Source organism: Rattus norvegicus, chromosome X, assembly GCF_036323735.1.
Source record: "Rattus norvegicus strain BN/NHsdMcwi chromosome X, GRCr8, whole genome shotgun sequence".
NCBI lineage: Eukaryota > Metazoa > Chordata > Mammalia > Rodentia > Muridae > Rattus > Rattus norvegicus.
Window position 1 is genome coordinate 23961157 of NC_086039.1, and position 144179 is coordinate 24105335.

General features: G+C 38.8%; 1 protein-coding gene across 13 annotated transcripts; it reads left to right on the forward strand.

Moving 5' to 3' along the window:
* Positions 1-5969: 5969 nt before the first annotated feature.
* Positions 5970-105317, forward strand: Phf8 (PHD finger protein 8). 13 transcript variants are annotated; one of them, XM_039099808.2, is made up of 23 exons: positions 6355-6612; positions 7408-7511; positions 7611-7805; positions 25837-25922; positions 26264-26372; positions 29240-29400; positions 30850-30991; positions 32444-32630; positions 34272-34434; positions 41584-41671; positions 42175-42281; positions 44044-44135; positions 46764-46853; positions 48759-49061; positions 49805-49908; positions 65129-65307; positions 65755-65840; positions 66357-66490; positions 67129-67439; positions 93323-93418; positions 97040-97149; positions 101601-101937; positions 102796-105317. In XM_039099808.2, the coding sequence occupies exons 3-23, from the start codon at positions 7708-7710 to the stop codon at positions 102882-102884; spliced, it is 3072 nt and encodes a 1023-aa protein (XP_038955736.1). In that variant the 5' UTR covers positions 6355-6612; positions 7408-7511; positions 7611-7707; the 3' UTR covers positions 102885-105317. The 13 variants fall into 13 exon arrangements, with proteins under 13 accessions (XP_063136135.1, XP_006256854.1, XP_063136137.1 ...); XM_039099807.2 differs by having other exon boundaries at positions 6355-6560; XM_006256792.4 differs by lacking the exon at positions 7408-7511 and having other exon boundaries at positions 5971-7334.
* Positions 105318-144179: the final 38862 nt, after the last annotated feature.

The window sequence follows — 144179 nt, forward strand, 5'->3', positions numbered from 1 at the left end:
TCTCAAAAAAAGAAAAAGAAAAAGGATTGTTGACTGTGTCCTACAACATAAGACAGAAGAAGGAGCATGAGTTAGAGGTTAGCCTGGGCGACAAAATGAGTTTGAGACCCTCTTGGTTATACAGTGAAACCCTGTCTCAAAACCCAAACCAAAACAAAAACAGAAAAAGAACAGAAGAAGAGTTAAAAAGGAAAGAAAGAAGAGAATGATGATTTGGTGAGTTATTGTTCCAAAAATATGCCTTAACATATTCCAATTTAAAACTACATTTTATTTGTCCCTACAAAACCTGTTTTTCTGTATACCCTGGCACAGTCAGTGGTACCATCCATATATTGTGACACTAAACTCAGAAATGAACTCCTATCTCTTTTCTTCATTCACCTCAAGATTTAATTACCCCTAAAGGTCTGCCTACTCAGCCCCAAAATGTCAGATTGCCAACATACTTTCTGGCCACACCTTGATATCCTTTCTCATTTTTTTCCAGTCTCCCTTCCTGATTTGTTGTAAAGTTAAAAGGCTTAAACTGCAAGTATTTTCAGCTTGCTATACTGTCATGTGGTCATGTGTTTTATAACGTCTTCAATTTATTCAAACCATTCATTTCCACTGTGGTTCTTGTCATAGTTTTCCTTATATTAGGGGGTATTAGAGATAACTTAGAAAGTCTGGAGGATAGTTTTCACTATCCTGAGTTTTTTGTTATTCCAAATGAATCTGCAAATTGCTCTTTCTACATCTATGAAGAATTGAGTTGAAAGTTTGATGGGGGATTGCATTGAATCTGTAGATTGCTTTTGGCAAGATGGCCATTTTTACTACATTAATCCTGCCAATCCATGGGCATGGGAGGTCTTTCCATCTTCTGAGATCTTCCTCAATTTCTGTCTTCAGAGGCTTGAATTTCTTGTCATACAGATCTTTCACTTGCTTGGTTAGAATCACACTGAGGTATTTTATGTTATTTGTGACTATAGTGTAGGGTGTCGTTTCCCTCATTTCTTTCTCAGCTGTTTGTCTTTTGTGTAGAGGAAGGCTACTGATTTATTTGAGTTAATTTTTTTTTTTTGGTTCTTTTTTTTCGGAGCTGGGGACCGAACCCAGGGCCTTGCGCTTCCTAGGTAAGCGCTCTACCACTGAGCTAAATCCCCAGCCCCTATTTGAGTTAATTTTATACCAAGCCACTTTGCTGAAGTTGTTTATCAGCTTTAGTAGTTCTCTGGTGGAACTTTTGGGGTCATTTAAGTATACTATCATATTATCTGCAAATAGTGATATTTTGACTTCTTCCTTTCCAATCTGTATCCATTTGATCTCCTTTTGTTGTCTGATTGCTCTGACTAGGACTTTGAGAACTATATTGAATAAGTAGGGAGAGAGTGAGCAGCCTTGTTTAGTCCTTGATTTTAGTGGGATTGCTCCAAGTTTCTCTCCATTTAGTTTGATGTTAGCTACTGGTTTGCTGTATATTGCCTTTACTATGTTTAGGTATGGGCCTTGAATTCCTGATGTTTCCAGGACTTTTAACATGAAGGGGTGTTGAATTTCGTCAAATGCTTTCTCAGCATCTAATGAGATGATCATGTGAGTTTTTTCTTTGAGTTTGATAACATAGTGAATTATGTTGGTGGATTTCTGTATGTTGAACCATCCCTGCATCCCTAGGATGAAGTCTATTGATCATGATTGGTCTGAAGCTCTCTTTGTTGGGTCTTTGTGGGGTTTAGGTATAAGCATAATTGTAATTTTATAGAAGGATTGGGTAGTGTTCCTTCTATTTCTATTTTGTGGAATAGTTTAGACAGTATTGGTATGAGATCTTCTATGAAGGTCTGATAGAATTCTGCACAAAACCCATCTGGTCCTGGGCTCTTTTTTTTTTTTTCGGGAGACTTTTAATTACTGCTTCTATTTCTTTGGGTGTTATGGAGTTGTTTAGATGTTTTATCTGATCCTGAATTATCTTTCGTACCTGGTATCTGTCTAGAAAATTGTTCATTTCATCCACATTTTCCAGTTTTTGTTGAGTGTAGGCTTTTGCAGTAGGATGTGATGATATTTTGAATTTCCTCAGATTCTGTTGTTATGTCTCCCTTTTTATTTCTGGTATTGTTAGTTAGGATACACTCTCTGTGTCCTCTGGTTTGTCTGGCTAAAGGTTTATCTATTTTGTTGACTTTTTTCAAAAGAACAGGCTTCTGGTTTTGTTGATTCTTTGTATAGTCCTTTTCATTTTCACTGGGCTGATTTCAACCCTGAGTTTGATTATTCTGGGAAAGGGAATAACATTTGAAATGTAAATAAAAAATATCCAATTAAAAAAAAGTTCACACACACACACACACACACACACACACACACACACACACACAAATAAATAAAGCTTTGAAGTTCAGTGTGACATAGTGGCCCATGTCTTTAATCCCAGAAGTCCAGAGGCAGAGGCCGTCAAATCTCCAGGAGTTCAAGGGTAGCCCGTTCTATAGAGTGATAGTGAGTTTCAGGACAGCCAGTGCTACACAGAGAAACTCTGTCTCCAGAAAAACTAAACGAAACAAAATAAATTTTGAAGTTCACCTCAAGTAGTTTATTTGAGGTTACATTTAGTTGTTTAGTTAGTACATTCATATGTGACTTGTATCATTTTTAGTCATAGCACTCAGGTGATGAATTTATCCCTAAAAGTATTCTTACTGCATGTCTTTGAAGGCAACTTTACTATTTATTTATATATACTCTTTTTCTAAGGAAGTCTTCCAGTTATACCATCTCAAAGTAATATATTTCAGGTCCCAATAGAGTTGCACCCTATTCTGGCTAAGGTGCAAAGACGACTAAGTTACTAGAGAGATGACTCAGTGGTTAAAAGTGCTTACTACTCTTTTAGAGAATCTGGGTACAGTTCCTAGGACCCATGGCAGTTCATATCTCCTCCTCTAAATTTATTTCCATGGGATCCAGTATCTTCTTCTTACCTTTATACAGTCTTGCACATGTGGTTTACATAACTCTCAGGCACTTGTGGGCACCTCCCCACTTTTTAAAAATTTCAGTAGTTTCTTATTCCTTAAAGATAAAAATCTAAACTCTTGTATTTTGTATTGTAATAGCTCTTAATTCCTCATAGTATGACTTCCCATGTGCCTCCATGCATTTGTGCACCTCATTTTTGTTTTGTTTTGTGTTTTTTTTTTTTGAGACAGGGTTTCTGTGTGTATCTCTGGTTGTCCTGGAATTCCCCTCTGTACACCAGACTGGCCTTGGACTCCGAGATCTGCCTACCTCTTCCTCTGGAGTGCTGGGATTAAAAGAAAGGCATATGCCCCTACTGTCCATGAACCTTATTTTCGTGAACAATATTATTAAACTTTTTTTTTGAGCTGCGATTTCATATACCCCAGACTGTTCTGGAACTTATATATAGATAAGGATGACTTTGAACTTTTGATCCTCCTGAGTATATGGGCTACCACCCAAGGTTTATGTAGTTCTGGGAAAGGAATACTGGGAGTTTGTGGATGCTAAACAATATTCTACCAGCTGAGCTATATCATGTGCCTTAGGAAATCGTTATATATCCTCTTAGACTCCCTCTAGCATATCTTACAACAGCAAGCAGCCTGTGAGGCTCTTAGCTTATTTTACTCTTCAATTTCTTTCCTCCCTCTTTCCTTTCTTATTAAATTTTTGACTCTCCTGCCCCATTCTCGAAGATGGTTTTGTAAGAGTTCTCCATCAGCTAATAAACACAGCACTCAAGAAGCTGAGGCTGAGGTGGAGAGGAAAGGAGAAATGTGGAACAAGGAGAGGGAAATTATTTTTCTCTGACAAGGATTCTTTTGTTCCTGTATATCTGTTTTCCTGTCAGAAAATTGTTGGACACATATTCTACCTTTGTTTTAATTTTATTTAATCTTTTTTTTTCACACTCCAGATTTTATTCCCCCTGGCCCGCCCTCTGACTGTTTCACTTCCCGTACCTCCCTCCTCCCTGTCTCCACAAGGATGTCCTCACCCAACCCTTATCACCAGACCTCTAAACTCCCTGAGGCCTCCAGGGATCTAATCTTAAGGATTAGATACTGAACCCAGACCCATTGGCCCTCTACTGTGCATGTGTTGACTGCCTCATCTCAGCCTGGTTGGTGATCCATTGTCTGAGAGATCTCAGGGGTCCAGGTTAATTGAGACTGCTGGTCCTCCTGCAGGGTTGCCCTCCTCCTCAGCTTCCTCCAGCTTTCCCCTAATTCAACCAGAGGGATCAGCAGCTTCTGTCTATCGGTTGGGTGCACATATCTGCATCTGACCCTTTCTGCTGCTTGTTGGGTCTTTCAGAGGGCAGTCATGATAGGTCCCTTTTTGTGAGTGTTTCATAGCCTCAGTAATAGTGTCAGGCCTTGGGGCCTCCCCTTGAACTGGATCCCACTTTGGGCCTGTTGCTGGACCTCCTTTTCCTCAGGCACCTCTCCATTTCCATTCCTGCATTTCTTTCAGACAGGAACAATTATGGGCCACAGTTTTTGATTGTGTGATATAGGAACCCCATCCCTCACTTATGACCTGTCTTTTTGCTAGAGATGGGCTCTATAAGTTCCCTCTCCCCACTGTAGGGCATTTCATCTAAGGTCCCTCCCTTTGAGTTCTGAGAGTCTCTTATCTCCTAGGTCTCTGGAGGATCCCCCACCCGCCCCCACATCTCCTACCTTCCAAGGTTGCCTGCTTCCATTCTTTCTGCTGGCCCTTATGGCTTCAGTCCTTTACTCCCACCCAATACCAGATCATCACCCCCTGCCCTGCCCCAATTCTTTTTTTCCACTCCTCTTTTCCTTTTTTGGTAAGAAAGCATTCTTTTTTTAAAATTTTCTTTTTTCTTTTTTTTTTTTTACGTGCATTGGTGTTTTACCTGCACATGTATCTTGTGTGAGGGTGTCAGAACCCCTAGAACTGGAGTTACAGACAGCTGTGAGCTGCCATGTGGATACTGGGAATTGAACCAGGGACCTCTGGAAGAACAGCCAGTGCTCCTAACCTCTGAGCCATTTCCCCGGCTCCAGAAAACAATTTTTTTTAAATACATTTTCTTCTATAAAGTAATGAGATTCTCTAAGAAAGTGAGAAGTAGGGATATTTCATTAATGTCTGAAGAAAAAGAAACAGTGCCATCTTAAAGCATACTATTTTCAGTTAGAAAATCCTGGTACAGATATATGGAAAGCCTTGACTGATTTTGCTTCTTATAGAATTGAACCTGCAAGGTCCGTGACTAGAGCCTGGGAAGAGCCTCACAACTCAGTGTGGGAGAAATTAGATGCTGTCTTTTTTTTTCATTTTCCAGGATCTCAAATCATTTGCCTTCTCTAAACCTGTTTTTTCATTTGGTGATAATCACAGATTTTTTTCTTCCACAGGGTTAAGAGTAAATGATATTCCAACCATGGAAAATGGATCTCATCCACTAAAAGTGCTCGATGTACATGAGCTGTAGGGAGTATTTTGTCTCTTTCCCAAGGCTGAAACCCGCCCCCGCAGCCCTATGTATCAATTTTGCAGTTTGGAGCCACGGGCTTCACCTCCTCTCAGAGGAGGAGACGAGGGAGGGGCAGCGAGTGTTAGGAGGGAGGGAGGAGGAAGGTGCGGGGGTTTTCTTTTTTTTTTTTTCTTTTTTTTGTTTTTTTAAACTCCCGTGTTTACCCAGGGTTACGGAAGACTTGGGGTTCCAGGCCCCACTCAAAATGGAGCCAAACTACCGCCTCGCCTAAGATGGCGGCTTCCCCGCCTATCAGCTCAAGGTCTCAAGCACAATTGGGCCACCTAGCAGAGGCTCACATCCTAGGCTCTCTCAAGGTGTCGCCCCGCCCCATGACGTCACGCAAGAGTTGCGGGCTTGATGTTCCGGGCTCCACCTTCACCTCTAGTGCCCGAGCCTCATAAGATGGCGGCAAGCTTGTCTCCTCACAGAACGCCGCCACTCTCAATATGGTAGCTGTTTACCATATTTCTCCACCCCTCTCCGCTTCAGCTTCCTCGTGATTTTGAATAAACTTTATTGATTGCTTTGAATCTCCTACATCCCCCCTATTATTGGGTTCTGGCGACCTCTCAAGCAGTCTTTGCAGACCCGGCGAGCCTATCTCGTGAAGAGGGCAGCGACAAAGCCGCTTGCCAGTGCGCCCGGCGGCCCCGCCCCCTCGGCTTAGCCCTCGGTCTCTAGAAGGCTCTAAAGGGCCAGACTGTGGGGGGTTGGGGGGGGAGACTGTGGTGAACGCTGCCCTAAAGCCCGGTCAGACCACGGGCACTGCGTGACGCGGCATGTGGTTTCTAGGAGAAGGCAAGTAAGCTTCACAGTTTTGCAGCGGCAATCCCAGAATTCACCGCGCGCCGCCTCGGGCCGGAACTGCCCGAATAGCCTCTGCTTAGCGCAGAGCTGTGTTGCCCCGGAGCGAGCCTAGCCGCTGGCGAGTCTCTGGGGCTGAGCTCTGCGCCCTGAGGAGTTCCCCCTGCAGCCTCGGGCATGAAGAGATCTTTGTAGCGTTTGGGACCGTGGACGTTTTTATCAGGTTTGGGGCGTAAAAAGGTTCCTGTCAGTGGGGGAGGCGTAAAGAGATCCTCGTAAGTTTTGGGGGCTACGAGCAAGATAGATTCTTATTTCAGACGAGACGTCTGTCAGGTGTGGGGAACAGCAGAACCCTCGGCAGTCTGAGGGGATTGCAAAGCAATGCCTGCCATTTGGAGGTGTGGAAGGAAAAAAAATCTTCGCTTAGTTTCGCGGGTGTGAGGAAATTCTAGTCAGTTTACTGGGGCTTCGAAGAGATCCTTTTTAGTGTCAGGGGTGAGATGAGCACCCTGTCAGCTTTGGAGTGGAGGACGAAATTGCGGTTTATTTCATTTTGGAGCATAATGAGACTCCTTACTGCTCAGGAAGGAATGATACTGAGAATGACGAAAAGGATAATTTAAACTCTCCGAACGCAATCCCAGAACTGTGATTTGAGTTGGGTGCTTAGTCTTGTTTTCTTGTTCCTGAAGGCTTTGGGGGGGGGGGGTGAGGCAATTCGGAATAACCTGCGGAGACTTAGAGGGATTTCCGCATCTCTGCCTCTTCCTATTTTGGGGGGCTAGAGAGGGTCTCTGGTCTCTTCCTCAGCTTCCCTCTTCCCAGCCTCATCTTTTATGCCGCGGTTTGCGTCATAATAAAGGGAGCTGAGTCCTGGGAAGCAAGAGAGCAGTGAAGAGAGGGGTTCAGTGAGGGATTAAAGAAGCTTCCCGAAGGCTTTCAAGATATTTACATGAAACCCGGAAAGAAGTTGTCACTGACTTCAGGGCCAAAGAAGGTAGGGGTCTGGGGGAGGCGTTTGGAAGGCAGGGCAGAGCAGAAAGCAGAACGTTCTTTCTGTTCTTTCCAAGTGAAAGAAATCCTGAAGGGTGGGTGGACTTTCTCCACTTAACTCCTGCACTCTCACCAGCTGTGTTGAGTCCTGGCTTGGTTACTCCCTTTTTCAGAACTGGAGGTTGGTACCCAGGGGGTGGGGTGGGGGCGGAGACACGGAACGATTTGGAAACCTGGGGCCGGAGGAGTCACTTTGTAAAGAAGTGTTGTTTGTGTCTAGCCATCGTCTAGGGAAGGCGGCTTGCTTGTTGCTGCCTTTCTGACCCTGTAAAGCTTCAAAACTGGCACGGCGCAAAACGATCCAACCCCCTGTGAAGATGGCCTCGGTGCCTGTGTATTGCCTCTGTCGACTGCCTTACGATGTGACCCGCTTCATGATCGAGTGTGACATGTGCCAGGACTGGTTTCACGGCAGGTAAGAAGGGCAGGCCAGGCTGCTCAGGGTGCGTTGGCCAGGTGTGTTGTTTTCTCTTGCTCTCTCCTCCTCTCAGCCCTGTTTTCTACCTACTGCTCAGAAACTAGCCCCTCTCTCAATTTACTAGACTTAGGTTTTTCTATCCCTCTTCCGCGGACTAGGTCCTAGCTGGTTTCTCTCGTTTTCCTATATGTATTTATTGTACTATGTGTGTATATACGAATATAAATATATAAATATATCTATATATGCATGCATATTTGATTTTGTAGCTGTGTTCTAGCTACAAAGAAAGTATATGGTTGTGTTTTTCCGCATGTCCTGACTTTGGGGGAGTCAGTACTGTATTTTTGAGATATCCGAGTCCAAGAACATGGATTTCTTTGTAACTTACTATCAGTGGCCTTGGCCAAGTTGCTTTTGCTTTTGTGAGCCTCACTTACAAATCAATACCTCTTTCATAGCTGTAAAACAGTTTGCTTGCATTCTATAAATGGAGGCAGAACTGGAATAATATTTTATTTCTGTGCTGTCTGCAGGGCCATCTAACTAAATTAAAATAAAAAGACATAGGGTAAAACAGTAGGACAAATGCACCTGTCACTCAGGTTTCCAGTGAGGTTATTGTATGTAATAAAAATCAAAATGTTATCCTATTACTGGGGGGAATTTTTATACTGGAATATAATAAAAACAGTATATGGCACCATTCTCTTGCTTTATGTGAAGTTCTAAAATGCAAGTTGTCAATCTTAACTTTTAAAGGAGCTGTTCCTGTTACACTCAAAAACAAAGTAAGGGTGGGGTCAGTGGGTCTCAGGTTCAAGGCCTGGCTGAGCTATAGAGCCAGTTCAAAACCAGCTCAGCAACTTAGCACGATTCAGTCTCAAAATGAAAATAATGTAAAGGGCTTGAGATATAGCTCATTGGTAAGCGCTTGTCTCAAAATATCAAAAAAATTATTATTTCATCTTATAGTTGTGTATATGTCTTATTACTTCCTAGAGGTAGAGATACCTTTTCTTTTTATTTTTAGTATTTCTAGTGCTAAATATGCAATAGATGGTGAATATACTTTTGAATAAATGAACAAGGTATAATAAAAAAAAGCTGTTACACTATGGTTCTTAGTTTACAAGTGTGTATGTTCAATATCTCTGGAAAATGGCTTTTGCTCACAGTGCAGAAATCTGAAAACAGAGCAGGAATGAAGATTTCCTAACTGTTTACTGTGTATCAGACGCCATAACTGACATTCCATAAATTATTTTGTCTGTACCCAAGTCTGAAAGTTAAATTTTTCCTTCTATTTGTATGGGTCTCTGTATGCGGGTGTGTACCATGTATGGAGGCCAGAGGTCAGCCTCAGGCTTCATTTCTCAGGAGGCAGCTACCTTGTCTTTTTGGAGGTAGGGTCTCCCAGTCGCCTAGTAAGGCAGGCTAGGCAGGTGGGCTAGAGAACCCCAGGGATTTTCCCATTTCTGTCTCTCTACCACTGGGATTATATGTATTCAAAGCTTTTTTACATATGATCTGGAGATTGAACTAAAGTCTTCATGTTTGGCTAGTAAACACTTTACTCACTGAGCCTTCTCCCCAGCCTGAAAGTTACACTTGTGGGAGAGCACACTCCTCTGAGTATGTGTAAATGCATCCATGTGTGCACAGGTGCTTAAAGAGGTGTTAGGTAGCTTCTTTATTGCTCTCTACCCTATCTTTCATGCCAAACCTTGAGCTAGTTGGGTTAGGCTAGCTGCCTAGCGAGCTCTAGAGATCCACTTGTCTCTTTTCTCTCATTGCTAGGGTTGCAAGCACTTATTGCCATATTCAGTTTTATGTTAGTTTTGGGGATTTGAACTCATATTTCCCGAGTTCCTGAAAGTTAGAATTTAAAGTGTGTGTGTGTGTGTGTGTGTGTGTGTGTGTGTGTGTGTGTGTGTGTGTTGCTTGTACATACATGGCATGATATGAATGTGGAGGTCACAGGACAACTTGCGGGAGTCAATTTTCTCCTTCCATCATATGAAACCAAGAGTGAACTCAGGTCGTCAGGGTCGGTGACAAGTACCACCTGCTGAGGTATCTAATGGGCCCAACCCAGATTTTTAAAAGAATGAACATTTTTTAAATGGACTTTAGGGCATAGGCCTTAATTACAGTTAACTTTGGAGACTAAGAAGGGGGGATAGCAAGTTCAAGACTGGCCTGTGCAAAAAAATGATTTTTTTTCCTATTGTATAGGTGAGACATGTCCATTATAGAAAATACAAAAAAAAATGGAAATAAAAGTCATCTATGAGTCCGTTGGGTATAATCCACTCTTATTTTTGTTTTTTTTTTCTTTTTTTTTTTTTTCGGAGCTGGGGACCGAACCCAGGGCCTTGCGCTTGCTAGGCAAGCGCTCTACCACTGACCTAAATCCCCAACCCTTAGTTTTTTTTTTTTGCTGCTGTTGTATTAACTCTTGTCCTTTGACTTACAACATATGCTTTTGTAGGCTGGGATTATATCATAAATACCATTTTGTGATCTCCCTTGCTCTACACCTAACATTTTAATGTGGGTATTTGCCAGGTTAAATAGTCATCTATAACATGTTTTTGATACCTTCTTATCGATATGTTTAGCACCAGTTTCTTAGTTATTCCTTTCATGGTTGTATACTTACATTATTTGTACTTTCTTACAAATAATGTGAGGTGATAAAACTTGGGGATTCTGGGAAGGTTTTTGTATCCAGATGTAATTGTTGATCAAAACAAAAAGAAAACCATGACTGGTGAATATCTTTGTGCAGTAGCTATTTGACATTTACAATGATAAAACTACTGGAACTTTAAGAGTTTTTAAGCTTACAAATGATTTATGAGTTGATGGATCAGATCTGTCTTTAATCACATTTCTAAGGTGTATTCTGCTTTTGTTTGTACATTCTAGCACAAGTTTCATGAAAGCATCCAGTTTTTAAATTTTCTTCTGCTTCTTTCTGTGGGCTGCCAGAGAACAAGGAACCTAGCTAAAAACCAGACCCTTAGTGGGCGGCTGGCTGTTCTTGCTTACTCAGTACACCCCCACCCCCAACATACTCACTGTACTCTAAGTTTTTACTTTAGGTCAGTTGGAAATTACTAAATATGTAGACTTTTCATGATTGTTTACAGTAGTTAGCCACATAGACCCAGTGTGTGTGAGTATGAGCCCACCAAGGCCTGAGGAAGACATTGTTTTGTTGTATTACTCTTGTTTTATTCTCTTGAGATGGTTTATCACTGAACCTGGAGTTAAACTGGTGGTAAACTGGTGGCTACCAAGTCCAGTGATCTTCCTGCCTTTGCCCCTCCCAGGACTTGGATCACTGCCACACCTGACTTTTTACCTAGGTGCTAGGATCTGTGTACTAAGGTCCTCGAATGTACAGAGCATCCTTTTAGCACTGAGTCATCTCTCCAGCCCACATCCTACAGATTTCATATCCACAAACACCTAAAGATGGTAGACTTTTGAAGTTCAGTTAGGGATTATGATGCATAATGACAAGTTGCTACCTGGAGTAGTTACAGTAAGGAAGGCAACTATGCTATTTTTGATGATACGGAATCTGGAACTGTGGAGGTTAAGTGATATTTTCTGAGTATGGATTTGAATTTCAAATTAATTGATTCTAGAGTAGTGTTGTCAAATTTAGAAAAAATACTGAATAGTTTCATTCCTCTTGATAGGCAGTTGAGTTGTGCAAAATACTATGATTTGTAGAGCAGTGCACTTTAAACTTTAGTGTGTATCAATTATTTGAAAGATCTGTTAACAAAAAACGATAGATTCCCAACCTCGGTTTCTGATTCAGTAGGTAGATAGGGCCCACATTTGAGAAACTTAAATTTAAAGTAGTACCAATCTCTTCCACTTGTATAGAGTATAATAACATCTGATATTGGAGGATGGATGAGATAACATTATCATTACTATATACCAGTTATTCTCAAAGTATTTCATCTCTGTGAAGCATTAGTTTTCCTGGTAACAGTTATGATAATTTAAATAGAAATGGTTACATACATATTAATTTTTATTTTTATTATCTTATAATTTGGATACCATGACATTTTATTTTTAAAATACGTATTTTTTTAGTGTGTGTATATGTATGCGTGGAGCACTGTACATTTGCAGGTTGAAAAGACAACTTTTCAGGAAGTCAGTTCTGTGCTTCTGCTTTGTTGTAGCAACTCTCTTGTTTCCGCTGTGCTACTACTCTAGGCTAGCTGGTCTTTGAACTTCTGGCTAACTCTCCTGTTTTCACCTCCCATCTCCCTGTAGGAGTACTGGGTTTACAGATGCACACCACTGCATCTGACTTTTATGTAGGTTCCAGGGATTGAATTTGGGTCTTAAATGGCAAGTGTTTTTTTTACTGTCGAGCCATATCACTGGACAGACCTGTATGTACTTTGATCATACCCCTCTCCTGGCTTTAAGGAGGCTTAATTCTCTGGGTTACTTACTAGAACTTGAGCAACTTACCAGTGGCTGAACCACTGAAAATTTGCCTTTATATCTTCAGGAAAGGTCGGAGCCTTGTGAGCCCCTCCCTTTTCCAGGACAGAATGTTAGCAAACCCAATCTTGTACAAATCTATACAGGTAATCAAGAATTTAACAGCATTTCATGCCTAGAACTCAGTGTTCCAAACTGCTCCCCAACCTTCCTCTGGTTCTTACATTTTTCTGTTTCTTCCTCCCAAGATGTTTCATGAGCCCTAGAGAGAGTGCTGTGTAGATGTTCTATTTATAGACAGTAAATTATTTATTCTTTGTCTTTCGGTTATGAGTTTGTATCCACGAACATTTATACCACTACAAAGAGAAGGGTTTTTCCCTTTTTCTTTTTTTCTTTTTTGAGACAGGGTCTCACTGTATAGCCTTGTCTGGCCTAGAACTCATTCTGTAAACCAGGGTGACCTAAAACACAGAGATCCACCTGCCTCTGCTTCCTAAGCACTGAGATTAAAGAAGTATACCACCATGAATGGCAAGAGAAACTTCTTTTACTAAAGCTGAGAGTAGTAATATTCTATAGGCATGAACATGGTTATTTAGATGGTAATTTGATGGGTACATTATGTTCATTGAGCAGAACAACTAAAGGAGCTTCGTCACTCAGGCCTATGATCTCTTTAACTACAAGTTTTTGGCCAGTTTTATTGTACTGATTTTTCTTTGCATGGAATTCCTTGTTTGTTTTGTTGGGAGGGAAAATATTCTTGTTTAAATTAAGTTTGGTGGTATGAGTCTTCTACTTCCCTTTTGCTGAAGAAAACTGACTCTTCTTCCTCAGTAGCCACTGACTGCTAATAGTTTCTCAGCTAGGGGTAGAACTTCATGAGCCCTTTTCCTCTCTGTGCTGGTGTTTTAACTGGTTTCATCTCATGCAAGTTTTGTGCTGTGCTAAGAACTATATTTGTTATGGCTTTGAGTGCAGTGACTCCGTCCTGTCCAGAAGACATTATTTCACAAGCAGTCTTCTCTTGATAATTTTTCTGCCCATTCTTCCACAATGCTTCCTGACCTTGAGGGAAAAGGGTGTGATATAATTTTCTATTTTTTCAAGACAGGGTTTCTCTGTAGCCTAGGCTGTCCTGGAACTCACTCTACAGTCCAGGCTGGCCTGGACTCAGAGATTCCCCCTACTTCTGCCACCCAGGTGTGCCACCAAAGGTGTGAGCCATCACTGCCTGGCTAATCCTATCTTACAATCTTTCTCCCCCTTCTTAGGTTCCCAAAGCCTTTTGGGGAAAGAGGTGTGATACAGATGTCTCATTTAGAGCTGACCACCCCACAGTGACTTATTCTTGCATTTCAACTAGTTGTGAGAAACTGTATTTAACATCATCAACTATGTAAAGAAACTTTTCTGATGAGGGGGCCTATAGATATTTAGAAATATTTATAAGGTAGTATAACGAAGGGAAGGTGGATAAAGGAGGTAAACATTTAAGTGGGCAGTAGACATGAGGGTGAGGTGGGGGAGATAGAGGGATAACCAGCACTAAGCATGTTTGAAAAAGCCATATATTTTGATCATAGGATATGGAAAAGTCAAGCAGGTTCTGACCTGGGAGCATTCTTCCTACTAGCTAACTTTCATAGCATCATAAGGTGTTTTTGTAGGCTTCTGAGAAAGAAAAACGATCAACAGTCTTACCCACCTGTGAGTCCTGTGAGCTACAATAATGACTGGCCTGGAAAGATATGCTTGCTCATTGGTGCAATAGTAGCATGAATGCTATGGAGGTAACCAGTGGCTTTCTACTTGAACTTAAGGCCTGATTCACAGTGGGAAACTCATGCTATGTTTTCTAAACCTGGCCAAGAACTTGTGGCTAAGGAAGTTATAGGCTCTGCTAATATTATTTTGCTAAAGGGATATAACATCAAACTGCCTTCTGAATTCTTTTTACAAATTTTAGTTCTATTTTTTCCTTCTTTCCTCCCACCTCCCCCTGCTTCCTCCCTTCTTTCTCTTTTCTCCCTTCTATGTATAAGCACTTGTGTATATATGTGCCATGGTGTTCATGTGTAGAATTGATTCTCCTTTTACCTCTCTACATAAATTGCAAGGACTGAACTCAGGGAGGGCTTCAGGCTTTGAGGGAATCATCTTGTCAGGCTCTGTTTTAGTTTTTTTTTTTTTTTTTTTTTTTTGTCTTTTTTTCGGAGCTGGGGACCGAACCCAGGGCCTTGTGCTTCCTAGGCAAGCGCTCTACCACTGAGCTAAATCCCCAGCCCCCTGTTTTAGTTTTTGACAGGGAGTCTTATATAGCTCAACTGACTTCAGACTTGACTATGTAGTTAGGGGTGACCTTGAACTCCTGATCCACCTGTTACCACCTCCTAAACCCTGATTACAGGCCTGAGAACATTTTTGGTTTTATTCAGTACTGGGGATTGAACCCAGGTTTTTGTATATGTTAGGCAGGTATGATACCAAATGAACTATATCCTTAGTCTTTCTGTTCTATGTGCCTCTGTTTACATTCTCTAGCCTTTATTATACCTGATTTATAATTCAATATTGCTTTTTTCTTTACATTTGAATGTGTCTTTGTATACAGTTTTACTTTTTACTACAATCATTTGGTATTTTTCCCAGTTCAAGTGAGGAGTAAAAATTTCTCTTTATTTTACATTTCCTCATTTATAGCATAATTAATCTTAAATATGTGTTTTACATACATTGAGAACTACATCAGCGTGTCATAATTTTTGTTTCTGTATTTTAACAGGGCCTCTAGATATTCCCAATATTACTTTAGAAAATGAGAAACATGCAGGGCAGTGGTGACACGTGCCTTTAATCCCAGTACTCAGGAGGCAGAGGCAGGTGAATTTCTCTGAGTTTGAGGCCAGCTTGGTCTGCACAGCAAGTTCCAGGACACCCAAGGTTACACAAAGAAACAGTCTCCGAAAAACCAAAACCAAAACAAACAAACAAACAAACAAAAAGAAAGAGAAAAAATTGAGGAACATGAGTCAGTTGATAGATTGCTTGGTTAGCATTTGTGAAGCTAGGGTTGGATCCCAGCATCACATAAACCTGGCATGGTTGTACATGCCCATAATTCTAACACTCAAGAATATGGAAGCCAAGATGATCAAAAATTCGTGGTAATCCTTGCTACATAGTGAGTTTGAGGCCAGCCTGTCTCCAAAATCACCCTAGGAAATTCTTGTCTAGTTAGAAAATGGTGACTTACTAGAGTCTGTGTTGATGAGAAGTGGCTTTATTTTGAACATATATCAGTATGGGACTTGTTAATAGATTGGATTGGGGTTGTGAAAGAAAGAGGTAAGGAATGACTTCATTTTAAGCAGTTTTACTATAAATGGGAATAGAGTAATGGGGCAGTGACTGAGAAGCTCAAAAGATCTGTAGCGAATGGCCTATTTTGTCTATAATTTCAAGTTATTTTGGAATTTAGTGAGTTCTTTTAAATGGCAAACTCATATGCCAGATTCGGAGCAGAGAGAGCAGAAACTTCTCAGGTACATGGAACTTGTTTAGTTTCTTTAGCACTACTCCAAGTCCTTTGCCTGGAGGCAATGGAGCCAGTAGTGAGAAGTGTAGGTGCCTTTGCTTCTGGTTTTGTAGAGTGTGTTCTATCTGATAAAGGTTGTTGCAAGAAACCCATACCAAAAATTGATTTGGATGTTTTTCTGAGATTTTTTTTTAAATGAAGGAAGGTAAAATATACTCTTCCCTTCTTTATTTATTTATTGGCTTTCCAAGTTATAGGCTGGTCACAGGACCTGGCTCCTTGAGCATTCTCAGAGAGCAGAGGCTGAACATATAAGAAGCCAGATAGAATCTTGAGGAAAACGTGTCATTGTTCTGGCTCCTTTGATCTTTGGGTCCCACTTAGTTCCACAGCCCTGGATGAAGCAATCAAGTGCCTGATTTTGTGTTCTTGTAGCATTTGCTTCTATTTATGGTTATATTTTAGCTATGTATTTAGTTAGATATCATGGACTTATGGTGACCAACAGTTTTGTATTGTGATGCTACTTAAATAGTTTTGTAATTACTAGCAATTTGCCTAACTATTCAGATTTGTTTTCTCATTGTTATAGATAGCATTTATCATGTATTAAGCACTTGAATACTTTAAGTTCATTGAATCCTTACAACATCTCTAAAACGTACTACTAATTAGAATACTACTAAATACTACTAACTACTACTAACTACTAATAGAAAATTTACTAGTAATTTTTCTATTTCACAATTCTAGAAACTGGGGTACAAAGAATTTATATAAACTTCCTCTGTTCACACAGTTATACATGGAAGAAGTAAAATTCAAACCCAAGTAGTTTGGCTACCATATCTTTGTATCTTTTTTTTTTGCCCCCACCCCAGGACCCCTTTTTGTATCTTTTTTTTTTTGGTTCTTTTTTTCGGAGCTGGGGACCGAACCCAGGGCCTTGCGCTTCCTAGGCAAGCGCTCTACCACTGAGCTAAATCCCCAACCCCCTTTTTGTATCTTTTAACCTCTGTGTTTTAGTGTTTCAATGCTATACAGAGTGTCTCTTAATTTGTTATAAAGATTAAATAGTATAATATATTTAAAGCCCATATCTCAGTTTTCTTTTATATAGGCATTTCTTCTCAGTTACTTTTATGTAGGCTTTAAATTTACTCATTCATTTGACCATCATTGGTCTGTTTTTCTTTGTAGCACTTAATGAAACTGTTCAGACTATGCCTGTCTCTTTCCCTCTAGAATGCTCATTCTATAAGTATCTACATATAATTAATATTTATTTATACACTCATTTACTTTTACTTAGTAAATATTTGTTGAGAGCCTACACTGAGCCCAGCTTAATTTCAGTGCCCCATGTTGTAATAATTCTCTTTACCAAGGAAGCTACCCTGAGTAAGACAACATTTACGGTATACCCTTGGTGCCTGGTGATAATTATTGAGACAGTGAATTAATTCTGGCTTATCTGCCTCTCTGGTCTAAGGAGTTATCTCGCCCATTGCATGTTTGTTGAATTGGGATGGATAATGGAAGGAAACAAGACTGGCAGATGGAATAGCTGAGGACTTTTGGTGGATACCAGACTTTCTGTGTGCTGGATGTAGTCAGCGCAAATGACAAGGAAATGAACATGTGTTGTAGGTCAGAGTAGGAGAGGTGAAATAGGTGGTATGCAGCAGGACTGTCTGCAGTAGGGAGGAGGAAGAGCAGTAGCATCCCGGGCTCCCATTATGAATCCAGATGGCTTTAGTTTTCTTTTGTTCATTTTTTGTGGTGCTAGAGATCAAATACTTATGGCCTCATTCATGTTAGTCAAGTATTCTATCTCTAAGCCACATCCCTAGACTTTTTTTTAGATGGAATGGCTTCATGAACATGTGCACCCTGTTGTCACATGAAGCCCTACAGTTGAGGTGTAATGCAATGCTTCTGTTGTCCCAAAAGTCTTCATATGTTTTACCTTTGAATCTTTGTACGTGACAGCAGTGGACTGTATGCTGAGAACTTAGAACCTTGAGTTCTGTGGCCTTTTTTTTTTATCTTTATCAACTTGAGCATTTCTTATTTACATTTCGATTGTAACGGGCCAACATTCCCCCAGCCCCTCCCCCTCCCCTTCTTTATGGGTGTTCCCCTCCCCATCCTCCCCCCATTGCCGCCCTTCCCCCAACAATCTAGTTCACTGGGGGTTCAGTCTTAGCAGGACCAAGGGTTTCCCCTTCCACTGGTGCTCTTACTAGGATATTCATTGCTACCTATGAGGTCAGAGTCCAGGGTCAGTCCACATATAGACTTTAGGTAGTGGCTTAGTCCCTGGAAGCTCTGGTTGCTTGGCATTGTTGTTCATATGGGGTCTCGAGCCCCTTCAAGCTCTTTCAGTCCTTAATCTGATTCATTCAATGGGGGTCCTGTTCTCAGTTCAGTGGTTTGCTGCTGGCATTCGCCTCTGTATTTGCTGTATTCTGGCTGTGTCTCTCAGGAGAGATCTACATCCGGTTCCTGTCGGCCTGCCCTTCTTTGCTTCATCCATCTTATCTAATTGGATGGCTGTATATGTATGGGCCACATGTGGGGCAGGCTCTGAATGGGTGTTCCTTCTGCCTCTGTTCTAAACTTTGCCTCCCTATTCCCTGCCAAAGGTATTCTTGTTCCCCTTTTAAAGAAGGAGTGAAGCATTCACATTTTGGTCATGAGTTCTGTGGTCTTACATCTTACTTCTTTCTTGCTTCCCTGAAAACCTTCAGAGCCTGGGGATCTGTCCCTAAGTGGAGATGTGGAGAAATTTCAGGGTCCAGAGTATGCACACTGTGTAATGAATGATTTGTCTTCAACCCCCCCATCACCAAGAGAGTTGTGACAGAAAAAATAAAGAAAAGCTCATACTGCCAAGGTTATGTCTATCATTATAGTTACTCAGGGAGCTGAGGCAGGAGAATCAGAAGGCAGCTTAGTAAGACTCTATCTCAAGTACGATGTTTGTTTGTGTTGAAACAGGATCTCACTATGTAGTTCTAGCTGTTCTGGAACTAGCTATGTAGACCAGGCTGACCTTGAACTCACAGAGGTCTACTTGCCTCTGCCTCCCAAGCACTAGAATTAAAGGTATGGATCGCCATACTGGACTTGAGACCCTATCTCAAAAAAGTAGAAATAGAGCTAGAATTTTAACTGACGGAGCACTTGCCTAGCATGTATGGCTCTGAGTTCAGCTCCTAACCACAAAACAAACAGTAGTAACAACTGAACTCTATGTGTATTAGTTACTTTTGTATTGCTATGATAAAACACCATGACTCAAGCAGCTTGTAGAAGGATGGGTTTATTTTGGGTTTATAGTTCCAGAGGGATAAGAGTCCATTACAATCAATATATTGCTGCTGCTGCTGCTGCTGCTGCTGCTGCTGCTGCTGCTGCTGCTGGTAGTGGTAGTGCATGGAAGAAAGCACCAGGCATGGCAGCAGAAACAGCAACAAGCAGAGAAACCACATGGCTTTTGAAAGTTAGAGTCCACCACCAGTGACATACTTTCTTTAGCAAGATCATGCCTAAGTCTACTACCCAAGCAATGTAACCAAGTGTGGACCAAGTGTTCAGACACATAAGAACATGGATGACATCTCATTCAAATTGCTACACCATGGTAACCTGAAAGGCCACAGAAAGCAAAGAGATTTTTTTTATGTTTCTGAAGAAGGGGTTCCTGCTTTTCATTTACAGTAAGCATATTCATTTATATAAGTAGTGCTGTGTGTGAGGGATAAAAGATGACACAAAAGAGGCAAGGCCTTTTTAGGTCATGGTCAATTCATTTTTCAAGACAAAATAGGTAGAGACTGGAGAGATGGTTTAGCAATTAAGAACACTTGCTGCTTACTATTCCAGAGGAGCTGAGTTCAAATCCCAGCACCCATGTCAGGCAGTCCACAACTACTTGTGACTTCAGTACCAATACCCTTTTCCTGCTTCCAATGGCACCCTCTAATACATGTACATATATGTAAACATGAAAAAGTTTAGAAAAATGAAAATAGGGAGCTGTTGAGGGGTTTTGCATATGAGATAATAAAATTACATTTTTATATAATTAATTGGTATTAATGTGTTTTTGTATGCCTGAGTATGTATGTATGCCATGTGTGCTGCAGCCCGAGGAGGTCAGAAGAGGGTGTTGGATCTCCTGGAACTAGAGTTTCTGGATCCTCTGCTTAATTGCTGAGCCATCTCTCTAACCCAAACTTCCTTAATGATCATTGTGGAATCATTGTGTGTGGAGACAGATTTGAGGTTTGGAGTCTAGTTGGGTGAGCAGGACAGTAATTCCAGTTAGAAATCATAACAACCTGTGTTATGGATGCAACAGTAAGAATGACAGAGGCACACAAGTGATAGCCAAAGAATTAGGATATAGAAGTGATAATTTGGAGTTTTATACCATGTTTAAACTGTTACCCATTCCAAAAAGGGGGGCATTTTGAGCTATATAAATGTAGATAGAGATGTTTGGCTGTGAACTGTCAGGGGCAGACAAGAAGGAATGAAAGGAAAGAAGAGAGGATTTTTAAGGTAAGTGTACTTGTTTAAATAGTATGTAAAGAAAGAGAAAGAAATAGGGTGAGAGATTAAAGATACTTTAGAAAGAAGGGACATTTAACTGGTAAAAATAAAAAAAGGTATGTGACCTGTGTGCCAGCACTGGCTATTGAAAGATAGCATTTCCACTGTAAGAGGAGGAAAGGGTGGATGAAGAAAGAAGTCAAATTAGTTCTTATCTCATTATTTCACTTCTGTTTTATTCTCCAAGAAAGGAAGTAAATCATTTGCATGGAGAGAAGGGAGAGATAATGGGATCAAAGATTTGAACGTTACTGTAGATTGTGGGAAGGGAAGAGCTGAGTAGGAAATTATAGGAGAATTATCTATGTAATCTATATAATCTATATATTTTAGACAGTGAATTTATTTTGTCCAATGAGTGATTATTTCTTCTCTAACCTATCCAATGGTAGTGTAGTGGGATTGAACTAGGGATAGGTTTGTAAATGTGGTGAAAGGTGGGTGGGGCAAGGGAAGAATGCTGGAATTTAAGCTAGATAGTAAGTAGGTTGAAGTCAAGAGTAGGTGGATTTGGTGCTACAGGCCTATAATCCATTATTCAGGAGCTGAGGCTTGGGCATTTTGAGTTCAAGGCCAGCCTAAGCTGTACATAAGACCTTCTCTGAAAACAAAGCATAAAGTTAAAAAAAGAATGTACTTGGTGTGGTGTAGTGTGGTGTGGTTGCATGGACTTTTAATCTTAAAGCCCAGAGGACAGAGACAGGTAGATCTCGGTGAGTTTCAGGCCAGGTGTACACATTTTAATACAACAACAAAACAAATTAAACTAAGAATTGGTGAAAAGTAGGAGCAGCTAGGGATTTTCAAAGCAAAGAACAGTATAGTGAAACCTGGTGGATATATTTATGGTGAAATGGAACATGCATTTCGTATTCCGGAAGTGAGCCAATTGCTGGACAAACTCTGGGGGATGGTTATGAGAGTAGTAGAAATGAAAGTGGAGGTAACTATCTGAACATGGTTAGGTCAAAGAAGAGTGACCCCAAAAAGTTGGGTCTCCGTGTTATTAACTGATACCATGTAGAGTATTGAAAAGTTTTGGCGTGGAGAAAAATCTGTGACAGGTTCTCCTGGAAGTGAAGGGATGTACTGGAGAGAAGGGTAACTGGAAGTAAAGAGGAGCCAGATGTGGTATCGCTGCATGGTTTGAAACTCAAAGAGGAATGAGTCATCTCACACAAGGCTTGATGGTTGATGTCAGTTGTTAACTTGATGACATCTAGAATCACTGAGATTTAAGCCTTCAAGCATGCCTATGAGTGATTATGGGAAATTATCTTGATTGTATTTTAATGGAGGTGTGAAGACCCTCTCACTCTGAGTGGTACTTTTCTGGACTTTATAAATAGAAAAGGAACTGAGCAGCAGCAGACATTTATCACCTTTTTGACTGTGGACTCAATGTAACCAGATGTTTCAGGTACCTGCTGCTTTGACTTTTCTACTGGGATATACTGTGAACTATGAACTAAAATAAGAACTTCTGTCCTTAAGTTGCTTTTGTTCCTGGTATTCTGTCACAGAAACAGGAAAAGAAATAAGGCACAAAGGTAGAGATAATCTCAAATTCTCACTGGAGAGTTAAAAGGGTCATCTGTTGAACTTCCTTGAGTTGTCCAGAAGAGTAGGAGGCTTACATCTGATTGAACTCTTTTGTTCCCCCCCTGCATGATCCTTCCAACCCCTTCCCCTTCACCTCTAAGAGGGTGCTCACCCATACATAACCCACTCCCACCTTACCCCTTTAGCATCCCCCTTCTCTGGGGCATCAAGTCTCCACAGGGTCAAGGACATCCCCTCCCACGGATGCCAGACAAGGCAGTTGTCTGCTACATATGTATCGGGGGCATGGACCAGCCCACATATACTCTTTGGTTGGTGGTATGGTCCCTGGGAACTTTAAGGGGTCTGGTTAGTTGATACTGTTGTTCTTCCTATAGGGTTGCTATCCCCTTCAGTTCCTTGAGTCCTTCCCCTAACTATTCCATAGGGGTCCCCAACCTCAGTTCAATGGTTGGGTATAAGTATCTGTATCTGTCTCAGTCAGGTGCTGGTAGAGACTCTCAGAGGACAGCCATACCAGGCTTCTGTCTGCAAGCACAATATGGCATCAGAAATAGTATCAGAGTTTGGAACCTGTGCATGGAATGGATCCCAATTTGGGGTGATCTCTGGATGGCCTTTCCTTCAGCCTCTGCTCCATTTTTGTTCCTGCATTTCCTTTAGATAGGAACAATTCTAGGTCAAAAACTTTGAGATGGGTAGATGACCCCATCACTCAACTGAGGGCCATGTCTCTCTACTGAAGGTGGTCTCTTCGGGTTCTATTTCTGCACTATTGAGCATTTGGCTAATGTCATCCCCACTGGGTTCTGGAAGCTTCTCACATCCCAGGTCTCTGGGACTTTCTAGAGATTCCCCCCGCCCCCCACCCCACACTGTCGCATATTTTTATTCTTTCTCCTATCCCCCCAGGCTTCTTTCCTGTTTCCCCCTATACCTGATCCTCCCCCTTTTGCCCTCCCCCTCTCCTCTTCCACCCAGGTACCTACTTCCCTCTGCTTCCTATGATTATTTTGTTCCCCCTTTTAAGTAGGATTGAAGCATCTATACTTGGGCCTTCCTTCTTGTTAAGACCATATGTAGCTGATAGAACTCTTAACACAGTGCTCCTTAGACTCTATGGTGAAGAACAAGGACATATTTTCTTTTATTTTCAGTCTCTAATGGATCTGTTACTTTATAAAATGAAAAGAGAATGAGTAGTAAAACAATATGAACAAAAAACAATATCACAAACCTCAGTATTTCATTATTAGATTCAATGGCTATTAAAATATCCTGCCAGATTTCTGAGAAGTAATACTGTCATTTTCTGTACTTACCATAGACCCGTAGTCCAGTTCACATTAGTCTATGGATTACACTAATGGTTCTCAACCTTCCTAATGCTGCAACCCTTTAATACAGTTCCTAATATGTGGTGACTCTCAACCATAAAATTATTTTAGTTGCTACTTTATAACTGTCATCTTGCTACTGTTATGAATTGTCATGTAAATATCTGATATGCAGGATATTGGATATGTGACCCCTGTGAAAGGGGTCAAAACTCACAGATTGAGAGCAACTGGATTACACTTTGAGTAACAATGGTATGGAGAAAATTGTTTCCTTGTAGACCAACTGTATTTGTTTAAACTTGGAAAGTAAAGAAGTGTTCTGTTTTATATTTTTTGCTTTAAGACAGGTTTTATCTAGCCAAAGCTGACCTTAAACTACTGATTCCTCTGTTTCTATCTCTGAAGTTCTGAGATTATGAGTGGGTGTATTAGTTACTTTTCTGTTACTGTAGTAAAGCACCATGACCAAAGAAACGTATGAAAGAAAGTATTGAATTGAGCTTATATATAAGTTCCAGAGGGTTAGCATCCATGATGGGAGAGAGAAGGCACAGCAGCAGAAACAGCTGAGAGCTCACATCTTGAACCTTAAGCAGGAGTAAGAGGACACACTGGGGATAGTAGGAGTCTGTTGAAATCTCAAAGACTACCCTCCATGACACAACTTCTCCAACAAGGTCATACCTCATCCTTTCCAAATAGTTCCACTAACCAGGACCAGGTATCTAAACGTATGCGCCTATGAGAGCCATTCTCATTCAAACCACCATGGCACACATGTACCACTGTGCCCAGCAAGTGTTTCTTGAAGGGGAAGCTAGAGCACTTTATTTATCATGGTATAGAATTGCTGAGATTGTGACACAGAAGTTGAGAGAGGAGACAGGTAGTGGCTGTTTTTGGTAGAAAAGGCATATATGACAAAAGTTCAGGAGTGATGACAGCAAGGTTTCCTTTTTGAGCAGTGACCAAATATAGTAGGGACGTGAGACATAAAGCACGTATGTTATGGAAATGAGTGCCTTAGGTCCAAACAAAAGATTTATAGATTTAGGCCAGGTGACACAGGCCAGTTTGAGACCAGGAAGCTAAGGTAAGTTTGAAGTGAGATTGGGCTATACAGTGAAACCTTATCTCAAAAAGCAAGTAAGCAAACAAAAAATAAACTTTAGGGTAGTGAGGATTGATAATGTGGATATGGCAAAAAGTAATATTAGCTGTCACCTGTCATTTACCATATTTTTATGTACCTTGCTGTATGTAGTTGATAAAAGACTTTTAAAACATTTAAACCATAGCCAGAAATTATTTGAAGGGTTCTTGCCCTCTTTCCCCTCTTTCTTGGTGAGGGAAGGGCTTAATATGTGAGATTTCTTTGTATACATGCATCCAAAATTAAATCTAAGTGAGGCTGCGAAAATGATTACCTATAATTTTTTACTCATAAATGTTGGCTGTAAAATATTTCTAGTAGTTTTATTTAAAAAATATCTCAACAAAGTTCTAAATTTGAGTTTTAATACTTTGAGTGTGTTAGGCAATATAAAATATTAAAATAAGACTTGTTCTTAAAATATCTTTTTGTATTTGAGACATTTTTCTTATATAGTCCAGTCTGGTCTAATACTTGAGGGTAGCCTGAAACATGTGATAATACTCTTTCCTTCACCTCTAGAATGCTGGAATTAGAAGTGCGGATTAAAGGACTAAAATATCTGGTTCTTTTTACCTTTTTTTGTTTTTTTTGAGGCAGGGTTTCTCTGTGTAACAGCCCTAGCTGACCTGGAACTTGTTTTGTAGACCAGGCTGCCCTTGAACTCTGCCTGCCTCTGCCTCCCAAGTGCTGGAATTAAAGGCATGCACCACCACTGCTTGACCTTATCTTTTAAATGTAACTATTTGGAACATTTAAAATTCCTTATTGGGTTTACATATTTCTGTTTATTCACATACTGATGCTGTAGTCTCTTTCGACTTTGACCATTCTGAATCCTAACGAAGTTTTGCCATCATTGTTTTACACCAGTAGAATTTCGTATTGATGAAAATGTTTTATAATCTGTACAATAACTGCATGTGGCTGGTGAAATGTAGCTAGTGTGATAGAAGAACTACATTTAAATTTTACTTAACTTTATTTTTAAATTTAATTTACTTCTATGTGTATGAGTGTTTTGTTCACATATATGTCTGTCTGTATACCAACTGCCTGGTGCTAGTAGAGGTCTGAGGAGGTAACCAGAATCCCCTGAAACTACAGTTACAGAGGATTGTGGGCCACTATCTAGGTGCTAGGAATCAAACTCGGGTCCTCTGGAAAAGCAGCAGCCAGTGTCCTTAACCACCAAGCCATCTATCCAGCCCTCAAGTTTACTTAATTTTAATTGATATAAATGTAAATCATAATATGTACTATACTGTACTCACTGATACAGAACTATAGACATGGCTATGTTGTTTTCTTTTCCAGTTGTGTTGGTGTTGAGGAGGAGAAGGCTGCTGATATTGATCTGTACCATTGCCCCAACTGTGAAGTCTTACACGGACCCTCCATTAGTAAGTAGATCTTAAGATTTCCAGCAGGAAATAATAAGGGAAGAAACAAAGCCGTGGTAGCTATGGAGAGTCTTTGCCTAATTGCCTTAGATGTGCCTTCCTTAAGAAACAGCAGAAGCCCATGCAAGTCTAACAGTGCCTGTGGCTATTGCCCTAAGAGAGCAGGAATGCGTAGCTTTATCTCTTTCCCTTTTTAACAATTGCCTTAGAGGAAGCACACTCTTCTTTGCCAGGAGCTTTCATGAGTAAGAGAGTGTCTTTAACTGTAGATGCCCCTGGGGTTTTAGATTCTCAGCTCCTGGCCATTCTAACTAATTACCACTTGTCTTTTTCTGGTTTAGTGAAAAAACGTCGTGGATCTTCCAAAGGACATGATAATCACAAGGGTAAACCATTGAAGACTGGGAGCTCCATGTTTATCCGAGAACTACGGGGTAGGACTTTTGACAGGTGAGGACCCTCTGGATAAAGAAATGTTAAGCTTTAAAGCTACAGAAAACTGGACATAATTTTCTTTCAGCTTTTCCACTGGCTATGCCATTATGTGCCTCCTGATGTCTGGAAATCTTCTGGGCCCTGCAAAATCTCTGGGATGGGAACTTCTGTTTTGGTCAGTTCCTAAGTAACAGTGGCCAGAGTTTCACTTGATGTTTAGAGTACATTATGACCTATTTACAAAAATCTGCAGTAGTTGGGAAGCAGCATTTGTCTTAGTCAACTTATAAGCATCTGAACAATGCTAGAATTGGAAGGATTTTTTTTTTGGTTTCTCTTATGTATATTAATTGTACAAAGTAATGGGTTTTATTATGACATTTCCATGTATATTATTAAATATATTTTTATCATAGTCACTTATTCTGTGACCCTTTATTTCCTTCCCCTTTCCTATTCCATATTCACAAAACTCCCCATTTAATGTCTGCAAGAATCTTTAATGGTCAGCAAATTTAATTCTCTCATTATAGAGGAGAAGAAACTTTAAAACTAAAAATAGGGAGCCGTCATGTGTTTTTCAATCAGAAAGATATTTTTTTCTTTCATTTTACCTAGATTTAGTAAAAATAAAGTAATGAATTGAATGAAAATAATGAGTTAGAAATTAATGAATAAAGAAATATGTGGTTTAAATGCATTGGACTGTTTTTTAGGTTTCTTTTACTTCAAGTATTATTTAGGTTTTTCTAGGTTATTAGTTTTAAAAAATTAAAGGCTGTCAGTCCCCTCTACCACAGAGCCCTCAGATACCTTTTTCTATTTACATCAGTTAATTTCTTTTACATTTAAAAAATAGTCCTTGTATCCACACATATGTGGTTGTGTATCCTTTTTCATTTTTGACACAAATGGAAGCATTATATTTTGTACATTGCTTTTATTTTTAAACCTACATAATACGTCTTGGAAATCAATCTATAATAGCATATATAGGTGGTTCTTTACTTCCTTTCATGGTCATTTAGTATTTAATTGAATGGATATGTATTTTATTTGACTAGTCCTCTAGTGATGGACATTTAAATTGATTTCAGCATTTTGCTGTTATTAAGAAAAATTCTGTAGTCCATACGTTTTTTTCTTCAGTAATAAGCATTGAACCTAGGTATCACACATACTACGCAAGTACTCTACCACTGAGCTATATTTGTAGCCTTAGTAAATATCTCTCTGTACTTAAGTTTTTGGATATGTGTGACAAATATAGATGTAGATTTAACTGTGTAAAAGTAAAATTGTTAGGTCAAAAAGGGTATGCCTTAAGAATCTGTAAATATTGCCAATTTGCATAAAGCTTGTACAACTTCACAGATACTTTGTCAAGGCTCTGATGATTTTACTATTAATTTTCAAAATTTAGTGAAATCTTTTTATTTTAACTTATTACCTTAATTATGAAAGAGGTTGATTTTTGTTTACTATGGTTCATATTTATTAATAGCTTTATTTTTCTAAAGCATTTCCCATATTTTTATTGAGAAAATGTTTTCATGCAATATATACTAATCATGTTTTCTCCTCCCCTCAATTCCTCCAAGATCCTCTCCATCTACCCAATTCTGCACCCTTTCTTTCTTTTTAGAAAACAAACATGCAAAGCAAAAAGGAAACCAACCCACAAGAATCTTACACACACACACACACACACACACACACACACACGCACACACACGCATGCACACACACGCACGTAAGACCAAAAAAAAAAAAAAACCTAACAAAGCAATATGAAACAAAAAAAGTCTACAAAAATACCTTTGAGTTTATTCTGTGTCGGCCATCTACTTATGAGCATGGAGCCTACCCTTAAGTGTGGTTAATAAATTAGGTGGTGGTGCTCACCTTTAATCCCAGCAGCAGCAGAGGATGGCAGATTTCCATTAGTTTAAGGCCAGCCTGGTCTAAATATCAAGTTCCAGGACAATCAGGACTATGTGAAAAAATCCTGTCTTGAACTACAAAAAAGTGTGGTTAATACTTCTCCAATGGCATCTCATTGGGGAAAACTAACTTATTTATAACAGCTTTCCTTGCAGACAATTTTAGTTTTAAATGCAGATTATTATTTATTATCATTTTAGTAAAACCTGGGTGTTGTCTCCTACATGTTTTTCTCCTGGTACCTTTATGGCTTTAGTTTTTGCAGTTTAAATTTTGGGCCATCCAGAATTACATGAAGAGTAAGATAGGTACAGAGCTTATTATGTTTGTTTCAGTACAACTAATTTCTCTTTTCTTCATAGTCTTTTTTTCTTTTTTGGTTCTGGAGGTTGAAATCATGGACTCAAGCTAAGCTAATGCTCTGGCACTATGTATACCTCCATCTATGTACTATTCCCTTGTCTCCATTATGACTAGGAGTAGTTGAGGGAGGGGAAAGAATAATATGATCAAAATATATTGTATGAAAAATTAAAAAAATTCCTATCTTATAAGTACATGTATTGAGAAAGTGGTTGTAAATACTGTTTTTTAAAAGCTCAGTCTTCGCTCTCTTCACTAACATTTTAAATTGGATGTTGCTATTTTGGGTTAGAACAAATGAGTCAAAATTGTTAGTTATATCTCTTCTTAGGTAAGCTATTGACTAATTTCCTTTGTTGTTCAGAAAAGAACAGCCTGTTCACCATATATTCCCTACCTCTGTCAGTGACCTTGTCTCCTGCTTTGGAGAGGTTCTGCTTTTTCCTGGCAGATGCCATTAATTGTCAACCCATCTAAGACTCCCACAGGAAGACTATCCCCCGTTAGTGAGTGGCCATTAAGGCCTTTAGTGAGCAGAATCTCAAGGCCATGTTTTTTTCCTATCGCCCACACAGCTCAGACGAAGTGATTCTGAAACCCACTGGAAGTCAGCTGACAGTGGAATTCTTGGAAGAGAATAGCTTCAGCGTGCCTATCCTTGTCTTGAAGAAGGATGGCTTGGGGATGACATTACCCTCTCCATCATTCACTGTGAGGGATGTGGAGCACTATGTTGGTAAGACACCACAGACCCTCTTAACTGTGCCATTAGCTGTTCCTATCAATATTTAAATCATGCTTGGCATGGTGGCTCATGATACCTTTAATCTCAGTACCCAGAGTTCGAGGCCAGCCTAGTCTATATAGTGAGGTCCAGGGTAGCCAGAGCCATGTAGAGAGTCCCTGTCTTGAAAAACAAAACAGAAATACTAGAGTCGTTTCAGTAATCTACCTTTTTATATTCGCTTGTTAGCCGTCTTGAAAGTATGATGTGAAGGCCTTGCCTAGTGTCATTCTTTGGCAAGACAAGAGAGAGAATACTATTCTCCTTTTCCTTTTCAGCTTTTAAAAAAATCAGCTATTTTATGTACATGAGTGCTCTGTCTTCATGCATATCAGAATGGGGAATAGGATGCTATTACAGATGGTTGTGAGCCACTATGTGGTTACTGGGAATTGAACTCAGACCTCTGGAAGAGCGTGCAGGTGCTCTTAACCACTGAGCTGTCTCTCCATCCCTAGGGATTTTTTTGTTTGTGTGTGGGGGGGAGGGTGGGTAATGACAGTATTTATTTGATTCATTCTCTTCTTAACAGACCATTAAATTTGGTCTAGCCAAATATTTTTATTAATTTATTTTATTTATTTACATTCCAAAAATTGTTCCCCTTCCTGGTCCACACTCCCTGCGTTCTTCACCCTCCCCCTGTCTCTGAGAGAGTGCTACCCCACTCATCCACCCATCCCCTCCTTACCCCCACCAGCATCCTTTCTCCATGAAGCATGAAGCTTCTACAGGATTAAGCGCATCCTCTCCCACTGAGGCCAGACAAACCAGTCTTCCACTACACATATACCAGGGCCACAGAACAGCCCATGTGTGCTCCTTGATTTTTGGCTTAGTCTCTGGTAGCTCTGAGTGGTCTGGGTTAGTCGACACTGTTGTTCTTCCTATGGGGTTGCAATCTCTTCAGCTCCTTCAGTCCTTCCTCCAACTCTTCTGTATGGGCCTCCAACTTCAATCTAATGGATGGCTGTACGTATCTGTATCTGTCTCAGTCAGCTGCTGGTAGAGCCTCTCAGGGCAGCCATGCCAGGCTCCCATCTGCAAGTACAACGTGGTCTCATTGAGCCCTTTTTTTAACCTAGCAAATTTTAGGGATCATGGTTTCTGGTACCTATTCTTACATACTATTTATTACTAGAGCGTCAGTGCAGGGGGAGAATAGAGGAGAAGAAATACAGAAGCAGATCCATGGCAGTAGGCGATGTGAGAATTTCTGTCAGATAGCTCCATAGCCCTAATAGCTCCCACCCAGATCTTGAGTGAGGGTGATAGATTCCTACTCTCTGCTCTGAACACATAGTATCTGAAGACAGAATTCCTGGTGCTGGGAGGGGACAAGAAGTTTTTTTTTTTCTCTGAGATACATAACTCAGTACAGAACTCATTTCTTTATTTCAGGTTCTGACAAAGAGATTGATGTGATTGATGTGGCCCGCCAGGCTGACTGCAAAATGAAACTTGGTGATTTTGTCAAATACTATTACAGTGGGAAGAGGGAAAAAGTCCTCAATGTCATTAGTTTGGAATTCTCTGATACCAGGTAGGAGGGGAAGGGTAACAGAAAAGTCTGACAGAGTGTCTAAAACTTGTAGATAAACTTGAATTTCTATTTTGGTTTGTTTTCTTCATTCTAGTAGTTTTGTTTCTCCTTTTGGAGGAGGGAGTTGGCTTATACTTTGTAGGATGCTGATTCAACTTTATAATAGCTAAGTCAGTTTCTTCAATTTCTTTTTTTTTTTTTGTTGTTGTTGTTTTTTTTTTGGAGCTGGGGACCGAACCCAGGGCCTTGCACTTCCTAGGCAAGCGCTCTACCACTGAGCTAAATCCCCAACCCCTTAGTTTCTTCAGTTTCTAACAGCTAGATTATACAGTATCTATTTTACTTAATTTGTCTCCTCTGTTCTAGGGCAGCTTCCTTTGATCTTTTCCTAGTGTTTATATTTTTATTTTATGACTGTCCTAAATGAAGAATAAGTCCTCAGTTTTTGGAAATAGATTTTAAAATTAATCATAAGTAGTTTTTCTAAGGGTAAGTTGCCTACATTTAAAAGGGAAAATTATAATCTTTAAAATATTCCATCAGAACTTACATATTGAGGACTTTGGTGAATATTAAGAAATTGTAACATGTATTTTTGTTCTTAAGAAACTTACTAATTGCTTATTGGCATTTAAGATTTCAAATAATAAAAAGTTAGATTTGCAAGAAGTTGCAAAAACAGTGTTGAGCTATGTGCAGGGTCCTGTGTACTTTTCAGGTTCCCACAGTGGTAACACGAGTATAATATTAAAATCCTTGCTATTGCTTTTAAGATTAAAGAACCTAAAGGTATTTAAAAACTGTAGTTTCCTTATATATCAGTTAATCCAGAAAGCCTGTATAATAGCTTGCAGACATGCAGAAAAGGGGAAAAAGAAAACTAGAACAAAAAGAAAATAAAGATGGGGGACTAGGGTGCATATGGATAGGTACTGTACACATGAATGCATAATTCTTTGTTTAAATAGTTGGTGGAAATAAGATTGCAGAGTTTTCATTGATTTTTCTGAAGAGGAGAACATAATATTATAAGATGTATGGGTTTGTATGTGATTAAAAACATCCAGATTTATGAAACTGAGCTCCAGGAGGTTTCTGTAATTGTAAGAGCTTTTCATAAAGAAGGTATGAAGGTAGGGAAAAGACAACTGTTATGAACTGAGTGCTGAATGGGTAGACTGGGAAAGTGAATAATGGGCATGACTATTTAGTAGTCAGAATGGCCACTTTCTCTTGGGGGAGGATTTGGAGCTAGGGTTTAGGATGAGATTTGGAAGCTGAGTGGAGCAGGACTAGTGTTCAATTTGTAAGAATAAATGTTGTATTATACCTTTGGGTTCTGTGGAGAAAATGATTTTTTAAAATTTGTTTTATCTGACCATTTTATTCAGGCTTAAGCTTAAACCTTCAATTTTTCAGGCAGCTCACGTTTCTTTTCACCTTTTTTACTAGACTTTCAAACCTTGTGGAAACACCCAAGATTGTTCGAAAGCTGTCGTGGGTGGAGAACTTGTGGCCGGAGGAATGTGTCTTTGAGAGGCCCAATGTGCAGAAGTACTGCCTCATGAGTGTGCGGGATAGCTATACAGATTTTCACATTGACTTTGGTGGGACCTCAGTTTGGTACCATGTGCTTAAGGTAGGGATGAATATGGCATCTGGAGGCAGCCAGACATATTTACCTTTCATGTTCTATCTGCATAACACTTTGACATGATTATCTCTTATTGTGTTAATTCTGAAGACGGAATTCCTGGGTATAAGGCCATTCTAGGTACTGGTAAGGGGACAAGAAGTTTTTTTCCCCTGAGATACAGAATTTGTTTCTTTACTTCAGGTTTTGGCAAAGAGATAAATGTGATTGATGTGGCACATGTGGGTGTGCCTCTACAATTTTGATGCTTAAACAAAAAAGTTGTTGAAGGTAGGCATGGTGGTTTCTCCCTATAATTTCAACACTTGCAAGGTTGTAGCAGGAGGCTTGCCATGGATGAGAGGTCAGCCTGAGCTTCATGGTAAGTTTCAGATCAGCTTGAGCTAAAGAATGAGACAAAACCCAAATTAAAAAAAAAAAACCCAACAAAAAAACCACCACCACCAACAACAACAACAAAAAAACATGGGGGGAGAGGCATACAGCAAGCCTGGGCTTCATCCCTAGCACTAAAACTGTTGTTTTGAGGTCTAGGAACATAGCTTAGTGGTGTAGTGCTTGCTTAATGGGTGCACAGTCCTGGCTTCTATCTCTAGTACTGCAGAAGTAGACTTTTTTGAGTAGCAATAAATTACCTAAGGTATTTGCTACCTTCTTAAATGAAGGAATTCTGTTTCTCTCAATATGTATGAAAGTATCTATATTTATTGTAGAAATTTCTTAATAACATGAGCTTTCCCTCCTTCCAACTTTAATATATGTTTCATATAATTCATTTACTTTCTCCGAAGTAACTAAAGTGGCTGTATTTTTTTCTGATACATTTGGGAGTAGTTCCAAACATAGTGTCTCCTTATCTCTAATAATTCATTATATAGTTCTTAACAAAGGTATTTTCTTAAGGAATTATAGGACAGTTATCAAAATAGGGAAATTGATATACTGCTACTAGCAACTGTCTATGAAGGCTGTCAGTGTTTTCAATTGTATAGTACACATACCTAGTTTTGTCACACATCATGTTTTTTGTGTTTAAATTTTTGATGCATTAGCTAAACTACAGAGTTATCCTTATGCTAGGGTGTGGTTATTTTTCACCAATTTGTCTATCAGATGATTATCCAAGCAAAACACAATTAGCAAATAAATATTCTTCTAACAGATAATCAGTCATCTAATGAAATATAATCTAGAAGTCCTTGGGCAGTTGAACTTTTAAGTTTATTAACTTTGATTGCAGGTATGAGAAGGAGCACTATATAACTGGCATTTAAAAGCAGATTCAATTTTCTTTTCATCAGTAATATGGCCTTAAATTCTAGGGCTAATAGTATTGATCTTACTTATAGAGGACATTTTTCATTTGGTATTACATTGAAAATAAGAGCAATTCCTATATATTTCTCCTAACTTAAATGGATTTAAATGCCCCTTTCAAATTATTTTGGAAAATTTGAAGAAAATTTGAGCACTTTATCTAAAAATGTTACTTGATGGGTTTGGGAAACAGCTCTGGCATACTGATGTAGTTGTAGGTGGAGGCTGGGAGAGATTTGACCATTTGGAACACCCTTCCTCAAGAAGGACTTTTCTTGAAACCTTTAGTATGGTATCTTTTTATTTCAGGGTGAGAAGATCTTCTACCTGATCCGCCCAACAAATGCTAATCTGACTCTCTTTGAGTGCTGGAGCAGCTCCTCTAATCAGAATGAGATGTTCTTTGGTGACCAGGTGGAAAAATGCTACAAGTGTTCTGTGAAGCAAGGACAAACACTGTTTATTCCTACAGGTCATTCCTGGGTCCCTCTAGAGGGGAGGATGGGAAAAGCAGGAAGAAGGGAGATAGTGGTACTATACCAAACCCTTCCCGTAATTTATTAATCTCATTACTTGACATCTCTTTTTCTCATTAGATGAGAGGTTAAGAACTAGACCTCAAGAAAATTTGTATGTTGGCCAGTAGGTAGCGTGGTTTTGTGTAGAGACTGCAGATGACTGAACAAGTAGGAGGAGACTGATGGACCATTGTATACTGGGTTAGTGTCAACTAGGTAATACTGATAGAGAACAGGACTCAGCCCTATGACTCTAGGGATACTAACTCAGAGGCTGAGGTTCTAGCCTGTAACATTGAATGACCAGGATGGAAACATTCTTTGTTAATACTTCATGGCTGGGTTTTACTTATAGAATTCTTAGGTCTCATGTGGAGTCTGAATTTGTGTGTATTTTGCTAGGCAACCATTCTTCAAAGCACTGAGCTATATCCTGAGCTGAGTAGATTTTGTAAAAAATAACCCTGTTGTCCCAATTTGAGGAGAGTTGATAACTAGAAGCTAATTGAATCTGTTTCTTGATTATTTAATCATAATTAACATTAAATTTTCTTGAAATATATAGGGTAATACTCTTATTGAATGTGAGCATAATAATACATGCTTGGAATCTCAGATACTTGGAAAACTGAGGCAGAAGGATTATGTTTTCAAGGCTAGCCTGGGCAACTTAGTCTTCTGTTTTACTTCTGTCGGTTTATCAGTTTTATTTGATGTTTTTTTCTCTTTTATGTTTTCAATTTTGATTTTTGCTTTTATTTTTATTTTTCCTTCTGTTTGTTCTGTTTATTTTATATTTTTTCCTAGTTTTTCCTGGTCTTGAGAAAGATTTAGATTATTAATTTCAGACTCTTTCTTTTGTAATGTGAACATTTAGTGGTGTAAATTCCCAGCACCAGTTTAGCTGTTAGACACATTTTTGTTATCATTTTTATTGTGTTAAGTGTGCCTCTGTAGAATATTAGAATTTATGTCATAAAATGTACAAGTTTAACAGTTGTTTTTAGTATACTTATAAAACTGTATGACTTTATGCCAGGGATCATCGCTTTAAAAAGAAACACTTCCCCCATTAAGAGTTACTTTTTTTTCGGCTCTTCTCCCAGCCTGGGACAACAATTTTTTTAAACTTCCCTTGTATGTAGATTTTTCTCTTGTGTATTCTACATAAATAATAGTCTGGGGATAGGCTCTCATATAGTCTAGGCTGGCCTTGAACTCAGCTGGATAGCTGAAGTTAGCCTTCAACTATTGAACTTCCTGCCTCTACCTTCTGAGTGGTGGGAATACAAGTGTGTGTGCCACCTTACTTTTCTTATTTTTTCTTTATACAGATGTATGTAATCCTGGAATCTGCTATGTATTCCAACCTTGCATCAAACATGCATGCAATATTTTGTCAGCTTCTTGAGTATGTGATTACAAACATGGCATCTCACTTTTTTTAATGGAAAAATAATTTCTCTACCCCCTGCAATTAATCATTGTTGCTGTGTAGCTAAGGATAATCTTGAACTTCTCCTCCTGCCTCTATCTTCTAAGTACTGTGGTTATAGGCTTGCACTACCATGCCTAGATTTTTATTTTTATGTAGTGCTAGAGATCAAACATAAAGCTTTGCCTCCTCCTAAGCAAGTCAGAGAGCTCAGTCTTGTAACTGTCTTATACAAGTAATCACAGCTACTATGAGTTCAAGAATATAAAATAAAACAGCCATGTCATGCCTTGAAATACTGTTCCACACTCTTCTCCACTTCCTCTAGCCACATTGTTTGCTTTTATTCACCAACTGATAGATATTTAAGTTTTTTCTTTTTCTTTTCTTTCTTTTTTGATACTGGGGATAGAATGCAAGGCCTTTTAAATGTTGTCTAAGTTCTCTACCACTGAGCTAGTTTGATAGCCCCTATTTATTATTTTATTCAAAAAAATCTTTTTGAGGTTGGCACTGAGCCCACTGTATTGTGTAGTCAGGCCTCAGCTTCCTGAGTAGCCAAGGTTATAGTTATGTGCCAGTCAATCTAGCTTGGAATCATTTTTGGCTATTATGAATAATGCTACTACTAGTATTTATATAAAACTCATTTTGCCAACATAATGAGTTGGACTATTCTTAATTAAAATCTGGAATCTAGTTGAGTGGTAGAGGCATATGCCCTTAATCCTAGTACTTGGGAGCCGTAGGCAGGAGGTTCAAGGATAGCCTGGTCTAAAGAGCTAGTTCCAGGATAACCAGGGCTACACAAAGAAATCATATCTCAAGAAAGAAAAACAAAAAACCCAGAAACATATATCTGGAATCCAGAAGTATCTTTTTTAAAAAAAATGTGTGTAAAAAGTCTGAATCCCCTTCCCCAGAATCATGTTTGTTGAATTTATTTTCTATGCTCACTATTTGTAATAGTCCTGTGTGTATGCACTTGTGTGTTGGCGTATATGCATATCAGAGTCCAGAAATTGACATCCAATGTCTTCTGTAGTTATTCTTTATTGTTTAAATGTATTTACGATTTTAGTTTTTTTTTATGAATCTTTTACTTGCATGTAAGGATGTGCATCAAGTGCTTTCCTTATTTCCCCTGGAAGACTGAAGATGGCAGTTGAATCCCCTGGAACTGGAGTTAAAGAAAGTTGTGAGCTGCCATGTGGGTTCTGGAAATTGATGCCTGGTACTCTGGAAGAGCAGCCAATGCTCTTAGTCTCCAAGCCATTTCTAGCCTATCACCGTGGTTTTATTGAGACATAACTTCTCACTAAACTAGACTAGTTGTAACAACCCTGAGGAGTCCTCCTTTCTCCAAGCTCTGCAATGCCCAAGTTACAGACATGTGCTTCTATGATTAGATTTTAACATGGGTGCTTGGCATCAGAATTTAGGTCCTCATGCTTGCATGTCAGGTATTTTACTGACTGAGCCATCGTCTCCTTAGCTCTGAAACCTTTTGAGAGCCAAAGCAACTCTGTAAATAGAAAATTTCACATCATTTGACTAATGTGATGAGATCTCATCACATATGTTCAAAGACATAAATGTAAAAGTAACTTTTATTTACCCGATGTAATTGTCATCTTGAAGACTTACTTCCTCTGACTGATTCCTAGAAGCTTCTAGCCTCAATACAATGTTATCTAAGCCTAGAATTTTTTTCCTAGAATATTTTTAGCCTCTGAGATTTACTGCTGAATAAGATCTGTCTCCCCTTCCTAGCTCTTTCTGAATTCTGGCTGGCTGGTTCAACTCAGCTGTTTTGGCTCAGAACTCCTCTTCAGGGTGACTGATTCAATCTGGCTTCTCTTGGCCTTTCCTGAATGGCTCTTCTTGGCCTCTTACTAACTGGCAATCTGTTCTGATCTGGCTCCTTCTCATTCTTCGGCTCGTTCTATCTTTACCTGTGTCTAGGTAGTTCTCTGTCTTCAACCTATCTCTGTACAACTGCCCTGGTAAACTATCTCCTTCCTCTCTGCACTGTCCCTTAAGTAGCTCCCCTTTCCTCACCCTACTTATGGGAGTTGGGCTTATTCTAGCCTGTCAAATCCTTCTCTGATTCATCACTTTGTCTGCCATTCAATTACACATCAGTTTAAGCTGCTTTCTTCTACAAACTAACTTTACCTTCATTGTTTGGGACTAAAGTTGTGTCCTAAGGGTGTGTCTATATTTCAGCCAGTGGGATTAAAGTTGTGTCAAGGCTGAGCCACACCACAACTAGAAACAGGTTTTTCTAATAAATAACACAATTTCAGGCTATAATACAATCTTGGGATTCACAGTGTGATCAAATACCCTGCAAAACACAAGTGCATTAAAATATGTAAATTTTACTTCAGGCTGTTTGTATAAAGTACATTCAAGTCATAAATAAGTATCTCATTCCCAGAATAAGTGTTTTTATCCTCAAGATATATGTATATTTGTAAGTATTACAAAATTTTAAATGTCTCAAGTTTGAAACATTTCTGATTTCAAGTATTTTAGGCAAGGGATATTCAGCTTATTTTCTCCGTTTTATTGTGTATCTGTTTGGTAGAGGATTGCCTCTATCATGTGGTAACTCTGTAGATTGCTTTTTTGAGGAATTGCTAAGCTGTCATCAAAGTAGATAATGTACACGATTTTACATTCTAAGTATAATGGTTCCAATTTGTTCATATCTTCTCCAATACTTGTCATTTCTGATCATAGCAATCCTAGTGTGAGTAAAATACAACACCAAGGTTCTAGTTTGTGTTTCCCTAATGACTATTATTATTGACCGTCTTGCAAAAATACTTCCTGTAATTTATAGTTCTTTATTTTTTGTGAAATTCTTTACTTATTCTTTAAATAGTAATAACAGTATAACTGTTTATAAATAAATAGTTTTAATTAAATACTATTTAATTATTAAATCAGCCAGTGGCTATCACACAGTGACCATCACACAACTGTTACACGAGTTATATTTTTTGTACCTTTATCAGATATATTGTTCAAAAATATTTTTTCTCATTCTTGAGTTTGTCTTTTGACATTATTCTTTTCTTTCTTTCCTTATTGAATTTTTAATTCTTTTTTCTTGTTTAAGACAGGGTTTCTCTATGTAGTCCCAGCTGTCCTGAAACTCACTTTGTAGACCAGGCTAGCTTTGAACTTACAGAGATCTGCTTGCCTTAGCCTTCTGAGTGCTGGGATTAAAGGAATGTGCCATCACCACCTGGCTTGATAATATCTTTTAATATATTAAAAATTGATTCATTGACAATTTCACACATACACACATATGTGTACTTCATTCATGTCCCCCATTATTTTTTCTGATCTCTCTTTCCCTGCTTCTTAATCTCTTGTTGCTAACAAGTAATCCTCCTACTTTAACATCTTTGTGTGCTTCACTGCATTTAATAAGTAGGGTTGCATACATTAGTATGGATGGGGGTTATTTTACCAGTGATGGTGAGTTCCTCTTTCACAGGAGCTATTAAATTAACTGCCTATAGTTCTCAGAAAGAGTTGAGTCTTTTCACATTCTCTAATAGTGTCTCATAAAAAAATGAATGTTATTAATTCTGTCCAGTTTATCTATTTTTTGGTTGTGAGCCTTTAACGGCTGAGCCATCTCTCCAGCCCCAAAGAAGGCATTGTATATGAGTACACTGTCACTGTCTTCAGACACACCAGAAGAGGGCATCAGATCTCATTACAGATGGTTGTGAGCCACCATGTGGTTTCTGGGAATTGAACTCAGGACTTCTGGAAGAGCAGACAGTGCTCTTAACCTCTGAGCCATCTCCCCAGCCCTGCCTTAAATTTTTGATTGATATGATTTTATCTATAGGTATTGGGAATTCAAGGAAATATTTATAAATATTTTATAGTTTTTTCTGACACATCGTCTTACTCAGACTGTGCTGTCTTATCATGTAGTCCAGCTAGCCTTAAACCTGTCATCTTCCTGCCTTAGCTTCTGAGTGCTGGGATTATACGTATGTGTCACTGATTTCAGTTTAGTTTTGGTTATCATATTTAGATTTTTTATTAAAATTGAGTTAGTTTTTATGTACAGGTTGAAGGAAGAGCCCAGTTTTATTCTTTGGCATTTTATTCTTTGGCATGTTGACATCTTCTTTTTCCAGAGTATCCTGAAAACTTCTTTCCTCAATGAATTTTCTTGATATTTCTCGTCCATCACCATCACTGGTTGATTCACAGTTCAAGTTGTAGTTTAGTGATGGAGTACCTGCTGAGTATGTCCAAGGCCCTAGGCTTGTTCCTCAGTATTGCAAAACCAAAAATCAAATGAAAAAACAAACCAGGAAAAGTCAGCTGAGCATATATAGGTTTATTTTTGCATCTTATGTCTTCCATTGATTTATATGTCTCTCCTTATGATTATGCACACTTTTTTTATTTTATTTTTTTTATTAACTTGAGTATTTCTATTTACATTTCGAATGTTATTCCCTTTCCCGGTTTCCGGGCAAACATCCCCCTAATCCCTCCCCCTCTCCTTCTTTATGGGTGTTCCCCTCCCCACCCTCCCCCCATTGCCGCCCTCCCCCCAACAATCACGTTCACTGGAGGTTCAGTCTTAGCAGGACCAAGGGCTTCCCCTTCCACTGGTGATCTTACTAGGATATTCATTGCTACCTATGAGGTCAGAGTCCAGGGTCAGTCCATATATAGTCTTTAGGTAGTGGCTTAGTCCCTGGAAGCTCTGGTTGCTTGGCATTGTTGTACATATGGGGTCTCGAGCCCCTTCAAGCTCTTCCAGTTCTTTCTCTGATTCCTTCAATGGGGGTCCCGTTCTCAATTCAGTGGTTTGCTGCTGGCATTCGCCTCTGTATTTGCTGTATTCTGGCTGTGTCTCTTTGATTACTATGCATTTATAATAAATTTTGAAGTTGAGATTTGTCAGTCTTCTAACTTTATCCTTTTCAAGGTTGGTTTATTGTGATCCCATGAATTTTTTATGTGATTTTTTTTTTTTAGGTTTAGAATTTACTTTGTTCTTTTTTTTTAGTGGTTCTAGTTATTTGCTCTAGTTTTGTTTTGATTTTAGTGGTTGCTACTTTGTGTGTGTGTGTGTGTGTGTGTGTGTGTGTGTGTGTGTGATCACAGAGTATTGGTGATAGTGTTTTATCAATTTGAAAGGCTTTAGTTTTACCTAGAGGTATAAAAAACAGTTTGGAGTACTAGACAATATGAGAAATAATGGAGGGACATGAATCTTCTGGATAGATGGATGGAGAAGGGAGATGAATATGGAAAGGATCTAAGAAAACATAACATTGGAAAATTAAAGGCAAGGATAATGATTGTGTTTTAATGGTGTGCATTTTTGAAAGAGTAGTTCTAGCAAAAGAGTGATGTTCTTTTAGAGAAGGTAAAACAACAAAAAGGTAATTCAAGTGGAGAGAGATGCATTAACTTCATAAGTTGATTCCGTTCATGTTACTAGAATGATAGAGTAGGAGATGCTGGCTATTGCCACAGCAAAAAAATATATTTTGAATCATTGGTAAGCTATTTCTAAGGAGTGAAGGTTAAACTAACCTGGTAGTGAAGTGTCCAAAGTAAAAAAGGTCTTTGGCTAACTGTGATTTTTGCCTTCTTTTTACTACAGGGTGGATACATGCTGTGCTAACACCAGTGGACTGCTTAGCCTTTGGAGGGAACTTTTTACATAGCCTTAACATTGAAATGCAACTCAAGTGAGTTCTGACATTGTCCGTTCCTATGTGCTACCGTCCTTGTGTAAGTCCCTTGAGTAAGGAATGCATTAAAGTATGATGAAGACAACAAGAAAGGAAAGTATCTTGGGCTTTGGGTTTTTTTTTTAAAGACAGGGTTTCTCTCTGTAGACCTGGCTGACGTAGAACTTACCCTGTAGATGAGGCTGGCCTCAAGCTCAGAGATCTGCCTGCCTCTGCATCCCAAGTTCTGGGATTAAAGGTGTTTCCCACCACTGCTGCTGTACAGTATCTTGGTTTTTAATGTCAGTTTGACAAGGTTAATTCTCTTTCTTCACTTGGTTGTTAATGTACCTTTGGTAAGGTATATAATCTTTGATCTCAAAGTTTCTTTGTATATAGGGTTTTACAGGGTCACTGTGAGGATTAAATACAGTAGATACATAGCATTGAGAATAGCACTTGGTGCATAATAGGTGCTCAGTAAATAGGATCCTTTTTATACTCATTATGTTTCCTTCCAGGGCCTATGAAATTGAGAAGCGGCTGAGCACAGCAGACCTTTTCAAGTTTCCCAACTTCGAGACCATCTGTTGGTATGTGGGAAAACATATTCTGGACATCTTCCGAGGTATGGTTTTCCTTGCCAGCTATCATTTTTGCTATGAGAAAGGAGCAAGTAGAGGGAGTGTGGAAATTGGGGGAGAGGAGGAATGGGAGGTGAAAACTTGCTATCATTGCTGCCTTGCAGTGTATATTAAAACATCATTAATATCTTAAATATAAAACATTACAATAACCAAGATATAGAAATAGGGTAGAGGTCCATGAACAGATGGTAGATAAATAAAATATGCTACTTAGACACAGTGGAACTTTATTCAGCTCTAATGGAAAGTGACATTTTTTTATATTTTGCAGAAAATATACTGGGGATCATTATATTAAACAAAATCGCCAGAATCAGACAAATTTTTTCTCACATATAGAATCTAGATTACAATTTATAGTGCGTGCATGTGTGTGGGGGGCAGAGAGACAGACAGAGAGACAGAGACATCAAATTAGAAGGGGACTATGGGAGAAGAGAAAGAGACATATCCAACCAGTGGGCCAAAAGATGCATACAGCTGTGTGTGTGGCCAAGGACAACAGAAAATGGGGTCCAGCATGAAATTGTAAACTGACTTAAAATGTTTTGAAGCATTTTTGCAATTTGTTTTGATAACTCAATTGCATGGTTATTTAGTGTGAACTTTGAAGATAAAACATTGAGTTACAAAGTCAGAAGATTGCACACACTTGGTGAGGGACGGGCAGAACAAAAGGGTGATGCAGTATGTATAAAATGGAAGTAGAAAGTGAGACTCTGGAGTAAGAAAAGGGAAAGAGAGAGGAGGGCAGTGAGTTGCGTAAGCTAGAATAAAGTATACTGATATAGTTGTTCAAACTGTAATTTTTTATACTAACAAAAAATATGATCATAACTATTATACCATTATACTTTACTCACTTTCTCCTTCATAATTTCTGGAAACTACTAATCTGCTTTCCATCCCCATAATTTTGTCATTTGAAGAATAGTATACAAACGAAATCATATCACATGATTCATGGGTATCCCAGATATGCCTCCTTCAGTGATAAGGCCCATCTTGACATCCTGGCATCATTGTGGTCCTAGGTATCTGCCCTGGTGGAAACCAGCTTGCTGGTTTTCATCTTTCTTAGTCTTGTCTGAAATAAAGTGAGTCCCTTGCTTCTTGTCTGAAATAAAGTAAGTCTCTTGCTTGGACCCGAGAATTGATTCTTCAAGTGACTAGGCCAGAAGGAGTCAGTATCGCAGTTACAAAGGACTTCATGGCCCAGTGAGTACAGTTTCCTACCCAATACTCTGCCACTTTGACAGACTGTCATGTAAGTGTTAAAACATGCAATAACTAATGACTCATTTACCTTTTCTGACCAGTTTAGTACAGTAGAAAATTCTTGATAAAGCCTAAAATTAGATATTAATAACCTCTTCATGAAGGAAGGCAAAACAGACAATTTTGAGACCTAAAAGGCTGAAGAATTCAATAGAAGGAACACAGACTTTATATTCAAATGGACACGTCTTTGTGTTTTGGCACCTACAACATGTATATCCTTGATCAAGACCCTCTCAAGACCTTTAGTTTCCTGAACTATAAAGTGAAGTTTGCTTACAGTGTAGATATCAAAGTTAAATGAAAGCTGCCTAGTACGTCGTAAGTTTTTAGTAAGTGAACACTATTAATGTAACAGATCTGAGGGAGTGCCCAGAACCCTCAGCATTTTCTTTGCTTGTCTGACAAAAGTAACAAGTCCTTCATCCTTTGAATTGATATTCTTCTTCTTTGTGCCTGCTTTAGGCTTACGAGAGAACAGGAGACATCCTGCCTCCTACCTGGTCCATGGTGGTAAAGCTCTGAACTTGGCCTTTAGAGCCTGGACAAGGAAAGAAGTAAATACACTTATTTCTTTACCTACTTAGTAGTTCTTCCTTCCATAAAGATTATGGATAGATGTTTGGGGAGTCATAAAATCAAAGAGGCAAATAGCCTCCTGGATTAGAGTGGAAAACTAGGCTAGGAACCTTTATTTCAGATTTTAAGAAATAATACATATGCTTATTCTTTAGACTTAGAAATATATAGATGACTGTAAAGAAAATTTTCACCTGTAAATTTAACTGAGAGGAATTAGCATTGACATTTGGATATATTTCCTTTTGGTCCTTTATGTGTACATTATATTTTTCCTTTTTGTTTATGCATATGGGTGTTTTGCCAGAATGTAAGGGCAAGACATTCATGCAGTATCTAGAGAGATCAGAAGAGGGTGTCAGATTCCCTGAAACTGGAGTTGCAGACAGTTACGAGTTATCGTGTGGGTGTTAGGAATTAAACCTCTCTCCTTGAAGAACAGCTAGCACTCTTAACTGCTGAGGCATCTCCAGCCCCTTGTGTGTATTTTTTGAGAGCACTGCAGGTAAATTGGAGACCTGCATATATATGCTTTACATCTTGTATCTCTGGGCTCCTGCATGCACATTTAGAAACATAATTGGTATTGCAGTATTTGTTTAATTTTGTATCTCACTAGATTTGCTTAATTTTCTTGTATTAAGTTCCCCTTACATACCTAGTTGCTACATACATGCTATTCTTTTTCAGGAATCACCTAATAATTTGTTTATAGTAGCTTTTTAGTTGTTTCTTTATTTGAAGGGCTGTAGGTAGAGCAAATCATACAGTAATTATCCATAAGCATATGTCTTTGTTCCTTATCTCTTGTTTATTCCTTCAGGATAGATTCCTGAAAGATCAATTACTGGATCAAAGTATATGGAAAAAAATGTAAGGTTCTTAATGCCTGCTGCCAAAATTACTTTTTAAAATTTCCAATATTCATCTATCCAACTGAGTGTAAAACAACCATGAAAGATAATTATTATCTTTCTTAAGCTCTCTGTGTACTGATTTGGAAAGATCTCCAGAATTTGTCAAATGAAGGTACAGAATATTCTATAGAAGCAACCATATATGTAAAAGGGGAAGAAACAAGAATTGTGTTTATATATGTTCATATTCACCTGAAGACATAATCTGCAAGGATATAGAAGCTAATGAAAAATAGTTACCAGTGGAAGAAAGTAGAATGATAGGGATGCCTTTTAATATATCTTTTTAATTATTTAATTTTGAGCCATGTAAATATATTTATTTCCAAATGTTCATTTAAGAAATTCAACCTTAAGAAATGGAAAAATAACAATGAATTCCCTTTATTTTGGTTGAATACTCTGGGTCATGGGGATGGCCCTAAGGTGTGGTTAATATAACCGGGACTACATTGGGGAAAAGTGATTTCTTCTTTGTTGTCAGCAGGTATCAATTGCAGATAACTTATAATAGCTAGAGGTAGGAGTCCATGTTGATTCCCCCACCCCTGGGGTGTGTGTGTGTTTCTCTTTCTTAGTTTTGTTTGTTTTAAAGAGAAAAATAGAACAAGTTGGGTAGGTAGGATTTGGGAAGAATGATGGTGGAGGGGGGTGTGCGTGATCAAAATATAGTATATGAAATTTTTTTTCAGAGACTTAAAAATAGAATAAATAAGACAGTCTCAGGTTTCAGATTCTCTACAGTCTTTCTTCCATCCTTATAATCACCTAAAGGGATAGTTTCAGACCTTGTAGATGGTTTAACCTGTACATCAATCTCTTCATTTTGTGTTGCCAACATTCTCCTAATATTTTACAACTTCATTTTTCGGGATTTCCTTTGTTCCCTGATCTCACAGACACCTGGCCTTTAGCCTGTAGTTCTGGTTTTCAATCTTCTCCATCCTGGCTATCTTTAGTGTTATTTCTGATCCTTACTGTGAATTATACTTCAGACTGACTCTTCCAGGAACACCAAAAGAAAGTGTGTAGTTTTTAAGCACTCATACCCTGAGTCAATATGGAACCAGAATACCAGGAATAGCTCCAAACAGCATGGCCAAATGGAGCTAGAGGAGAGCAGGACATCTATAAAGGAACACAGGCTTGTGGAAGAAGTCTTCTTTGAAGTACAGATGAATTGCATGGGAAGCATTTGCTTCCTTCCCTGCAGTGGCCCTCCTAGACTAGAAGGGCAGAACCATTAAAGTTATCAAACTTTATTTGGATAAGTGGGTGGGGGGAGGAATGGAAAGATTGATAAGAATCAAGGACCTTCCTCATTCATTCATTCATTCATTCATTCATTCATTCAAATAGATGTTCTTAAAGCATTCTACATATTTGGCCAGTCCATTTTATCTGTTTTTCTTTTGTAGTTCATGCTATTAGTGTCTCAACAAATAGTTGATTAGCAAAATTTCAAAAAATTTTTCTCCTTGTTATATAGGACTTATATTTTTAAGTTCTATATTTAGGTCTATAATCCTCTTTGTGTATTTCAAAAAATGTATTAAAGTTTTTGGTTTTGTTTTACCTATGGACAATCTAATTGGTTCCCTATCAGTTATTAAAAAACTATCCTTCCTTTATTGCTTGTCCCAGGTATATTTGCAAGAATTCAGTTGTCTCACGCTTCTTATTTGACAGGCTCTGCCAGACCATGAGGATGAGATCCCAGAGACAGTGCGGACTGTACAGCTCATTAAAGATCTGGCTAGGGAGATCCGCCTGGTCGAAGTAAGAAACATGGAAGGAGGGAAGGCATTTGGGAAGGGCTGGAGACTCAAATGGCAGGTCAGGACTTTGTAGTTGGCATAACACCTAGGGAAGGAATGGGAAAAGTCTATCAAGGGCCATATTCATTCATTTAGTCATTCATTCAAATAATTATGTGCTCTGAGGACATGCTACACACTGGGCTAGGTTCTTGGGATACATGAATGATATAGTGCCTGCCATATAGTGCCTGCCCATATACTCACAGACATAGTTAACCTCTATGAAAGGGTTTCCTTATCTCTAAAAAGAGATTAATGATAATCTACTCAAAGTTGTTAAGAACCTTAGGTAATGTAAATTGAAAATTGAGTATAGTTCTTGGCATGCAGTTGGCACTTAATAAATTCTAATGATAGATTATAGTAATAGTTGTAGTTCTTACTTTTAATACTTGGACTTAATCTCTGAATTCTACAAAATAGCAAACTCAGGTTGAAGATGATTACAAAGGCATGTTTCAACAGGTGGCATACACCATGAGGCAGGAGGTGTAGTAGTAAGAAACTCAAGAGAAGCCTGGGTTCTGGTTCCTGCTCTTTACCTTGAAAGCCTTTCAGAGTCCCAGTTTCCTGATCTATAAAATGAGGAATAACTTTACCAACCTTTCAAATCTTTGGTAGAATTGAGAGGTAATATAGAGCCCCTCGCACAGTGCCTGGCAGAGTAAGTACTCAATAAATGTGAGTCATTGTTATTAATAGACTTTTTAGCAAAGAGAAAACTCAGTGTGGGCTGGTGAAATAGCAAAGGTGCCAGAGAAAAATTGGACTTGATGTTTAAGCTGTCTTAGGAGCTGTACAAATCTATTTAGTGCCTGAGAGATATCTGCGTGTTTGTCTTTCCCTCCCTTCCCTATTCCTCTGTGTCTGTATTTCCCTCCCTATTTCTCCTCTCCCTTCTTTCTTTTCTTTCTTTCTTTCATTGTATATGTATGTGTGTATGCACATATACGTATCCTTGCTACAGGGTGGTTTGCTTCTAAAATTTGGACTTCTGGCCTCACTGCTTACAGCATGTTTCACTATCTACACTGTAGTCTACAGTGTTTACATCCTACCCCATTTTCCTCCATTTCACCCACTAATACCTTTTAGGAGTCAAATGACTATTTGATTTCAAGTTCTTAAATAACCCAGTTTTATACAAACAGAACTTTGGGCTGGAGAGAAGAAAACTCATGAGATAGAACATGACTTGTTCATTGACTTTCAAACATTTTAAAGCAATGGAATACTTTATTTTCAAATAACATTTTATATGAAAAAGTTTATATAACAAATCAAAGTATAGCTGCTTTGAATTGGATGAAGGACAGAGACCTAAAGCTCCCCTTGTTCCTCTCATCTGCCTTCCACATACCATCCATCTCCAAGATTTCTCCCATGAAGCTCAAAGAAACCACAGAACATCTTTTTTTCTTGACTTTTGATTTTACAGCTGACCAAACAAGTTCTAGAGCGTGTTCCACTAGAAAACTTTCCCTAGGTCAGAGAGATAGCTGGTAGCAAAATTAAGACTAGAAACTTTCTTCAAAAGTTCTACAGTCCAGAGTTTCAACCACACAGATAAGTACTTGATTATTTTTTATTTTGTGTTAGCTAATCTTGGAGACTTTTCCCTCCAGTTTTGACAGTAATGATTTTCTTTGCTCGTCTTCTCTTTACTTGTCAACCACTGGGTAAAGAAATGCCACCCAATAAATGTATGATGGCTCACTGTACAGAAACCAGGGGTGTGCATATGTGGAACACGTATATACGCCACTTCTATGGCAATACCATTAATGCTGGGAACAGACCTCTGCTCTTAGCATAGAGAGACTTGAGTAAGCTCTAACCCCCTCGTGTACTAATACTCTTGTAGGACATCTTCCAACAGAACGTTGGGAAGACGAGCAATATCTTTGGGCTGCAGAGGATCTTCCCAGCTGGTTCCATCCCCTTAACCAGGCCAGCCCATTCCACTTCAGTATCCATGTCCAAGCTGTCACTGCCCTCCAAAAATGGTTCAAAGAAGAAAGGCCTGAAGCCCAAGGATATCTTCAAGAAGGCAGAACGAAAGGGCAAGCAGAGTTCAGCCTTGGGGCCTGCTGGCCAGTTGAGCTATAATCTCATGGACCCATACAGTCATCAGGCACTGAAGACAGGCCCTTCCCAGAAAGCAAAGGTGGGTGCTGACCCATGGGTTCAGCCCAACCCTTTTGGGTCCCTTGGAAGAGCAGTATTAAAAAAAAAAAAAAACAGGCTATCCTGTTCCATCTCTTAGGGCCCCTGGTGTTTGGCTACCAGTTCCACTCATTTAATAGACATTTATTGAGACATTTTCTGTGTTGGGCACTGTGATAGGTGCTGTGAATGGAACTCAAGAGGCTGAGAGGCTAGAAAGGAAGATAGGCATAAAAACAAATGAGTGATATGAAGTGCAGATGCCAACCCATGATCAAGGGTATATGTGGGGTTTTGAGGCACAGAAAGTGGTTGATGCTATCTAGATAGGGCTCAGGAGCTCTTTGCCAGGTACATGACACTTGAATTGAATCTTGATATACTGAGGTGGGAATGAGATTTGAGAATGTTTTCTGTCAGGTTAGAATCTTGAACAAACAAGTCCTTGTCTCCTCTCTCAGGCTTCACCTTGTCTGAGTATTGTGTTGGCCTATCTGGGTATCTAATAATGGTGCCCTCTTCCCTATTTAGGGAACATGTTTCATGAGCTATGATTTCCCTGAGCCAGGCATATATTCTCAACCTCCTACTCCTATAATTGTTGGAGGTGGGGGTTGGGTACAGGCATATCATAAGGCCTATGTCAGAGGGTTGACAGTTTAGTAGTAAAACCAAAAGAAACTGGCCATTTTGATTTACCCGAGAGCCTCAGACTGGTGACAACTGAGCCTCCTCCTTCTACAGCTCAACATTGGTGGTGCCTGCTTGAATGACTCAGATGATGACTCAGCAGACATGGACGTTGATGGCAGTGAGAACCCCCTGGCCCTGTTGATGGCTAATGGCAGGTAAGATGGGTAAAAGAAGCACAGAGGTAACTAAGATTACCAGTGACAAAATGATCTGGGGGTTGAAACATAGGTGAGAGAAGGGCAGTATTTAGACTAATATCCAAATGTTAATAGATATTTACTTTGTTTAGAAGTTATGGTGGATAGGGGAGAGGTCTGGAGTCTAACTAGTAATTTTGAAAATGATGTTGTATAGGTTCAAGAATTTTAGCAAGTTATTATGATAGAACTACTAGTAGAAATAATGTTAGTAAATGTACAGGTAAAGACCACAGTGTTTTGAGTTGACAGATGGCTCAGCTATTAAAAGCACTTACTGCTTTCACAGAGAACCCCAGTTTTCAGTGCTCACATACAGTGGTTCAAAGTCAGCCATAACTCTAGTTCCAGGGAATCAGATACCCTCTTCATGGGCACTAGGCTCACGTGTGATGCACATACATACATTCAGACCAAATATTCAATTATTTTATATTGTATATAAAATAAAAATAAACCTTTAACAAAAGAAAATAGGGAATTTTAGTTAAGTTTTATTCACTATTATGTATAGAGGAGTGGGGATCATGGGCAATACCAGAGTGCCACAGAATGGGTGTGATGGTTAGAGGACAACTTTTGGGAATTCATTCTTTCTTTCTGATATGGGTTCCAAGAGGCAAACTCACTTAAGCTTTGCATGCCTAGTGCTTTTATGTCATCTGCTAGTAAAAAATATGCATTTAAAGTATGGTTTTATAATTAAATGCATAGGAATTTCAGTTTACAGATTGTATATTGTATACACTATTGTACGAATGTGTAAGGAGAAATGTTCAGTGCATACTGCGTCATTGTAATGATATGTGCTTGGAATTAGTTTAAATGTTTGCCAACACAGGTTAAGTAAATTATAGCATATCTTTTTTTTTCTTTTTTCTTTTTTTTGGAGCTGGGGACCGAACCCAGGGCCTTGCGCTTGCTAGGCAAGCACTCTACCACTGAGCTAAATCCCCAACCCCTATTATAGCATATCTTTAGAAAGGAGTCCAAGTATTAGAGAATCTAAAAGAACAGAGCAGTTTAGTATCTATTAGCACAGAAAGATGTCATTTTTATCCTATTGACATGGGTGTCTCACTATGTCACTCAGGTTGGTCTTAAATTTCTGACCTCAAGTAATGCTCCAGGCTCTCAAATAGTTGCCACTATAGACATTCCGTGTTTCAAGGTATATTTAAAAGGTTTTTTAAATTCATGCCAGGGATTCAATTTAAGGGTTTGTATATACTAGGCAGTCATTTTGCTATTGAACTACATCCCCAGTCATCCCTCACACTTTTTTTTGAGATAAGGTCTACCTATGTACCTCAGGGTGACATTGAATTCACTTATGTAGGCTATATTCATCTTGAAATCATGATCCTCCTGCCTTTGTACCCTGATTGCTGGGATTGTAGGCATGTTCTACTACTATTTCTGGGTTGATATATTTATAAACGTGTGTGTGTGTGTGTGTGTGTGTGTGTGTGTGTGTGTGTGTGTGTGTGCATGTTTTAATAGCATAATTAATTTTTTTTACTTGTTTGGTTGTTCAAGACAGTGTTTCTTTTTGTAGCTTTGTCTGTCCTGGAACTTGCCCTGTATACCAGGCTGGCCTCAAACTGAAATCTCCCTGCCTCTGCCTTCCAAGTGCTGGGATTAAAGGCATGTGACACTACACCTGGCCTTAAGATTTACTTTTATTTTGTTTATGTTTTTACCTAAATGTATATATGTGTACCAGGTTCATGCAGTGCCCTATGAGACCAGAAGAGGGAGTTCTATTCCCTAGAACTTGCATTACAGACAGATGTGAGCCTCTACCAGGGTGCTAGGAATTGAATCTGGGACTTCTGGAAGAGCAACCAATTAATGCTCTTAACCATTGAGCCATCTCTAGCCCTAAGACATGTTTTTTAGTGAAACAAATCAGATTATAAATTAACATGCAATTGCATCTTTACTTTTAAAAAGGCATATATTGTGTGTAGGGGGGGTGTATGGGAAATAATATGTGTTTTTTATTTATGTTTTAAATTTTTAGAATATGCTTAAATTTCAGTTTATATGGTTTAAAATTCAAAAGGTTCAGTCTATGGTGATGGCTCAGTGGTTAAAGGCACTTATCACCAAGCCCGACAAGACCCTGTTCATCTCTCTGAAAGAAGAAAGCCAACTCCCTTGAGTCAGGCTCTGATTTCCATGTGTGTACTGTGACATGTATATATTCTGTCCATGAAAGAAATAAATGTAAAAAAAAAAAAAGAAAATATGTGGTAGTGCATACAGTGAAAATTCCTATTTCCATCTCTTTTCCTTTGTTTTCTCCATGGACAACTATAATTTTTTAGTCAGCATGTAAGTAGCAGATTTCATTATGACATTTTCCTTTAAAATGTTTTTCGTTTAAAAATTTTTTCATACAATATATTTTGATCATGTTTTTCTTCCCACAAACTCTTCCCAGATCACCTCCCTGCGATTCAATTTCATGTGTACACGCATGTTCTGTCTGGTTTGCTTACATTTTTCTTTCTAAAAAGTAAAAGCTGAAAATCCTGAGGGAAAAATAACCAAGACAAAATAACAACAACAACAGCAGTAGCAGCAGAACAAAACAAAACAGCTTACCAAAAAATAACATGGAGTTTGTTGTTTTTAACCAACTACTCCTTGGCGTGAGTCCTACCTTGGAGTGTGTTTAACTTTCTATTGGAGAGATCTGATTTTTATTTTGCAAGCAAGTATCAGTTGCAAATAGCTTCTTGGTTAGGGGTTGGAAACTGTGTCCACTTCCTTGGGACCCCTGGAAACTGTGCCAGTCCTGTGGATGCTAGCAGTCTCTGAGTTCGTATGTGCATCAGTTCTGCTCTATCTGGAAGACACTGTTTTCTTGGAATCATCCATTGTCTTAGGCTCTAACAACCTTTCTCCTTTTCTGCGTAGATCCCTGAGGCTTTGAGGGTAGGGGTTTGATGAAGATACTCCATTTAGAACGGAGTGTTCCAAAGTTTCTTACTCTCTTTACATGATCAGTTATGCATGTTCATGTTAATTCTCATCTACTGAAAGAAGAAGTTTCTCTCATGTGGGTTGAGCTAGACACTGATAATGGGTATAGCAGTATGTCATTAGGGCTCATTTTATTGCTGTGTTCCTTTAGCAGAAGTCATTACGATATTGTATTTGTTTTATATTTACTTCCCCACTACCATCCTCTGTCCTCCTTAACCCCTGCCACTGACCTGCTCTTCACCAAAAATATTACCCCTTCTTCTTTTATATATGACATGTGTGTGCATATGTATAAATACATAAATATAAAGCTAGTTATAGATTTCTACATGAAAAATGTACTCATTTGTCTTTTTTTCCTTATTATCACTTTCATTCTACCTCTTTTTCTAGATCCCTTCTTTCTAGATTTAGGTCTATGTATTCAATCAAGTATGTATATTTATTACTTATGTTGTGCTTGTTATTCCAAACTTTTGACAGGACAGTGGTTATCTTTAGAAGGAGGATAAAGGAAAAGAGAGAACAAACATTATCTCCATGGAATTCTTTTAATGTTACATCAAGGTGTCACTCACTCTGTAGTCCAGACTGGCCTGGTTTTTGCTATGATAGCTCAGGCTGGCTTTGAACCTGAGGTAATTCCCCTGACTTAGCCTCCATGATGTTGAGGTTACAAATGAGTACCAATGTACCTGGTTTAAAAATTATAAAAAGAATATACCTAAATATTGAGTAGTGAAAGTGTAAAATCCAATGCTAAACTACAAAGCTTTAGAATGGCCATTCTTAACTGTACAGATGTTCATTGAGATGTGTAGAACATGGATCTGGTTCATTTGAGTGTGTAGTCAAGTTATTTATAATTGTTAGCAAGTTACTTATAATTGTAAATAGCATTTTTCAGAAGAGTAAAGGAAAAGTTGTTAATAAAATCACTATCTTGGTAATCAGTCAGCCAGTCCTGAGTTTGAATCCCACTTCTAATATATATTGACTATGTGATGTGAAAAATTAATATTTACACTTGATCTTAGCCAAAAGGCCAAGAAGCGATGGAGAATTAATATTTCCAAAATCTTTTCTATAGACAAAATTTACTTTAGGATTTGGAGGTGATTAAATCAGCTAATGTGTTTACCATTCTTATAAGTCATGGTACATAGTGTTATGTGTTTTTAATAAATAGTAACCATACATTGATAAAGATGACAAAAAAAGATAATGATGTAATTATGGCCAAAGGCTAAGTATGTCACAGAGAAATTTTATGTATTTAGGGAATTAGAGGGAAGGAAAGGCAACCCAGAGTTATCATCTGGAGTCTTAGAACACTATCCAGCAGAATTCAAGAATGAAGTGCAGAGTGCAGGTAATGTAGGAATACAACAAGGACACCTAGTCTTTTGTACAAAAGCATTCTCTTCAGATCCTAAGGGAAAGTGTATTAGGTCCACCTGACAAGAAACTAAGGGAAAAGGCAGATTCTGAAAACAGCAGAGCTGCCCTTGGGATTTGAGGACCCAGTTGCTAGAGTAATATTGAAGAAAATGTTGACCTCTGCTGGTTTTCAGAGCTTCTGGGAGGTCTCCTGGGGAGGAGACAATTGTGAGTCCTAAATGATCAATTATAATGATGAGTCAGGTACATTATGAACAGATCTCTGTACCCCTTCCAGATTTCTTTTTCTATTACTATTAACCTGTTTCAGCTTCCAGAGGTATTTTTAAGTAAATTGAGAGGGTATAGAAATATTTATGGATGAAGTATATTTGGGCTTTTTCCAGTATGAATGTATTGCAGGAGTGAAGGGAACAAGATTGGCTCTGTCATATATCTAGAAATTTAGCTAGATGATAAATATGTGGCAGTTTATTATACATTTACATTTTTGTATGTGTTTAAATTTTCATAACTAAAAATTAAAAGATGAGGGTATAGGTACCTGTCATTAAATAGCTGCTATGTGTCAAACTATCTTAGCTGTTAACATGCATTACTAAATCCTCACAGCTCTCAAAGTTAATATAGTTATTCTCATGGTATACGTGTGAAAACTAACCAGACAGTTTAATTATACTCTTTGTCATCAATGGGCCTTTTCTGTGTAACAAACAGACTATATTAACATTCACTCCATGAGCTAGAAAACAGGTCAATCTAATACCTAATTTGCTGAAAGACATTTTGGCAAAATTGGTATTTGCTAAATATATGAATGTTCCTATTTTACTAGAAACATTCCTTTTTAAATATCTAAAATTGTTTACCATGTGTTAACAGGATAATCTAACAGGATCTGTTTTCCATCCCCTTTGTATATGAGTTACATATATTATATATATGCATATATTGTACAGAGAAACAAGACACACACACAGAGACACAGAGAGTAAGAGAGAGAGAGAGAATGGTGTGTGTGTGTGTGTGTGTGTGTGTGTGTGTGTGTGTGTGTGTGTGTGTGTTGGCTGGCCTAGAACTATTTATGGAGACCTGGCTAACCTTGAACTCACAAATATCTGCCTCCAGTTGATGGGATTAAAGGCGTGTGCTATCATGCCTTTAATCCCATGCTTCACATGCATATTTTTCGATTAACACATTTTTACATATTTAATATATAACATTAATATAAAATATATAATGTCAATATTGGATAGTTACTGGCTCAGTAATTCTTTTAAAAGTTTGAACTACTTTGAAATATATAAGGTATCATTGTTAATTATATTCATCCTGTTACACTAGAATAGCAGCACTTCATTGATGCAATGATAACACCTTGCTTATTGATTGACTTCTTTTCTCTTTCCTTTCTATTTTTCCCGTTCTCTGAACTAATATAAAAATAACTCTTAAAGATAATATTTATGGGCTGGAGAGATGGCTCAGCGGTTAAGAGCACTGACTGCTCTTCCAGAGGTCCTGAGTTCAAATCCCAGCAACCACATGGTGGCTCACGGCCATCTGTAAAGAGATCTGATGCCCTCTTCTGATGTGTCTGAAGACAGTTATAGTGTATTCACATACGTGAAATAAATAAATCTTTTTTAAAAATTAATATTTATTAGTAAGATTTCTTGAGGTATAATTTGCAGGCTATAAATTAACCTGTGCAAGTGTGTAATTAAGTGAATTTTATTAAGCTTATAGAATAGTCCAGGTATCATTATAGTTCAACTTTAGAACTTTTTTTACCCTTATTCCAGGTCAAATCTATCAATAATTACTAATATACTTATTGTCTCTATAGATTTTCTTTTTCTGGACATTTTATATTAATAGAATTAGTTAGGGGTTGGGGATTTAGCTCAGCGGTAGAGCGCTTGCCTAGCGAGCTCAAGGCCCTGGGTTCGGTCCCCAGCTCCGGAAAAAAAAAAGAATTAGTTAGAGATAAGGTTTTTTTCTTTCTCTATTCTCTTCATAAATATATCTCAACCACAGTTTCCCCTCCTTCCTCTCCTCCCATTCACCTGCCCCGCCCAGATCCGTTTCATTCCTCCTTTTTTAAATCAAGTTACACAGATTAGGCACCTCCCTTCATATTAAGGCTGATAAAGCAACCCAGTAGGAGGAATAGGGTTCCAAAAGGAGGCACAAGAGTCAGAGACAGTCCCTCCTTTCTTCCTTCTACCGTTATAAGTTCTATAACAACACCAAGCTACATAACCATAACATAATATACAGAGGACCTGGTTCAGACCCATAAACGCTCCCTGATTGTTGGGTCAGTCTTTGTGAGCCCCTATGAACCCTGAGTAGTTGATTCTGTGGACTGTTTTCTTTGTGGTGTCCCTGACCCCTTTGGCTCCCTGAATTCTTCCACTGCCTTTTCTGCAAGATTCCCTGAGCTCCACCTACTGTTTAACTGCATCTGCTGCCAAAACTTGCTGGATGAAGCCTCCCTAATGATTATTTTAGGCCTCATTCTACAGCTATAACAGAATATCATTAGGAATCATTTCATTGACTTTTATTTTACTGCTAGTGTTTAGTTTTTTTAAATAATATTGTTTATTATCCTGAATTTAATACTGTTTACATTTATTAGTAATGCATGATGACTCCATGAATATTTATGCTACATTTATTAAAATTGAAGTTGATAACTATTTTTTCATTAATTACTTTAAACCCAGTAGCAGCTTCCCCTCCCTCCTTTCCTCCCAGTTACACCACTGCCCTTCCCTCCTCCCATCTCCCTTTTCCTTTCTCTTCAGAGAAGGGGAGGCCTCCCATGGTAGATATCAAGCTGCCTTGGTATGCACATTGCAGTAGAACTAGGTGCATCTTCTCCTATTGAGGCTAGACAAGGTAGTCCAGTTAGGGGAAATTGATCAAGTGGCAAGCAGTGTAGTCAGAGACAGCCCCTGCTTCTGCTGTTAGGGGACTCACATGAAAACTAAGATGCTTGTCTGTCACATCTGTGTAGGGGGCCTATGTCACATGCATGCTGTCTGGTTGGTGGTTCAGTCTCTATGAGCACCTATGGGACGAGATTAGTTGATTCTTTAGATTTTCTTGATGTCCTTGACCTCTCTGGCTGGTTCAATCCTTTGTCTCCATCTTCACAAGATTTCCTGAGCTCTACCCAATGTTTGGATGATGGGTGAAGGATGATAGTTATGATATGCTCCTGTCTGCAAGTATAGCAGAATACCATTAATACTGTAAGGAGTAGACTCTCATGGGTCTCAAGTTGGCTCAGTCATTGCTTGGCCATCCCTTCAATTTCTGCTCCAACTTTATCCATGCATATCTTGTAGGCAGGACAAATTGTGGGTCCAAAGTGTTGTGGCTAGGTTGATGTCTTCCTCCCTACACTGGAAGTCTTACCTGCTTATAGGAGGTGACCGTTTTATGTTTTATATCCCCTATTGCTAGGAGTCTTACCTAGGGTCACCCTCATAGACTCCTGTGAGTTTCCGTTGTCCTACCTTTTTACCCCACCACCAATCCCAGTTCTCTTTCCCAATTCTTTTCTCCCCCTATCTTCCCGAGATTTGAATCTTCCTGTTCCTTCTCCTACTCCGCCCCCCACCTCGTTTTATTTCTTTTCAGTGAGAATCTAACATCCTTCCTTGGGCACTCCTTGTTACTTAGCTATGTTTCGTCTGTAGATTCTAGCATGGTTATCTTGTATTTTATGGCTAGTCTAGTGTCTACTTATAAATAAGGACATATTATGAGTGTCTTTCTGGGTCTGGATTACCACTCAGGATGATATTTTCTAGTTCCATCTATTTGCCTGTGAATTTCATGTTGTCATTGTTTTTCTTTTCTTTTCTTTTTTTCGGAGCTGGGGACTGAACCCAGGGCCTTGCGCTTGCTAGGCAAGTGCTCTACCACTGAGCTAAATCCCCAACCCCTGTCATTGTTTTTAATAGCTGAGAAATACTCCATTGTTAAGTGTACCACATTTCCTTTATTCATTCTTCAGTTGAGGGATATCTAAGATTTTTTCAGTTTCTAACTATTAGGAATAAAGCTGCTATGAACATAGTTGAGCAAGTGTCCTTGTGGTATGGTGGAGCTTCTTTTGGTTATATATGCTTAGGAGTGCTATAGCTTGGTCTTGAGGTAGAACTATTCCTAGTTTTCTGAGAAACTGCCAAATTGATTTCCAAAGTGGTTGTACACTCCCACCAGCAGAGGAATAGTGTTCCCCTTGTTCCATATCCTTGACAGCATGAGCTGTCACTTGAGTTTTTGATCTTAGCCATTCTGATGGATATAAGATGGAATCTCAGAGTCATTTTGATTTGTATTTCCCTGATGGGTAAGGGCATTGAACCTTTTCTTTAAGTTATTCTTGCCCATTAGAGATTCCTGTGTTGAGAATTTTCTGTTTAGCTCTATATCCTGTTTTTTTATTGGGTTCTTTGGTTTGTTGATGTCTATATTTTTGAGTTCTTTATATATTCTGAATATTAGCCCTCTGTTGATTGTAGGATTGGTGAAGTTCTTTTCCCCTTCTGAAGGCTGCCATTTTGTTCCATTGCTGGTGTCTTGTACCTTACAGAAGCTTTTCAGTTTCATGAGGTATCATTTATTGTTGATCTTAGTGCCTAAGCTGTTGTTCTGTTCAGGAAATTGTCTCCTGTGCCAATGAGTTCAAGACTATTCCCCACTTTTCTTCTATCATGTTCAGTGTATCTGTTTTTAATCTTGTGGCCTTTCATTCACTTGAACTTTAGTTTTGTGCAGGATAATAGATAGGGGATCTATTTGCATTCTTCTACATACCAACATCCAGTTATACTAGCACCATTTGTTGAAGCACCATTTGTTCCATTTTATAATTTTGGCTTTTTATGTCAAAACTCAAGTGTCTGTGGCTATGTAGGTTCATTTTGGGGTCTTGAATTAGATTCCATTAATCAATATGTCTGTTTCTATATCAGTACCATGCAGGTTTTATTACTATTGCTCTGTAGTACAGCTTTTGAAGTCATGGATGGTGATTCCTCCCAAACTTCTTTTATTGTTCAGGATTATTTTTAGCTATTCTGGGATTTTTGTTTTTCCATATGAAGTTGAGAATTTCTCTTTTGAGATCTGTAAAGAAATGTGTTGGAACTTTGATAGGCATTACTTTGAATCTGTAGGTTGCTTTCGGCAAGATGGCCATTTTTACTCCATTAATCCTGTCAATCCATGAGCATCTTTCCATCTTCTGAGAGCTTCTTTGATTTCTTTCTTCAGAGACGTGAAATTTTTGTCATACTTCTTTGGTTAGAGTTACAGCAAGATATTTTATATTATTTGTGGCTATTATGAAGGGTATTGTTGCCATGATTCCTTTCTTAGACCCTTTATTGTTTATGTATAAGAGAGTTATTGATTTTTTTTTGGTTAATTTTGTATCCAGCCACTTTACTGAAGGTGTTTATCAGCTGTAGTTCTTTGGTGGAATTTTTGGGATCACTTACATATACTATCTATACTATCATCTCATCTGTAAATGGCGATACTTTGACTTCTTCTTTTCTAATTTGTATCTCCTTGATCCCCCTTAATTTTCTTATTGCTTTATCAAGAACTTCAGTCACTTTATTGAATAGATAAGGAGAGAGGCAGCCTTGTCTTCTCTCTGATTTCAGTGGAATTGTTTTAAGTTTCTCTCCTTTAATTTGATGTTGGCTATTGGCTTATCTTATATTGCCTTTATTATGTTTAAATATATGCCTTGTATTTTTGATCTCTCCAAGACATTTATGATGAGGGGATGTTAGAATTTGTTAAAGATTTTTCAGCATCTAATGAGATGATCATGTGATTTTTTTTTCCTTTCAGTTTGTTTATATGGTGGATGCATTGATGGATTTTTGTATATTGAACCATTCCTGCATCCCTGAGATAAAGCCTACGTGATCATGGTGGATGATATTTTTGATGTATTCTTGGCTTTAGTTTGCGAGTATTTTATTGAATATTTTTGCATTAATGTTCATAAGGGAAATTGGTCTGAAATTCTTTGTTGAGTCTTTGTGTGGTTTAGGTTTCAGGGTGACTGTGGCCTCATAAAATGAGTTTGGTAATGCTCCTTCTGTTTTTATTTTGCGAAATAATTTGAGGAGTATTGTCATTAACATATCTTTGAAAGTTTGGTCTAATTCTGCACTAAAGCCATCTTACCCTGGCCTTTTTTTTTTTTTGGTTGGGAAACTTTTAATGATTACTTCTGATTCCTTGGGGGGGGGGGGGTTATAGGTCTATTTAAACTGTTTACCTGATCTTGATTTAACTTTGGTAAGTGATATCTATCAAGAAAATTGTCCATTTTCGATTCTCCAATTTTATAGAGTGTAGGTTTTTAAATAACATATTGATACTGAATTTCTTCAGTGTTTGTTGTTAATGTCCCCCTTTTCATTTCTGATTTTGTTAATTTGGATATTTCCCCTCTCCCTTAGAGTTAGTTTAGCTAAGGGTTTGTGTGTCTTACTTTTTCAAAGATTTTTTTCAAAGAACAGACTCTTGGTTTTTTTCATCCTTTGTATTATTCTTAGTTTCTAATTGATTGATTTCAGATCTCAGTTTATTTCCTGATGTCTATTTATCTTGGGTATGTTTGCTTCTTTTTGTTCTAGAGCTTTCAGGTATTCTGTTAAGTTGCTAGTATGAGAAATCTTATTTCTTTATGAAGGCAGTTAGTGCTATGAATTTTCTTGTTAGTTCTGCTTTCTTTGTTTCCCATAACTTTGGGTATGTTGTGCTTTCATTTTTGTTGAGTCCCAGAAAGTCTTTAATTTCTTTTTTTTCTTCTCTGACCCAGTGGTCATTGAGTACAAAGTTGTTCAGTTTCCCCAAGTGTGTAGGCTTTCTGTTTCTTTTTGTTTAAATCCTGCTTTAATATATGTTGGTCTGAGAAGATAGTGGGGGTTATTTTAATTTTCTTCCTTCTGTTGAGACTTGCTTTGTGCCCAACTATGTGGTCATTTTGGAGAATGTTCTGTGAGGGGCTGAGAAGAAGGTTTGATTTTTTTTTTTTTTTTTTTTTTTTGCATTTGGGTGCAGTGTGCTGTAGAAATCTGTTAGGGCCATTTAATTTATAACATCTGTAAGTCTGGATGACCTGTCCTTTTGTGAGATTGGGGAGTTGAAATCTCTCACTATTGATGTGTGAGGTTTGATGTGTGATTTAAGCTTTACTAATGTTTCTTTTACAAAATGTGGGTACATTTGGGACATAGATGTTCTGAATTGAGAAGTTATCTTGGTGAATTTTTCCTTTGGTGAGTATGAAGTGACTTTCTCTATTTCTTTTGAATAATTGTGACTGAAAGTCTATTTTATTAGATATTAGAATGGTTATTCCAGCTTGCTTCTTAGATCCATTTCTTAAGAAAACCTTTTTCAAGCCCTTTATTCTGAGGTACTGTCAATCTTTGGTTTTGAGGTGTGTTTTTTCTATGCTTCAGAAGGATAGATCCTGTTTTCACATACATTCTGTTAGCCCGTGTCTTTTTATTGGGGGAATTGAGTTCATTGATAGTACGAGATATTAATGTTTAATATTGTTTATTCCTGTTATTTTGATGTTGGTGGGTGTGTGTGTGTGTGTTTCCCTTCATTATGTACTAGTCATGTATAGTTTTGGCATTGTTTTTCTCATTTAAAATTATTTTTAGATAGTGTCTCTTGTAGTTCAAGCAGGCCACAAAGCTTCACTATAGCCGAAGTTGATCTTGAACTGCTGATTCTTCTGCCTCCACCTCCTAAGGGCTAGGTATACAGAAGTGTACTACCACTGTGTATTTCTTTTTAAATGGTGTATGTGTGTATGTGTGGGGCGTGCACCCATGTGCCTGCCTTCTGGTATCAGTGGAGGCCAGAAGGGGGCATCTAGTCCTTTGAAGCTAGAGTTACCAGATTGCTGTGAGTTAACTGACATCTGTGCTGTGATCCAAAATTAAGCACTCCACAAGAGCACACAGCTGCTTTCAATCGCTAAGCTATCCAATGTCCAATCTGTATGTTGTTATTTTTAAATAAACAGTATGGGGGTTTTGGTTTTAGGTTTTGGCTGTTGTGGGTGGAATCCAGAACTTCATGCATACTTCATGCTGTATCATTGAGCTACATCCCTAGTCCCCAAATATTTTATAGTTATCAGATACAGTGTAATGTTCTATATGTCTACAGTGTAAAATGATTACCAGCATCAAAGTAATTAAAATATCTATGAAGTTAGAAGTTTTCAAATGTACAGGACAATATTATTGACTAAATAATCAAGATGGCCTCTAGAATTTTCTCATATATATAATTTTAACTCTGTACCTTTTAACCAATATCTGTTCCATCTCACCTTACTCTTCATAACTACTACTCTACCCTTTACACATACAAATTTCTGCGTGTTTTTTTTGGGTTTTTTGTTGTTGTTTTTTTTTTTTTTAGATCTGAGATAAATCAGATCATCATTTTCTTTTTCTGTATGGCTTGTTTCACTTAGTATAATGTACTGTTGCAGATGGACCCATATTATCAAAACTAGTCAGATTTTTTTTTTGTCTTGGACATAGACTCTTTGTTAGCCAAGGCTAACTTCAAATTCACCATCCTCTTGACTTAGTCTCTGGTGTACTGGGATGACAGGTATGCCCCACCATATCTGACTCACTATGGTTTGGGTTTGGATTTTCCTATTAACTAATGGTATGGAATATACTTTTTGTCTGTCTGATTGTGGTTATTTGTATATTACCTTTAGAGAAATGTATATTTGGATCGTTTGTTTGATTTCAAGTTATGTTAATACTGACATCCTATTGGCTATGTCTTTTGTCTTACAGAAGCTTTCCAGTTTCATGAAGTCCCATTTATCTATTCTTAATCTTAAGAGTGTGAGCCATTGGAGTTCTGTTTAGGAAACTTCCCCCTGTGCCAATGAGTTTGAGGTTCTTTCCCATTTTCTCTTCTGTTAGATTCAATGTATCTGGTTTTATGTTGAGGTCCTTGATCAGTTTGGACTTGAGCTTAGTGCAAGGTGACAAATGTGGATCTATTTTCATTTTCTACATACCAACTGCTAGATAGACCAGCACTATTTATTGAAGATGCTTTCTTTTTTTTCATTGTATATTTTTTGGCTCCTTTGTCAAAGATCAAGTGAGCATAGGTTTGTGGATTCATTTCTGGGTCTTCTATTCTATTCCACTGTCCTATCTGTCTGTCTCTGTACCAATACCATACAGTTTTTATCACTATTGCTCTGTAATACTGCTTGAGTTCAGGGATGGTGATTCCCCCTGAAGTTCTTAGTTTGCTCTATCCTAGGTCACAGAGGTATTTTCCTGTGCTTACTTCTAGTAGTTTTATAGGTTTTGCTTTCACATTTTCATCTGAGATACATTTTGTATTAGTTTTATATGTAAAGTGAGGGTAATAGTCCATTTTATTTGTTTGTATATTAATAGGTAACTTGTTAACTCAGCATTTTTGAAATATTCTCTTCTCTAACAATTGCCTTGGCACCTATGTCAAAAGTAAAGTGACCATATTTAATTATGTATTCTGGATTCTTAATTTTGTTCCATTTATCTACCTACATCCATTCTTTTATTTATTAGTTTACTAGTTTAGAGACATTGTCACTTTGTTTTGCTTTGTTTTGCTTTAACACAAAGTTTCTCTGTATGGTCCTAGCTATCTTGGAAATTGCTGTGTAGACCAGGCTAATCTTGAACTCAGAGTTCAGCCTTCTGAGTGCTGGGATTAGAGGTGTGAGCCACCAATGCCCAGAGGAAAGTGTCTTACCATATATTGCTGGCTGTCCTGGATCTTGCTGCATAGACCAGGCAGGCCTCAAACTCACAGAGATCTGCCTCCCTCTGCTTCCAAAGCATTGGGATTAAAGACCTATACCTGCATGCCCAGCATATATGCTTATTCTTATGCCAATCTCATAGTACCTCAACTACTTTATCAGTTTTGAAACTAAGTAGTTTTAAGTCCTTTAGTGCTGTTTTTTGAAAAAGAAGTATTACCTATTTTAGGCCCTTCCTTTACATGTCAAGTTTTATTTTTTGACAGTACCATACACATACACAATGCATTTGTTGGTTCTAGGAACAGTTGATCACTTATTTTTGTAGTAATTTTTGAGAATTTAATTTTAATATGATCACCTAAACAGGACTTGCATGATGGCCACAGTAGTTGTTATCCCAACATGAATAGGGGTAGTCACATAAGATCTCAAGCCTAGATGAAGAGCTACAGGCAAGGGAGAATAATTCTTCTCCAGGAAGGAGGCCCTTAATAGGTTATCCAATCTGAGACCAGCCCTCCTAAACACCTAAACATTCAAGCAACACTATTGATCATTATTTGTGTGTGTGTGTGTGTGTGTGTGTGTGTGTGTGTGTAAGTTATTATTGTAACATAAGCAACAAGAAGAGGTTATGAATTTGAGATGGATTAGGGGAATATACACAAGAGGCATGGTGGAAATGATATAAATACGGTATCCATGTACATGCCAATATTTGCAAAAAAAGAAACAGTGCATTTTGATGAGAATTGCATAGCATTATAACTTAGGGGAAAATTACCTTTTGGGGAAAGTGTGTAGGAATTGAGGAAAGAGATTTGCATATGTTAAGCATGCATTCTATCATTGATTCATTAGCCCTACCATGACTCATTTTAGGTTTTGTTCTCATTTTTCTAGTACAAAGAGGATGAAGAGTGTATCCAAGTCTCGAAGAGCCAAAATTGCGAAGAAGGTAGACAGTGCAAGACTGGTAGCAGAACAGGTCATGGGGGATGAATTTGACTTGGACTCAGATGATGAGCTGCAGATTGATGAGAGACTGGGAAAGGAAAAAGCGAACCTGTTAATGAGATCAAGTATGTTTCTGTTTTATTTTTTTCCCTATCCTGCCATTTCACACTTGGTTTAAGCTTGAACTTGATGGCCTTTGAATTTATCAAGCTCAATATACCTACAATATTAGAGGTTACCTACAATATTAGAGGTTTTGGGGTTTTTCCAGTTAATTCCTCACCTCTTTGAATTATTTGTTGGTGGCTATTACTTCAGAGAAAAATGCATTTTTTTGTTTGTTTGTTTTTTTGTTTTAAAGACGGGGTTTCTCTGTAGCCCTGGCTGTCCTGGACTTCCAGGCTGGCCTCAAACTCAGATATGCACCTTCCTCTGCCTCCCAAATGCTTGGATTAAAGGTGTGCACCACTGCTACCCCATTGGAAATTTTATTTTTTTGTGCTTCCTTTGAGTGTTTGGCTCAGATGTATTATAATCTTAGCTTCTTACTAATATATTGCATTGTATTTTAGAATTTCCCCGGAAATTGCCCCGTGCAAAACCTTGCTCTGACCCCAACCGAATTCGTGAACCTGGAGAAGTTGAGTTTGACATTGAGGTAGGAGTGTGTCCTGGATCTGGCAAAGGGACAAATATATTGTGCATTTAATTTCTGATATATAAGATAAATATTGAATGCTAGGCTGGGAATATTCTTCAGTGTAGAACATTTGCTTAGCCTGTGCAAAACCCTGGATTCAATTTCTATTCTACAAAAAAAAATCCAATGCACGTTAAGTTGTGACCAGCATATAAAATGGATGATTATAATTTAGTTAAAATATTTTTAAATATTAAAATAAAAGGCAGTATCACTTAGCAAAGAGAATATTTGATTTGAAGTTTATGATGTGTCTCTTTACACATTCTTTTACTTCATTGTTCCCTAGATTCTTTGTTAAATAGGAATCATGGTGCTTTACAAAGATGCTATAAGGATTAAAATGGAATGATAAGTGTACTGCATAATAGATGGTCTCCATTTAGGATGTTAGGACTCACACTGTCAACCCTGTATTAGAAACTTACCAGACCTACCCTGTACAATTGAGGCAGTATGTTCTTTCCTTAACAGGAGGACTATACAACAGATGAGGACATGGTGGAAGGGGTTGAAAGCAAGCTTGGTAATGGGAGTGGAGCTGGTGGAATTCTTGATCTACTTAAGGCCAGCAGGCAGGTCGGGGGACCTGACTATGCTGCCCTCACGTGAGTAATCTCCATTTTCCAGGTTATCAAAAGAGTACCACCCCAAGGGCTAGGCTAGCTAATTATTTGTTGAGCATTTTTATTTGTTGTGGTTTTTTTGAGACATGGTCTCTCTATTTAGTCCAGATTGGTCTGGAACTCCTAGTACTTTTGCCTTGCCTCCAAGTGAGTGCTGATATCATAGGCATATAACACCATGCCCATTACTGAACCAAGTAAACTGATAATTAGCAAGGATATTTATGCTCAAAGAATAATGTGAATGTGAAAACTGTTGCTAGGATCTTCAGAGCTGGCAGTGACAGGATCTGTAGACTTGAGGGAAGAATCAATTTTAAGTACTTTGGAAATGGGCCAGGGAGAGACATAGAAAAGGTATTGCTAATAAAAGGAAATAATTTGGTATAGATGGAGAAAAGAGGCTTTTGTCTCTCTTCATTGTTTGTCTTTAGAGAGACTTAAGGCAAAAAACTAGCTCTTCATGAAAACAGTTTTTGGTATTATCTTCATTCTTAACCATAGATGGTTCTCTCCTTTGTAACACCTTGATTGCCATAGCTATTCTTCCTGAGTGTCCTGACAAGTGGTTTCTTCTGGCTACTATAACTTTCACAGTGTTTCTCCTCTGTCCTTTGCAGTGAGGCCCCAGCCTCCCCCAGCACACAAGAGGCCATCCAGGGCATGTTATGTATGGCCAACCTGCAGTCCTCATCATCCTCACCAGCTACCTCCAGTCTGCAGGCTTGGTGGACCGGAGGGCAAGACCGAAGCAGTGGGAGCTCCAGCAGTGGGCTGGGCACTGTGTCTAATAGTCCTATTTCCCAGCGCACCCCAGGGAAGCGGCCCATCAAGAGGCCAGCATACTGGAAAAACGAGAGTGAGGAGGAAGAGAATGCCAGTATGGATGAACAAGACAGCTTGGGAGCATGCTTCAAGGATGCTGAGTATAGTAAGAACATGCTAGAATATTAGACTAGATCAAAAGAGTTCCCTTTAGCCTAGTATCAATCCTAATTGTAAGAGAAAACAGCCTGTGATGAACACAGGTCTCAACCTTAAGCTAGATACTTACTTTATTCTGAGCCATGTTTTCTTGCTCTGTAAAATGGCAGTTATCTGTATCTCATAAGCTGTTGTAAGAATTAGAGATTATGCTTATACCAAGCATTAGGCCCTTAGTGCCTTACTCATGGCAAGTCCTCCCTTGTAGTATATAGTTCTCTTACAGCTGTCATCTGGTTTTGGTACTATTTATGTTTCACTTTAGCAAACTTATTTCCTCTCTTATTTGACTGCTATCATCTGTATTTTTTAGTGTTCTATGTTAATTCATTTCTTGCAAAGGTATATACCATCAGCTCTCCATAGCTGAGTGTTCCATATCCCATTGTTTCATCCATAGATCAAAAGTATGTGGAAAAATTACATCTGTATCTCACATTTACAGACTCTTCTTTTCATTTTCCTCTGACTCGTATAGTACCACTATTTATAGTCAAAGTAAATGACGAAGGGCATGGGGTATACACAAGTACAATAGTAAGGAACTTAAAAGCACACATGGTTTTTGGTTGATGAAGGAGGACACTCTGAAATCAGTTCCCTTAAAGTATTGATGGAAAACTGAAATGACCTTTATTGAACTTTACATATTTAAGAAACAAACCCTAAAATATGATTTTGTAATATAATGAATAAAGCACTGATTTACATAATGTAGGTCATGATAATGTTAATTTTTTTACTGTTTTCAAAATTATATAAACGTAATTTTCATTGACTGAGACAAAAAAACTAGAGAAAGCCAAAATTCTTTAGACCTGATACTTTTCTTTCTCAGCATATTTTCTTTTCATTGTGTTCATACAACTTACATGTAAACATATAGACAGAGTATAGTTTTGTTTAATATGTATGGCTCTACAGTTTGCTTGGATATCTTTCAACACCAGTACATGGAGATCTGTTTCAATGCATACAGGTTTGTTTGCTGCAAACTATTCTGCAACATCACAATGCTTATTCCTTTCTCTATTTGACATTTAGGTTGTTCTTAACTTTCTTTTTATTGCATTGAAAATTCTTGCAATAAGCTTTTATGTCTATTTTGCCAGGAAATGTCTCTCTAGAATAGGAAAACTTGTTGAAGTTTGTATATAAGATACATATTGATAGCGTCAAGCTATGTTTCAAAAGGATCAGTTTATGAATAGTGTATGAGAAATACCTTTTCCCTTTCATTCTTATAGTCAATGGATATTGTGAACTATTTAAGTTCTGTAACTAAAGGTGGTGCTTGCTTCTTTGTTTTATATATTTGTTGGCCCTCTGTTCATTTTCTCTGAGCTATCTGTTCATTCTCTCAATTATCTTTTTTTCAAAAAAAATTTCTTATGGATTTGTAGTTGTTTTCACATTGTTTTATTATTATTTCCTTGATCATCATCATCTCTTCTTTTTCCTCCTTTTTTTTTTCAAGACAAGGTTTTTCTGTGTACCCCTTGCTATCCTAGAACTCATGTTGTAGATCAGACTGGCCTTGAACTCAGATAGCCACCTGTCTCTGCCTTCTTAGTGCTGGGATTAAAGGCATGTGCTACCACTACCTGGTTTCCTTTTAGGACTTTTTATTCTGTGTTTTTTAGGTTTTATTTTTTATATATTTTGGATATGCTAATTTTCTTCCCTTCTTTTTGTTAGAGAGGAACATTTTTTTTCTCATGTCTGTACAGGCCTCATATAATTGAGATCTACTGGGGAGAAGACAGAAGAGTAGATCGAGAAGTGGATAGAATATTTTTCTAATCTTTGCTACTGTAGTTCTAGACTCCTGATTATTTCCTTGCCTCATTTTTCTGGTTTGCTCTTTTCTGTGCATCATAAGTATATTTAAGTGGCCTCCTTTCAGGAAGCTTGCAATATTGCCTTCTTTGAGGCAGGTTTTATTAAATAACCTAAGGTATCCTCAAACTTGTGATCATCCTGACACACAGCCCACATCTAAAATGCAGGCAGGAGGCAGAGAGTGTACTGGGCATGGCACAAATCTGTTGAAACCTCAAAGCCCACCCCCAGTGACACACCTCCCCTAACAAGGTGACACCTCCTATTCCTTTCCAGCAGTTCCACCAATTGGGGACCAACTGTTCAAACGTGTATATACAGGACATTCTCATCCAAACTACCACAGAAATTTGATAAGGTTTCTTCTCATTCTGTAGGTTGCCTCATTACTCAATTCATTGTGTCCTTTGCTATACAAACCTGTTTAGTTTCGTGAGGTCCCATTTATTAATTGTTGGTCTTAATGCCTGAACTATCATGGTCTTGTTTGAGGAAGTCCTTTCCTATACCAGTGAGTTCAAACATACTCCCTCATATCTACTCTATCAGAGTCAGGGTAACAGGTCTTAAGTTCTTAAATCCATTTGGAGTTGACTTTTGTGTAACATGATCAAGTCTCATTCTTCTACGGGTAGCTATCTACTTTGACCAGCTGTCTTTTCTCTAATGAGTATTAGTGGATTCTTTATCAAAACTCAGGTATAATTATTTGTGAATGTGCAGTTTAATCTGTTGGTCAATAAATAGTATATAGGGTTAGGGTTAGGGCATAATCTATAGTATGATATGAAATCTGGGATTGTGATAGCTCTAGAACTTTTGTTGTTGTTATTCAGCTCTTTTTGGTTCTCCTGGGACTTCTGTGTTTCCCTTATGAAATTTAAGATTGTTTTTCGATTTCTTTGAAGAATTGTTTTGGAATTTTGTTGGGGCTTGTATTGAATCTGTAGCTTTCTTTTTGGCAAGATGACTGTGTTCACAATATTAATTCTGCCAATCCTTGAACATGGGAAGTTTTTGCATCTTCTGTTGTCTCTTTCAGTATTTCTTTTCAGTGTCTTAAAGTTTTGGTTATACAAAATTTTACTTATTTTGACTATTCCAAGATATTTTTGAGGCAGTTGTGAAAGGTATAGTCTCTCTGAATTATTTCTCAGGATGGTTATACAAAATTTTACTTCTTTTGACTATTTCAAGATATTTTTGAGGCAGTCGTGAAAGGTATAGTCTCTCTGAATTCTTTCTCAGGATGCATGACATTTATATATAGGGAGACTACTGATTTTTGTATGTTCATTTAGTATCTTGCTACTTTGCTGAATGTATTTATGAGCTGTGGGAGGTTTCTGGTCTTTTACCTATAGAACCATATCATCTAAAAATAAAGATACCTTGACTTCCTTTCTTATTTGTATTCCCTTTATGTCTTTCACTGGTCTTACTGTTCTAGCAAAGACTTCAAATAGTTGAACAGGAGTCAGGAGAGTGGACAGCCTTGTCTTATTCCTGATTTTAGTGGAAATGCTTTCAGTTTCTCACCATTTAGCTTGATGTTCTCTGCAGACTTCTTGTACATTGCCTTTATTATTGTTGAGATAAATCCTCTGTATCCTTAGATTCTCCAGGTCTTTTATCATTGAGGGATGTTAAATTTTGTCACAGGACTTCTGCACTCAAAGAGGTGATTCTGTGGTTTATGTCCTTTAGTCTGTTTATGTTGTGGATTATGTTTATTGAATTTTATATGTTGATCCATCTCTGTATCTCTGGAGTAAAAACAGTTTTGATTACAGAGGATAATCTTTTTCATACGCTATTGAATTCTGTTTCAAATTGTTTTAGGTATTAAGAGTCCATTCCATGCAAGGCCCTGGGTTTGATCCCCAGCTCTGAAAAAAAAAGAGTCCATTCCATTCCATTCAAATTTTAGAACCAACTTTTCTACTTCTGCAAAATTGATTTGAAAGGGATTGCATTAAATATGTAGATCACTTTGGGGACTATTATTGTCTTAATAATAATGGTAAGACATCCAATCTTAGATATCTTAATACTGAGGTTGGATGTCTTTACATTGATTTATGCCTTTGTAGTTTTTTACCTCTTAGACTTCCTTTTTTAGATTTATTCCTTCTCATTTTTTGATATTACTAGAAATACAATTTTCTTAATTTCCCTCATATTGCTAATTATTATTTAATAAATTTATTTAATAAATATATTGCTGGTTATTGCTAATGTATAGAAATATGACTAATTCTTGTATGTACCTTTTTCAACTTTGTAGAATACTATTATTAGCTATAATGTCCCCCTCAACCCAACTATAGAAGGTTCTTTAGAATTTTGTATACATGATTTTATTTTTGTCTTTCCAATTTGGTTTTTCTTTTTAAGTTTTACATGGTTATTTAATTAGTTTTGTTTATTAGTGGGAATTTATCAATTTCTAATAGTCCTTATACAATATTATTAGGTAAGGATGTTAGTTTAAGAGAAATTCATACAGAATTCTAATTCTAAAATGTAATAAATGTTAGTACTTTGTAAAATGGAGCAAGCTCTACTATTAGCAATTCTCTGTGCCTCTTACTGTGTTTTGGTCTCTATATCCTGTGACTTTTAAAACAGGCCTTTATTAATGCATTCTTTTTTTGTTGTTGTTGTTGGGGGGGGGTTTGTTGTTTTGTTTTTTTCATTTTCTTTTTTTATTATATTTCTTTACTTACATTTCAAATGTCATTCCTTTTTCCAGTTTCTCGTCCATAAGCCCCCATATCCTCCCCCTCCTCCATAAGGGTGTTCCCCCATCCATCCCCCTTACCACTGCCCCCCCTTCCCCTGCACTGGACATCCAACTTTGGCAGGACCAAGGGTTTCCCCTTCCACTGGTACCCCAACAAGGCCGTCCTCTGCTACATATGCAGCTGGAGCCCAGGGTCAGTCCATGTCTTTTGGTAGTGGTTTAGTCCCTGGGAGCTCTGGTTGGTTGGCTATGTTGTTCTTATGGTGTTGCAAGCTCCTTCAACTCTTTCAATCCTTTCTCTAATTCCTCCAACAGGGGTCCTGTTCTCAGTTCAATGGTTTGCTGCTAGCATTGACCTCTGTATTAGACATGCTCTGGATGTGTGTCTCAGGAGAGATCTATATCCAGTTCCTGTCAGCATACACTTCTTAACTTCATCAATCTTATCTAGTTTTGGTGGCTGTATATATACGGGCCACATGTTATCATAGCCTTAGCACAAAGGTTTTTGTGTATGTGCGTGCATGTGTATGTGTGTATTCTGGCATAGGAATTTGGGATCTGCTATAGGCATGTACCCAAAGTCAAGATATTTCTTATATTTTGGGTTTACTGACTTGATGCTACTGTATCCTGTGGATCATCCCTTTCTGGCACTTCCAGCAGAGCTTGTAGTAACAATACTGTAAGGAAAGTCATTGCCACTTGAACTGTCAGCTAACACTCTTAACCACAGAGCCATCTCTCCAGCCCTGAGGTTCATAGGCCTTTAGAACTGGTTTGTAGGAGGACTGTAAAAGATTTTGGAGATATAAACCCTTAAATACTCTAAGAAAAGCAAAATGAGACATTTTAATGGGATTCAGGGAAAAAAAAAACCCAGAATGCCAAAAGAAATGTGGGCCATGGAGGACTAGTTCTTGAGGCTTCGGAAGTGAACCAAAGTCTTTATTGGGACCTAGCCCAGGGGCAATTTGTATTTTATCAATTGATCTGGCTGTATTCTGGCAGCGTCCTGAGAAATTAAAAAAGGTGAATACTTTTTTTTTTTCATGAAAGAAATCTCAAGACAGGATAGCACTCAGGTTAGGATGTGTCTCTGTTACTCCTTGTTCTTCTCAACCACGTAGTGCATAAAGATAGGGTAAGTGTGCAGTGTGATGAAGAAAGTAGCCTGAGTTTTAAAATGTTGCCACAGAATAAACAAATGTAGATGTAGTTTTGTTAAAGAGACTAACAATAATAAAAGAGTACTGGGATGGTAGATAGGAAGGTATCCTAAGGGTGAACTTATCCACCAAGGCTGGAACTAGTGAACATACAAATTCATTTTAAGACAGGGATAGAACTGACAATAGCACTGAATGGGGTTCCTGGTTTAAAAACAGCTTCATAAAAAATGTTTCCAAGATTCACTTATCAAAGCATTCGAAGGCCAGTATATCTTTGATCTAAGAGGAAATATGAATATATATTTTTTTTCATTGTCACCCATATGATACTGGTTTGTAGGGCATAAAAAAATTCAGGATTGAGGAAGTGATCAAGTTTTGCACCAAGGTTCCACATGTGGCTGAATCCAGTCAATTGTGTGGCAGGGGTGGAGTCACTGCAAGAAGACACAATAGGCCACTCACTGTGTGAAGCTATTAAGGTGAAGAAATCCAAGTTACAATACAGACCCTAGGGTACTTTAGAGACTCTAGGGTACTGTAGAACCAGAGCTAGAAGATTTGCCAAGAAAAGCTTTAGGCAAGGAGTATAGCTCGGCATGGCTCACCAGTAAGTGTAACTCAGTTCCAGGGAGTTTGACACCATCTTCTGGTCTCTGGACACTTTGAACACATTGAAGGGACATACATGCAGGCAAAACATCTATACACAAAATAAATTAAAAATCTGTAAAAAGTCCTATTAATCCATTAGCAGCTTATCATATTAAACAGCCCCACTTCTCAGCACCAATTTTCTGTATTACTTGTTTTTACATAATCAAATGCTTGTTGAGAAGCAACTTGAGGAAGAAAGGGTTTATTTTGGCTTAATGATTTGAAAAAGTATAGTGCATCATAGTATAGCATAGTATAGTATAGTAAAGAAGGGAGGACAGCAGGAACATGAGCTTGTCATACTGCATCCTGAGTCAGAAAGCAGATAATAGACAGGAATCAGGGTCAAGCAATACAAGTTCAAGGCTCTCCACCACTGACCTATTTCTTCCATCAACAGTCTATTTGCTAAAGATTCTACAACCTTCCAAAACAGTGCCATCAGATAGTGCCATTCAAACACATGAGGCTGTGGGGGGTTATTTCTCATTCAAATCACAGCCGTATCTGAAAATTTCTTTCAATCAGTTTAAGAAATTTCATCGCCAAGATTACTCTCACATGGTCTAGAGCAGCATCTTTCTCTGCAGTTAATTCTTCCTTGATTCTCTACAGCCATACAGTTGATTTGATCCTGCCTCTGTGACCACCATGACTACTGCTATTACTCTAAAACCTCCTCCCCATATCAATTTCTCTGTGTAAAACTTCTAGTATACTGTTTAGTAGTAGTGGTAAAATTGGCGTTCTTGTTATACTGTCTCTCTCCCCTTTGCTTTCCTTTCCCCCTTTGCCCCCTTTTCCTCTTCCCCTTCCCCCTTTCCCCTTTTCCCTTTCCTTCTTCCCACTTTTCCCCTTTCTTCCTTCCCCTCTTCCCCTTTTTCCCTTTCCCTCTCCCCCTTTCTCCTTTCCCTCTTCCCCCTTTCCCTCTTTCCCCTTTGTCTCTTTCCCCTTTCCCCTTTCCCCCTTCCCCCTTTCTCTCTTCCCCCTTTCCCTTTTCCCCTTTCCCCTTCTTCCCCCTTTTCTCCTTTCTTCCTTCCCCTCTTACCCTTTTCCCCCTTTTGCTCTCCCCCTTTCTCCTTTCCCTCTTCCCCCTTTCCCCTTTCCGCCTTTCCCTCTTTCCCCTTTGTCTCTTTCCCCTTTCCCCCTTTCTCTCTTCCCCCTTTCCCTTTTCCCCTTCCCCTTTTTCCCTTTCCCCTTCTTCCCCACTTTCCCCTTTCTTCCTTCCCCTCTTCCCCCTTTTCCCCTTTCCCTCTCCCCTTTCTCCTTTCCCTCTTCCCCCCTTTCCCCATTTTCCCTTCCCCTTTCTCCATTTCCTCCTTTCCCTTTCCCCTTTCCCCTTTCTCTCTTCCCCCTTTCCCTTTTCCCCTTTCCCTTTTTCCCTTTCCCCTTCTTCCCCACTTTCCCCTTTCTTCCTTCCCCTCTTCCCCCTTTTCCCCTTTCCCTTTCCCCCTTTCTCCTTTCCCTCTTCCCCCCTTTCCCCATTTTCCCTTCCCCTTTCTCCATTTCCTCCTTTCCCTTTCCCCTTTTTCCCCTTTCTCCCTTCCCCCCTTCCCCCTTCTCCCCTTTCCCCTTTCCTTCTTCTCCCTTTCCCTCTTCCCCCATTCCCCTTCCCCTCTTTTCCTCTTTTCCCCCTTTATACTTTATTGCTTTCTGTGCTTACTCAAGGCATTTACAGAAAATTCAGCGCTTTAAGCTGCAGTTGGGAGAAAACACGTGGCATTTGTCTTTCTGGGTCTTGGGTTACTTTAATCAATACAGTTTTTTATAGTTGTATTTATTTATTGTAAATTTCATTATTTTGTTTTTCTTTACAGCTGAACTGTATTTCAAAGTGTATATGTACCACATTTTCACTACCCTTTCATCAATTGAAGGACAATTAGATTGTTTCTGATGTCTTGACAATTATGATTAGAATGACAATGAAGTATCTGTAGGAAAAGTGTTAAGTCCTTTGGGCATATGCAAAGACTAGTTTTTGAAAGGTATCTGGTATATTTATTTCTTAGATTTTTGTTTGTTGTGAGACAGCTTTAGATGCCCTGAAACTCACTCTGTAGACCAGGCTGGCCTAGAACTCTCAGACATCTGCCTATCTCTGCCTCCTGGCCACTACCACTCTACTTTATTTCTTAGCTTTTTAAGAGTTCCACATGTTAGTATCTAGAGTAGATATGTGAATTTGCAACCGTACCAATAAACAGTGAAAAAAGTTCCCTTTCCCTGTATTCTCCCCATTTGTTCTCTTCATCTTAGGCATTCTAACTAGGTTAAGCTGAAATCTCAAAGTTGCTTTGACTTGCATTCTCTAATAATTGATTTTATTTAGTTAGTTTCATAATTTTTTTGATTGGGAATTTCACATCATGAGCCCCAATCACATTCACTTCCTTGTCTTCCCAGGTCTGCCCCACTGATGAACATTTTTAAAGATACTTCTAGCTACTTTTATTCTTCCCTTTGAGAACTCTCTGTTCAGATTAATAGCCCGTTTTTTGAATGGGTCACTTTTTTACTCTTACTTTCTCAATATTTATTTGAGTCATAGATATCAATCATTTGTCAGATGTGTACCTGCCAAAATTTCTCTCTGCTCTGTGGGCTTCTTTACTCAATTGTTTGTTTTTATCTTATATACATTAATGTTTTGCCTGCATGTATGTCTGTGTGAGGATGTCAGATTCCCCTAAAACTGGAGTTACAGACAGTTGTGAGCTGCAGTGTGTGTGCGCGTGCATGCTAGGAATTGAACCCTGATCCTCTAGAGAGCTGTCAGTGCTCTTAACTGCTGAGATATCTTTCCAGTCCCACTTGTTTCTTTAGCTGTGCAGAAGCCTTTTAGTTTTATGATGTTCCACTTGTCGATTGTTGGCTTTAATTCCTAGGCAAATGCTCCTATTCAGAAAGTCTTCCTATGCCTTTATCTTGTAGGACCTTGCCTATCTTTTCTTCTACCAATCTTTTCTTCTTTAGTGGTTCAGGTTTCATATTTTGGTATTTGAGTTAGTTTTTATGCAAAGTGATAAATGCAGGTTTATTTTAATTCTTCTACCTGTAGACATTGAATTTTCCCGTCATCATTTGTCATAGTTGCTATCTTTATCCGGTTTATGTTTTTAGCATCTTTATTAATTATTAAATGACTGTATTTACATGTACCCTTGTTTCTTCCTTCTAACATGTTTCACTGGTCTACATGTCTGGATGTTCTTTTTGGTTTTACTGGTACCATTCTGTTTTTTTTTACAATGGCTCTTTAACAAAGAAGTTTGTTTTAACTATCTGGGATCTTTTGTGGTTCCACGTGAATGTTAGAATAGTATATTCTATTTGTGAAGAATGAGAGGGGTTTTGATTATGATTATATTAAATCATCTATAAATAGGTTTTGGTAGAATATTCATTAATTCTACCAATCCATGAGCCTGGAATGTTTTCCCCATTTTCTAATATTATTCTCAATCTCTCTTTTTTTTTTCAATAACTTAGGTTTTCATTGTAGAAATCTTTCACCTTCTTGGTTAGATTTTAGTTCTTGATTTTTTTGAGGTTATTGTGAATGAGAATGTGTCCATGTCTTTCTCAGTGTATTGTTGATGTATAGATACTGATTTTTTTCCTTTTTTAATTCTTGTTTTACATCCTGACTTCAGTTTTCCCTTTCTCCTCTCCTCCCAGATGGTTCCTCTTACCTCCCCTTCTCCCCATATCCATTCCTCATCAGATTCTCTTCAGAAAAGGGCAGGAATCCTTTGGATATCAACCAAATGTAGCATATCAAGTTGCAATAACATTAGGTGCTTCCCCTCCTATCAAGGCTGGATCAGGCATTCCAGTATGAAGAAGAGGGTTCCAAAAGCAGGCAAAAGAATCAGAGACAGCTTCTGCTCCCACTATTAGGAATCCCACAAGAAGACCAAGTTACATAACTGTAACATGTATCTAGGTCAGTCTCATACAGGCTCCCTGGTTGTTGATTCAGTCGCTATGGGCTCCTATGAGCCCACAGGCCATTTTGTTGTGGTATTCTTGACCCCTCTGGCTCCTACAATTCCCCCCCCCACACACACACACATACATGAACACACTCCTCTTCCATAGGATTCCTTGAGCTTCATAATAATGTTTGGCAATAGGTCTCTGGATCTGTTTCTATCAGTTGCTGGATGAAAGCTTTCTGATAACAATTGGACTAGGTACCACTCCATGAGTATAGCAAAATATTATTAGGAATCACTTCCTTGACTTTTTGTTTTTACCAATCATGTTTGGGTCTATCTTAGGTCTCTGGGCTATCCAGCCTCTGGATCCTGGTCCTCCAGGCAGTATCAAGGTGGGCTCCCTCTCTGGGCATGAGTCTCAAACTGGACCAGTCTTTGGTTGACCAGTCATTGGTTGATCCCTCCCACAATTTCTGTGCCACTTTCACACCAGCATATCTTGTAGGCAGGGCAAATTGTAGGTTGGAGTTTTGTGGCTGGGTTGGTGTCCAAGTTCCTCCCCTGGAAGCCTTGCTTGGTTACAGGAGATGACAAGCTCAGTCTCATATCCCTCCTAGCTTGGAATCTTAGCTAGGGTCACCCCTGTAGATTCCTGGGAGTTTCCATTGCATTAGGTTTCTACCTCACCCAGAAGATGCCGCCCCCCATTTCCATCCATCTCTCCTAGTACTCTCTCCCTCCATCCTCTCCTCTCCAACCTGAACCCCCTCTTGTTTTCATCCCCCCTCAACCCATCCACCTACAATATCTATTCTACTTTCCCTTTCCAGGGAGATTCATGTATCCCCTTCCTCAAGCCCTCTTTGTTACTTAGCTCCTCTGGTTCTGTGGATTGCAGCAAGGTTATCCTTCACTTTACAGGTAATATCCACTTATAAGTGATTACATTCTATGTTTGTCTTTCTAGGTCAGAATTGCCTCACTCAGAATGATTTTTTTTCTAGTTCCATCCATTTGTCTGCATATCTCATTTTTATTTTTTGTAACAGCTAAGGATTGTGTAAATAAACAACCTTTCTTTATCCATTTTTCAGTTGAGGGACACATCTAGGTTGTTTTCAGTTTCTGGCTTTTACGAATAAAGCTGCTATGAGCATAGTCAAGTGTGTGTCCTTGTGGTAGGATAGAGTCCTTTGGGTATATACCCAGAAGTGATACAGCTGGATCTTGGGGTGGATAGATTCCCAGTTTTCTGAGAAATGGCCATATTGATTTCCAAAGTGGCTGTGCAAGTTTGTACTCCCACCAGCAATAGTGCAGTGTTTCCCTTGCTTTACATCCTCTCCAGCATGAGCTGTCACTTGTGTTTTTGATCTTAGCAATTCTGGCAAGATAGAATCTCAAACTCATTTAGGATGTTGAGAACATGTCTTTAAGTGCTTCTCAGCATTTGAAGTGCCTCTGTTGAGAATTCTCTGTTTAGATCTGTACCCCATTTAATTGAGTTATTTGGTTTGTTAATATCTAGTTTCTTATTTATATATTTTGGAATTTTGCCCACTGTCAGATATGAGTTTAGCAAAGATCTTTTCCCATTCTGTAGGCTGTAGTTTTGTTCAATTGACAGTGTCCTTTGCCTTTTCAGTTTCATGAGGTCCTATTTATCAATTGTTGATCTTAGTGCCAGAGATTGTCCCCTGTATCAGTGCATTCAAGGCTCTTCCCCACTTTCTCTTCTATCAGGTTCAGTATATCTGGTTTTATGTTGAGGCCTTTGATCCACTTGGACTTGAGTTTTGTGCAGGGTGATAAGTATGAATCTATTTGTGTTCTTCTACACACAGACTTCCAGTTAGACCAGCACCACTTGTTGAAGATGCTTTTTTTTTCAGTGTCTGTATCTGGATTGTTAACCAAAAATTGGGTTTCCATAGGTATATGAATTAATGGTTAAGTCTTCAATTGCATTGATCAGCCTGTCTGTTTTTATGGAAGTACCATGTGGTTTTTATTACTATTACTCTGTACCACAATTTGAAGTGAGCAGTTCTTTTATTGTTCAGAATTGTTTTAATTATCTGGGGTTTTGGGGTTTTGGTTGTTGTTGTTGTTTCCATATAAGGCTGAAAATCTTTCAAGATTTGTGTAGAATTGTGTTGGAATTTTAGTAGGTATTGCATTGAATCTGTAGATTGCTTTTGGTAGGATGGTCATTTTGACTATATTAATCCTGCCAATCCATGAGCATGGGAGATCTTTCCATCTTCTGAGATCTTTTTCAATTTCTTTCTTCAGAGACTTGAAGTTCTTGTCATACAGATCTTTTGTTTGCTTGGTTAGAATCACACCAAGGTATTTTATGTTATTTGTGACTATTATGAAGATGTCATTTCCTTAATTTCTTTCTTAGCCTGTTTATCCTTTGAGTAGAAGAAGGCTACTGATTTGTTTGAGTAAATTTTATACCCTAACACTTTGCTGAAAGAGTTTTTCAAATATAGGAGTTCCCTGGAAGGATTTTGGAGTTGCTTATGTATACTATATATCATCGACAAATAGAGATATTTTGACTTCTTCCCTTCCAGTTTGTAATCCCTTTGATCTCCTTTGGTTGTCTGATTGCTCTAGCTAGAGCTTCAAGTACTTTGTTGAATAGATAATGGAGAGAGTGGACAGCCTTGTCTTGTCTCTGATTTTAGTAGAATTCCTTTAATTTTCTCACCATTTAATTTGGTGTTGGCCATTGGCTTCTTGTATATTGCCTTTATTTTATTTAGGTATGTGTCTTAACACTCCTGATCTCCAAGAGTTTATCATGAAGGAGTGTTGGATTTTGTCAAAGGCTTTTTCAGAATCTAGTGAGGTGATCATGTGGTTCTTTTCTTTTGGCTTGTTTATATGGTGGATCACATTGACAGATTTTGTTATATTGAGCCATCCCTGAATCTCTGGGATGTAGCCTACTTGATCATGGTGGATGATTGTTTTGATGTGTACTTGGATATATTTGAGTATTTTTCATCAATATTCATGAGGGAAATTGCTCTGATTTTCTTTGTTAAAGTTTTGTGTGGTTTTTGTATTAGAATTACTGTGACCTTATAAAATGAATTTGGCAATGTTCCTTCTGTTTCTATTTTTTAGAATAATTTTAGGAGTATTAGCTCTTTTTTGAAAGGCTGGTAGAATTCTGCACTAAAACTGTCAGTTGGGCCCTGAACTTTTTTTTTTTTTTTTTTTTTTTTTTTTGGTTCGGAGGCTTTTAATGACTAGTTCTATTTGAGTAGGTGTTATAGAACTATTTGAATTGTTTTCTGATCTTGGTTTAACTTTGTTAAGTATTATATATCAAAACATTTATTCATTTCTTTTAGATTTTCTGATTTTGTGGAGTACAGGATTTTGAAGTATGACCTAATGATTCTTTGGATTTCATTAGTCTCTGTTGTTATGTCTCCCCTTTCATTTCTGATTTTGTTAATTTGTTAGCCAGTATGACCTGGTGTTTTGGGTGCCTATGTTGCCTCTTGGATTCTGGGAACTGGTGTCGCTTCTGGGATTTTGGATACTGGTGTGGCCTCTGGGGTTTCTAGTACCATCTTGGCCTCCTACAGAGCAGGGGTCTTCTGCAGGAGGTGTGAGCCTGGGGTCCTAACATAGTGGCCTTTAGCAGAGCAGGGGTCTTCTGCTAGAATTGTGGACTGGGATATGGAGCCCAAGGGAAGGGGTACTGTTGGGGACTGCTGGACCAGCTTTAAGGAGTATTAGGTGATAGGTGCGTGTTTTACTTGGGGTTCCCAGTACCCAGCATAGCCTCTGGTAGAGTAGGTGTCTTCTGCTGGAGGTAAGGACCAGGATATGGAGTCCTCAATACAGATTTTTGTAAGTTGATTTTGTATCCTGCGATCTGTTGATCATTTCTGAAGTTTTATGGTTGCTTTTAGAATATAATGTTGTATGCAAATTAGGGACAGTTTAACTTCTTTTCCTTTTTATATCTCCTTAACCCCCTTCTTTGCATTATTGCTCCAGCTAGTGTTTCAAGTATTATATCGAAAAGAAATGGCAATAGCATACAGTCCTTTCTCATTCCTGATTTTAATAGATTGCTTTAAGTTTCCATTTATGATGATATTGGGAATATATTTGTCACATAAAGCCTTACTGTTTTAAAATATGTTTCTTGCAGTTCTACTCTGTGTAGGGCTTTTTAGCATGATGTTATGCTGGATTTTATCAAAGGCCTTTTTACATCAATTGAGGTGATAATGTGTTTTTTGTCTTCAAGACCACTTATGTAATTTATTTATTGGCTTGTACATGTTGTACCATCGCTGTATCTCTGACATAAAGTCATCTTGATCTTTGATGGTATTTTTGATAAATACCTCTACTGGTCTGTAATTGGTTTGTAATTGTATTTTATTGAAGATGTTTGACCCTGTGTTCATCAGAGATATTGGCCTCTGCCATTTTCTTTTTTGTTCTCATGGTTATGTCTCTACCTAGTATTGGTATTTTTATTAGAATAATACTGACTTTGTAGAAATAGCTTAGAACTGTTCCTTGTATACTTTTTGAATAATTTAATAAGAATTGACTATAGTTATTTGCAGATCTGTTGAAAGTTTGCTGTGAATACATTTGGGCCTGCACTTACATAGTTAGAATGATTTATATTACTGTTTCCTATGTTAGACTTCTGTTTAGGTTGTTGATCTCTTCTTGGTTTAACTTTGGTGGTTTGGTAAATCTAGAAATTTGTTCATTTCTTTTAGATTTTTTTTAAGATTTATTTTCTTTTTTTTTATTAACTTGAGTATTTCTTATATACATTTCGAGTATTATTCCCTTTCCCGTTTCCGGGCAAACATCCCCCTCCTCCCTCCCCTTCTTTATAGGTGTTCCCCTCCCCATCCTCCCTCCACTGCCGCCCTCCCCCCAACAATCTAGTTCACTGGGGGTTCAGTCTTAGCAGGACCCAGGGCTTCCCCTTCCACTGGTGCTCTTACTAGGATATTCACTGCTACCTATGAGGTCAGAGTCCAGGGTCAGTCCATGTATAGTCTTTAGGTAGTGGCTTAGTCCCTGGAAGCTCTGGTTAGTTGGCATTGTTGTAATATGCGGTCTCGAGCCCCTTCAAGCTCTTCCAGATATTTCTCTGATTCCTTCAACGGGGGTCCTATTCTCAGTTTAGTGGTTTGCTGCTGGCATTCCCCTCTGTATTTGTTGTATTCTGGCTGTGTCTCTCAGGAGAGATCTACATCCGGCTCCTGTCGGTCTGCACTTCTTTGCTTCATCCATCTTGTCTAATTGGGTGGCTGTATATGTATGGGCCACATGTGGGGCAGGCTCTGAATGGGTGTTCCTTCAGTCTCTGTTTTAATCTTTGCCTCTCTCTTCCCTGCCAAGGGTATTCTTGTTCCCCTTTTAGAGAAGGAGTGAAGCATTCACATTTTGATCATCCGTCTTGAGTTTCATTTGTTCTAGGCATCTAGGGTAATTCAAGCATTTGGGCTAATAGCCACTTATCAGTGAGTGCATACCATGTATGTCTTTCTGTGTTTGGGTTAGCTCACTCAGGATGATATTTTCCAGTTCCAACCATTTGCCTACGAATTTCATAAAGCGGTTGTTTTTGATAGCTGAGTAATATTCCATTGTGTAGATGTACCATATTTTCTGTATCCATTCATCTGTTGAAGGGCATCTGGGTTCTTTCCAGCTTCTGGCTATTATAAATAAGGCTGCGATGAACATAGTGGAGCACGTGTCTTTTTTATATGTTGGGGCATCTTTTGGGTATATGCCCAAGAGAGGTATAGCTGGATCCTCAGGCAGTTCAATGTCCAATTTTCTGAGGAACCTCCAGACTGATTTCCAGAATGGTTGTACCAGTCTGCAATCCCACCAACAATGCAGGAGTGTTCCTCTTTCTCCGCATCCTCGCCAGCATCTGCTGTCACCTGAGTTTTTGATCTTAGCCATTCTCACTGGTGTGAGGTGAAATCTCAGGGTTGTTTTGATTTGCATTTCCCTTATGACTAAAGATGTTGAACATTTCTTTAGGTGTTTCTCAGCCATTCGGCATTCCTCAGCTGTGAATTCTTTGTTTAGCTCTGAACCCCATTTTTTAATAGGGTTATTTGTCTCCCTGCGGTCTAACTTCCTGAGTTCTTTGTATATTTTGGATATAAGGCCTCTATCTGTTGTAGGATTGGTAAAGATCTTTTCCCAATCTGTTGGTTGCCGATTTGTCCTAACCACGGTGTCCTTTGCCTTACAGAAGCTTTGCAGTTTTATGAGATCCCATTTGTCGATTCTTGATCTTAGAGCATAAGCCATTGGTGTTTCGTTCAGGAAATTTTTTCTAGTGCCCATGTGTTCCAGATGCTTCCCTAGTTTTTCTTCTATTAGTTTGAGTGTATCAGGTTTGATGTGGAGGTCCTTGATCCACTTGGACTTAAGCTTTGTACAGGGTGATGAGCATGGATCGATCTGCATTCTTCTACATGTTGCCCTCCAGTTGAACCAGCACCATTTGCTGAAAATGCTATCTTTTTTCCATTGGATGGTTTTGGCTCCTTTGTCAAAAATCAAGTGCCCATAGGTGTGTGGGTTCATTTCTGGGTCTTCAATTCTATTCCATTGGTCTATCTGTCTGTCTCTGTACCAATACCATGCAGTTTTTATCACTATTGCTCTGTAATACTGCTTGAGTTCAGGGATAGTGATTCCCCCTGAAATCCTTTTATTGTTGAGGATAGTTTTAGCTATCCTGGGTTTTTTGTTATTCCAGATGAATTTGCAAATTGTTCTGTCTAACTCTTTGAAGAATTGGATTGGTATTTTGATGGGGATTGCATTGAATCTGTAGATCGCTTTTGGTAAAATGGCCATTTTTACTATATTAATCCTGCCAATCCATGAGCATGGGAGATCTTTCCATCTTCTGAGGTCTTCTTCAGTTTCTTTCTTCAGTGTCTTGAAGTTCTTATTGTACAGATCTTTTACTTGCTTGGTTAAAGTCACACCGAGGTACTTTTATATTATTTGGGTCTATTATGAAGGGTGTCGTTTCCCTAATTTCTTTCTCGGCTTGTTTCTCTTTTGTGTAGAGGAAGGCTACTGATTTATTTGAGTTAATTTTATACCCAGCCACTTTGCTGAAGTTGTTTATCAGCTTTAGTAGTTCTCTGGTGGAACTTTTGGGATCACTTAAATAAACTATCATATCATCTGCAAATAGTGATATTTTGACTTCTTCTTTTCCGATCTGTATCCCCTTGACATCCTTTTGTTGTCTGATTGCTCTGGCTAGAACTTCAAGAACTATATTGAATAAGTAGGGAGAGAGTGGGCAGCCTTGTCTATTCCCTGATTTTAGTGGGATTGCTTGAAGTTGATCTCCATTTAGTTTAATGTCAGCAACTGCTTTGCTGTATATGGCTTTTACTATGTTTAGGTATGGGCCTTGAATTCCTATTCTTTCCAGGACTTTTATCATGAAGGGGTGTTGAATTTTGTCAAATGCTTTCTCAGCATCTAATGAAATGATCATGTGGTTTTGTTCTTTCAGTTTGTTTATATAATGGATCACGTTGATGGTTTTCCGTATATTAAGCCATCCCTGCATGCCTGGGATGAAGCCGACTTGATCATGGTGGATGATTGTTTTGATGTGCTCTTGGATTCGGTTTGCCAGAATTTTATTGAGTATTTTTGCGTTGATATTCATAAGGGAAATTGGTCTGAAATTCTCTTTCTTTGTTGGGTCTTTGTGTGGTTTAGGTATAAGAGTAATTGTGGCTTCATAGAAGGAATTCGGGAGTGATCCATCTGTTTCAATTTTGTGGAATAGTTTGGATAATATTGGTATGAGGTCTTCTATGAAGGTTTGATAGAATTCTGCACTAAACCCGTCTGGACCTGGGCTCTTTTTGGTTGGGAGACCTTTAATGACTGCTTCTATTTCCTTAGGAGTTATGGGGTTTTTTAACTGGTTTATCTGTTCCTGATTTAACTTCGATACCTGGTATCTGTCTAGGAAATTGTCCATTTCCTGCAGATTTTCAAGTTTTGTTGAATATAGGCTTTTACAGTAAGATCTGATGATTTTTTGAATTTCCTCTGAATCTGTAGTTATGTCTCCCTTTTCATTTCTGATTTTGTTAATTTGGACGCACTCTCTGTGTCCTCTCGTTAGTCTGGCTAAGGGTTTATCTATCTTGTTGATTTTCTCAAAGAACCAACTTTTGGTTCTGTTGATTCTTTCTATGGTCCTTTTTGTTTCTACTTGGTTGATTTCAGCTCTGAGTTTGATTATTTCCTGCCTTCTACTCCTCCTGGGTGTATTTGCTTCTTTTTGTTCTAGAGCTTTTAGGTGTGCTGTCAAGCTGCTGACATATGCTCTTTCCTGTTTCTTTCTGCAGGCACTCAGCGCTATGAGTTTTCCTCTTAGCACAGCTTTCATTGTGTCCCATAAGTTTGGGTATGTTGTACCTTCATTTTCATTAAATTCTAAAAAGTCTTTAATTTCTTTCTTTATTTCTTCCTTGACCAGGTTATCATTGAATAGAGCATTGTTCAATTTCCACGTATATGTGGGCATTCTTCCCTTATTGTTATTGAAGACCAGTTTTAGGCCTTGGTGGTCTGATAGCACGCATGGGATTATTTCTATCTTTCTGTACCTGTTTAGGCCCGTTTTTTGATCAACTATATGGTCAATTTTGGAGAAAGTACCATGAGGAGCTGAGAAGAAGGTATATCCTTTTGCTTTAGGATAGAATGTTCTATAAATATCTGTTAAGTCCATTTGGCTCATGAGTTCTCTTAGTCTGTCTACGTCTCTGTGTAATTTCTGTTTCCATGATCTGTCCATTGATGAGAGTGGGGTGTTGAAATCTCCCACTATTATTGTGTGAGGTGCAATGTGTGTTTTGAGCTTTAGTAAGGTTTCTTTTACATATGTAGGTGCCCTTGTATTTGGAGCATAGATATTTAGGATTGAGAGTTCATCTTGGTTGATTTTTCCTTTGATGAATATGAAGTGTCCTTCCTTATCTTTTTTGATGACTTTTAATTGAAAATTGATTTTATTTGATATTAGAATGGCTACTCCAGCTTGCTTCTTCTGACCATTTGCTTGGAAAGTTGTTTTCCAGCCTTTCACCCTGAGGTAGTGTCTGTCTTTGTCTCTGAGGTGTGTTTCCTGTAGGCAGCAGAATGCAGGGTCCTCGTTGTGTATCCAGTTTGTTAATCTATGTCTTTTTATTGGGGAGTTGAGGCCATTGATGTTGAGAGATATTAAGGAATAGTGATTATTGCTTCCTGTTGTATTCATATTTGGATGTGAGGTTATGTTTGTGTGCTTTTCTTCTCTTTGTTTTGTTGCCAAAACCATTAGTTTCTTGCTTCTTCTAGGGTATAGCTTGCCTCCTTATGTTGGGCTTTACCCTGCATTATCCTTTGTAGTGCTGGATTTGTAGAAAGATATTGTGTAAGTTTGGTTTTGTCATGGAATATCTTGGTTTCTCCATCTATGTTAATTGAGTGTTTTGCAGGATACAGTAACCTGGGCTGGCACTTGTGTTCTCTTAGGGTCTGTATGACATCTGTCCAGGATCTTCTGGCCTTCATAGTTTCTGGCGAAAAGTCTGGTGTGATTCTGATAGGTCTGCCTTTATATGTTACTTGACCTTTCTCCCTTACTGCTTTTAATATTCTTTCTTTATTTTGTGCGTTTGGTGTTTTGACAATTATGTGACGGGAGGTGTTTCTTTTCTGGTCCAATCTATTTGGAGTTCTGTAGGCTTCTTGTATGCCTATGGGTATCTCTTTTTTTAGGTTAGGGAAGTTTTGTTCTATGATTTTGTTGAAGATATTTACTGGTCCTTTGAGCTGGGAGTCTTCACTCTCTTCTATACCTATTATCCTTAGGTTTGATCTTCTCATTGAGTCCTGGATTTCCTGTATGTTTTGGACCAGTAGCTTTTTCCACTTTACATTATCTTTGACAGTTGAGTCAATGATTTCTACGGAATCTTCTGCTCCCGAGATTCTCTCTTCCATCTCTTGTATTCTGTTGGTGAGGCTTCTATCTACAGCTCCTTGTCTCTTCTTTTGATTTTCTATATCCAGGGTTGTTTCCATGTGTTCTTTCTTGATTGCTTCTATTTCCATTTTTAATTCCTTCAACTGTTTGATTGTGTTTTCCTGGAATTCTTTCAGGCATTTTTGCGATTCTTCTCTGTAGGCTTCTACTTGTTCTCTAAGGGAGTTCTTCACGTCTTTCTTGAAGTCCTCCAGCATCATGATCAAATATGATTTTGAAACTAGATCTTGCTTTTCTGGTGTGTTTGGATATTCCATGTTTATTTTGGTGGGAGAATTGGGCTCCGATGATGCCATGTAGTCTTGGTTTCTGTTGCTTGGGTTCCTGCGCTTGCCTCCTGCCATCAGATTATCTCTTTCGGGCTTGTAGTTTTTTCTCTCTACAGGTCTTTAGCTGTTCCTGTGGGCCTGTGTCTTGAGTTCACCAGGCAGGTCACTTGCAGGGGAAAAGTTGGTCCTACCTGAGGTTCCGAGGCTCAAGTGTGCTCGTGGGGTACTGCCTAAGTCCTCTCCACGGCGGTAGCAACCGAGAAGATCTGCGCCGCTCTTTCCGGGAGCCTCCGTGCACCAGGGTTCCAGATGGCGTTTGGTGTTTTCCTCTGGCGTCTGGATGTGCGCAGAGTGCAGTCTCTTCTGGTTTCCCAGGCGTGTCTGCCTCTCTGTAGGTTTAGCTCTCCCTCCCACGGGATTTGGGTGCAGAGAACTGTTTATCGGGTCTGTTTCCTTCAGTTTCCCGCGGTGTCTCAGGCGCAGGGGTCCTGCTTCTCCTGGGCCCTCCCCTACGGGAACCCAGAGGCCTTATACAGTTGCCTCTTGGGCTAGGGATGTGGGCAGGGGTGGGCAGTGTTGGTGGTCTCCTCCGCTCTGCAGCCTCAGGAGTGCCCACCTGACCAGGCGGTGAGTTCTCTCTCCCACGGGGTTTGGGAGCAGAGAGCTGCTGCGGGCCGGGATCCGCAGGTCTGGGACTTCAGGTAAACGCAGGAAGTGCCCGGTCCTAGAGGAATTTTGCCTCTGTGTGTCCTGAGTTCACCAGGCAGGTCACTTGCAGGGGAAAAGTTGGTCCTACCTGAGGTTCCGAGGCTCAAGTGTGCTCGTGGGGTACTGCCTAAGTCCTCTCCGCGGCGGCAGCAACCGAGAAGATCTGCGCCGCTCTTTCCGGGAGCCTCCGTGCACCAGGGTTCCAGATGGCGTTTGGTGTTTTCCTCTGGCGTCTGGATGTGCGCAGAGTGCAGTCTCTTCTCCACTTTTGTTCTTTTTGATGTGACTTTTTGTGTTCCTTTTCCTCTCCCTCTCCTTGTTATGTCTACTATAATCTTTTTTTCATCTAACTTTTGACAGTTTAATTTTTCCTTCCAGTTTTCTAATGTAGGTTGTTGATTTAAGATTTTTCATCTCGAATGTAGGTATTTGCAGTTTTAAATTGCTTGCTATCTGTGCACTGCTTTTGCTGCATCTTTTAAAGTTTTGGTATGATCTATTTTTGTTTTTATTCATATACAAATCTTTTAAAACTTTTGTATGTCCTTTTAATTTGATTTTACTTTATGTTATACATTTATGGAGGTTAGATGACAACTTGTGGGAATCAGTTTTCTCCTTCCACAGTATGGATCCCAGAGTTTGGTGGTAGGCACTTTATCTCACTGGCCCCATATCAAAGTCTGTGAAATTATATACACGTTTATTTCTTTGATTCTTTTTGAGTATGTAATAATTTCTACTGAGTTGTGAATTTTCCATATATATCTTTCTGTTACTGATTTTTACCTTTGTAATAATTGGAGAAAATGCTTTGTATTATTTTATTCTCTTAGAGCTTATTGAGATGAACAGCTAAGGGAGGGTGGAGTCATATTACAATATACAATGATATAGATGCATGTAATGTCATAGGCCGTTATTTTGTATGTAAACTAAAAAATATTAAAAAAGGAAAAACTGGCACAAAAATATTTGTGCAAGCCAGTCACATAATTTATACCTGTCATCCCAATACACAGGAGGCAGAAGCATTTGATATTTGAGGCCAGCCTTGGCAGCAGAATGAGACTGAGAATCTTGTCGTCGTCCCCCCCCCAAAAAAAAAATCATTTGATCATTATTCAAGGCTTTGTTTCTGCTCTTTATATTCATTCTCATTGGCTTTTATAGCTGCTTTTATGCCGGTTGCACCCAGAGTTAATTACTATCACTTGGTAATATGTTTTAAAATCAGGAAGTAACTTCAACCATATATTTTAATATGCACATGTAAATATAATTTCTTTCAATGCATAGACTTAATTATAATCTATACCTTATTACCTGTCCACTAAAATGTGAAGCTCAGATTGGAATTTCTTATGCAGGTTACTTTACATATGATCTGTTACTAAATTTAAGAAATATGTGTGGGGATGGGTACACATGCTACAGCATTTGTGGAGATCAGGGGACAACTGTACAGCTCATTCTTCCCACTTTTATGTTGGTTCTGGGAATCTAACTCAGGTCATCAGGCTTGCACAGCAAGCATCTTTAACTTGCTGAGCCATCTTACTGCCCACTACGCACCATCTCTTAAGTACAACTTTTGAACACAACTTTGCAAGGCAGGTGGTATTATCTGTTATTTCAACATTTTGGCTTAAGACTCTGGAACCTGTTCTTAGGCCACTACTGTGCCATCCAGAATTTCGAAGTAGTTTTTTGATCCTAAGGCACCAAGTCTTTCTGCTGTGTCACACTTAACTTCTTTTAAAGTTAGAATATCTTTCACACCCAACAAAGTAATATTGGTGTCTTTTCCTGAAACAGCTGTGTTATTAGTATTCACTCCATTCTAAGAACAATTAAATCCTCTTTTTTTTTTTTGGAAAAAAAAAGTGAGGAGGCAAAGTTTTCACCTCTTTGCTGAAGGAGGAAGGTCTGAAAATAGACTCTCTTTTCTGTAGAGAAGCCCTCTGGAAAGAAGAGGGAGGAGAATTCTTCTGAGATTATTACTCTTAGAGTTCTCTTCTAGGCTCCTTAGGAGTTGCCTCAGAATTTTATGTCATCAGTTGGATCATTCTAGACCATATTTCCATTAAAAATTCTAAGTGTCTTGCCTCTGGATTATGAGGAATTGCCTATGGATTTTATGATAATCTGTATACCTCTATTTGTTTCTCTAAGATAGGATACTTGAATATAAATATTTTATTACTTAGATCGTGCAGTTCCAATAATTTTGATCCTAGTTCAACTTATGTTCCTATTGTGTGTATTAAATATGTATTATTTACTTTTCCCATTATTTCACAAACAATAAATACCTACTGTTCATTGTATGAGTTGCTTTAGTGAAAATTCAAGTACAAATCCCTGGCCTCATTTGTAAATTAGAGGCAGCAGATGTAATAATCAGTTCCTAACTAGAATATAACATCTCCATTGAAGGCATAAAGCACAGGTTGCTATGGAGAGCTGAGGAGGAATCTGAATCAGATTATGAGAGCAAATTTAAAAATTTATTTACACCCCAGCTATTGCCCCCTCCCAATCCCCCCTCCCACAGTTCCTCATCCCATTCCTCCTCCCCCTTGCCTCTAAGAGGGTGTTCCCTTCCCCAGGCCATCCACTTCCCTGAGGCCTCAAGTCTCTCAAAGATTAGGCACATTTTCTCCCACTGAGACCAGGCCAAGCAGTCCTCTGCTATATATGTGCTAGGGAGGAGGGGGTTTGGACCAGCCCAGTATGCTACCTGGTTGGTAGCTCAGTCTTTGGGAGCTCCCTAGGATCTGGGTTAGTTGACACTGCTAGTCTTCCTATGGGGTCGCCTTTTTCTTCAGCTTCTTCAATCCTTCCCCTAATTCAACCATGGGGTCCCAGACTTCAGTCCTATGCTTGGGTATATGTATCTGCATATGTTTCACTAAGCTGCTAGAAGGGCATCTCAGAGGACAGCCATGCTAGGTTCCTGTCTGTAAGCACATAATAGCATCAATAATAGAATAGTGTCAGACATTGGTGCCCCCCAATGAGAGGGATCCCAAGTTAGGCCAGTCACTGGACCACTTTTTCTTCTATCTCTTCTCCATTTTTCTTTAAGACAGGAACAATTCTAGTTTTTACTGTGGGTTGGTAACCCTGTCTTTCCACTTAAGGCTTTGTCTGTCAGCCAGAGGTGGACTCTTCAAGTTCCTGCTCTCCATTGGTGGACATTTTCGCAAAGGTCACCCCATTGAATCCGGAGAGTCTCTCATCTCCCAAGTCTCTGGTACTTTCTAGAAGGTCTCCCATACCCCCTCCTCCCAAAGACCGTATATTTCCATTCATTCTTCTGGCCTTCTGGGATTCTCTCCTGACCATCCCTCCATACTTGATCCTGTTCACCTTTTCCCCTTCCCCTCAACTCTCCCATCCTGGTCCCTCCCTCCCTCTGCCTTGGGTGATTATTTTCTTCCCCTTTTTTAAGTGGGATTGAAGCGTACTCACTTGGGCCTTTCGGCTTGATACATTTCTTATGGTCTATGGGTTGTATCCTAGGTATTCTGTGGGGTTTTTTTTGTTTGTTTGTTTTTTGTTTTTTGTTTTTTGTTTTTTTTTTTTTTGTTTTTGCTAACATCCACTTATCAGTGAGTGCATACCATGTGTCTCGGTTACCTCACTCAGGATAATATTTTCTAGTTCCATCCATTTGCCTGCAAAACTCAGGATGTCCTCATTCTTAATAGCTGAATAGTATTCCATTGTGTAAATGAACTATATTTTCTGTACCCATTCTTCTGTTGACGGGCATCGGGGTTCTTTCCAGCTTCTGCCTATCATAAATAAGGCTGTTATGAACATAGTGGAGCACGTGTCTTTTTTATATGTTGGGGCATCTTTTGGGTATATGCCCAGGAGAGGTATAGCTGGATCCTCAGGTAGTTCAATGTCCAATTTCCTGAGGAACCTCCAGACTGATTTCCAGAATGGTTGTACCAGTCTGCAATCCCACCAACAATGGAGGAGTGTTCCTCTTTCTCCACATCCTCACCAGCATCTGCTGTCACCTGAGTTTTTGATCTTAGCCATTCTGATTGGTGTGAGGTTGTTTTGACTTGCATTTCCCTGATGACTACAAGACCAAATCTAGAGCTAAATTTTAAAAGGTGAGCCAAGTAAGTCACCTGAGTGACCAAGAATTTGGTGAATGTAGGACAGGACTTTCATAACAAGGGTACAGCTATACAAAAGGCACAAAATGTAGGATATTTAGGGACCTTCAGTTGAATATGGATTAAGTAAATGAATATACTTGAAGAGGAGGAAGAAGACTGAAGTATATATCATTGTGTTGTTGTTGTTTTGTATGTGATTTAATTTATCCTGCCTTCATCTCTCCCTACAGTCTATCCATCCCTGGAGTCTGATGATGATGACCCTGCTTTGAAATCTCGACCCAAGAAAAAGAAGAATTCAGATGATGCTCCATGGAGTCCTAAAGGTTATCTAGTATTTTGTATCTTAAACTCTGTAGGAGTAATCACGTGAATAAAATAGATCAATGTAAGAGATCTGTAGAACAAGATCTTACTCAGTCACTCATTTGCTTAGTCAGCAAACATCTGTTACTTCTAGTACCATGGTAGGTGCCAGGACTGAATTTATTCTGTGACATAGTGTATGTAATGTAGCTAGGAAAATAATAGCTATTTTTGAAATTATATGGCATGAGATGAAGGAAACCAGAAGAGTTCACTAACACATCTAAAGCTTCTAAGAACATTCTGGTATGTGCCATCACAGCCCTACTGTGATACTTTTGTTTTCAAGAAGGAAAATTATGTGGACTCTTGGGCTTTACAAGAGTCCCAAGATTGTCGCCTACTAAGAAGTTATCCCTGAAGAAGGGAAGGAAGAGAAGGAAAGTAGGTACCTGAAGTGAACATGGAATTTTGAGGTTCTTCATCTTCACTAGTTGGGCTATTTACACTGAAGAACATTTCAGGGCTTCTTAAATTTTGAATATGTATGATGTATGTTCCTATGTGTAGTGTTTGTGAGTATGTATGTTCAATCCTGTGTGATTGTTTATGTATGCAGTTGTGTGTATGTGTAGTTTAGAAAATAACCTCAGGTGTGGGCCTTTGTCTTCCCACCTTGTTTACAGCAGGATCTCTTCTTGCTCAGTGCTGCATATCCCTATTTCCAGGGATTCTCCTATCTCTGCCTCCCATCTCATTATAGACATTCTGGGATTATAGATGTGTGTTACCACATCCAGTTTGGTGATCCAAACTCCAGTTCTCATGCTTATGTGGCAAGGCAAGTGCTTTGCCATTGAATTATCTTCCCCCAGTCCATAGTACTTTTCACTTCTTAATAAACTACACAAATATTAGTGGTCTAAAAAATATTTACCATTTCTCATGATTTGTTTTTAAATCAATCTTAATCTAAAACAGTTCATCTAGGCTTTGTTAGTTTTCTTATAGAAACGTATATAATTGTCCTATAGCCAGTATCATCTTCTAGATTTGTTTATTTGCTTTCATGTAACATTGGCTTTTTTTTAAGAGATGGGTTATTTATCATTTAAAAATTGTTTTTCTCATGAGATAATTTAAGTTTTTCTATCCCTGTTTGTTCTAAACTCTCAAAATATTGTAAATAGCTTGCTTTTAATTTCTTAACAACTTAAACGTTACTGCAATTCACCAGTTACCACATGATTGCATCCTGTTCTACTATAGTTATCACTAATAACATGAAAATTCATACTTGGAGCAGGGCGTGGTCGATTTTGCCTTTAATATCTGAACAGAGAGACAGGTGGCTCTCTGAGTTTGAGGCTAGCCCGGTCTATGTAGCAAATTTCAGGGCTACATAGAGAGACCCCTTCTCAAGAAAACAACAGACTAAAGTTCATACTTGAAATCCTATATGTGTTGGTCCTATCTCAATTTCACCAGTTTTCTTTCTTGGGACTAGCTTATACCCTGTAAACTATGTGAATATCCAATTCTCTAGAACCAGTGTTTCATAAAGACTTGCAAACTGGTGGTTTTTTTTTTTTTTTTTTAGTTTTATAACTCCTTCCTCATTTTTAAGCTGCCATTCTTGTGTGTGTACATGTGTGTTTTTCTGTCTGTCTGGGTATATTCATGTGTATTTGGATGCACATGTTTTGTTTAATGATTGTATTTTTGTCTGGCTATTCAAAACATGCTTACCTTTTAAAAGTATAGTATAGAGCCATTTGAGATGAGTCAACAGATAGAGGAACATACCATGCCTAACAGCCTGAATTTGATCTCCAGGACCCACATGTTAGAAGGAAAGAACTGATTCCTACAAGTTTCTTGTGACCTTCACATTTGTGTCATGGTGTACATCCCCAGTGTGAGTGTGAACATCAGAGAACTACAGTGTGAATGAGGAGATAGCTCAGTAAAGTACTTTTGTGCAGATATGAAGACCGGAGTTCAACAACCAGCACCCACATAAATTAAAAAATCAAAACCAACTAGCATTGATGATGCATACTTGTTATCGCAGTGCTAGGGGGGCACTTGCCTATTCATACTGGCCTAAGTCTGTCATTGCTCTATCATGTGGGAAGCAGGATCTCTTGATGTTTGCTGCTGCACACCCCCAGGCTATTTGGCCCATTGTCTTCTACTGCTACTCTTGTCTCTGCCTCCTATCTTACTCTAGGAGCACTAGAATCACAGACAACGGCTACTGCATCTAGCTTTATGTGGGTTCTGAGAATTTGAATTTGGATCTTCATATTTACAGGACAAATGCTTTACCCACTGAGCCATTTCCCAAGCACCCTTGTTTTTTAAATGTTATTCTATGATTATTACTGGGGTGGACATGTGCATGGAGGTCAAAGGATAACTTTATGGAATTGGTTCTCTTCTTTCACCTTTATGTGGATTCTAGGGAATAAACTCAAGTCATGAAACTTTTTGTTTTTTAATGTATGTGGAGCTGGTAATTGAGGCCTGGTCCTCACGCTTTTACAATAAGCACCTTACCAAGTTGTCTCCTTGGCCTTGGATGGGATTTGTTTGTAAAGAAAAGCTTTCTTTCTTCACCTGAAGATACTTGTTGCTCCTAAGAGATGCTTGTTGAAAAAGATAAGCAAATAACAATTTTTTAATTCATTATTGTTAAGGTGCTATTTAAAAGTTATGCCAAAAACTTCAAGAATTCATTATTTGATTGGTGCCTATAAAATAATAATCTTCAACAGGTAGTGTGTGCTATATATCAAGTCATTTGCACCAATTATAAATTTTGAGAAAGAAGAAAGATCAGTGGGATCAGTGAGGCCCCAAATATTTTATGTTATTATTCTTTTGAGGGATAGGCATGTTTTATATATGCAAAAGGAAAATAGATCTGAACAGGCAGTTCAGATGATAAGTGTAAGTATGGAGGGAAGGGTAATGCAGTATCATACTCGGGAGGTGCAATGAGGAAGCCATTTGTCTGAAGAAGCAGAAAGTAATGGTGTTTCGCTTGTTTTCTGCGGCTGTAATGGAATATTACAACTGAGTAAATTCTAAATAAAAGACTATTTTTCTCATGGTTCTAGAAGTTGGAAGTCTAAGAGCATGTTGCTGGCGTGGTATAGGCCTTCATGCTAAATTGTCCCAGAAATAGAAAGCATCATATAGTAAAAGAGTAGGAGGGAAAATGAGAGTCGAAATACACCCCTTTTAATACCTAACCCATGCCTGCAATAATAGCTTTATACCATTCCGGAAAACGGTGCTATTGTGACCTAATTTGCCTCTTAAAGGTCTCCCTTCTAATACTGTTGAAATGATAATTAAGTTTCCACATGAAGTTTGGAGGGAGTGTTTAAACCATAGCAATAGGTGAGGAAACAGGTTTGGGAAAGTAAGTAAATCAGGAACAACAAGGATATGAAACACATGAACAATGTTAAATGCCAGTTCAAGGAGGTTAATTTGTATTCATCTATGCCTTGGTTATTAAATAGGGCTTTGTGAAAAGCTAGAAGCAAGAACAGTATAACTACCTTTGGAATAGTCGGAAGTTGAAGAATATAATATACAAATAAATTAACATCCTGTTTCCCTTGCAGCCCGTGTGACTCCAACTCTACCCAAGCAGGACCGTCCTGTTCGTGAAGGAACCAGAGTTGCCTCCATTGAGACAGGCTTGGCTGCAGCAGCTGCAAAGCTTGCCCAGCAGGTATGTGCTGACACCCAGCTGCTACTGATGACTTAGAGCCTTAAAATCGAGACCTGTAGGGTGGTAGGGTCCTGCTGTTATGGATAATCTTTGTCTTGGCAGTATCTCAGCCCCTCCTATATCCTTTACATCTCAGCTTTGTGGCAAGCTACTTCGACAGGTTGCCTAGTTGACATGCATTAGGATGGACAAAAAGAGATCAGTAAAGTGTCCTTGTTGCTGTCACTTACCCTCATAAATTTATATAATCCCCACAGATGGAGTGGGAGGGAGAGTCAGTTTTCTTTCCAGGAGTGGTCCCTGGTAGGTCACCCATGCCCCAACGAAGGCTCCATACTCATGTATATAAAAAAACAAAGAGCATATGAAATTGGAAGGGAAACATGATTGGGGAGAATCTGTAAGGTTTTTCAGGTAGGGGAGGTAGGCATGAATATGAATATGATATTGCATGAATATATAAATTTCTCAAATAAAAAGTAAAAAAAATGGAAAAAATATCCTCAGAAAGAACTAGATCTATCATTTGCCTTCAGATTTAGTCCTGAGGAAATGACTCACTTGAGTACACTTAAGTATTGAGTCACACACCAGTTTTGGTATTTGGCCTTTTGTAAAGAGCTTTTTCTTATACCCTTTATCAAATATTATTACCTTGATCTCTACCCCCTGCTTCGCAAGAGAACAGAATTCATCATTTTTTAGCCAAAAAGGTCACCTTCAATGAATCAATTTTACCTCTTAGCATTAGTTTACAAAGTGCTTTAACATGTACTTTGCTTAGAAACCCTAGGAACATTTGGAGGTGAAATGTTTGGGTCTCAAACAATATCCACGTAGCTCCTTATGCCACATCCTATAGCTTAGAGTAATATTGAGCATCTGCCTTATGTAGGTGCTCCTATATACAATGTCTAATATTATATTCCCAATAGTCTTATTCAAAAGCTATTTTCATCATTTTGCAGGTGAAGAATTTGAGAATCTCTTTAAGTGACTAGTCCAGAATAAGACAGCCAATAAATGGAGGAGACAAGATTCAAACTCATATCCTCTAACTTCAGATTTCATGCTACTTGAGTTTAAGTAAAGTGAAATAAATAGTTAAATGTTTATATTTTTGAGTAATTATATCCTATATAAATAAAATTTAAGAACTGTTTTTCATATGGTGTTCTATAGAGCTATAAAGTTTCTGAGAAATGTCTTAGAGACTATTATTTGGAGCTAACAGAGATCAAGCAGACCAATCGAGATCAAGTGACTTTTCTTCGACTAAAACTTCCTGCCATTCATCAGTGCCACATAAGATGTAACTTCTAAATAAAGGCTTTCTATTGCTTTAAACAAACAGATGAAAATGTAAAAACTATTCTTAGTACTTTCTAGGGAGTAAGTACTATTTGGGATAATGGAAATACTTCTAAGAAGAGCCTTTAAAGTTGGGGGAAGTATTAGAGGCTATTTTGTGTGTACATGCATGGGGGAACAAGGAAGGATTCTAGGAAAATATTACTCCTTGCTAGAACTCATAAAGCCCTCTTCGGTCTACAGGGACTTCTCTCTAATCTGACTATACTCCAATATCTATCGTTTATGCCAGCCATACCCACTACAGTGTTCATGATTTACCCCATGCACCAATTGCCTCATGCCTTTATTTGCATGAAGCCATTCCGTTTGCCCATTCACATTACCTACTACCACCTAATTTCTTTGATCTTCATCTGTACTTCTCTATAGCATTATCACATGGTACTTAAAATTATAAGGATATTTTAAACTCTTTGGATGTATTTATTTTAACTTGGTATCCTCATTTTAATAATGACACATGATAAATCAGTGTTGGAATGCAAGAATTAATGAGATTTTTCTGGATTGGAAACTTCATATTAGAAGATGAGTATAAGTAAAGTTATGAAGTAGATTCTTGCCAGTCACTGGTGGCTCAGGCCTTTAATCCCAGCAGTCAGGAAGCAGAGGCAGGCAGATATCTGAGTTTGATGCCAGCCTGGTCTACAGAGTGAGTTCTAAGATAGCCAGGTCTACACAAAGAAGCACTGTCTCAAAACAAAACAAAACAAAACAAAGCAAAACAAAGCAAAACAAAAGTGGATTCTAGGGCCTGAAAGATATATCTGCTTAGGCTACCAAGCATTGTGGCCTGAGTGTGACTCCAGAACCTTCAGGGTAGAAGAATAGAACCTACTCCTGCAAATTGTCCTCTGACCTCAACAGTCATGGCATGTGTACTAACATTCTGGAACAGCTATAACTGGCTTTATATAATTTTAATTTCTCTTTTTCACAGTTATTTTAGTAACTTTGATTAAGATTAAATGAAGGGTGGTGTGTGGTGTGTGTTTGTGTGTTTGTGTGTTTGTGTGTGTGTGTGTGTGTGTGTGTGTGTGTGTGTGTCTTCCTAAGAATAACACTTGATATAAAGTAAGACTTAAAGACATTTTCACCTTCAGTCTTTATCATTATGGGTTGTCGAGGTAGCCACAAAGTAGAATACCATGAAAGTTTGAAATTGGTTGGGAGTTTCATAGCAGCTTTTTCAATAAAGAACTTGGCAAGGCGGAAAGTGTTCCCATCATAAGTTTATCCACTCGCCACTTACTTACATGCAAAAGAGATTAGCACCAAGGGTAGGGAATTTTAAGCTAGTCTAGATATGAAGACATAATTTATGGAGTTAGACTAGAGAACAGGGGAACAGAATTCATTCTGTTTTGTTTTGTTTTGTTTTTCAAGACACAGTTTCTCTGTGTATCCCTGGCTATTCTGGAATTCTCTCTGTAGATAAGGCTGACGTTAAACTCAGAGATCCACCTGCCTCTGTCTCCCAAGTACTGTGACTAAAGGCATACACCACCACTGCCTAGCCAGAATTCATTCTTAATATTGGTGAGACAAGATTCCTGCTAAGGGTGTGGCTGAACAGAACAGATTCTGAAACCAGAGTCTGCATCTCAGCTTGAAACTTCATTATATCTGTAATCTTAGGAAAATAACTTATGGATGGAGAGGTGACTCAGCAGTTAAGAGCACTTGCTGCTCTTGCAGAGGACCCAGGTACAGTTCTCAGCTCCCATGTGTCAGCTCACAACTGTCTAACTCCAGTTCTAGGGGATCAGGCACCCTCATATACACACACATGCAGGCAAAATATCAATGCTCATTTTTGAAAAAGGAAAACAAAACAGGTAAATATAAAGTTTCTTTATCCTTAGAACGGGAATATAGTTCTTAATTCTCATTCTTAAAATTATTAAATGAGTGATTAGGAGCAGTGCTTGCATGTATTACTAATAATTCTTATTCCTCAGAAATTTCTCTGGTAGCCATGGCCTAACAAATCTTCTGAAGGTCCAGGGTTTTACTGCCATGAGAAGGCTAAGGAATATAGTCATGGAGTTGGTATGTGTGGCTGGTGTGTGGTGGCATTTCATAAAGTAAACTCATTTGCATGCTGTCAGCACCACATGCTCAGGGCTCCACATGGCCATTGTCTAGATACCTACTACACAGTAGATAGTAGAGCCATACAGCAGTAAGTGGATGAAATACAAGATGGCCAGAAGTGACACAACTTCATATGTGTCTGTACAAACTGAGATATTAGATTCAATGACTTCAAACAAGACTGTCAAGTCTTCTGGTGCAAGAAAAAGATCAGCAAAATGAAAAAATCTATTATAACAAATAGAGAATAATAATTAACTACTTTTCTGAGTTCCTTTCACATGATATATATTTTTTATGTCATTTAAGCTTTCTAACAATTCTGAAAAGCAGTTATTACTTTACCCATTTGCAGACAAGGCAGCAGAGATTCAGAAAGGTTAGTAACTTTAACTAAAGTCATCTAATTTAGGAAATAGAAGCCTGGGTTTGTACTCACATTTACCTTATTCCAGTGCTAACACTTTATTTATTCTCCATTCATTTTGAGAAGATTTGTAAGATGGTTAGATACTAGATCTGACTGCTTTTCCATTAGGATTTGTGTTTAAATTACTTATTATCCTTGCACTTCATTTTTTATTTGTAAAAATGAAGAGGTTCCCCTCACATACACTTAGGACTTTTCTAAGAATATAGTAAGCAATGTGCCTAAGCTGCTGGGGTAAATTTAGTTATTAGGAATGCCCATAGTTCACCAAAATCCAAGTCTTCAAAATCATTTACAGTTCTCATGACATTTTAATATTAATTGGTGGTGATGAGCTAAGGATGAATGATGTCAAAGAAATCACTGTGGTTGTTGGAAGGCCTCTATTGTGTGCCCATACAAGGTGGACTTAGAATGAATGGGTGAAAGGGGCAGGATACAGAAACATATTCACCATTGTTTTCATACTTTCTGGAAAATTTTCTTTTTCTTTCTTTTTCTTTTTTTTCCTTGCTCTTTAATCTCCCTACCAACTTGGCTTGTATTTCAGGAGCTGCAAAAGGCCCAAAAGAAGAAATATATCAAGAAGAAGCCTTTGCTGAAGGAGGTAGAACAGCCTCGCCCTCAAGATTCCAATACCACCATGACAATGCCTGCACCAACACTGGCTACTACACCCCAGCCTGTCACCTCCTCCTCACCCCAGCCACCTCCTGAGCCTAAACAAGAGGCTCTGTCAGGAAGTCTTGCTGACCATGAGTACACTGCTCGTCCCAATGCCTTTGGCATGGCTCAGGCAAATCGCAGCACCACACCTATGGCCCCTGGAGTCTTCCTCACCCAGCGGCGCCCTTCAGTTGGTTCCCAGAGCAGTCAGGCAGGACAAGGTACATGACCCAAAAGAGGATTAAAATGAGAGCTTTTAAAAGCTCCCTGATCTAAATTTTAAGTGCTCTAATAGATGAGAATACCAGGAAGCCAAACTTGAGGTACTTGGATATTGTCCTTCCAATACCTACAGCTCAATAGACCATGAAGAGGCAATTAACTGAATTTAAATAAAAGTAATAGTAGATTTAGATTTGAAAGATTTCTTCTGGTGGTCATAGTTGAGGATGGATTAGAAGTTAGTAGTCTATACACCCATAGATTCAAAATTGACTGAAGAAACACAACTGTGTGATAGCTGGTCAGAGTAATAGAGAGATGATAAATGGAAAGAATAGTTATACAAATGTAGGATGTGAGAAGTGATTTGATGTGGGAAGATAGAAAGATGCATTCAATCCCTCCTTTTATTCCCATTGGCCAGACCCCAATCCGTAGTATGGATAGATGTACTTCAAGGATACTGAGCTTGGTGTGATGTTAAGGATTGACTAGAATGGGGGTTTCTAATGAAATGAATCCTTGAGCGTGGCATTCTCAGGGACACAGAACACTAGTCACTAACCCTGGTGATCAGGATAACACAAATGATATAGAAGCATATTGACCTCTATACAGAATTTTCTAAGGAAAGTGATTGAACCCGAAGTCAGTGATAGAAAAATACCCAGAATCGGAGAAGGATTAGCCAAGCATGTGGCACTGAATAGAAGTGGTTAAGGAGGGTTCCTTGACTGATATGGTGTAAGGATGAAGAGCTTTGTTGAGAGAGAAAAACAAAGCACGAAGTGTGGCACAGTAGCAGTTAGTGTTAAGTTGCTCATAAAGGCTCTACTTACTTTGGCCCTTCCTTACAGGAAAGCGTCCGAAAAAGGGCCTGGCCACAGCAAAGCAAAGACTCGGCCGCATCCTGAAAATCCACAGAAATGGCAAGTTACTTCTGTGAGACAAGCCCCGTCATGTCCTACTCCTTCATCCCTTCACCCCCATTGCCTTCTTCGTTGTCAACTCGGGGCACTCCTGGATCCTATGAGCCCCGGACAAGGTGCATTGTCCTGCTTTCTTGGGACTGACCAAAGGCACGGACTATCCCCAACTCCCTTTCCCACTTCCCCTATGAGTATCCTACCTTCTCTTTCCATACCCATAAGTAGCAGGTAAATGGGAGAAGTTTCCAACTGACAAGAACTTTTCCTGTTCCACCCACATATTTCACTTACACCTTGTCTTTGTACTTTTCCACCACTCCTCCATATGGAAGGAATGATGAGGAGCAGCATAAAGGGAGTCTGGGCCCTTCAGTTTCCTCAGCCATGGATTGAGAGGCCCAGTGCTCAACATTTTCGGCACATTTAGCCCTGTCTCTAAGCCTGCCCACCTCCACCCATTCCTACCCCTTCCTCACAACCAGTGGATATACCCTACCTTCAGTCTTGTTCCTTATAGAAGGTTGTGGTCTTTATCTCCTTTTACCTCTTTTCATAACAAAAATGAAAAGGGTCTTTATGACCCTTACAGGCCATCTCCAGAGCTGGCCTAGAAAAGCTGACTGTCTTTTGGGGTTGGGGGGCTTTTTGAGGTGGAAGAAGAAACAGATACCCAAGCCTTTGACCATGGTTGTTGGCCTAGCCTACCAGAGGAAACTACTTTTGTCTGACTGCACATGAAGCCCCTATGATGATCTTCAGGAATTTGCCTGTATTTTTGAGGCCCTGTAGAACATTATCCCCTTAGCTATAACTGGGTTCCAGCAGGTACAAACTCACCTCCTAGAAATCTGAAGTACCAGCCACACTGATAACTCTGGCTCTGGCCTGCTCCTACCACCCCAACTGTACCACAAAGCACAGCCTGGACCTTCTGAAGAGGGTGTGGTGAAACAACCTAACCCTGCAGGTCATTATCAGGAACTTCCATGTTTCTTTTCCCATCTGAGCTTAGTCTAAAGAAGATTTCAGGACTAAGATCTTCACCGCTGGGACTTTTCACTTTCAGACCACAGGCCAACAGTCAAGCATAGTGCAGATAGGCTATTCAAGTCTGAAGTTAGAAACGATGCCCATCTGTGAAGTAGCAGATATTCGGATCCACTTTTCTCTCCTTTGTGATTGTCACTATTTTCTAGAGAGTGTCCCCCACCTCCCTCTTGTCTTGCCTTACTGGCAATTTGGACTTGATGGAGACTGCCCCTTCTGAACAACCCGTTTTGGCACTGCCCAAGTGGGAGTGTCCTCTACCTTCCACTCGTCCTCATCCCAGCTTGCCTAGGGCTTCTGGGGAATTTAACAGCTATGATGCAGACCACAGGGAATTTGTGAGGCCTCTGTGTTATCTTTTATGTTTGTGGCTTATCTTTCTTTTTTCTATAGATATATCTATACCCTCCATCCTTGTTGGAATGGGGGAGGGTACTTTAGAATATTTGCTTTTTCTACCTTGGGGACCCCCAGGGGCCAAGCAGTCCTCCTTTAGTCACACCAAAGGCAAAAGGCCTGGCTACCTCCCCTTTAGCACGTGAGGTCCCTACTCCCCTCCTTTCTACTCAGCTTTGCTCATCTTGGAGATTTCAGGGCAGCAGTGGGGAAGTAAGGGGAAAGCAGGGGAAGCTTCTGACCCTGTATGGGCAACTTCCTGACTAAAGGCTGACTGTTGTCACCAAAAACAGGTCCCTAGCCCTTACACCTATTAAAACTCCCTCTTGATCTTTCAAAGGCAGCTAATTGCTAGCACCCTCTCCCTACCCATTCCAGGCCTCTTTTCCCTCTGTTTCTTTGTTAGAAGGTTCTGTGGAGCTGAAACCCACCCTCTAATGGGGTTTGTTTAGTTTAGTTGGGTTCTCAGAGTCTCCTGTTATTTTGTGTTGTTTCCAATGAAAAGCAAGTTTACCCTCAAAGTTATGCTTTTCCAAAGAAGCTAGTGTGTTGTTGTTGTTGTTGTTGTTGTTGTTGCTGTTGTTGTTGTTTTGTTTGTTTTGTTTTTATGTTTCAGGTTCTAAGTGAAGTGAGGTGGAGAGGAGTTGGGAATAACCAAGGTTTAGACATGGTGAGATAGTTACCTCTGATCTGCAAACCCCAGCAGAGAGCTGGGGTAGGATAAGAGGGCAGAGAGGATTTCTATTCACCTTTAATATATTTTTACAAAAAAGCAAACAATTTAAAAACAAACCCACCGCTTCTGTACATGTCTAAATATATTTTTAGAAGTGGGTAGGATTGTGATTTCTGATGCAGGGCCTTTTTATAAATAGGTTAGAGTAGCCTCATCCAGATTTCTCTGTTGTTTGTTCCCCTTGTTTTTTCTTATGTTGTGTTACTAATGTAATTTATATATTTTTTAGATCTCCCTTTCCTGTAGAGATAAAAGTGATTTATCTTGGCAATTTTGTTGCTTGACATTATTATTGGTGGGGGGTGGGTGTGAGGGTGGTTGGGGTGGGGGTGGAGGTGGGGGTGGTGCTGAAAAGGTTCAGGGTTCACAAAGTCTTGAGTATCACTCAGCAGTTTATAAGTGGTCTTTCCCTGGTTATTTCCCAACATTATATCTGAGATATGAATTTGACAGGATCCTGTCCTCAAGGGCATAGTAAAACACATAAAATACTTAATGAAAAGTAAAATAAGCAGAAAATAAAAGATACAATTCAGTGGTTCTGAGTTCAACGAGACAGCTTTCAGTCATTTTCATGAGCTACTTATGAGTATATACTGAGTATACATGATAATGTATTTCATTATGATATTCTCACATGTGTTTATAACATACATTGATCATATTCACTCCCCCATAACTCTTTACTACCCCCTTCCCACTCCTGTTACTCTTCTTCCCAATCAGTCCCTCTTCCATTATTGTCTTTTCTTTCCTAGCCACTGAGTTTAATTAGGGCTGCTTACAGAAGCTTGGGCGAAAGGTTATTTACTGGAACATGAGTGCCTTACCAGTGGATACCACTGAAGAAAATATCTCTTTCTTCCCCAGCAGCCATCAGCTGCATTCAAGTTTTTAGTAGTGAGACCTTGTGGTCCCCTCCCGTCTCCATGACGGAATACTGACAGCCCTAGTCCTGTGCAAGGCTTCTGCTTAATAATCAGCTGCTTACTACCCAAAGTCTATATGTGGACTGACCCTGGACTCTGACCTCATAGGTAGCAGTGAATATCCTAGTAAGAGCACCAGTGGAAGGGGAAGCCCTGGGTCCTGCCAAGACTGAACCCCCAGTGAACGTGATTGTTGGAGGGAGGGCGGTAATGGGGGGAGGATGGGGAGGGGAACACCCATGAAGAAGGGGAGGGGGAGGGGGATGTTTGCCCGGAAACCGGGAAAGAGAATAACACTCGAAATGTATATAAGAAATACTCAAGTTAATAATAATAAAAAATAATAATCAGCTGCTTAGATTTCAAGTGACACAGCTTTGTCTTCTGTGGTAGAAACCATTCCACAACAGTCCACTCCTTCCTTCAGGTCATATTCCTCCCCTCCTCTTCGTTATTATTCCTTTCACCCTATAGATGTCCCTTTATATACCCTTGGTTGTATAGGTGTCACATAGGGCTCATTTTTCAATTAACTTATTCTCAGCATGTTGACCAGTTATGAGTTCACAGTAACCCCTACTCTACTGCTCTGTGGTCTATTATACTGGCTGCAGCTCTGCTCTATTTCTGTGACTGGGAATGTTTTCTCTGATATCTCCCTGAGCACTTAAGATATGCATAATCTTGATTGATTACTATGCTTTAATGCTGTATAAGGAATATAATCATGAGAGCTAGCAGATACTATTCTTAGTATTTCTCATGTATATTGACTTAGTCCTTCTGTTGTTGTGATAGAAGCAATTACCAAAAGGAAATAGGGAAGAAGAGGATTTATTTGACTTCATGTCATAATCCATCATTAAACAAAGCCAAATCAGGAACCTGAAGATAGGATCTGAAGGATGCCATGGAGGGCTGCTGCTTACTGGCTTCTTCCTGATGGCTTGCTCAGCCTGCTTTCTTATATAATCCAGGACCTAAGTACAGGAATGGTCAGTTATTAGTCAAGAAAATGTACTACATACTTGCCTCCTGGCCAGTCTGATGGAGAAATGTTTTGCAGAGTTCCTTTTCCCCAGATAACCCTGACTTGTGTCAAGTTGATGAAAAAAACCTACCAACATAATTGACCCTTTTTCAGGTTGACACACAAGTATATCATTAATGAACCATAACCATTCCTTTTTGTTTATTTCCAGGGTATCCTGTTTATCACAATATAAAACTAAGTATATTAATGTTAAAATCCCATAGTCTTTAAATTTTCAATACTTTAGCAGTCTAAATTCTGTTTAAAATGGAGTCTCAACTATGGGACCATGTAAAATCAAGATCACAGTAAATATTTTGTTATTCCAAGAGGGAAAACTTCGATAGTTCCAATAAAGTAAAAGCAAAAGCAGCATCCAGTAATATAACTCAAATTCTGTAGCCCAGTGTTGCACATCTATGATTCAGTCACCATCTTCTGGTCTCCAGAGGTCTTGTGCAGCTTCCTTTTCCTGCCTCTGTCATCCACATCATACCTAGCATGTCTCAAAGGTTCAGGTCGGCTCCAACACACTCCTGCTATCTATTTCTGTCCTAGTTTGCTTTCTGTTGCTGTGATTAAGATCTTACCAAAAAAACAACCTGAGAAATAAAGGGTTTATTTCAGTTTACAGTTACAGGTAAGTGCCAGGACCAGCCTAGTTCTAGAACCTGTATTCTTAACCATCTGTTCTACTGCCTCTTACGGCCATTTGTTAACGGTTTTGTGGGATTAGGCACTAAATTAGAGTTTACCTAGTATATCTCATTTAAGTTTTCTAAACCCCGTGATAATTAGCCCTAGTCTTTAGTTAAGGAGACTAAAATCAGCCAATGTTCTTCCACAGTTGGCTCTGCCTGATGCCAAAACTCACGTCCTTTCTCTTTCACTGTGTTAGAAATCTTTTTGCATCTCAAATCCAATAATAGGCGTATTGATTACCTGTTGTATGTCCAAAATGTAACACAGAGAGTTGGATCCTGAAGCAATATTGAGAACCTTGCTTCCCCTGGGCTTTGGTAGCACATGTCTTTAATCCCAGCACTAGGAGGTAGAGACAGGCAGATCCTGTGAGTTCCAGGCCAGCTTGGCCCACATAGTGAGTTCCAGGACGATCAGGCCTACAAAGAGAAACCCTGTCTTTAAAAAGCACACCTTGCTTTCAAACCAACAACACTCTAACTAAGTTCTGTGAACAGGGGCATGTTTTTTACTATCTGTGTTTTGAGCCAAGTGTGGTGCATACTTTTAATCCGAACACCTGGAAGGCAGAGGTAGGCAGATCTCTGCATTCAACGCCAACCTAGTTTACATAGCTAGTTCTAGGCCAAACAGAACTATCTAGAGAGTCCTTGTCTCAAAAAAATTAAATAAATAATAAAAAATGTAACCCAATTTAAGATTTTTTTCTCCTCTTCGAGGTTTTAAATCTATAGTTCTGGAGGGACGTTCTTTAGATTTAACACCTACCGACTAAATGACTGTGTCTAGTTCTCACACTCATAATGTTAATACCAACAGAGTTTTTAGATTGAGAAAATTCATGTCTGACACATTGGGAACAGTGTCTTCTGATAGAAAACAAGATTGTGGAAGGATTTTAGAACCTTTGCAGGAATAGCAGGCTAGTTTATTTTTGTTATTGACTCCCACGATCTCTGAAAGAGCAAAGAACTGTTACCAGCTTCAAGTCAGAGTAAAGAAATGAGTTTTGATCAACTTACTCCCTAGTACAAGCAAGAGAAATCATCTGATCAGAGGCTTCTGTCTAAAAATGGAAGGTAGCAATTTCCCTAATTTCAGTCTATTCTCTTTCCAGAACTGAGTTGACGTGTAACTCTTTCTCAATGACTAAGTAATTTGGTAGAGTGTCTTAGGGGGAAGTGTGTGCAGAAAGAAGTTTAAGCAATTTAATGGAGCTGTAGCTGTAATCTTTCCTAGGACTTGTCGGAACAAGCCGAATCTCTGTGAATGTGTAGCTTGATAAGGAACACATCATAATTAGTTTTAGGACATAATGCTTGATTTAAAACTTTGGATAATAGACAATAAGTATTTTTAACATTTGTTAAAAGACCAGGTTGTCCTATTAATGACTCCGTTGGAAGATGGAATGGCCCTATAACTGTTAAGAAAATTTAATTTATACTCCTATCCCCAAATCTTTAGGCTCAGATTGTTTTACTAGATAATTATAACAAAATCTTTCAAAAATTAACATTTCTACAGTAGTTCTTTCAGAAAATAGAGTAGATGGTGTTTTTCTGAATACATCCTGTTTAGCTAATATTGTAGTTACATACACACACGTATACTTCATAAAATACTAGGTAATAGAAATCACCAATATATTAAAAATATATCATGAATAAGTGGAGTACATTTAAGCTGCTTGGTTAGTGTTTTCAAAATCATTCTAGTCCACCATATAAGTAAGGAAAAAGAAAAATCATATTAACTTTGTTTTATAAATCAATGCAGAAAATAACATTCAACAAATTCAGCATACATTCATAATAAACAGAACTCCTTAACTAGGAGAATATCTACCTTCATTTGGACTTCTAAAACAAAGTACCGCAGACCAAACAGCTTAAACAGTTTTCAGGGTTCCAAAGACTGGGAGGATAGAATTCTAGCATGATTGGTTCTGGTGAGGACCATTGTTTCTTTTTGTTGATATTCTAAATCATGCTCAGTCAATCATTGTAATAGAGACACAAATTATCTCAATTACAGAAAACAAAAAATCACAAACTATTTGCCATTTTACCATCTCTTAATTCTATACAATAATGAAAAACTACAACACTGCTATATTCATGCACATTCAAATATAAAGTGTAGTATGTGGGGCTGGACAGTGGTTAACAACACTTGTTTGAGGATTCCATGTGGGACTCCTAAAGTGGGAGCAGGGGCTGTCTCTGACTACACTGCCTACCTTTGGATCCCTTCGCCTAACTGGGCTGCCTTGCCTAGCCACAATAGGAGATGAGCCCAGTCTTATCTTGGCTGCTTGATATCCATGGGAGGCCTTTCCTTTTCTGAGGAAATGGAGGTGGTGAGGTGAGAGGGAGGGACTGGGAGAAGACAAGGGAGGAGAAGCTGTGATGGGGATGTAAAGGAAATAAGTTAATTTTTTAAAAAAGAGTCAGAGATTGGAGTTAATGCGGCCACAAGCCAAGGAACACCGGCTGCCTCAGTGATCAAGACTGAATTTAAAGGGAAAACACAAAGGTATAAAAGGAATGAAGAAAGAACACTTTTTAAAGGGTGGTGCTGGAGTAATAGTAATATCTATAGCAGAAAAGGAACCCTGAAGATGATGACCTGAGGTTGATTCCCAGAACCCACATCATGGAGGAAGTAAACTGACGGTCACTGCCCTTACTTCCACTTTCTGGAAGATTCAAATATCTAATACTTCTAACAAGTTTTGTTTTGTTTGTCAATTTTTCATTTTGATCATACTCTTTCCCCTCCCCCAACCACTCTTGTCTACCCAACATAATGTTCATTCTTTGAGCAAAACAAAACAAAACAGTGCACATGAACATGGAGCTCATTTTTGAGCATGAAGCCTGCCTGCCCTTGAGTATGCTTGATACACCATGTCACTCCATTGACTTCCTTCTCCCTGGAGGGATCGAGTGCAAGTCAGTCTCCGTCTGCAGGCTTGTAGGATTTTGTGTCCACTTCTTTGTCTCCATGCGATGTTGCCTGGTTGAAATTTGTGCAGGTCTTACACATGCTACCACAGTCTCTAAGTTCATATGTGCATCAACCCCATTCTGTCTGAAAACCACCACACCACCTCTGGCTCTTAGAATCTTTCTACTCTCTCTTGCACACAGATCCTTGAACCTTGAGGAGAGTGGTATGATAAAGATAATTTAGGGCTCAGTGCTCCCAAAATCTCAGTCTGCACATTGTCTGATGATTTCACTTACATTCTGAAATGGGCTAACTGAGTGGCTCGATTTAAGGTGCTTACATCAAGCCTGATGACCTCATTTCCAGAACCCATACGGTAAAAAGAATAAACAGATTCCCACAAGTTGTCCTCTGATTTTTACTTTCTGGACGATTTCAAACATATCTAATACTTCTAATAAGTTTTTCATACCTAGTAATGTTTAAGTGCTAAGTGCACATTTCTTTTTTAAAATACAGGTTGTTTGTTTCTCTTTTTAAAAGGACTTATTTTTAGTTCGTGTATGTGTGAGTATCTGCATGTATGTATGTGTACTGTGTGTGTGCATGCCTAGTGCCTGTGGAGGACAGAAGATACTAGATTTTTACAATAGTTGTGAGCCACAACGTGGATGCTGGGAAATAAAATGTTAATAGCTTTTTGTGAATATGGCTGTGCTGAGGATTGAAACCAGGCACTCACAAACACCACTCAGGTACACTAACTCTACCACTCTGAGTTTCACCTACACCCCAGGTTAGTTTTCTACAAAGGTTATTTCTTAGTTCAAAGCTTCCTGAGTTTCTTCCTCTCTCTCTGTTTCTCATGTTAGAAATTTTCCCCATATGCCTGATAATCTATTTAACTATGTCCATTTAAATTTTGTACTAAGATTCATAATTTCATTAATGAAATCCATCTCCATTCCAGAGATGATCTGGTTTTTTTCTCTTGTAGGAATCATTCTTCTAGGGAATAGGAAATAAATATGCAAATAACCTATTTCATAGAGTATGGAGGGGATCTGGAGATCTAAGTACTTCTGAAGCTCACTTTCCCTTGATCTTTGTATGTAGTCGCACATTCACTGACACTTTTGGAAGTAGCTGAAGTATCCCAATGGCATTTTCTCTGGAAATGGAAAGTCCATTCTAAAACTCATGAAATAACAACAACAACAACAACACAAAAACCCAGCCAAATTAATTTTGAAAAGAGCAAGTGAATGATTCATTCTTTCCTATTTTAAGACATGCTTTAAAGCTACAATAATGACAAACTAGGTGTGGTGACTCACTCATAGAATTTCAATACTGGGAAGATGAAGGCAGAATGATCATAATTTCAAGATGAGCCTGGGCTACCTACCTAGTCACTTCCAGGTCAGAATGGGAGACAGAGTGAGTCCCTGTCTCAAAAACAAAACAAAGACATCCAATGATAAACATGGCAGGCATGGTTGCACAGGCATAAAAATAAATATATAGACTGATCTAGAGAGTTTGAACTATGCTTTAATTGTCAGAGAAGTTGCTGAGAAAAAGTATTGAAGAGTGACATTCTCATCAAGTGCTTTAATAACTAGATAAATGTTTAGAAAAGAGCCAAGTTGGGCCTCTAGGGGTTTTTTGTTGCTGTGATAAAATACCATGACCATAACAACTTGGGGATGATAGAGTTTGTTTCAGCTTACAACCATAAGGCCACCCTCCGTCATTAAGGAAAGTTGGAGCAGGAACTTCCCAAGACTTCCATGACTCTATCTTGTGTCAAGTTAACATAAAACTAGCCAACACAGACATCTACCTAATCCTGTAAACAAAAAATAACTAGAATGAAAACCAGGTAATGATGGAATACACCTTTAATCCCAACACTCAGGAGGCAGAGGCAGATGGATCTCTCTGCATTCAAGGCCAGCCCGGTCTACAGAATCAGTTCCAGAACAGCCAGGGCTACATAGAGAAACCCTGTTTCAAAAACCAAAACAACAGTACCAACAACAACAAACTAAAATGAATGTGTAATTCAACGTATGACCTAACGTATTAATCTTCTATGAAAACATCTGAGTAAACTGCCTTTTTACTCTGGATTTAGCAATGGATTCTCATATGGCATAAGAGTCAATAGCAGTGACAAAAGAAATGGGACTTCATCAAAATAACTGCATCAAAATGTTACAAAAAATGGAAAATACAACCTAAAGAAAAATAATTTTCAAGTAATATGTAAAAAATGGCATAATACACAGGATATATAAAGACTTATTATGATTTGACAAAATTTTCAATTAAAAGATGAACAAATGTGTGGGGCAGTGGTGACTCATGCCTTTAATCCCAGCATTTGGGAGGCAGAGGCAGGCAGAGTTCAAAGCCAGGCTGGTCTAAGAGTGAATTCTAGGACAACCAGGGCTGCACAGAAATCCTAGCAGGCCCTGACCATCAACTAGGCAGCACAGTAGAACTGACTGTAACTGGGGCTCAAGTTAGCTGGCCCTACCACTTGTCTGCTGTGGTGTGACATAGGCAAAGGAGTGGTGCCCTACCACCCACCCCTTGCCACCTATGGTAGGCAAGAAAGTTGGCTCTGAGATCATCAGAGCAGGGTACTTGGCCCTGTCTCTCAGCTGGACAGCACAATAGGGCTGACCCAGGATGGGGGTAGGGAGTAAACTGGCCTCTAGGGGGAAGAGTTGACCTGAAACTTGTCTGCCTTGCAGCAGTGTGGCAAGGGAGAGATACTCTCCCACACTTTGCACTTTGTCACCTACGGCAATCTGGAGAGAAGAGCTGTCCCTGCCCCTTACCTGCAAACATGGGCAAGTTGGCTCTGTATCTCACCTAGACAGCAAAGTAGAGCTGCCCCTGAATGTGGGGTTACAGGTGATCTGGCCCCAAGGATGTGAGCGCAGGAGAGTCAGCCCTGCCTCTTTTCTGTGGTGCAGTGGCACAGGTGAGAAAGTGATGCCCTCCTTCCCTCCCGCATCCCCTGCCTCAGTGAGTTGTGAGAATGAGCTGGCCTCAGGGTTGTGAGAATGGGATAACTGACCAAGTCCTTCACTGGCAGCAACACTCAGGCTACAGTGGCTACACCTCACCTGGGCAGCAGGGTAGAGCTGGCACTGGTTTCAGGAGGGCAGGAGGAGTGTTACTGGTAAGCCAGCCCCAAGAGAGTGTGAGCAAGAGTGCCATTGTGCTGACCAGTTCAGATATCTCTCAGGCCCAGATCCAGGGCTTTCAATTGGTCCATCCCAACATCTACCCCATCAATGAACTGATATTGTGCATGGAAAGGCTAGTCCTACTGATCCAAAACTACAGGATCTCCATGACATGGGGCAAGAAGAGGCTATCCAAGAGGCATCCCAGTGAGATTCCAGTATTGATAGAGTAGCCGAATCCCCTTGTGCCAGACCAATGACTCATTGCAACAAACATTTGCAAACGAAGTGTGGACAAAAGGTTATAGTGTGATGTGAAATTCACAAAGGGCCAATTCAAAATTTTTTTAAAAAGACAAGACAAAGAACAAATGAAGGCTCATTCCCCCAAAATTAAATAGTCTACAAGGAGATGAAAATATGTTCAAAACTGCAATGACTTGCCACTTCATATTATACCAGGTCAAGTGGATAAGATCAGTTAACATTGCAGTAGGAAACATTAATTGGACTCTGTTGCCAAAAAAAAAAATGTGTAGCATGTAAGGGTGGGAGAAGGACTGGAGGAAAGGGTTGGAGGGGGAGGCATGATATATATTCTATACATACACGGTTTGGTGAAGGAATAAAAGTTATTTAAAGGTGTGGAAGAATGTGTGTGTGTGAATGTGTGTGTGTGTGTGTGTGTGTGTGTGTGTGTGTGTGTGTGTGTGTGTGTGTGAGAGATCACCAATCATGCGCTTCTCAAAACACTTCAGTATGGTTTGGGCATCCAGCAGTGCCAAAAGTGCTTCTGCTAAGGTCACAGATGTGAAGTTAATATTCTTATCTCATGTATCCTCATCAGCGTTTGAAACACTGTTTCTCTGGTTTTGAACACATAGCCTTAAATTCCTTCACAACCTATTTCAGGCTTTTGGGCAGAAACATTTGCCACCATTACCTGCGAAAATTCTTCACATATTTCTCCTAATCCTCTCCCTTTTCTTCCTAATCTTTTTACCTAAGCAATCTCACAGGCACCTATAAAACTAAGAACAACTTGAGAAGTGATGAAAAATGCTCATAAGAAATTTAATAAAGGAAAATAGACTGGAGAGATGGATCAGCCATTAAAAGTTAGTTAGGCTTACAAGCCAGGCCTAAATGATATTGCTATTGCCATATATCTTTGCTATACCTCAAGAATTTGTGGTGTAGTACTACTAAGTAGTTATTTGTCCACTTCGGGAAAGTAAAATGAAAATAGGCATGCTCAGCAGCTCATAGATTCCCATAATGGCTCCTTGGCTTTAGACTGAGGAAGACTATGGTGGGAAAGACCATGTGGAAGCTACCAGCACTCTGTTTTCCAAAAAGCTAGTAGTCTCTATTTTCCCTTGAATAAAATTTTCCATTGAATGTGTTGCACAGCATTTGTGATGCTGAAGAAAAGTTGTGTGAATTATAGGGATGACAGCAGTAACATTTTAAGTCAGAGAGACAACTCCCTATACTGTGTGTGTGTGTATGTGTGTGTGTGTGTGTGTGTGTGTGTGTGTGTGTGTGTGTGTGTGTGTAAATTTAAGTCCTGCTTGTTCAAGCTACTCTAACTTTGGCTCTTTATTGGCATTTACAATTCTGTCTGCAGCCAAAGAGTTACACCTCAAAATGGACATAAACTAACATGATCCTCTTCACTAAACTCATTATCATTGTCATTCTCCTCCATCTCAGTCATTTGTACTGTCCACTCATACCACAACAAATAGTTTGTCCTGAATTATTCTCCATTCACGTCACTGCATTCTAAGACTATATGATTTTAAATGTCTCTCAGATTTTTCCAGGCACTCTCTATTCCACCACTGTTTTCCTGGACCACTGAAATACTCAACTGTTTTAGTTATTTTTCTGTTGCTGTGATAAAATACCACAACCCCAAGCAACTTATAGAAGAAAGGGTTTATTTTGGTTTACAGTTCCAGAGGGGGAATTCAAAATGGCAGGGAGACATGGCAGTAGGTGGCCGGAGCAGAAAGCTGAGAAAACACCTCTCTAACCACAAAAATACATTAAAGAGCGTGAACTGGAAGTGGAGTGAGACCATCAACCACAAAACTTGCTCCAGTGACATACTTCCTCCAACAAGAACATAGTTCCCAAAGGCTACATAACCTCCCCCAAACAGCACCAGTAACTGGGGACCAAGTGTTCAAATATCTGAACCTATGTGAGTGCATTTCTCATTCAAACCATTGCAGTTCTTACTCCATCTCCTCTAACCTGTCCCTAAATTTTCTCTGAAGTAATGGTTTTTACAAATACCTTGAAGAAAGGAGTCATGTCTGTTCTGTACCTGAAGAGAGCCAATGGGAATCCTGTGAGCTGACCCAGTCAGGTTAGTTAGTTTACCTTTCCCAAACTCATTGGATATATTCATATTCTCTCTGTGTCTCTCTCTCTGTCTCTCTGTCTCTGTCTCTGTCTCTCTCCAAATCTTCAGATATGAGTATAGATTATGCAACTCCACAGATTTTGGCAAAAGCATTAGGTGCAAGAACGACAAATACATAACCAATAAGTATTTACTCCAGTAAATACAAAGTATTATCTTTTCCACAGAGGAAATGCTCCAATTTAGTCAACTTGTACCAGGTCACTGGCTGGTTATCCCAGGGAATGGTGCCATATCTGGGGCTCAGTGTTGGTCTTTGCTGTTGACACATGTCGTAGTTAGGGTTTTACTGCTGTGAACAGACACAATGGCCAAGGCAACTCTTATAAGGACAACATATAATTGGGCCTGGCTTACATGTTCAGAGATTGACTCTATTATCTTCAAAGTGGGAGCATGGCAGCATGCAGGCTGGCATGCTGTAGGAGCTGAGAGTTCTACATCTTGTTCCAAAAGCAAATAGAAGACTGATTTCTAGGGAGCTAAGATGAAGCCAAAACCCACAATGCCATACTTCCTTCAACAAAGCCACACTTCCTAGTAGTAGCACTTCCTGGACCAATCATATACAAACCATCACAGCAGATATGACACACAGTAGCAGCTGTAGTCAAGTCAGCCTTAGGGAATGAAAGTTCATGTTGATGATCTCTCATCTCTGCCACCTTGACCGCTTTGTTCATGGACCCATTAGGCAATGACAAGGATGTCTGGGAAAGGTCTTGGCTATCCACAGAATAGGTCATCCTATCTACTTGATTATTGCTGAAATCACCTTTTGATGAGCATTTACATGGGACACAAGTATCTTCATATCCTTTGCCCATTTGGAGATATCTATCCACATACTCCTTCCTCAGGTATCTTTCTCACGAATTTTGCAATCCTGCTCTTTCCAAGTCCCTGACCATCCAGCCAGTCCAGTGGCTACAACCCATGAATCAGTGAGCAATCTGATTTCTTCTAGCCTATGACCATCTGGCCATTTCTTTTTCAAAACACAATGTATCCAGTGTCCTTCAGAGTTGTCCCAGAAAGGGGATGTAATGCTGCAGCTCTCCACTTCTGATTTGTGCCTGCATGCATACTGTGTGGAACCATCAATCAATCATGCCCTAATTTCTTCCCCAGTCTACCGATCATAAGGTATCCCCCCCATGTGGCATCCTTATTAGGAGGTATGGCCTTGTTAGAGTAGGTGTGGCTTTGATGGAGAGAATATGTCACTGGCTTTGAGATCTCAGAAGCTAGGCCCAGTGTGGCACAATCTCTTTCTGCTGCCTGCAGATCCAGATGTAGAAGTCTCAGTTATTTCTCCAGCAACATGTCTGCCTGTGTGCTGCCATGTTTTCTGCCATGATGATAATGGACTAAACTAAAATTAAGGCAGCCCCAATTAAATGTTTTCCTTTATAACAGTTACCATGGTAACAGTGTCTCTTCACAGTAATAGAAACCCTAATTAAAACAACACCCTACTTTGTGATTTGGTGTGTCAGATAACACCCAGCTCATGATGGACAGACAGCTCAGATTGCAAAGTAACTTGGTGGCCCATTAAATGTTCAGTTTCAACTAGGACCCACTACTAGACCAAGAGTGTCTCTTAAAGGGAGAATAGTTGTTTACAAGTGACAGTAGAGCCTTGCTTCAAAATCCCAAGGACTCTTCTATGATTAACCTATAAGGGCCTGCCAAAGGTTCCAAATAGCATCTCTATCTGCCATTAATACCTCAAGTACAATCAAGTCTGCCAAATCATATGGCCATAATGTTAAAGCAATATGCACAGCAGCCTAGATCTGTTGAAAAGCCTTCTGTTCTGAGTCCCACACAAAGCTAGAAGTTTTCCAGGTCACTTGGTGTCTGAGCCAGAGCAACACATCCAAGTGGGAAAGGTGCTCTTTCCAGAATCTAAATAGACACACTAAATGTTGTGCTTTTTCCTTGGTGTTAGAAGGGGCCAGGTACAATAACTTATCTTTGACATTAGAAGGAATATCTCTGCATGCCCCTCACCACTGGACTCCAAAGAATTTCACTGAGGTAGAAGGCACTTAAATTTGGTTGATACTGTTTATGATTCACAACTCTAAAAGCTTCCATTTTGCCTTTCCAACCATAATAGCCCTCATTCAACAGGTCAGGGAACTCATATAAGAACTCTTGCCAACTTCTAAGTATATCTATCCCAATTATACATTCCAGGACTGGGGAACTAACCATGGGATCAGCAATGGATAAGTAATTCCTTTTCCCCACATCCATACCAATACCTGCTATTATTTACTGTTTTAATCTTGACCATTGTAACTGGGATAAGATGAAATCGCAGAAATGCTTCTTGTTTACATTTCTTTGATAGCCAAGGATGTTGGACATTTTAAAAATGTTTTTAGCCATTTCACATTTTGAAAACTGTTAGTTGCATGTCCATTTTTATTTTATTTTTACAATGGAACATTATTTTCTGAGGTTCAGAAATTATCAAAAGAAACTTAAATACGTGTGAATATGAGCATGTATACTGGCATCAAACAATGAATTTGCTTAACACATTTCAAAAGAACCTAATCTCCCATTTGCAATGTATTCTGTAATGCCTAGAAGACAGAATTTCCCCCAGAAAGTATTGTCCTTGAACTTTCACAGTGTCTCTTATGACTTCATGTCCTAATTCTTCTGCATCTGGATCAAATTCAAATTCTATCCCAGAAGCTTGAGGAAAAATCTGAAATGTAAAAACATATTCTCATATAATTCTGAAAGAATATTACTAATAAGTAAGAGAATAATACAATTTAAGTGAACATATCTCTTTTTTCCAATATAATATTTTATTGATTATTAAAGAATTTCATATCCACATCATGCATCCAGATCACACTCACTTCCCAGTCCTCCCAGGTATGCCCCCATCATTATGCATTATGTCACACTGAAGAAGAAGGAGGAGGAAAAAGAGGAAGAAGGAAGGAAGGAGGAAGAGGAGGAGGAAGAGGAGGAGGAGGAGGATTCCAATTTGTGTTGCCTCATATGCTCACTGGAACATGTCAAATTCTCAGAAGTGGTATCAATAACTATGGATTCAGTTGAGAAAGGAATATAGAAGGCATCTGTGACACCCTCCCCCAACACACACACACTAAAGTAACATCCTAGACTGGAAACCATCAAGGAGAACTCTAAAAAACAGTGATGGGGTGCTGAAATGTAGCTCTTTACAGTTGATGGCTTCAGACAGCCATGCAAGTAGAGACTCACTTTTCTTTGAGAGACTGGTTACTGGGAATATTGCCTTAATGTGAAAGAATGTGGGTGGGGAAGGCATTCCAAGTAAACATGACTAGGAACCTAAAAGCAAGCAGTTGTTGCTATTCTAATAACTTACAAAAGAGCAAACTTTCATAAAATACGAACAGAAGGAACACTACCTAATTCATACTATGAAGAAAGAAAGAAAGAAACCAAAGATCAGAATACGGAGAGATCTCTCATGCTTATGGATTGGCAGAATTAACATAGCGAAAATGTTCATCCTACCAAAGGCAATCTACAGATTCAATGCAATCCCCATCCAACTAAAATTAGTCAAAAGGGGGTAAAGATGGACACTTCGATATAATCAAGGGAACAGTTAAAAAAAATACATTACATTACAATCTTAACCATATATGTACCAATCTCTGCCATAGTCAATTTCATAAAATTGTACTGCTATATTTAATGTCATGGACTAACATCAACCCATTAAAAGTGAGTCATTTTAATACCGTTTTCTCAAATAGACAGCCCATCTTAACAAAACTAAAAAGTCTAGAAACATCAGAATTAAATAAAGTCATACATTAAATGACTTAACAGATGTCTACAGAATATTCTACCTTAATACCAAAGATACACATTCTACTCAACAGAATATGGAAGTGTCTCTTACCTGATTTGACCACAGTGCAATAAAACATAAAACTGAGAGCAAACACATCTCTAATAAGTAAAAAAATTCACAGAGACTAAACAAGCCGTTATTTTTTTTCTTTTCTTTGGAGCTGGGGACTGAACCCAGGGACTTGCACTTGCTAGGCAAGCGCTCTACCACTGATCTAAATCCCCAACCCTAAACAAGTCATTATTAAATGATTAAATGGGTCAAAGAAGAAATCAAAAGGAAGAAATAAAAATTTTCCTAGAATGAGTAAAAACAGAACAATAAAGCTTTCAGAACACATTGAAAGCAGTCCTATGAGGGAATTTATGTTGCTCAGTGCCTATATTAAAGAATCTGGAAGTATGCAAATAAATGACTTAATGATGCACTCAAGAATTTGTCAGAACAAGACCAAACCAAATCCAAATCCAGCCAATACTAAAAGATAATAAATACCAGAGTGAAAATCAATGAAATAATAAGAAAAATAATACAAGGAACCAATGGATCTAAGGGCTGTTTTGTTGAGAAGATAAACAAGATTGACAAACACTTGGCTCAACCAATTAAAAGAAAGAGAGGTCCCAACTTAACAGAATCAAAATGAACAGGAAATATTAGAATGAAAATTCATAAATTTATAAGGAAATTCAGAATATAAGGAAACACTTTAAAAAGCTGTATGTTTAGGTTTGAAGACCTAAAAGAAATGGGTGCGGTTTTCTTTTATTGGATATTTTTAATTTACATTTCAAATGTTGTTCCCTTTCCCAGTTTCCCATCCATAAACCCCTATCCCATCCCCCTCCCATTCTTCTATAAGGGTGATCCCCCACCCCAACCATGCCCACTTCCTGCCCCCCTGCCCTGACATTACCATACACTGGGGGGTACAGCCTTGGCAGGACCAAGGGCTTCTCCTCTCATTGGTGCCCAACAAGGACATCCTCTGCTACATATGCAACTGGAGCCATGTCTCTGTCCATGGGTTGTGTTTGGGTAGCGGTTTAGTCCCTGGGAGCTCTGGTTGGTTGGCATTGTTGTTCATATGGGGTCTCGAGCCCCTTCAGCTCCTTGAGTCCTTTCTCTGATTCCTTCAACGGGAACCCTGTTCTCAGTTCAATGGTTTCCTGCTAGCATTCGCCTCTGTATTTGATATACTCTGGCTGAGCCTCTCAGGAGACAGCTAGATTAGGCTCCTGTCAGCAGGCATTTCTTGACTTCATCAATATTATCTAGTTTTGGTGGCTGTATATAAACGGGATGGATCCCCAGGCAGGGCAGGCTCTGAATGGCCATTCCTTCAGTCTCTGCTCCAAACTTTGTCTCCATATCTCCTCCTATGAATATTTTTGTCCCCCCTTTTAAGAATGAGTGAAGCATCTCCTCTTTGGTCATCCTTCTTCTTGAGCTTCATGTGGTCTGTGGATTATATCTTGGGTAATCCAAACTTTTGAGCTAATAGCCACTTATCAGTGAGTGCATACCATGTGTGTTTTTTGGTGATTGGGTTACCTCACTCAGGATGAAATTTTCTAGTTCCATTCATTTGCCTAAGAATTTCATGAAGTCATTGCTTTTGGTAGCTGAGTAATATTCCATTGTATAGATGTACCACATTTTCTGTATCCATTCCTCTGTTGAAGGGCATCTGGGTTCTTTCCAGCTTCTGGCTGTTATAAATAAGGCTGCTATGAACATAGTGGAGCACATGTCTTTGTTGTATGTTGGAGCATCTTTTGGGTATATGCCCAGGAATGGTAAAGCTGGGTCCTCAGGTAGTGTAGTACCCAATATTCTGAGGAAATTCCAGACTGATTGACAGAATGGTTGTACCCGCTTGCACTCCCACCAACAATGAAGGAGTGTTCCTCTTTCTCCACATTCTCGCTAGCATCTGCTGTCATCTGAGTTTTTGATCTTAGCCATTCTCACTGGTGTGAGGTGAAATCTCAGGGTTGTTTTGATTTGCATTCCCTGATAACTAAAGATATTGAACATTTCTTTAGGTGTTTCTCAGCCATTCGGCATTCCTCAGCTGTGAATTCTTTGTTTAGCTCTGAATCCCATTTTTTAATAGGGTTATTTGTCTCCCTGCGGTCTAACTTCTTGAGTTCTTTGTATATATTAGATATTAGCCCTCTATTGGATGTAGGATTGTTAAAGATCTTTTCCCAGTATGCTGGTTGCCATTTTTTCCAAAGGACAGTGTCCTTTGCTTACAGAACCATTGCAATCCTATGAGGTCCCATTTGTCAATTCTTGATCTTAGAGCATAAGCCATTGGTGTTTTGTTCAGGAAATTTTTCCCAGTTTCCATGTGTTCGAGGCTCTTCCCAACTTTCTCTTCTATTAGTTTCAGTGTCTCTGGTTTTATGTGACGGTCCTTGATCCAGTTGGACTTAAGCTTTATATTGGGTGATAAGAATGGGTCAATTTCCATTCTTCTACATGCTGACCTCCATTTGAAACAGCACCATTTGTGGAAAATCCTGTCTTTTTTCCATTGCATGGTTTTAAGTCCTTTGTTAAAGATCAAGTGACCATATGTGTGTGAGTTCATTTCTGGGTCTTCAATTCTATTTCATTGATCTATGTGCTTGTCTCTGTACAATACCATACAGTTTTTATGACTATTGCTCTGTAATACTGCTTGAGGTCAGGGCTGGTGATTCCCGCAGAGTTCTTTTATTGTTGAGAATAGTTTTCTTTATCCTGGGTTTTTTGTTATTCCAAATGAATTTGCAAATTGCTTTTTATAGCTCTATGAAGAATTGAGTTGAATTTTGATGGAGATTGCATTGAAGCTGTAGATTGCTTTTGGAAAAATGGCCATTTTTTACTATATTAATCCTGCCAATCCATGAGCATGGGAGATCCTTCCATCTTCTGAGATCTTCAATTTTTTTCCTCAGAGACTTGAAGTTCTTGGCATACATATTTTTCACTTGCTTGGGTAGACACACTGAGGTATTTTATGTTATTCGTGACTATTATGAAGAGTGTCGTTTCTCTAGTTTCTTTCTGAGCCTGTTTATCCTTTGAGTAGAGGAAGGCTACTGATTTATTTGAGTTATTTTTATACCCAGCCACTTTGCTGAAGTTGTTTCTCAGGTTTAGTAGTTCTCGGGTGGAACTTTTGGTGTTACTTAAGTAAACTATCATATCATCTGCAAATAGTGATATTTTGACTTCTTCTTTTCGATCTGTATCCCCATGACCTCCTTCTGTTGTCTGATTGCTCTGGCTAGAACTTCAAGAACTATATTGAATAAGTAGGGAGAGAGTGGGCAGCCTTGTCTAGTCCCTGATTTTAGTGGGATTGCTTCAAGTTTCTCTCCATTTAGTTTGATGTTAGCTACTGGTTTGCTGTATATTGCTCTTACTATGTTTAGGTATGGCCCTTGAATTCCTGATCTTTTTAAGACTTTTTAACATGAAGGGGTGTTGAACTTTGTCAAATGCTTTCTCAGCATCTAATGAGATAGATGATCATGTGGGTTTTTACTTTGAGTTTGTTTATATAGTGGATTACATTGATGGATTTTCTTATATTGAATCACCCCTCCATCCATGGGATGAAGCTTATTTGATTATGATAGATGGTTGCTTTGATGTGTTCTTGGATTTGGTTTGCAAAAATTTTATTATTTTTGTGTCAATATTCATAAGGGAAATTGGTCTGAAGTTTGCTTTCTTTGTTGGGTCTTTGTGTGGTTTAGGTATAAGCATAATTGTGGCCTCAGAGAAGGAATTGGGCAGTGCTCTGTCTGTTTCTATTTTGTAGGATAGTTTGGACAGTATTAGTATGAGGTCTTCTATGAAGGTCTGACAGAATTCTGCACTAAACCCATCTGGTCCTGGACCTTTATTGGTTGGGAGACTTTTAATAATTGTTTCTATTTCTTTAAGAGTTAGGGGACAATTTATATTATTTATCTGATCCTGGTTTAACTTTGGTACCTGGTATTTGTCTAGAAAATTGTCCATTTCATCCAGACTTTCCAGTTTTGTTGAATATAGGCTTTTGTAGTAGGATCTGATGATTTTTTTTTAATTTCCTCAGATTCTGTTGTTATGTTCATTTCTGATTTTATTAATTTGGATACTGTCTCTATGCCCTCTGGTTAGTCTGGCTAAGGGTTTATCTATCTTGTTGATTTTCCCAATGAACCAGCTCCTGGTTTTGTTGATTCTTTGAACAGTTCTTTTTGTTTCTACTTGGTTGATTTCAGCCCTGATTTTGATTATTTCCTGCCTTCTACTCCTCTTAGGTGTATTTGCTTCTTTTGTTCTAGAGGTTTTAGGTGTGCTGTCCAGCTGCTAATGTATACTTTCTTTAGATTCTTTTTGAAGGCACTCAGAGCTGAGTTTTCCTCTTAGCACTGCTTTCATTGTGTCCCATAAGTTTGTGTATGTTATGCCTTCATTCATTAAATTCTAAAAAGTCTTCAATTTATTTCTGTTTTCTTCCTTAACCGAGTTATCACTGAGTAGAGCATTGTTCAGCTTCCATGTGTATGTGGGCTTTCTGTTATTGTTGTTATTGTAGACCAGCCTTAGTCCGTGGTGATCTGATAGGATGCATGGGATTATTTCAATCTTCTTGCATCTGTTGAGGCCTGTTTTGTGACCAATTATATGGTCAGTTTTGGAGAGGGTACAATGAGGATGAGATGTTGTATACATATCTGTTAAATCCATTTGATTCATAACTTCTCTCTGTGTCTCTGTGTAGTTTTTTGTTTCCATGATATGTCCATTGATGAGAGTGGTGTGTTGAAATCTCCTACTATTATTGTATTGTTGTACAATGTGTGCTTTAACTTTAGTGAGGTTTCTTTTATGAATATAGCTGGAGCATAGCTATTCAGGATTGAGAGTACATCTTGGTGGATTTTTCCTTGATGAGTATGAAGTGTCCTTCCTCATCTTTTTTGATAACTTTTGGTTGAAAGTCGATTTTTTTTTCAGTATTAGCATGGGCACTCTGGCTTGTTTATTCCAACCATTGGCTTGGAACATTGTTTTCCAGTCTTTTACTCTGAGGTAGTGTCTGTTTTTGTCACTGAGGTGTATTTCCTGTATGCTGGATCCTCTTTACGTATCTATAGTCTGTTACTCTATGTCTTTTTATTGGGGAATTGAGTCCATTGATGTAAAGAGATATTAAGGAAATGTGATTGGTACTATCTGTTATTTTTGTTGTTACAGGTAGAATTAATTATGTTGGTGTGGCTATCTTCTTTTGGTTTCCTTGCAAGGAGATTACTTTCTTGCTTTTTCTAGGGTAAATAGTTTCTGTCCTTGTGTTGGAGTTTTCCATTTATTATCCTTTGTAGGACTGGACTTGTGGAAAAATACTGTGTAAATTTGGTGTTGTCATGGAATATCTTGGTTTCTCCATCTGTGTTCATTGAGAGTTTTTCTGGATATAGTAGCCTGGGTTGACATTTGTATTCTCTCAGAGTCTGTTTGATATCTGCCCGGGATCTTCTTGCCACAAACCTAAAAGAAGAATGAGACACAAACATAATTCCACCTCTAACAACAAAAATAACAGGAAACAACAATCACTGTTCCTTAATGTCTCTTAACATCAATGGACTTAATTACACAATAACAAGACATAGACTAACAGACTGGATACGTAAACAGGACCCAACATTTTGCTGCATACAAGAAATGTACCTCACTGACAAAGCAGACACTAACTCAGAGTAAAAGCTGGAAAAAATATTTTCCAAGCAAGTGGTCCCCAGGAACAGGCTGGAGTAGCCATTCTAATATTGAAAAAAATCAGTTTTCAACCACAAGTTATCAAAAAAGATAAGGAAGGACACTTCATACTCATCAAAGGAACAATCTCCCAAGATCAACTCTTAATTTTGAACATCTGTGCTCCAACTGCAAGGGCACCTACATTCCTTAAAAAAAAAAAAAGCAAAAAACAAAAAACCAAACCAAACCAAAACAAAACAAAACAAAAAAACCCCAAAACTTTACTAAAGCTCAAAGACTTCAAGGCACCACACACAATAATAGTGCAGACGCCAACACCATACTCTCAGCAATAGACAGATCACAGAAAAGGAAACTAAACAGAGATACAGTGCAAACAACGTAAGTTATTTACCACATGGATTTAACAGATACTTACCGAACACTTCATCCTAAAACAAAGAATACCTTCTTCTCTGCACCTCATGATACCTTCTGCAAAACTGACCATAAAACAGGCCTCAACAGATACAAGAAGATTGAAATAATACCATGCATCCTATCAGATCACCATGGACTAAGGCTGGTCATCAATAACAACAAAAATGAGAGAAAGCCCATATACATGAGGAAACAGAACAATGCTCTACTCAATGACAACCTGGTCAAGGAAGAAATAAAGAAATAAATTAAAGACTTTTTAGAATTTAATGAAAATGAAGGCACAATATATCAAAACTTATGGGACACAATGAAAGTAGTGCTAAGAGGAAAACAAATAGTTCTGAGTCCCTCAAAAAAGAAACTGGAGGGAGCATACACTTACAGCCTGAAAGCACACATGAAAGCTCTAGAACAAAAAGAAGCAAATACACCCAAGAGGAGTAGATCACAAGAAATGATCAAACTCAAAAGTGAAATCAGCCAAGTAGGAACAAAAAGAACTATATAAAGAATCAACAAGGTTGGGGATTTAGCTCAGTGGCAGAGTGTTTGCCTAGCAAGCGCAAGGCCCTGGGTTCGGTCCTCAGCTGGGGGGGGCGGGGTGCTAACAACAACAACAAAAAAGAATCAACAAAACCAGGAGCTGGTTCTTTGAGAAAATCAACGTGGTATGTAAATCCTTAGCCAGCCTAACCAGGGGACACAGAGAGCCTATCCAAATTAACAAAATCAGAAGTGAAAAGGAAGACATAACAACAGAATCTTAGGAAATTCAAAAAATTATCAGATACTACTACAAAAGCCTATAGTCAAAAAAACTGGAAAATTTGTAAGAAAGGAGCAATTGTACAGACATGAACCAGGTACCAAAGTTTAGTTACCTCTAAAGAAATAGAAACAGTCATTAAAAGTCTCCCAACCAAAAAAGTTCAGGACCAGATGGGTTTAGTGCAGAATTCTATCAGACCTTCAAAGACCTAATACCAATATTCTTCAAACTCTTCACAAAATATAAACAGAAGGAACACTACACAGTTCGTTATTTGAAGCCAAAATTATGCTTATACCGGAACCACCCAAAGAACAGAGAAAAAGAATTTCAGACCAATTTCCCTTGTGAATATAAATGCAAAAATACTCAATCAAATAAAAACTGCACCCAAGAACACATCAAAATGATTATTCGCCATGATCATGTAGGCGTCATCCCTGGGATGCAGGGATCATTCAATATATTGAAATTCATCAATGTAATCCACTATGTAAACAAACTCAAAGAACAAAACCACATGATCATGTCATTAGATGCTGAGAAAGCATTTGACAAAATTCAACACCCCTTCATGATAAAAGTCCTGGAAAGAACAGGAATTCAAGGCCCATACCTAAACATAGTAAAAGCCATATGCAGCAGACCAGTCGCTAACATTAAACTAAATGGAGAGAAACTTGAAGCAATCCCACTAAAATCAGGGACTAGACAAGGCTGCCCATTCTCTCCCTACTTATTCAATATATTACTGGAACTCCTAGCCAGAGCAATCAGACAACGAAAGGAGATCAAAGAGATACAAATTGGAAAGGAAGAAGTCAAAATATCACTATTTGCGGAAGATATGATTGTACACTTAAATGAACCCAAAAGTTTCACCACAGAACTCCCAAACCTAATAAACAACCTCAGCAAAGTGACTAGATATAAAATTAACAAATCAGTAGCCTTCCTCTACACAAAAATAAACAGGCTCAGAAAGAAATTAGGGAAATGACACCCTTCAAAAAAAGTCACAAATAATATAAAATACCTTCGTGTGATTCTAACCAAGCAAGTGAAAGATCTGTATGTCAAGAACTTCAAGTCTCTGAAGAAAGAAAACAAGATCTCAAAAGATGGAAAGATCACCCATGCTCATTGATTCACAGAATTAATGTAGTAAAAATGGCCATCTGCCCAAAAGCAACCTACGGATTCAAAATTCCAATTCAATTCTTTATAGAGTTAGAAAGAGCAATTTGCAAATTCATTTGGAATAACAAAAAACCCGGGATAGCAGAAACTATTCTGAACAATAAAAGAACTTGTGAGTGAATCACATTCCCTGATCGCAAGCAGTATTACAGAGCAATCATGATAAAAACTGCATGGTATTGGTACAGAGACAGGCATGTGGATCAATGGACTAGAATTGAAGACCCAGAAATAAAACCACACACGAATGGGCAAGGGGAGATGGGATGGAAGAAAGGGAAAGGGGATAATATTTGAAATGTAAATACATAAAATATCCCATAAAAAGTACAGAGAAAAAAATAAAACTACAGACCAATATCCTTGAGGAACACAGGTCAAAACATGATCAGTTAAATATTTGCAAACAGAATACAAACATCAAAAAGATAACCCATCCTGACAAAGTTGGTGTTATCCCTTAAGTATAAGGATTGTTTAACATACAAAAATCAATAAATGTAATAAACCACATAAATTGACTCTTAGTCAAAAATCACATGATCACTTCAATAGATGATAAAATCAAACATGCATTCCGGATATAAGTCCCACCTAGAGAGACTAGGAACAAAGGGAATCCACCTCAACCTAATAAAAGCTATCTATGAGAAGACCGCACCCAATATCGTAGAGGACAACTAGAAGCAACAGCACTGAAGTCAGAAATGAGACAGTGATGTTTACTACTTAAATTCTTTTCCATATTCGGTAAAAGCACTACATGGGACAAGGGAAGAGGATAAAATTAAAGAGAAACAGAAATGAATAAATAAAATTATGCTTATTTGAAGATGGCATGATATCATGCAGAGGAGATCCAAAAAATTCTATCAGAAAACTTCTAGAAAAGATACAAACAAATTCATCAATGTGGCAAGATACAGAATTGCAAAAATCAAGAGCTTTTCTATACACCACCAACAAACATACATACAAGGAGATCTCTACAATAAAAACTTTAAAACTGAAGGAGAGAGATGTTAAATAAAATGGAAAGGCACCCATGGTCATGGATTGGGAGAGAAGAATCTTTGTCAGCTGTGCATTTATCATAGAATTAATATCCAGAATATTATAAAGATTTCAAAATCTAAAGAGTAAAACACCAAGCAACCCATTCAAAAAAGTGGGCTTGGGATGTGAACAGAAAATTCTCAAAGGCAGAAATAAAAATAGCTAAGAAATAAATACCTTTAAATTGTTCATTGTTCTTACCAATTAGGGAAATACAAGCCAAAACTACTTTGAGATTTCATCCTATCTTATTCAGAATGGCAAAGATTAAGAAAACAGCTAACAACAAATACTGGAGGGGATTTAGGGGGAAAGAAATTGTTATTCACTGTTGATGGGATTGTAAAGTGGTTCAGCCACTTGGCAAATCAGTGTTGAGAGTTCTCAAAAAGCTCAAAAAATCAACCTACCTTATGACCCAGCTATACCACTTCTTGACATGTGCCCAAGGAGCTCTCCATCATATTCCTCAGATACTTGCTTAGCCTTGTTTATTGCTGCACAATTTTCAATAACTAGAAAATGGAAACAACCTAAATGTTCTTCAACTGATGAATGAATAATGAAAATGCCATACATATACACAATGAAATACTATATAACTGTGAAGAAAAAATGAAATCATAAATTTTGCAGGTAGGTGGATGAAACTAGAAAAGTTCCTATTGCATGAGGTAACCCAGATCCAGAAAGACAAACATTGTGTGTTCTTTCATCTTGAGGTTCCTAACCACAAATCTTCAGATGTGTGTACATATTCTGGAGTAAGTACAGAAACCACTAAGGTAAAAATGGACCACTGTAAGAGGGGTGGCAATAGCAAAATGCAAATAATCTGAAGAGGAAATTGGAAAAGAAGGGGCTCTGTCCAGAGATGGAGGATAATATGTAGGCAGGTCACTGCTGCAGATTGCAGGTTTTGTAACTGGATTGTTTCATTTCTCCAAGCTACCTTATTTTTATTATCCACTCATTAGTCGACGAGCATCTAGGCTGTTTTCAATGTCTGGTTATTATTAATAGAGCAGCAATGAACACAGATGAGGAAGTTATCTCTGCAGTAGGATGTAGAGGACTTTGAATGTATGGACCTTGAAGTATATCTACTCCAGGCTTCATGAGAAACTGATGCACTGACTTCCATATGGCTATACAAGTTTCCATAAGACCAGAGAACGGGAAGCTTGCTGTAAGACCACATGTCCTAGAAAACTCAGAGAAGTGTTATCCATGCAGTCTCAGTCACTTTGCTCCCTAAACAAGACCTAAACAAAGATGGCACTGCTCTTAGATATGCTAGCATGAACGTGGAACATCGTATGGAGACTGGACTGGCTACTTCTATGTCAAATTGACACAAGCTGTAGTCATCTGATAGGACAGAACTTTGAGAAAATGCCTACAAAAGATCAGGCTGTAGGCAACCCTGTAGTGCATTTGTTAATTGGTGATTGATGGGAGAAGGGTCAGCTTATTGTGGGGGTGCACCTCTGGGCTAATAGTCCCAGGCTCAATAAGAAATTAGGCTACACAAGCCTTGAGGACTAAGCCAATAAGCAGCAACCCTCCATGTCCTCTGCATCAGCCCCTGCCTCCAGGTTCCCATACTGATTTCCTTGTCCAATAAAAGACTGATTTGAAAGTGTAAGCCAAATAAACCTTTTCCTCCCCAACTTGCTTTTGGCCATGATGTCTCATCACAGCAATAGGACAGGGCACTAACCCTAGAACTCTTGTAACTAAGCTGTTGTAAAATTATAAACAACAGTTGTCTTTTACCCCCACTAGATCCAACACCTCAGTGCCCCAACATATCTGATAGATATCTTGCCAGAAACACACATCCCAGTTCTGTGGCAGCTTAATGTCTCTAGCTGCCACACAAGCTCTTAAACTTAAATCGCTACATGAAAGAACACACAGCACAATAACCTCTGATCCAAATGATAAGATATAATTGCCCACTTAAATATACAAAGCCCTATACACATCCATCCCTTAAGATTATTCATAACAACCTGTAAATACACAGAGTGGAATCTTAACGTCAGCCTCCATATTTTCTCTGTGGCTTCTCCTCCTGTCCCATTCCAGTCCCCACTGCTTTCCTCAAACTTTTCTCCAGCCCATCCTTCCTTCTCATCCAATGACAGGCTTTGTTCTATCTTGTACCTGCCTCACCTGCATAATGACATCATCGCACACTAAGCAATACTGAGAATGGGAGAAATAGTTTTCCCCAGGGAAGAGTACACATACTAGTTATTCAATACCAAGTACTCAACACAACACATTTGGTACCAGAAATCATATTTACATGGACTGTAAAAGTTGTATTTATATATTTAGGGGTGTGTGTGTGTGTGTGTGTGTGTGTGTGTGTGTGTGTGTGTAAAACAACAATTTAAAAGAGCAAGTAAGGGGTTGGAGAAAGCAATATTGCAATTTTACTTTGATTTTATAAAAAAGTATTTTTAAAAACTTCCCTTTTGGGAACTGGAGAGAAGTCTCAATGGTTAACACTGACTGCCTTTCCTGTGGTCCTGAGTTCAATTCCCAGCAACCACATAGTAGCTCATAACCTGTATTGGGATCCGATGCCCTCTTCTGGTGTGTCTGAAGACATGACAGTGTACTTATATAAATAAATGAATGAATCTTTTTTAAAAAGGTTTTTTTTTAAAAAATCTTCCCTCTTACAACATATTCATTGTTTCCTATGGATTTTGGTATGTTGTGTTTTCATTTTCATTCATTTCTATGGATTTTAATTTTTCCTTCTTGATTTTTTTCTTGACCCAATTAGCATTCACTGGTATGTTTAGTGAGTATGTACCCTTTCTGTAGTTTATGTTGCTGTTAATATACCAATTCATTTCATTATAGTCAGAATGCAGAAAGTTAGTTCAATCTTTCTAATTTTATCGAGATTTTGCCTGATATTTTAATATGTGGTCAATTTTTTAAAATATTCCATAGGCTGGTAAGAAAGTATGTTTAATGTTTGGGCAGAATGTTCTGTAGATATATTAGGTCAATTTAATTGATGATGTCATTTAATTTCAGAATTTCTCTGTTTAGTTTTTGTTTGGATGACGTATCTGTTGGTGAGATTGGAATATTGAAGTCACTCATTATCAATATGTTGAGATCAGTTCGTGATTTTAGAACTAATACGGTTTCTTCTTATGAAATTGGGTAGCCCTATGTTTGGTGTATATGTATTTAAGATTGTAATATATTGTTGGTGAATTATTTCTTTAATGAGTATGATGTGTTTGTCCCTCCTAATCCTTACCTGGTTTTAGTTTGAAGTCAAATGTGCTCAGATATTATAATAGCCACATCTGCTTGTTTCTTAGTTTCATTTTCTTGGGAATATCTTTTTTCATCCATTTACTTTTACAGTGTTGCCTATTGCTAATGATGAAGTATGTGTTCATTTCTTTCCTCAGATCAATCTTTTTTTTTAACTCTAGCATCCTCTGTATAGTTGGCTTAGTGGACACAAATTCTTTAGATCTCTCTCCATTGCAGAAAGTTTTTTCTGCTTTGATTAGGACTGATAATTTTGCTGGGTATAGTAGTTGGGCTGACATCTGTGACCTTTCATAATTTGTAGAACATCAGTCAATACCTTCCTTTCTTTCAAGTCTCTACTGAGCAGTGAAGTGTTACTCTGATGTGCCTGTCTTTGTATGTGACTTGGTCTTTCAGCTTTCTATATGCTTTCTTTGTTTTGTACTTTTATTGTTTTGATTTTTATGTGACATGGGGTATTTCTTTTCTGGTCCTGTCTATTGGTGTTCCATAGGCCTCTTGCACCTTGATAGGCATCTCTTTCCTTAGATTTGGAAATTTTTATTCTGAGTTTGTTGAAAATATTTTCTGTGTCTTTGACCTGGATTTCTTCTCCTTCCTCTATACTTAAAATTCACAGGTTAGATCTTTTTATAGTATCCTCAAGGTCCTGGATGTTTTGTTCCTGGGTTCTTTTAAATTTAACATTTTCTTTGACTTAATGATCCAATTTCTTTACGTTGTCTTTGAGACTTGACATGATATACTTGAAACAATCTATTGGTAAATGTTCCTTTTATTTTACCTTGGAACAAAGAACTTCAGTTGAGAAAATGATTCCCTTAGATAGACCTGTAGACAGTTTGTGAGGCATTTCCTTGATTCATGATTGATGTTAGAGGTCTAGCCCACTGTGGCAGGTGGTAATGGGTTTTAAAGCAGGCTGAGCAAACCAGTAGAAACAAGCAATTAAGCAGCACTCCTCCATGGTCTCTGCTCCAGTTCCTGCCTCCAGGTTCCTGCTTGAATTCTTGCCCTGAATTCCCTCTGTGATCTAACAGTTGTAAGATGAAGTAAACCCTTTCCTTGCCAAGTTTCCTTTTGTCATGACCTTCCTCACCACAGTAAAACCCAAACTAAAGCAGTGATCTTTCCTATGGGTTTTTATCATTCTCTTTACCAGACTTTTATTTCAAGTTCTATTTCAGTTTGGCTTTTCTTTGGAGATTCTATTTCTTTATCAAATTCTCTTTTCACACCTTGAAGTGTTTTGTTATTTCATTCAACTATCCACTTATTCAATTCAGGCATTGATTTATATCCTCTTTGAAGCTCATTAAGCTCTATGAAGAGCTAACCAGGCTTAATGAGTTTGTTTACAGACATTGAAAACAAGAACTATATCTCCTGTGTTCTTTAGTGCATTTGGTTCAGTTGGACATCAATATGTACAGTTTCTCGGCTGCTTGTACCTCAACAAAACTGTATGGGAATTATAAAAAGAAACACCTTAAATCAATGTAAAGGGAAAATTAGGAAAAAGTTTCACTTATGTAGCAGGGTAAAGCATATTGAATGATATGTTGGATAAGAGGTCCAAAATTTAGGACCTCCTATATCTTATATAGGAGAAATGAGTTTGTGTTCTATGTCTATATAACTATGTGTGTTTGTTATTTTTTCTTGTGACTAGACCCAAATATACCTCATTTACGTGACAAAATAACTTTTTTTCAAGACAGTTTCTCTGCATAGCCCTGGCTGTCCTGGAACTCACCCTGTAAAACAGGCTGGCCTTGAATTCACAGAGATCCACCTGTCTCTACCTCCCAAGCGCTGGAATTAAAGGTGTGCATCACCACCAGCCTGCAAAAAGTAACTAAAGAAGGAAGGATATGTCTGGGCTTATTGGTTAATAGTTTATTTCATCAAGATGGTCAAAACATGGTGGTGAAAATACCATCTCACTCCCAGGCTTTTTTGTGTCTATGGTTGTCAAAGGGCTCATGATCACTTCACAATGCAAATCTAGCCAATATACATCACATATAAGTCCCTATAGCCTTGCAATTCTAACACTATTCAAAAATATAAAGTATAAACTCTCTTCCCAAAAAAGCAAATAGAAAGTTATACAATTGGCACATAATACATGTCCTCATTCCAATGGGAGGAACAGAAAGATGATGGGTGAAGGCTGAACTTAACCAAGTTGTGCACATATCACTCTCCTGGAGGTGATAGTAGAATCACTGGAGATAGAACAAGCTTGGCTAGTCCTGGTCCTATGCCTCCCCATGGCACATGTGGCATCTCTTAGGCTGTCTTGACTCCATGACTGAAGCTTTGCTTGGCAAACATCCCACATTTGTGGTATTCCCAAAAATTTTGGGGTCTGCACTGCAATGTAAGTTTTACTTTCTCGGCTCACACAATGGCTTGTTAGTGTGTCCTTAACAAAGATCTGACCCTGTCAAACATTTTCTGGCTTCAGTGACTTAGTAGGACTTTGGTGCATACCTCCAAGACCCCACAACTCTGGCATTTTGTATATGTGTGGAACCAGAACCATGTGGATGTTCCTGTCAAGTCTACTTCCAGCTCCAGATGTGTATAGCCTGGCCCCCATTTCCTTTTACTGTCATGGTGATGAACTTGGATGTCTTAGTGTTTTATTGCTGAAAGAGACATTTCACAGCCATTCTTATAAGAGGAAACATTTCTTTGGGACTGGCTTACAGCTTCAGAGGTTTAGTCCATTATCATCATGTCAGGAAGCATGGTCGTGTGCAAGCAGACATGATGCTGGAGAAGGAACTGAGAGTTCTGCATCTAGATCCATAGGCCACTAAGGAGGCTGGGCCACAGTGGGCGTAGCTTGAGCATAGAAGACCTCAAAGCCCATCCCAACAGTGACAAATTTTCTGCAAATTCACACCTACTCCAACAAGACCACACCTCCTAATAGCACCATTCCCTATGTGTATTTGAATGTATGATTTAAACACATGAGTCTATGGTGGCCATACCTATTCAAACCACCACGCTGGGGGAAAAATATTTCTGTAGTTTTTTTTTTTTTTACCAAAGGACTCTAAAAGAGCAATGTCTATTTAGGCACAGCCCTTTCAAATGAATTTAGCTTCCTAGAGCATTCAATGGGTGCATTGGCCTCAAGGCATCCCTCCTACTGAGTCACCACAAAGTATGAGGTTTCTCTTTAATTGTGTCAGTATCTTTAAAAATTGCAGCCTCTTTATCCATACCTACCTATCCATTACTTTAAATGAGCTCACATCCCTTTCTTTAAAAAACTGTATATCTTACCCTTTTTCATACTACAAGACTGGGTAAAAGCAGTGAGCAGTAGCCCTGTTATCCCTTGAATGTATGTTGTCTAGAAATTTCCTTCAACAAACAGATTAGGCTTTGAATTTAGTCTCTCACAAAATTTCAGTTTTTAGATAGATTATTTGTTCCCATTGTTATCCTGGTCTTTACTGTCCATACCTTTCTGTTGGCACTCTGTTCTTCCACTCTTCTGTCACAATGTTGCACTAAATTCTGGTTCCAAGGCTTTAGAACATCTCTGCCTATATTTTCCAACACTCCCATAGTTCTCCTTCAAACCAGCTACAAAAGTCTGTGAAGAACATGGTCAGGTTTACATAGCAATGGCTCCCCTGGTAGGTATCAATTGTCTGTATTTGTTACTTTTCTCCCTTCTGTGAGAAAATAGATGTTATAAAGCATCTTCAGAGAAATTTCTTTTGGCTCAGAGTATGGAGGCAGAGTACATCATGATAGGGAAGGCATGGAGGCCAAAGTTTCTCAGCTAAGACAGGAGTAACACAGGAAAGCTTGCTCACATCTCAGCAGAGAGTGAAGGAGACTGTTGAGAAGGGGGTGGGGCTGGGTTATGATACTCAATTATCAGCGACCCAACTTCTTCAGCTAAGCTTCTCTTCTTAAAGGCTACACAAGCCTCTACACATATTGAATAAGTAGGGAGAGAGTGGGCAGCTTTGTCTAGTCCCTGATTTTAGTGGGATTGCTTCAAGTTTCTCTCCACTTAGTTTGATGTTGGCTACTGGTTTGCTGTATATTGCTTTTACTATGTGTAGGTATGGGCCTTGAATTCCTGAACATTCCAAGACTTTCAACATGAAGGGGTGTTGAATTTTGTCAACTGTTTCTCAGCATCTAATAATCATATGTGGTTCAAACTTATCTTTGACTTTGTTTACATAGTGGATTACATTGATGGATTTTCGTATATTAAAACATCCCTGCATCCCTGGGATGAAGCCTACTTGATCACAATGGATGATCATTTTGATGTGTGCTTGGATTCATTTTGCAAGAATTTTATTGAGTATTTTTGTGTCAATATTCATAAGGGAATTTGGCATAAAATTCTCTTTATTTGTTGGGTCTTTGTGTAGTATAGGAATAAGCATAATTGTGACTTCATACAAGGAATTGGGTAGTGTTCCTTCTGTTTCTATTTTGTGGAATCATTTGGACAGTATTAGAATTAGGTCTTCTATAAAGGTTTGACAGAATTCTTCACTAAACCCAACTGATCCTGGCCTTCTTTTGGTCAGGAGACTTTTTTTTTCTGGAGCTGAGGACCGAACCCAGGGCCTTGCGCTTGCTAGGCAAGCACTCTACCACTGATCTAAATCCCCAACCCTGGTCAGGAGACTTTTAATAACTGCTTTTATTTCTTTAGAAGTTATGGAACTGTTTAGATGATTTATCTGATCCTGATTTAACTTTGGTACCTGGTATTTGTCTAGAAAATTGTCCATTTCCTCCACATTTTCCAATGTTGTTGACTACAGGCTATTGTAGTAGGATCTGATGACTTTTTTTAAAATTTCCTCAGTTTCTGGTGTTATGTCTTCCTTTTCATATCTGATTTTGTTAACTTGGATACACTCTTTGTGCCCTCTGCTTAGTCTGGCTAAGGGTTTATCTATTTTGTTGATTTTCTCAAAGAACCAGCTCCTGGTTTTGTTGATCCTTTGTATAGTCCTTTTTGTTTCTACTTGCTTGATTTCAGCTTTGAGTTTGATTATTTTCTGCCATGGATTCCTCTTGGGTGTATTTGCTTCTTTTGTTGTAGTGCTTCTAGGTGTTCTGTCAAGCTGCTAGTGTATGCTCTCTCCAATTTATTTTTGACAGAACTCAGAGCTGTGAGTTTTCCTCTTAGCACTGCCTTCATTGTGTCCCATAAGTTTGGGTATGTTGTGCCTTCGTTTTCATTAAATTCTAAAAAGTCTTTAATTTCTTTATTTCTTCCTTAACCAAGTTATCATTGAGTAGAGCATTGTTCAGCTTCCATGTGTATGTGGACTTTGTCATTATTGTTGTTATTGAAGACCAGCCTTAGTCCATGGTGATCTGATAGGATGCATGGGATTATTTCAGTCTTCTTGTATCTGTTGAGGCCTGTTTTGTGACAAATTATATGGTCAGTTTTGGAGAAGATACCATGAGGTGCTGAGAAGAAGTTATATTCTTTTGTTTTAGTCTGAAATGTTCTCTACATACCTGTTAAATTAATTTGGTTCATAACTTCTGTTGGTTTCTCTATGTCTCTGTTTAGTTTCTGTTTCCATGATCTGTCCATTGATGAGAGTGGGGTGTTGAAATCTCCTACTATTATTGTGTAGGTGCACTGTGTGCTTTGAGCTTTAGTAATGTTTCTTTTATAAATGTAGGTGCCCTTGCTTGGAGCATAGATATTCTGGATTGAGAGTTCATCTTGTTTGGTTTTTCATTTGATTAAAATAAAGTGCCTTTCCTTATCTTTTTTTATTTTATTCGATATTGGAATGTATACTCCAGCTTGTTTCTTTGGACCACCTGCTTGGAAAATTGTTTTCCAGCCTTTTACTCTGAGGTAGTGTCTGTCTTGGTCTCTGAGGTGTGTTTCCTGTAGGCAGCAGAATGCAGGGTCCTCATTGCGTATCCAGTTTGTTAATCTATATCTTTTTATTGGGGAATTGAGTCCATTGATGTTGAGAGATATTAGGGACCAGTGATTGTTGTTTCCTGTTATTTTTGTTGTTAGAGGTAGAATTATGTTTGTGTGGCTATCTTCTTTTGGGTTTGTTGCAAGGAGATTAATTTCTTGCTTTTTCTAGGGTGTAGTTTCCCTCCTTGTGTTGTAGTTTTTCATTTGTTATCCTTTGTAGGCTGGATTCGTGGAAAGATATTGTGTAAATTTGGTTTTGTCATGGAATATCTTGGTTTCTCCATTATATTAATTGAGAGATTTTCTGGATTTAGCAGGTGGCCTGGCATTTGTGTTCTCTTAGGGTCTGTATGACATCTCCCCAGGATCTTCTAGCTTTCATTGTCTCTGGTGAGAAGTCTGGTGTAATACTGATAGGTCTGCCTTTATATGTTACTTGACCTTTTCCCCTTACTGCTCTTAATATTCTTTCTTTGTTTTGTGTATTTGGTGTTTTGACCACTATGTGATGGGAGGAATTTCTTTTCTAGTCCAATTCATTTGGAGTTCTGTAGGTTTCTTGTATGTTTATGGGCATCTCTTTCTTTAGGTTAGGGAAGTTTTCTTCTATAATTTTGTTGAAGATATTTACTGGCCCTTTAAGTTGGGAATCTTCACTCTGTTCTATACCTATTGTCGTTAGGTTTGATCTTCTCATTGGGTCCTGGATTTCCTGGATGTTTTGGGTTAGGACTTTTTTGCATTTTACATTTTCTTTGAAGGTAGTTTCGATGTTTTCTATGGTATCTTCTGCCCCTGAGGTTCTCTTTTCTAGCTCCTGTATTCTGTTGGTAGTGCTTGTGCCTATGACTCCTGATCTCTTTCCTAGGTTTTCTATCTCCAGGGTGTTCTCCCTTTGTGATTTCTTTATTGTTTCTATTTCCATTTTTAGATCCTGGATGGTTTTGCTCAATTTCTTCACCTGTATGGTTGCGTTTTCCTGTAATTCTTTAAGGGATTTCTGTGTTTCTTCTTTAGGGCTTGTACTTGTTTACCTGTGTTGACCTGTATTTTTTTAAGGGAGTCATTTATGTCCTTCTTAAAGACCTCTAACATGATCTTGAGTTGTGATTTTAAATCCAAATCTTGCTTTTCTGATGTGTTGGGGTATCCATCTGCTGTGGTGGGGAAACTGCGTTGTGATGATGTCAAGTGGCCTTGGTTTCTGTTGCTTAGGTTCTCACCCTTGCCTTTCGCCATCTGCTTATCTCTGGTGTTAGCTTGTCTTGCTGTCTCTCACAGTGGCTGGACCCTCCTATAAGCCTGTGTGTCAGCACTCCTAGAGAATGCCTTTCTCTTAGCATGATCTGGGTCCAGAGGGCTGTGTCACAGGGCCAGCTCTGGGTGCAGGCTGAAACCGGAAGTATCCTGTCCCAGCCTGCTTTTGGTTCCTCCTGGGCTAGAGCAGAAGTGGTGGACTCGGGAAGTTCCACACCCGCGGATCCCGGCCCGCCAGCAGCAGCTCTCTGCTCCCAGACACCATGGGAGAGAGACCCGACCACCTGGTCAGGTGGGCACTCCTGAGGCTGCAGAGCGGAAGAGACCACCAACACTGCCCACCCCTGCCCACATCCCTGGCCCAAGAGGAAACTGTATAAGGCCTCTGGGTTCTCGTAGAGGAGGGCCCAGGAGCAGCAGGACCCCTGCCTGAGACACCGCCGGAACCTGAAGGAAACAGACCGGATAAACAGTTCTCTGCACCCAAATCCCGTGGGAGGGAGAGCTAAACCCTCAGAGAGGCAGACACGCCTGGGAAACCAGAAGAGACTGCACTCTGCATACACATCTCGGACGCCAGAGGAAAACACCAAACGCCATCTGGAACCCTGGTGCACTGAAGCTCCTGGAAACAGCGGCACAGATCTTCCTGGTAGCTGCTGCCACGGAGAGCTCTTGGGTAGCACCCCGCAAGCAAAGTTGAGCCTCGGGACCACAGGTAAGACCAACTTTTCTGCTGCAAGTGACCTGTCTGGTGAACTCAAGACACAGGCCCACAGGAACAGCTGAAGACCTGTAGAGAGGGAAAACTACACGCCCGAAAGCAGAACACTCTGTCGCCATAACAGGCTGAAAGAAAACAGGAAAACAGGTCTACAGCACTCCTGACACACAGGCTGAAAGGGCAGTCTAGCCACTGTCAGAAATAGCAGAACAAAGTAACACTAGAGATAATCTGATGGCGAGAGGCAAGTGCAGGAACCCAAGCAACAGAAACCAAGACTACATGGCACCATCGGAGCCCAATTCTCCCACCAAAATAAACATGGAATATCCAAACACACCAGAAAAGCAAGATCTAGTTCCAAAATCATTTTTGATCATGATGCTGGAGGACTTCAAGAAAGACGTGGAGAACTCCCTTAGAGAACAAGTAGAAGCCTACAGAGAGGAATCACAAAAATGCCTGAAAGAATTCCAGGAAAACATAATTAAACAAGTAGAAGCCAATAGGGAGGAGTCACAAAAATCCCTAAAAGAATTCCAGGAAATCATAAATAAACAAGTAGAAGCCCATAGAGAGGAGTCACAAAAATCCCTGAAAGAATTCCAGGAAAACACAATCAAACAGTTGAAAGAATTAAAAATGGAAATAGAAGCAATCAAGAAAGAACACATGGAAACAACCCTGGATATAGAAAACCAAAAGAAGAGACAAGGAGCTGTAGATACAAGCTTCACCAACAGAATACAGGAGATGGAAGAGAGAATCTCAGGAGCAGAAGATTCCATAGAAATCATTGACTCAACTGTCAAAGATAATGTAAAGCAGAAAAAGCTACTGGTCCAAAACATACAGGAAATCCAGGACTCAATGAGAAGATCAAACCTAAGGATAATAGGTATAGAAGAGAGTGAAGACTCCCAGCTCAAAGGACCAGTAAATATCTTCAACAAAATCATAGAAGAAAACTTCCCTAACCTAAAAAAAGAGATACCCATAGGCATACAAGAAGCCTACAGAACTCCAAATAGATTGGACCAGAAAAGAAACACCTCCCGTCACATAATAGTCAAAACACCAAACGCACAAAATAAAGAAAGAATATTAAAAGCAGTAAGGGAAAAAGGTCAAGTAACATATAAAGGCAGACCTATCAGAATCACACCAGACTTTTTGACAGAAACTATGAAGGCCAGAAGATCCTGGACAGATGTCATACAGACCCTAAGAGAACACAAATGCCAGCCCAGGTTACTGTATCCTGCAAAACTCTCAATTAACATAGATGGAGAAACCAAGATATTCCATGACAAAACCAAATTTACACAATATCTTTCTACAAATCCAGCACTACAAAGGATAATAAATGGTAAAGCCCAACATAAGGAGGCAAACTATACCCTAGAAGAAGCAAGAAACTAATCACCTTGGCAACAAAATAAAGAGAAGAAAAGCACACAAACATGACCTCACATCCAAATATGAATACGACAGGAAGCAATAATCACTATTCCTTAATATCTCTCAAAATCAATGGCCTCAACTCCCCAATAAAAAGACATAGATTAACAAACTGGATATGCAACGAGGACCCTGCATTCTGCTGCCTACAGGAAACACACCTCAGAGACAAAGACAGACACTACCTCAGAGTGAAAGGCTGGAAAACAACTTTCCAAGCAAATGGTCAGAAGAAGCAAGCTAGAGTTGCCATTCTAATATCAGATAAAATCAATTTTCAACTAAAAGTCATCAAAAAAGATAAGGAAGGACACTTCATATTCATCAAAGGAAAAATCCACCAAGATGAACTCTCAATCCTAAATATCTATGCCCCAAATACAAGGGCACCTACATACGTAAAAGAAACCTTACTAAAGCTCAAAACACACATTGCACCTCATACAATAATAGTGGGAGATTTCAACACCCCACTCTCATCAATGGACAGATCATGGAAACAGAAATTACACAGAGACGTAGACAGACTAAGAGAAGTCATGAGCCAAATGGACTTAACGGATATTTATAGAACATTCTATCCTAAAGCAAAAGGATATAACTTCTTCTCAGCTCCTCATGGTACTTTCTCCAAAATTGACCATATAATTGGTCAAAAAACGGGCCTCAACAGGTACAGAAAGATAGAAATAATCCCATGCGTCCTATCGGACCACCACGGCCTAAAACTGGTCTTTAATAACAATAAGGGAAGAATGCCCACATATACGTGGAAATTGAACAATGCTCTACTCAATGATAACCTGGTCAAGGAAGAAATAAAGAAAGAAATTAAAGACTTTTTAGAATTTAATGAAAATGAAGGTACAACATACCCAAACTTATGGGACACAATGAAAGCTGTGCTAAGAGGAAAACTCATAGCGCTGAGTGCCTGCAGAAAGAAACAGGAAAGAGCATATGTCAGCAGCTTGACAGCACACCTAAAAGCTCTAGAACAAAAAGAAGCAAATACACCCAGGAGGAGTAGAAGGCAGGAAATAATCAAACTCAGAGCTAAAATCAACCAAGTAGAAACAAAAAGGACCATAGAAAGAATCAACAGAACCAAAAGTTGGTTCTTTGAGAAAATCAACAAGATAGATAAACCCTTAGCCAGACTAACGAGAGGACACAGAGAGTGTGTCCAAATTAATAAAATCAGAAATGAAAATGGAGACATAACTACAGATTCAGAGGAAATTCAAAAAATCATCAGATCTTACTATAAAAGCCTATATTCAACAAAACTTGAAAATCTGCAGGAAATGGACAATTTCCTAGACAGATACCAGGTACCAAAGTTAAATCAGGAACAGATAAACCAGTTAAACAACCCCATAACTCCTAAGGAAATAGAAGCAGTCATTAAAGGTCTCCCAACCAAAAAGAGCCCAGGTCCAGATGGGTTTAGTGCAGAATTCTATCACACCTTCATAGAAGACCTCATACCAATATTATCCAAACTATTCCACAAAATTGAAACAGATGGAGCACTACCGAATTCCTTCTATGAAGCCACAATTACTCTTATACCTAAACCACACAAAGACCCAACAAAGAAAGAGAACTTCAGACCAATTTCCCTTATGAATATCGACGCAAAAATACTCAATAAAATTCTGGCAAACCGAATCCAAGAGCACATCAAAACAATCATCCACCATGATCAAGTAGGCTTCATCCCAGGCATGCAGGGATGGTTTAACATACGGAAAACCATTAACGTGATCCATTATATAAAAAAACTGAAAGAACAAAACCACATGATCATTTTATTAGATGCTGAGAAAGCATTTGACAAAATTCAACACCCCATCATGATAAAAGTCCTGGAAAGAATAGGAATTCAAGGCCCATACCTAAACATAGTAAAAGCCATATACAGTAAACCAGTTGCTAACATTAAACTAAATGGAGAGAAACTTGAAGCAATCCCACTAAAATCAGGGACTAGACAAGGCTGCCCACTCTCTCCCTACTTAT

Excerpts from the sequence above, each read along its gene's own strand:
- Phf8 (XM_006256792.4), top strand. The coding sequence starts at position 7,708 with ATGGCCTCGGTGCCTGTGTATTGCCTCTGTCGACTGCCTTACGATGTG. Across the intron at positions 25,923-26,263 it reads CTTACACGGACCCTCCATTA|TGAAAAAACGTCGTGGATCT; the intron begins GTAAGTAGATCT and ends TTTCTGGTTTAG. Across the intron at positions 97,150-101,600 it reads CTGCAAAGCTTGCCCAGCAG|GAGCTGCAAAAGGCCCAAAA; the intron begins GTATGTGCTGAC and ends CTTGTATTTCAG.